The sequence below is a fragment of the Oncorhynchus kisutch genome, linkage group LG25, assembly GCF_002021735.2.
Source record: "Oncorhynchus kisutch isolate 150728-3 linkage group LG25, Okis_V2, whole genome shotgun sequence".
NCBI classification, from domain to species: Eukaryota; Metazoa; Chordata; class Actinopteri; order Salmoniformes; family Salmonidae; genus Oncorhynchus; species Oncorhynchus kisutch.
Genome location: NC_034198.2, coordinates 15549063 through 15693241, shown reverse-complemented (window position 1 = coordinate 15693241; position 144179 = coordinate 15549063). Strand labels below are relative to the sequence as shown.

Here is a 144179-nt window from a genome sequence, read left to right as displayed (position 1 = left end):
CACTCGCAATTCTGTTTTGTGAAAAGTAAACCATTAATATTGTCTGTGTCTGTCTGAAACCTAAACATGGCTGGCTAGGCCGCAGTGGGGGCACTGTGGAAAGGCTTAATCGACGTGATCTTAAATAGAATACAACACATTCCGAACAGGTTGAATAAAATGTTGCCGCTAACCTTCATTGTAGTGCAAGTAGTGAGGATTTTCTGACTCACCACTTTGCTCATTGCTTTTTCCTAACAGCAAGCTGATCCTAGAACGGTGCGTGGTGAGACAGGAGACATTTTCCTTCTTCTCCAGATCTCCTTCGGCGGGTTGCAAATCAGCTCTACATCTACTGCCGCTAAAGCGGCTTTATCCCTGCGCCTATTGGCCACATCACGCATCATTCAAGTATCTATGACACTTCTCATTGGATGTTGCTGAGTGTCAGTCCAATTGAAGGTGTGGGATTTCCGGTTGAAAGAGGGCTTGAACAATGGGATATTTTGTATCGGTTTAATCAGCATAATATTACCTCAGACTTCATTCTGATTTACTGTGAAAAGATAGTGGAGATGTAATGTTTTTGCACACACTTTGTTCTATGTTCTATGACAAACAACTCAGAAATGTGTTATATATATATATAATATACACAAAGTTCCAGAGTCATGGTTTCTCTGTCATTATGGCACATTGGAAAATAACAAGCCAGATACGTGACAAAATACCTTAAGGAAAACAAAGGGGATTGAATGGACAATTGTCAAAGTGAAACATTATACATCCTCCTGTCTTTTAAAGCAGCTACACTATGTAATTTCAGAACATTTACAAGAGAACAAGGCACAGGTATATCTGAGATAAAGCTATAAAAATTTAAAAAAAGAGTGAGGTGTCTGTAACCCAAAGTATTTCTCTTCAGGATCAGTGTAGGTGTCTCTGATTCTCCTGACACAACAGCTGGGCATGATGCCATCGCCACCGTCCAGGTTTCCGGACCTCCATGTGAGGTACTGCTAGTAGGCTTTATGGCAAAACAACCTGATGTTTTCATCTTCGTCATCCAGTGGGTAAGGCAGCTTTAGCAGCTCCCTCCTGTAATGAATCAATGGATTGGATTTATTACGGTTCTCCGGACAGTTAAAGCGCTCAAATGTCACCCACCAACAATGTGTAGCAGACCTGGGTTCAAATAGTATTTTTCCCTCTTTCAAATACTTGGTGTTGAATTAGCCTGTCGGACTCTGGAGTGACAGATGGTTGGTGTTTGCACTTTTGGGACTACTGTATTCTATTGGTTCCATTGTGCCAGACTTAAATCAAGCCCAGCGTAAGTATTTGAAAGGAAAATATAATTTAACCCAGGTGTGATGTGAAGTACCCACCTCATCAGTAGTCCATGTGTAGTACGGTCTTGTAGAGAACCAACCAATTTAAGTGAGTCATCTGGCTGACACATTGGTGTGGTTCCTGGCTGCAACATTTCCTCTCTGCATTGCTGGTGGTGGTCATCTCCCTGCAGTGTGAACACACACCAGTCCGGCACCCCAGGAGCAGCTGGTCGTGGCTGTGTGCTGCAAGGCTTTGCTCGTTGGAGGTCGAACATCAGTCCTGGACATCTTTTAACTAAACTCCACAAAAAAAGAAATGTCCTCTCACTGCCAACTGCATTTATTTTCAGCAAACTTAACATGTGTAAATATTTGTATGAACATTACAAGATTCAACAACTGAGACATAAACTGAACAAGTTCCACAGACATGTGACTAACAGAAATTGAATAATGGGTCAAAATCAAAAGCAACAGTCAGTATCTGGTGTGGCCACCAGCTGCATTAAGTACTGCAGAGCATCACCTCCTCATGGACTGCTCCAGATTTGCCAGTTCTTGCTGTGAGATGTTACCCCACTCTTCCATCAAGGCACCTGCAAGTTCCCGGACATTTCTGAGGGGAATGGCCCTAGCCCGCACCCTCCAATCCAACAGGTCCCAGACGTGCTCAATAGTATTGAGATCTGGGCTCTTCGCTGGCCATGGCCATTCCTGTCTTGCAGGAAATCACACTCAGAACAAGCAGCATGGCTGGTGGCATTGTCATGCTGGAGGGTCAGGTCAGGATGAGCCTGCAAGAAGGGTACCACATGAGTGAAGAGGATGTCTTCCCTGTAACGCACAGCGTTGAGATTGCCTGCAATGACAACAAGCTCAGTCCAATGATGCTGTGACACATCGACCCAGACCTTGACGGACCCTTCACCTCCAAATCGATCACGCTCCAGAGTACAGGCCTCGGTGTAACACTCATTCCTTCGACGATAAATGCAAATCTCACCATCACCCCTGGTGAGACAAAACCGCGACTCGTCAGTGAAGGGCACTTTTTGCCAGTCCTGTCTGGTCCAGCGACGGTGGGTTTGTGCCCATAGGCGATGTTGTTGCCGGTGATGTCTGTTGAGGACATACCTTACAACAGGCCTACAAGCCCTCAGTCCAGCCTCTCTCAGCCTATTGCGGACAGTCTGAGCGCTGATGGAGTGATTGTGCATTCCTGGTGTAACTCGGGCAGTTGTTGTTGCCATCCTATACCTGTCACGCAGGTGTGATATTCGGATGTACCGATCCTGTGCAGGTGTTGTTACATGTGGTCTGCCACTGCGAGGACAATCAGCTCTCTGTCCTGTCTCCCTGTAGCACTGTCTTAGGCGTCTCACAGTACGGACATTGCAATTTATTGCCCTGGCCACATCTGCAGTCCTCATGCCTCCTTGCAGCATGCCTAAGGCACTTTCATGCAGATGAGCAGGCAACACGGGCATCTTTCTTTTGGTGTTTTTCAGAGTCAGTAGAAAGGCCTCTTTAGTTTCCTAAGTTTTCATAACTGTGCCCTTAATTGCCCACCGTCTGTAAACTGTTAGTGTCTTAACGACCGTTCCACAGGTGCATGTTCATGAATTGTTTATGGTTCATTGAACAAGCATGGGAAACAGTGTTTAAACCCTTTACAATGAAGATCTATGAAGTTAATTATATTTTTACGAATTGTCTTTGAAAGACAGGGTCCTGAAAAAGGGACGTTTACATCCATCAACAGATCCTTTAACTCTTCCTCTGACATGGCCTGGATTTTGGCTTGGAGAGATAGAAAAGTAGGGAAATTATGGCAAATGAGTGTGGTGTGCACTTTTTGGACTATTCAATTGTGCCAGGCAAGCACAATCATGCCCAGCTTTACGTTTCTGTAAATACACACATCGACCTGTACTTTTTTCTCTTCAAATTCTCTCTCCTCTTCTTCTGTCCTCACTCTAGGTGGCACTATCGTCAAGAAAAAAAAAATGTAAACAGCAAATCGTACCAGTAACATGAGATAACTCCCTCTTTCATTGAAAAATGAGACTGAGGGCCAGTGAGAGAGTGACGCACTAAACCTGTACATAATGTTATTCAGCGTGGCTCTCGGATTACTCACGTTGTTTTGAGAGAGGATTATCTGTACAATGTGAGACACGCCATATTGAAGAGGAACACTGTCTGCCTCCATGACGCATCCTGTCCTGATCAGATGTTTCCAGATGGGGGAAAGGAACAGAAATTACCAGGAAACAAATGGAGTTATAAACACCTATTGTAGGCCTACCATTTGTAGGGATCCTAATATAAGATTGCCTCACCCACAGACCTTTTCCCCAAACTCCTCCATTGATGTCATTGTAAGATTTGCATGGAAACTTCTACATACCGATCTAAAATTAGGAGGATTAGATTTGGGCCTTTGGAAAAACTTCAGATACACCCCAGGGCCTGACATAAGACTTGCTCTAACCACGAACCATCATGGTCCCATGGATACTGCAGTACAACCTGGACATCAGTGACTTACACCTAAACAGGCCCCGGAGTTGAGGAGAGCCGCAGGCTGCACTAAAATAAAGGCCTGACAAACAAACATCCATCAAAATAATAATTATTGCGAGTTTAAGAATATGTCCCAAGAGAAAAGATCATTTTCCCTTATTAAACTCGACAGATCATTTTCCATCAATGGATGTCGATTTAACTTGTTTTGACTGCTATGATTAAGCAATAAGACCCAAGGAGGTGTGCTATATGGCCATTATACCACGGCTAAGGGCTGTTCTTAGGACACAACCCGTAGCCGTGGTATACGCTATTTGCTCTATACCACCACCAAAGGTATCTTATTGCAGCGAACATAAATTGGTTGCCAAAGTAATTACAACAGTAAAATGAAATATTTTGTCATACCCCTGGTACACTGCATTCAGCCAATCAGCATTTGATGATACATTTGCAATAGAGCTGTGACCATGATCACAATTGATAACTTACAATTTAATTAACTAAACATGGCCATTGCATAACACCACAAGGCCACAACAAACTGAAGCTATAGGCTATTTATTAAATCCATTTGCCAGCTCCTGTTAGGCTACAAAGTGGCACAAATTGATTCGCAATGACTCCAGTGATATCGTCATTTCAACACATTTATTGTATCAAATGGTAGGCTACAGTAGCTTACAATGGCATAGAAATTAAGTCTACTTGACGGCCAACAGATGCAAATGTATCATTCTCCGCTTCTGTCAGTAATGTCAGTTTCATTGTGGAGTTTTTCAGAACAGAAGCAAGCATGTGAGGGAGATCCATAAGTTCCATTTCAAATGTCCACTCGTGCAGCACTCAAGACCCATGATCTCAGCATGCTTCGCTTGATACGGTTTTCCATAACAAAAGTCGACATTAGAATGCAGTTTACTTTAAACCATCTCTGAGAGAATTTCTTTAAAGGCTCTAGTGCGCCTAAAGTCGTTTTCCAGGGCTTTGTCGCCTTTATGTTAGTTCTAGTGAGTTAGTATGTTTTATGAGAAAAGGGTTGGAAATGCACTACATGACCAAAAGTATGTGAACACCTGCTCGTCAAACATCTCATTCCAAAATCATGGGCATTAATATGGAGTTGGTCCCCCCTTTGCTGCTATAACTGCCTCCACCTTTCTTGGAAGGCTTTACACTAGATGTTGCTGTGAGGACTTGCTTCCATTCAGCCACAAGAGGATTAGTGAGGTCGGCGTTCGAATTCATCCCAAACGTGTTCGATGTGATTCTTCCACACCGATCTCGACAAACCAGGGGCATTGTCATGCTGACACAGGAAAGGGCCTTCCCCAAACTGTTGCCAGAAAGTTGGAAGCACAGAATCATCTAGAATGCCATTGTATGCTGTAGCGTTAAGATTTCCCTTCACTGGAACTAAGTGGCCAAGACCGAACCAGGAAAAACAGCCCCAGACCATTATTCCTCCTCCACCAAACTTTACAGTTGGCACAATGCATTCGGGCAGGTAGCGTTCTCCTGGCATCCGCCAAACCCAGATTCCTTCGTGGGACTGCCAGATGGTGAAGCTTGATTCACCATTCCAGATAATGCATTTCCACTGCTCCAGAGTCCAATGGCAGCGAGCTTTACACCACTCACGCTTGGCTTTGGCTTTGCACATGGTGAGCTTAGGCTTGTGTGCGGCTGCTCGGCCATTGAAACACATTTCATGAAGCTCCCGACAAACAGTTATTGTGCTGACGTTGCTTCCAGAGGCAGTTTGGAACTCTGTCGTGAGTGTTGCAACCGAGGACAGATAATTTACACGCTTTGCGCTTCAGCGGTCTCATTCCGTGAGCTTGTGTGGCCTACCACTCCACGGCTGAGCCGTTGTTGCTCCTAGACGTTTCCACTCCACAATAACAGCACTTCAGTTGACTGGGGCAGCTCTATCTGGGCTGACATTTTATGAACTGACTTGTTGGAAAGGTGGCATCCTATGACGGTGCCACATTGAAAGTCAGTGAGCTCTTCAGTAATGCCATTTTATTTTTTATTTTTTATTTCACCTTTATTTAACCAGGTAGGCTAGTTGAGAACAAGTTCTCATTTGCAACTGCGACCTGGCCAAGATAAAGCATAGCAGTGTGAGCAGACAACAAAGAGTTACACATGGAGTAAACAATTAACAAGTCAATAACACAGTAGAAAACATTGTCTATATACAATGTGTGCAAAAGGCATGAGGAGGTAGGCAAATAATTACAATTTTGCAGATTAACACTGGAGTGATGAATGATCAGATGGTCATGTACAGGTAGAGATATTGGTGTGCAAAAGAGCAGAAAAGTAAATAAATAAAAACAGTATGGGGATGAGGTAGGTGAAAAAGGGTGGGCTATTTACCAATAGACTATGTACAGCTGCAGCGATCGGTTAGCTGCTCAGATAGCTGATGTTTGAAGTTGGTGAGGGAGATAAAAGTCTCCAACTTCAGCGATTTTTGCAATTCGTTCCAGTCACAGGCAGCAGAGTACTGGAACGAAAGGCAGCCAAATGAGGTGTTGGCTTTAGGGATGATCAGTGAGATACACCTGCTGGAGCGCTTGCTACGGATGGGTGTTGCCATCGTGACCAGTGAGCTGAGATAGGGCGGAGCTTTACCTAGCATGGACTTGTAGATGACCTGGAGCCAGTGGGTCTGGCGACGAATATGTAGCGAGGGCCAGCCGACTAGAGCATACAAGTCGCAGTGGTGGGTGGTATAAGGTGCTTTAGTGACAAAACGGATGGCACTGTGATAGACTGCATCCAGTTTGCTGAGTAGAGTGTTGGAAGCCATTTTGTAGATGACATCGCCGAAGTCGAGGATCGGTAGGATAGTCAGTTTTACTAGGGTAAGCTTGGCGGCGTGAGTGAAGGAGGCTTTGTTGCGGAATAGAAAGCCGACTCTTGATTTGATTTTCGATTGGAGATGTTTGATATGAGTCTGGAAGGAGAGTTTGCAGTCTAGCCAGACACCTAGGTACTTATAGACGTCCACATATTCTATGGTCAATGTTTTCCTATGGAGATTGCATGGCTGTATGCCTGATTTTATACACCTGTCAGCAAAGGGTGTGGCTGAAATAGCCAAATCCACTCATTTTTAAGGGTGTCCACATACTTTTGTATATATAGTGTAGGGGTTTCCATAATCTAAATAGCCTACTGGTAAAAAGTAGTCACAACCTGCAGGCGTGCTGCTTTCTCTCCATGGCTCAGCTGCAGTCTCTTCCAACCAGTGCTCTCAACATATACACACCCCCTCCGGCCCTTCCCATCAATCACTTACTCACTAACAGCCTGCTCACTGCCTGATAGCAGCAGGTCACAGTGAAATATATATTTTTTGAGAGAAATGCCATTGTGGCCACAGTGCAATTTAGAAGTAGCCCCGATATCATTTTTCAAAGTAGCCCAAGTTGCAGAAAACCACGGGCATGGCAACCCTGAATGAAGCAGAGATATTAGTCATATTTCTTTGGGATTGTGTTGGCAAATTGCATTCAATTTAAAGTGCATACACCGCCACCTACTGTACTGGAGTGTGAGCCCAACCTTGCTATCTCAAGTGTTTCTCTGCCGCTGCCACCACAACCTCTGTTTTCTGGGAGTTTCCATCCATTTCTGCAGTACAATTGACAACCATAGCTATGAATGCCTAGAAACCCACCTTACTGAAAGCACATATTCTTCCCAACACACTTGATTAGTCTCTGCCTACTCACCGGAATCCTCTCAGGATCCCTCACCCTGTACGCATCTTCCTCTACCACTCTCTCAGAGGTGGAAAAAGTACCAAATTGTAATACTTGTGCAAAAGTAAAGATACCGCAATAGAAAATTACTCAAGTAAAAGTCACCCAGTGTCGTGACGTTGTATTGATCCATGTGACGACTGCCGTTCGAATGATTAACTGTTTATAATTACGTGATTCAAATAATTAGGCAATTATTAACTCAGTAACCTGGGGCACCATGGGAAAGTTTGGTTTTATTGAGTTTCTATTTCCCAAATTAACTCAAAGAATATCAGAATATCGATTTTACAACAGTCGCCAATTCATTAATTTCCTCTACAGTCTCATCCTGAACATCGCATAATCCGGGAATCTGCACAAACCCGAGTCCCACTAAATAAGTCCGTACCACACCAATTGAGTTGATTATTTATTTACTAACAAGCTAAAATCCTCATATAAAAGATACACATACACAAACACACATTCTAGGCTATTGATTAGAACTTAGTACAATGAAACAGGTCCCTAGTGGGCCAACACAATATGACACGTGTTACACAAAATGGGGATTTAAAAAGAGAGCAAGAGAGAGAGAGAGCGAGAGCGAGAGCGAGAGAGTGCACAAGAGAATAGCACACTTGGGCACATTTGTAAACTATGCTAAGTTTAACCCTAACCTTGCCCCAAACTGCCACTCTTATGGGTCAGAATATAATGATGTAATTACGTGTCGAAGGTCTCCGATGGGGTATCTCCTTGTGGACCGAGTTCCGACTTCTCCTCCGATGGCAATACTTCTGTTGTTACTGGGTGTAACTCTGATAGTCCACACAATGTCGGCATCCTTTCTCTTAGTGGTCTGTTTCCTCGCCCTTGTTCTGAAAGGGGTTCTTCTGAGTACGGTCAGCTGTATAGCTCAGGGCTCCAGTGTAGGAATGAAAGCAGTGGAGACACACGATTCCTTGGAGAGTGGTAACCGGGTGGTCCTGCTTGAATTCACCCTTTTAGACACAGCTACTCATTTGTAGCATAGATTAAGACATTCCTTTGTCTTCTTCAACCTCATGTTGCATTTTGGGGTTTACAACTAATCGGACGTTGACTGCAGCTGGTGGCCACCTAGTCTGATATGTTAATTCTTAACTCACGTGTTTTATACCCTCGGGTCAGAAATGGGCATTTCCGCCTTTAGGGCAAGTTCTCTGGGCATAACTAGTTACGAGGCTAGGTCTGGATTTACATATTGTGAAAACTCTTCAAGTTACAATGTTTTTGTTAAAACGTCATCATTTAACTTTTAATAACATAACAAAAACGGCATTCATTTTCATATTTCATCTATTGTCATTACTACCATTTTGGCTGATGAAACATATTGTCCCACAGTCCATTTATTGCATGTTACTGTTCTGAGGTAGATTCTCCATAGGCCCATCATACATTCCCTTCCTCCACAGTGAGAGGACAAAGGGATTTTGTCTGCTGCCTTAAGATTTACAATGGGTGTGAGGTGTCATTAAAAAAAAGCACCTCCATACCTCTGGATCTCTCCCCTTCTGGCAGGTATGAGAGATGTCTCTTGTAGGAATGTGGTCCACTGTAACCTGACCCGAACAGGCCAGTCATGACACCAGTAAAATACTACTTGAGTATAAGCCTAAAAGTATTTGGTTTTAAATATACTTAAGAGCCTGCTTGGTGATAACATCCACTTCCTCATTCCCCTCTACTCCCACATGAGCTGGTACGCAGAGGAACATCACAAATACCCTGTCTAGCCACACCTCCTCCACCCACTCTGCAGCCCAGAGTATGGCCATCAACTCCATTGTGCAAACAGATAAATTATCAGTTGCTCTTTTTGTCACTGCCACCTTCGACTCAGGAACACTAAAAGCTGCACCTGTCCTCCCTGTTTTACGGTCCTTAGATCCATCTTTCATGTTAACAATTTCTCCTGTAATAACTCCCTTCACCCATTGCCGTCCAGCTTGATCCGGCATGCTACTATCCACCACACGTTTACATACCTGCTTGAGTTTGAGCACCTTTAGCAGACACGACCACTCCTACAAAAACCCACCAAAACCCTAGTCAACGGGATCATACTCACAGCCATGACTCCACCCTCTTCCTTAAATTTCACCAACACCTTATACTCCACTTCTCTCAGTACAACACTGTGAATCTGAACCTCCCTCATCACTCCTCTCCTCCAACAAGACCTGCAAAGGCTCCTCAGGCTTCCTCCTCGTCTTAACTTTTACTCTCACTACTCTACATCCACCTTTTTCCACTCCACCACTACACTCCATGCCGTCCTCCTCAACTCCTAACCCCCCTACCTTTTCATCCATCTCTGCTCCAGTCACAGCCCAGTGTTGCTCAAGCACCTCCACTGGATTTCACGCTCCAAAACAAAAACCAGGCAGCCTTGTGCATGATTACTCTCATTCGTCTTGCCTGAGCAGTGGGTTCACCTGAACCAATTCATGATCAGCTCGCCCACCACACAATAACACTTAGGAGATAAATGCCGACAGGCAAACAGAATGAGAGACAGAAAACACATTAGCTAGCTGGCAAAAATTTTACATATATGCTTGGTTGTTGTTGTTGTTGTTCTTCTTCTTCTTCTTCTTCTTCTTCTTCTTCTTCTTGATTGGGTTGGTGGATCCCATCCAACTTAAAGGTGCATACACTGTCACCTACTGCACTAAAGTGTGAGGCCAGTCACAGCCTACCTACACAATATTGTCTTCATTATTCATGTTCCTAAAAGAAGAAAACATGTGCACCACCAACTAACCCTACGCCTATATACCACGATTTCATTATAATATAAATCACCACCCCATTAACTCTTCTGTCGTAAAATCTCATACACACAGGTACTTCTCTGCATTTACCACCTACAATCAATAAAAACCCACTACCCCATTCCACTACTTTGACCCAATCTGCTCCTGCCCATGCCACCAGCCAGGGAGGACGGGACACCACCCCTCAACACACCCTGTAACTCTTCTTAATAAGTAAAATCTAGTACACCCAAATACTTCTCTGCAGTTGCCACCACAACATCTATTTTCTGTGATTTACTTTCCATTCCTGCGGTTCAATTGATAACCATTGCTCTGAACACTAAGAAGCCAACCTTACTGTAGCATAACTCACTGTTACCCTATCCCTCTGTACTGGCACAAATCTGTTACTTTACTGGGATCCTCTCAACATAAGCACCCCAACAATTGACACACACAACTTTATCCACCAAAACTACACAATCATCTGTGCCATGCCCTCCTGCACACTTCCCACATCTGGGAATCTCCCTCTTACACACTGCTGCGTCATTAGCATAAACATTGTACCTGAAACACCGTAATGGGTTCGGGACAAAAGCTCTCAAGGTATAACTGACACATCCTAACTTGTCTTTATCTGGTAAAAACTCTGTATCAAAACTTAGCAGTACAGACTGTGTCTTCTCTGTTTTACCACACTCTCCACCGGGTCTGTGTGTGTGTCTGTGTCGGTTGTTAAAAATAAGAGATTTGGAGCTTTACTGATCAGTTACCATACCAACTGTCATAGCCTTGGTGATTGGCTCATTTCAATGGGACGGTTTGGGGATGGGGAGCGGGAGCGGGGAGGAGGTAATGGGTAGACCTGTGATACACACCCTAACCTCATAAAAACTTCAGATGTGTGTGTGTGTGTGTGTGTTAATGTGTTCTGTGCTCACTCAGCTTGTGTGTTAAGTGAAGATAATCTTCAAAGCTCTTCCTATTATTACCCAGTGACTATATCCATCAGAATATGACAGAAGCCGACTCGTGGCCTGATTCCACCCGCCTAACTCTAATTATTCAGTCTAATTCTAAATTATATTTCTAATGTATTCTACACATGTGATTAACCCTGGTCACATCCTTCCCTGTCTAACAGTATGAGTGTTATTGTTCTGTTGTAGTTCTCAAATCAATAATAGGAACTGGAGATAGCTCTCTCAACCAGTCAGATATGTTGTAAAGCCCTTGTGTTGCCATGACAACCGGGTGTTGGTAAAATCAGTACTGCACCATGTGGCTCTTGTAAAGCAGGCAAGATTGAATTACAAGACAGGTATGTAACAACAGGAACATAAAGACATGGACAGGTTCTCTCTCTCTCTGTGTGTGTGTGTAGGGTTGGGGAATAACGAATTAGCCTACATGTACAGTACCAGTCAAAAGTTTGGACACACCTACACATTCAAGGATTTTTCTTTATTTTTACTATTTTCTACACTGTAGAATAATAGTGAAGACATCAAAACTATTAAATAACACATATGGAATCATCCAGTAACAAAATAAGTTTTAAACAAATGAAAATATGTTTTATATTTGAGACTCTTCAAAGTAGCCACCCTAAACCTTGATGACAGCTTTGCACACTCTTAGCATTCTCTCAACCAGCTTCACCTGGAATGCTTTTCCAACTGTCTTGAAGGAGTTCCATATATGCAGAGCACTTGTTGGCTGTTTTTCCTTCGCTCTGCGGTCCAACTCCTCCCGAACCATCTCAATTGGGTTGAGGTCGGGTGATTGTGAAGGCCAGGTCATCTAATGCAGCACTCCATCACACTCTTTCTTGGTCAAATAGCCCTTACACAGCCTGTAGGTGTGTTTTGGGTCATTGTCCTGTTGAAAAACAAATGATAGTGCCACAATGCAAACCAGATGGCATGGCGTATCGCTGCAGAATGCTTTGGTAGCCATGCTGGTCAAGTGTTCCTTGAATTATAAATCAATCACAGACAGTGTCACCAGCAAAACACCCCCACACCACCTCCTCCATGCTTCATGGTGGGAACCACACATCCAGAGATCATCCGTTCACCTCCTCTGCATCTCACAAAGACACAAGGTTGGAACCAAAAATCAAATATTTGGACAGATTTCCACCAGCCTAATGTCCATTGCTTGTTTCTTCTTGGCCCAAGCAAGTCTCTTCTTCTTATTGGTGTCCTTTAGTAGTGGTTTCTTTGCAGCAATTCGACCATGAAGGCCTGATTCACACAGTCTCCTCTGAACAGTTGATGTTGAGATGTGTCTTTTACTTGAACTCTGTGAATCATTTATTTGCGCTGCAATCTGAGGTGCAGTTAACTCTAAGTAATATGTCCTCTGCAGGTAACTATGGGTCTTCCTTTCTTGTGGCGGTCTTCATGAGAGCCAGTTTCATCATAGCGCTTGATGGTTTTTGCAACTGCACTTAAAGAAACTTTCAAAGTTCTTGACATTTTCCGGATTGACTGAAACATTTCAGAACAAATACTAGTCTAATAAGACATGGGAGAGATGACGAATTTTGGCAAATAGATTTATTCATAGACTAATACACTTGAAACAAATAGCCAAACCCGAAAACTGCAGACATTACTAGGCTAAACTGACAACAGAGTGAAGAGCAGAAATCTCAACTAGTAAGCAAGTCGCAGCAATGGAGAATTGAGTGTGTCAAACCGCCATAAAAAATCAAATGAAACGCAGCCTGACGTGATCATTGACAGCTGCCTTGAAGGACACAAATAAAAAATGCTTTCTGCAACTTAGATCAGTGACATTTAGGCTAAACTGACAACAGAGTGAAGAGCAGAAATCTCAACGATTCTGGCAGGGGGTAGATTTTTGGCACAACCCCCGGAACAAAAAGTGAGAGCAAGAAGGGGTGACCTGCAGAGCTCTGAGGTACCATGGGAAAAAAAATCACTTTATAATGAAGCATTGCATATCATCGCATTTGCGTAGTGGAATAGAGCAGTAGCCTAGAGTAGAGGCACTTACAGACGTTGCACACATGGGGAACATTTTTAATAGCCTAGGGTCCCGGGAAAAAAATGTGTGCTTTTATCAAAGCAGCACAAATGAGTGACACTGACAAACACAATCTGAGCTCAATAAAAACGATCATCAATAGCCTAGGCCTAGGTGTGTAGAGACACCCATATTGTAGGCTACAATATGAGGAGGAAATTACAGTCCTAAAAATGCCTGCCAGTTTCACTGACCACCCAATGATGCACAGCTAACTCATGCATTTGCGCCAAAGGTCCATCTCTCTCATTTATCTTATTTTGGTAGCCTACAGCATAAGGATTAGTCTTCTATTTTCAGCAGGAGCCATTTGCTTTCCAACCTGTGTTTTCCCGTGATTGTAGGCTATTTGAAATATTGCAAATGGCCTTTTTTTGTCTGCATGCAGTTCACTGACCGATTTGTCACAAGTTTCCTCCTGTAGGCTATGTCTTGTTGTTGGGCTACAGTCAATCCACAACTAGGCACATTTTTTTAAAGAAGCTATTGATCCTTTGTGGCTAAATTATAGGCCTTCGTACGGTGTAGTAGGCTATTCTGAATTATTTAATTTCTTTCAGAAGAGACAGCAGTAATCTAGTTCTATAACTTTGGCAAATTTATCAGGGGTACTGCAGCTCCTCCAGAATACGTTGCCCGGCTATGATTCTATAGGCCTAAGAAAATAAATGATGAAGTTCAACACTGGAGAGATGAGAGTTGCAGGCTCATGTCTATCAGAGCAAAGAGAGGGGGAGCGATCATATAAGGTGAATCTCATTCTAGTTCTGCGAGAGATACAGTTGAACTTCTCACACAGCCACGACCACGTGTTGGTCTCAAACATAGGCTTTGTTGTGCAAACCATAAGACCAGGCACAAATTAAGAGAAGAATTAAAAAAGACTCAACTCAAATGAACTCTGATCGCTTTTATTCGTATTTTGACAATACAAAAAGTGAAAATTATTTTTCATGCATGAGAGGTACCGGATCCGGCCAATCAAGTTCCGGAAATAAAACAGTCATAAAAGGAGAGGGACAGGATCTGGCTCAAATTAAACACTGTTGATAGGGCCTATCTACATTGGTACGAATCCCACTGCTGCTCTCACATTTAGCTATTTGCACCTTAGGCATTGTGGTTGTTGTGGATGGCTGTTCACAAGTGTATAGCCTATTTGTATTTTAACACAATAATGGTTGAATTCAAGAAGTTTAAGCTGCCTATCAATCATTGTTTTGCGAACAGTGGACAGCCAGTGAAAAACAGCACAGTTACAAGTTCGAGGGAGTTCCTACCTTCTAAACTCCTCCGTGGTATTGTGCTCCATACTGTCAAAATCAAGTTTATTGCTCAATCTAATTCGCACTGGGGGAAAAAATCCTTAGGCCTAAAGGACTCGCACACTTTTGATAAACTGTAGTTGCTACATCCATTTTTGCACTGATAAATGAATGATATACCTGTATACCCATTGATTCTTGAAGAATGTATCTTATAAATGCCTCATGAGCTTAGTTCAACTGCTCAACTTTGTTCACCCCATGGTAACTGAACATTTAAGCTTGTTTTTCCTCCAATGTTTGTAAACATTGTAAATGTAAACAAATACTGTATAGCCTCAAAACATGGTTATTAAAACAATAATTTTGATATCATTTGATATCCTTGCATCCATGGCTCTGTCTATTATATCTGACAGTGGTTACATATCTCCAGGCCCGTGCCTGGAGGTGTCTTCTGTAGACAAAAACAACAAAACACATTTTGCTTCAAAATTCATGAGGAGTCCTATGCCCTGAAGTCTGTGGATGAAACAAAATCGGTAAAAAACACGAGAAGTTTTACTAATCTCTCTCTCTAAAAAAAAGTTTCCATACTTTAATTAAAGGGGAGATCAACCTGAACTGTTATAGGCCTATTTCTATTTTGCCCTGTTTATCAAAAGTGTTGGATCAACTGACTGGCTTTGTCACGGCCTGACCTTAGTTCCTTTTTTAAGTCTCTGTTTTAGTTTGGTCAGGGCGTGAGTTGGGGTGGGCATTCTATGTTTTGTAATCTAGGTTTTTCTATTTCTGTGTTTGGCCTGGTATGGTTCCCAATCAGAGGCAGCTGTCGATCGTTGTCTCTGATTGAGAATCATACTTAGGCAGCCTGTTTTTCCACTATTATTTGTGGGTAGTTGTTTTATTTATTTTTTATTATTTTTTCACCTTTATTTAACCAGGTAGGCTAGTTGAGAACAAGTTCTCATTTGCAACTGCGACCTGGCCAAGATAAAGCATAGCAGTGTGAGCAGACAACAAAGAGTTACACATGGAGTAAACAATTAACAAGTCAATAACACAGTAGAAACCAAAGGGGGAGTCTATATACAATGTGTGCAAAAGGCATGAGGAGGTAGGCAAATAATTACAATTTTGCAGATTAACACTGGAGTGATGAATGATCAGATGGTCATGTACCATGTACAGGTAGAGATATTGGTGTGCAAAAGAGCAGAAAAGTAAATAAATAAAAACAGTATGGGGATGAGGTAGGTGAGAAAGGGTGGGCTATTTACCAATAGACTATGTACAGCTGCAGCGATCGGTTAGCCGCTCAGATAGCTGATGTTTGAAGTTGGTGAGGGAGATAAAAGTCTCCAACTTCAGCGATTTTTGCAATTTGTTCCAGTCACAGGCAGCAGAGTACTGGAATGAAAGGCGGCCAAATGAGGTGTTGGCTTTAGGGATGATCAGTGAGATACACCTGCTGGAGCGCGTGCTACGGATGGGTGTTGCCATCGTGACCAGTGAGCTGAGATAAGGCGGAGCTTTACCTAGCATGGACTTGTAGATGACCTGGAGCCAGTGGGTCTGGCGACGAATATGTAGCGAGGGCCAGCCGACTAGAGCATACAAGTCGCAGTGGTGGGTGGTATAAGGTGCTTTAGTGACGAAACGGATGGCACTGTGATAGACTGCATCCAGTTTGCTGAGTAGAGTGTTGGAAGCCATTTTGTAGATGACATCGCCGAAGTCGAGGATCGGTAGGATAGTCAGTTTTACTAGGGTAAGCTTGGCGGCGTGAGTGAAGGAGGCTTTGTTGCGGAATAGAAAGCCGACTCTTGATTTGATTTTCGATTGGAGATGTTTGATATGAGTCTGGAAGGAGAGTTTGCAGTCTAGCCAGACACCTAGGTGCTTATAGACGTCCACATATTCTAGGTCGGAACCATCCAGGGTGGTGATGCTAGTCGGGCATGCGGGTGCAGGCAGCGACCGGTTGAAAAGCATGCATTTAGTTTTACTAGCGTTTAAGAGCAGTTGGAGGCCACGGAAGGAGTGTTGTATGGCATTGAAGCTTGTTTGGAGGTTAGATAGCACAGTGTCCAAAGACGGGCCGAAGGTATATAGAATGGTGTCGTCTGCGTAGAGGTGGATCAGGGAATCGCCCGCAGCAAGAGCAACATCATTGATATACACAGAGAAAAGAGTCGGCCCGAGAATTGAACCCTGTGGCACCCCCATAGAGACTGCCAGAGGACCAGACAGCATGCCCTCCGATTTGACGCACTGAACTCTGTCTGCAAAGTAATTGGTGAACCAGGCAAGGCAGTCATCCGAAAAACCGAGGCTCCTGAGTCTGCCGATAAGAATATGGTGATTGACAGAGTCGAAAGCCTTGGCAAGGTCGATGAAGACGGCTGCACAGTACTGTCTTTTATCGATGGCGGTTATGATATCGTTGAGTACCTTGAGTGTGGCTGAGGTGCACCCATGACCGGCTCGGAAACCAGATTGCACAGCGGAGAAGGTGCGGTGGGATTCGAGATGGTCAGTGACCTGTTTGTTGACTTGGCTTTCGAAGACCTTAGATAGGCAGGGCAGGATGGATATAGGTCTGTAACAGTTTGGGTCCAGGGTGTCTCCCCCTTTGAAGAGGGGGATGACTGCGGCAGCTTTCCAATCCTTGGGGATCTCAGACGATATGAAAGAGAGGTTGAACAGGCTGGTAATAGGGGTTGCGACAATGGTGGCAGATAGTTTCAGAAATAGAGGGTCCAGATTGTCAAGCCCAGCTGATTTGTACGGGTCCAGGTTTTCAGCTCTTTCAGAACATCTGCTATCTGGATTTGGTTATGTCTCTGTATCCTTACTAGACAGAACTGTTTCAGTCGTGGTCATTTGCTTTTGTTGTTTTCATCATCCAGTGCTCAGTTTCTTTATTAAATGTACCATGGACGCTTACCACGCTGCGTTTTGGTCCGATCTTTCATACGTCAGAAGAGGAGGAGAACCGTTACAGACTTTCTTCATGTCTATAGTATTCTCTCTGGTATGGAATCTGGTTTCCGCTCAGGTTATGGATGTGTCACGGCAACCTGAAAGGTCCTAAATGATGTCACCATTGCCCTTGATTTTAAGCAATGTTGTGCTGCTATTTTTATTGACTTGGCCAAAGCTTTTGATACGGTAAATCATTCCATTCTTGTGGGCCGGCTAAGGAGTATTGGTGTCTCTGAGGGGTCTTTGGCCTGGTTTTCTATCTACCTCTTTCAAAGAGTGCAGTGTATAAAGTCAGAAAATCTGTTGTCTGCCTGTCACCAAAGGAGTACCCCAAGGCTCAATCCTAGGCCAAACACTCTTCTCAATTTACATCAACAACATAGCTCAGGCAGTAGGAAGTTCTCTCATCCATTTATATGCAGATTATACAGTCTTGTACTTAGCTGGCCCCTCCCCAGATGTTTTGTTAAACGCTCTACAACAAAGCTTTCTTAGTGTCCAACAAGCGTTCTCTGCCCTCAACCTTGTTTTGAACACCCCAAAAACAAAGGTCATGTGGTTTGGTGAGAAGAATGCCCCTCTCCCCACCGGTGTGATTAATACCTCTGAGGGTTTAGAGCTTGAGGTAGTCACCTCATACAAGTACTTGGGAGTATGGCTAGATGGTACACTGTCCTTCTCTCAGCACATATCAAAGCTGCAGGCTAAAGTTAAATCTAGACTTGGTTTCACACCTCTTTCACCCCAGCTGCCAAACTAACCCTGATTCAGATGACCATCCAACCCATGCTAGATTACGGAGATATAATTTATAGATCAACAGGTAAGGGTGATCTCGAGTGGCTAGATGTTCTTTATCATTCGGCCATCAGATTTACCACCAATGCTCCTTATAGTACACATCACTGCACTCTGTACTCCTCTGTACACTGGTCATCTCTGTATACCTGTTGCAATACCCACTGGTTGATGCTTATTTATAAAACCCTCTTCGGCCTCACTATCTGAGATACCTACTGCAGACCTCATACTCCACATGGAATACTCATTCTGTCAGTCACATTCTGTTAAAGGTCCCCATAGCACACACTTCCCTGGGTCACTCGACTTTTCAGTTTGCTGCAGCTAGTGACTGGAACGAGTTGTTATGTTGTGTTGCTACTGTACCATGCTGTGTTGTCATGTGTTGCTGCCATGCTATGTTGTTGTCTTACGTCTCTCTTTATGTAGTGTTGGGGTATGTCTCTTGTCGTGATGTGTGCTTTGTCCTATATTTTTATTTTATTTTTAATCCCAGCCACCATCCCCGCAGGAGGCCTTTTGCATTTTGGTAGGCCGTCATTGTAACTAAGAATTTGTACTTAATTAACTGACTTGCCTAGTTAAATAAAGTTTCAATAAAATACAAATAAATAAATAAATAACCAAAACACAGGAGGTTGGTGGCACCTTAACTGGGGAGAACGGGCTCGTGGTAATGGCTGGAGCGGAATAGGTGGAATGTTATCAAAAACATCAAACAGATGGTTTCCATGTGTTTGATGCCATTCCATTCGCACCGTTCCAGTAATTATTATGAACCATTCTTTCCCTCAGCAGCCTCTACTGACAAAAAGGATTATATTGCTTGTTATCACTTGCTTCATGTGTGGAACCAATGATGTATATAAACCCTAGATGACTTTCAGGGGCGCTGTATTAAAGCCACCACGCAGCCATTTTGGTACTTCTACTCCATTGTAAAAATGCATTTATTAATGTCTACATTACTTTTTGGCAAGTACATTCTATTACAGATGCCTTATTAATGCATACTTTTAAATTATGTTTTGTGAACTAAATATATACACTACCGTTCAAAAGTTTGGAGTCACTTAGAAATGTCCTTGTTTTTTAAAGAAAAGCTAAATTTTTGTCCATTATAATAACATCAAATTGATCAGAAATATAGTGTAGACATTGGTAATGTTGTAAATTACTATTGTAGCTGGAAACGGCATATTTTTTCATGGAATATCTACATAGGCGTACAGAGGCCCATTATCAGTAACCATCACTCCTGTGTCCCAACAGCATGCTGTGTTAGCTAATCTAAGTTTATAATTTTAACCTCTAGTGACTCCCCATCCCGCATGAGGGAGCGTAATCATCGACTGACACTAATTAGCATAACGCAACGGACATAAATATTCCTAGAAAATATTCCTATTCATGAAAATCACAAGTGAAATATATTGAGACACAGCTTAGCCTTTTGTTAATCACCCTGTCATCTCAGATTTTGAAAATATGTTTTACAGCCAAAGCTAGACAAGAATTTGTGTAAGTTTATCGATAGCCTAGCATAGCATTTTGTCCAGCTAGCAGCAGGTAACTTGGTCATTGAAATCAGAAAAGCAATCAAATTAAATAGTTTACCTTTGATGAGCTTCGGATGTTTTCACTCACGAGACTCCCAGTTAGATAGCCAATGTTCCTTTTTTCCAAAAATATTATTTTTGTAGGCGAAATAGCTCCATTTGTTCTTCACGTTTGGCTGAGAAATCGCCCGGAAATTGCAGTCACGAAAACGCCTAAAAATATTCAAAATTGTCTCCATAATATCGACAAGAAACATGGCAAACGTTGTTTATAATCAATCCACAAGGTGTTTTTCAAATATCTATTCGATAATATATCCACCAGGACAATTAGGTTTTCAGTAGGACCGATTGGAATAATGGCTACCTCTGTATTTTACGCGAGAATCACTCTGGGAGCATCAGGTGACCACTTGCGCAATGTAGCCTCTTACGGGTATTCTTCAACATAAATGCGTAAAACTACGTCACAATGCTGTAGACACCTTGGGGAATACGGAGAAAAAGTAATCTAGTTGATAGCCCATTCACTGCTCAATAGGGACACATTGGAACGCAGCTCTTTCAGAACATGAGGCACTTCCGGATTGGATTTTTCTCAGGGTTTCGCCTGCAACATCAGTTCTGTTATACTCACAGACAATATTTTTTAGAGTGTTTTCTATCCTAAGCTGTCAATTATATGCATATTCTAGCATCTTGTCCTGACAAAATATCCCGTTTACTACGGGAATGTTATTTTTCCAAAAATGAAAATACTGCCCCCTAGTCACAAAAATTAAAAGGAAAGAAAACCCTTTTGCAATTATGTTAGCACAGCTGAAAACTGTTGTCCTGATTAAAAAAGAAGGGCCAGATGTATACAGAATGGTGTCGTCTGCGAAGAGGTGGATCAGAGAATCACCAGCAGCAAGAGCGACATCATTGATATATGCAGAGAAAAGAAACGGCCCAAGAATTGAACCCTGTGGCGGCGAGGCAAGACTATTGAGTCTGTCGTCCAAAAATGCGGTGATTGACAGAGTCAAAAGCCTTGGCCAGGTCATGAAGACAGCTGCACAGTACTGTCTTTTATCGATTGCGGTTATTATATCGTTTAGGACCTTGAGCGTGGCTGAGGTGCACACATGACCAGCTCGGAAACCAGACTGCATAGTGGAGACAATACAGTGGGATTCGAAATGGTCGGTGATCTGTTTGTTAACTATAATATTTGCTTTGTAGGTCTGTAATTTGTGTACTATTTTGATTTCAATAAAACATACCTTACATTAATTGATGAATATCTAAAAATATAAACATGAATATCGAAAATATACAATTTTTGATTTGGCTTATTTTTCCATATGTACACTGCATTTAGAAAATATTTAGACACTGACTTTTTCCATATTTTGTTAGGTTATAGCCTTATTCTATAGTGGATTTTTTTTAAATCCCCTCATCAATCTACACACAATACCCCATAATGACAAAGTGAAAACAGGTATTTAGAAATGTCTTCAAAAAACATAAATACCTTATTTACATCACTATTCAGACCCTTTGCTATGAGACTCGAAATTGAGCTCAGGTGCATCCTGTTTCCTTTGATCATCCTTGAGGAGTTTCTACAACTTGATTGGAGTCCACCTGCGGGTAAATTCAATTGATTGGACATGATTTGGAAAGGCACACACCTGTCTACAGTCGTGGCCAAAAGTTTTGAGAATGACACAAATATTAATTTTCACAAAGTCTGCTGCTTCAGTGTCTTTAGATATTTTTGTCAGATGTTACTATGGAAAACTGAAGTATAATTACAAGCATTTCATAAGTGTCAAAGGCTTTTATTGACAATTACATGAAGTTGATGCAGAGTCAATATTTGCAGGACTTCTGCAATCGGCCCTGACATGCTGTCAATTAACTTCTGGGCCACATCCTGACTGATAGTAGCCCATTCTTGCATAATCAATGCTTGGAGTTTGTCAGAATTTGTGGGTTTTTGTTTGTCCACCCGCCTCTTGAGGATTGACCACAAGTTCTCAATAGGATTAAGGTCTGGGGAGTTTCCTGGTCATGGACCCAAAATATCGACGTTTTGTTCCCCAAGCCACTTAGTTATCACTTTTGCCTTATGGTAAGGTGCTCCATCATGCTGGAAAAGGCATTGTTCGTCACCAAACTGTTCCTGGATGGTTGGGAGAAGTTGCTCTCAGAGGATGTGTTGGTACCATTCTTTATTCATGGCTGTGTTCTTAGGCAAACTTGTGAGTGAGCCCACTCCCTTGGCTGAGAAGCAACCCCACACATGAATGGTCTCAGGATGCTTTACTGTTGGCATGACACAGGACTGATGGTAGCACTCACCTTGTCTTCTCCGGACAAGCTTTTTTCCAGATGCCCCAAACAATCGGAAATGGGATTCATCAGAGAAAATGACTTTACCCCAGTCTTCAGCAGTCCAATCCCTGTACCTTTTGCAGAATATCAGTCTGTCCCTGATGTTTTCCCTGGAGAGAAGTGGCTTCTTTGTTGCCCTTCTTGACACCAGGCCATCCTCCAAAAGTCTTTGCCTCACTGTGCGTGCAGATGCACCACACCTGCCTGCTGCCATTCCTGAGGAAGCTCTGTACTGGTGGTGCCCCGATCCCACAGCTGAATTAACTTTAGGAGACGGTCCTGGCGCTAGCTGTACTTTCTTGGGCGCCCTGAAGTCTTCTTCACAACAATTGAACCGCTCTCCTTGAAGTTCTTGATGATCCGATAAATTGTTGATTTAGGTGCAATATCTTTGCCTGTGAAGCCCTTTTTGTGCAAAGCAATGATGACGGCATGTGTTTCCTTGCAGGTAACCATTGATGACAGAGGAAGAACAATGATTCCAAGCACCACCCTCCTTTTGAAGCTTCCAGTCTGTTATTCAAACTCAATCAGCATGACAGAGTGATCTCCAGCCTTGTCCTCGTCAACACTCACACCTGTGTTAATGAGAGAATCACTGACATGATGTCAGCTGGTCCTTTTGTGGCAGGGCTGAAATGCAGTGGAAATGTTTTGGGGGGATTCAGTTCATTTGCATGGCAAAGAAGGACTTTGCAATTCATCTGATCACTCTTCATAACATTCTGGAGTATATGCAAATTGCCATCATACAAACTGAGGCAGCAGACTTTGTGAAAATGTATATTTGTGTCATTCTCAAAACTTTTGGTCACGACTGTATATAAGGTCCCACAGTTGACAGTGTACGTCAGAGCAAAAATCAAGCCATGAGGTTGAAGGAATTGTCCATAGAGCGTTGAGACAGGATTGTGTTGAGGCAGAGATCTGGGGAAGGGTACCAAAACATTTCTACAGCATTGAAGGTCCCCAAGAACACAGTGGCTTCCATTATTCCTAAATGGAAGAAGTTTGGAATGGGCAGACCTGGCCGCCCGGCCAAACTGAGCAATCGGGGGAGTAGGACCTTAGTCAGGGAGGTGACCAAGAACCCGATGGTCACTCTGACAGAGCGCTAGAGTTCCTCTGTGGAGATGGGAGAAACTTCCAAAAGGACAACCATCTCTGAAGAACTCCACCAATCAGGCCTTTAAGGTAGAGTGGCCAGACAGAAGCCACTCCTCAGTACAAGGCACATGACAGAGTTTTCCAAAAGGCACCTAAAGACTCTCCGTCCATGAGAAACAAGATTCTCTGGTCTGATGAAGCCAAGATTGAACTCTTTGCCCTGAAGTGTCACATCTGGAGGAAACCTGGCACCATCCCTACAGTGAAGCATGGTGGTGGCAGTATCATGCTGTGGGGATGTCTTTCAACAGCAGAGACTGGCAGACTAGCCAGGATCAAGAGAAAGATCAATGGAACAAAGTACAGAGAGATCCTTGCTGAAAATCTGCACCAGAGTGCTCAGGACCTCAGATTGGGCTGAAGGTTCTCCTTCAAACAGGAAGGCGCAGCCAAGACAACGCAGAAGTGGCTTCGGGACAAGTCTCTGAATGTCCTTGAGTGGCCCAGCCAGAGCCCGGACTTGAACCCAATTGAAAATCTCTGGAGAGACCTGAAAATAGCTGTGCAGCGACGCTCCCCATCCAGCCTTATAGAGCTTGAGAGGATCTGCAGAAAATAATGGGAGAAGCTCCCTAAATACAGGTGTCCCAAGATTGTAGCATCATACCCAAGAAGACTCGAGGCTGTAATCGCTGCCAAAGGTGCTTCATTCAACAAAGTACTGAGTAAAAGTTCTGAATACTTATGTAAATGTGATTTTTCAGAATTTTCTTTTCAAAAACGTGTTTTTGCTTTGATGTTACGTGGTATTGTGTCTAGATTGATGAGGATTTTTTTAATCCATTTGAAAATTTGGCTGTAATGTAACAAAATGTGGAAGAAGTCAAGGGATCTGAATACTTTCAAATATACTCTATAGCCATATCAAAGTTCCAGAGTGGCATCTTTGTTAGTTTTAGAGTTCTGTCTGTGTCAGGAAAGTGGGGATATTATAGGATGGCAGGCAGCAGCCAGTAATGGGCTGTGTGTGCGTGCGTGCGTGCGTGCCAGTAATGGGTTGTTAAAAATAAGAGATTTGGAGCTTTACCGATCCGTTACCATACCAACTGCTTTATCCGTGGGGATTGTTTCATTTCGATGGTTTGGGGAAGGGGAGTGTGAGCAGAGGACGGAGGGAGGGGGGATTGGAGCCAGAGCCTCTGGGTAGAACTGTGACACACACCCTACAACAACACCATCAAACCTCATAAAAGCTTCAGATATGTGTGTGTGTGTGTGTGTGTGTGTGTGTGTGTGTGTGTGTGTGTGTGTGTGTGTGTGTGTGTGTGTGTGTGTGTGTGTGTGTGTGTGTGTGTGTGTGTGTGTGTGTGTGTGTGTGTGTGTGTGTGTGTGTGTGTGTGTGTGTGTGTGTGTGTTAAGTGAAGCTAATCTTCAAAGCTCTTCCTTTTATTACCCGGTAACTATATCCACCAGAATATGAAATAAGCCTACTCGTGACCTGATTTTACCCACCTAACTTTAATTCTACAGTCTAATTCTAAAATATAAATAAAATGACATATTCTACACAGGTGATTAACCCTGGTCACATCCTTCCCTGTCTAACACTATGAGTGTTATCGTTCGGTTTTATAATCTCAAATTAACAATAGGAACTGGCGATAGATCCGTCAACCACTCAGACGTGAAGTAAAGGATGTGTTGCCGTGACAACCGGGCATTTGTTAAATCAGCACTGCAACTTGTGGCTTTTGTGCAGCAGGTACAGTTGAAGTCGGAAGTTGACATGCACCCTAGCCAATTACATTTAAACTCCGTTTTTCACAATTCCTGACATTTAATCCAGAAAAGTAGTAGAGAGAATTATTTATTTCAGCTTGTATTTCTTCCATCACATTCCCAGAGGGTCAGAAGTTTATATACACTCAATTAGTATTTGGTAGCATTGTCTTTAAATTGTTTAACTTGGGTCAAACGTTTTGGGTAGCCTTTCACAAGCTTCCCACAATAAGTTGGTTGAATTGTGGCCCATTCCCCCTGACAGAGCTGGTGTAACTGAGTCAGGTTTGTAGGCCTCCTTGCTCGCACACGCTTTTTCAGTTCTGCCCACAAATCTTCTATAGGATTGAGGTCCATTTCTAAACGTAACCACGTACACACGTAATAGGAGCCACATGTAAAACGCCCCTTGTGGACATTAGGCAAATTGCAACATCACTTAGCCTGAATTTAAACAACTCTCCCCCTTCCCTCCCCCACCCCATACAATAGATTACAGTACCAGTAATTACAGTAATGGCATTGGTACCAGGAAACTCTTTTGTTTAAGGTAGCTTAGTGGCAGCCAATTACCTGTAAGTGAGTGTAAAACAATGGTAATCATGATAATATTTCCCAGCATTCACTACTTGAGGTTGATTTTTAATATCTGTTATTTTGCATGTACGTGGATTAATCTTAAGCTACACAAATGTAAATAGCATACATGTTTCAAAACTAATCAAAGCAGTTCGATTTTTTTGTTAGTGAAATGGTTGTTTCAGTTTAAATGGTTTAGTCACCTCACAATGTTTCCAACCCTGATAGTCATGTTGAGTGCAGGTCGCAGCTGAATAAAAACATCAAAATGTGGGATATCATAACTCTTTCTGGATTCCAATAGGAACCACACATCACTTTGCAAGCCAGCATAATGTGACTTTCAGGTAGGGTTGCAAAATTCTGGTAACTTGACCAAAATTCCAAAGTTTTTCCAGAAATCCTGGTTTGAAGTTTTATGGAAACAGAAGCAGGCTAAAAGGTCAGTTTTTGTTTTATTTTTATGTGTGAGTTTTGGGAAAGTCAACTGAATTTTGCAACCGTACTTGCAGGCCTGGGGCCTCGTTTATAACTGTTGAGTACATTTCACACTAAATATCTGCATGCGCCATTTCTGACAAGACAGTGCATGTTAAAAACTTGGCACAGGCCATACATACGCATGTTCCAGTTTTAAATCAGACCCATCTTGAAACTGTGCATGCATGAACGAGCAAAATAGCCTAGTTTAAATAATAGCCTAGCTATTAGGCCCAATTAAATGAGAGATCCGCATGGTAATTTGTTGTAGGCTAAAGTTTTTTTGGGAATATGAAACCATCATGGCCAGAAATATGATATATATATATAATATATTCAAATATGTATAAATATAACATTATGCCAGTGGTGTAAAGTGCTTAAATAAAAAAAATACTTGAAAGTACTACTTAAGCAGTTTTTTTGGGGGTATCTGTACCTTTACTTTACTATTTATATTTTTGACAACATTTATTACATTCCTAAAGAAAATTATGTACTTTTTACTCCATACATTTCCCTGACACCCAAAAGTGCTCGTCACAATTTTGAATGCTTAGCAGATGGAAGACAGGAAAACGGTCCAATTTACACATCAAGATAATATCCCTGGTCATCCCTACTGCCTCTGATCTGGCGGACTCACTAAACACAAATGCTTCGTTTGTTAATTAGGTTTGAGTGTTGGAGCGTGCCCCTGGCTATTCGTAAAAAAGGAATTAAAGTGAAAATGGTGCCGTCTGGTTTGCTTTATATAATGAATCTGAAAAGATTTATACTTTTACTTATCATACTTCAGTGCATTTTAGCAATTGCATTTACTTTTGATACTTAAGTATATTTAAAACCAAATACTTTTACTGAAGTAGTATTTTACTGTGTGACTTTCACTTGAGTCATTTTAAGATGTCTTTCTAAGGTATCTTTCTTTTTACCCAAGAATGACAACTGGGTACTTTTCCCACAACTGCATTATGCTGGCTTGCCAGGTGATGTGTGATTCCTATTAGAATCCAGCCAGTGTGGGGATGTCTAACTTTCTGATATTTTTATCACCTGTAACCTGTTTTCAAAATGTCAGGTTAGAAAGAATAAGTTAAACCATGTAAATTGGACCAACCCTTTCAGTAGTGGGTGCAAGAAGTCCAAATAATATACTGTCTTGTTATTTGTACTTGATTAGCATAAGATTAATGAATCAATCAATCAATCAATGTACATGCAAAAACATAGATGTTGAATCAAACTATTTAAAAAAAAAAATCAACCTACAATATAGCAAACTGGAAAATATGATAATGATGGGTGTGGTTTTGTTTCAAAGTGATGCCTGTGAGTTTCAGGCCCTATATTAGGGTCAAACTAGGCCTTGGAAATAAGGCCTTACATAAATATGTGTGGTATTGTGTTCAAATGTTTTTTGTAACATTCATTATCTCATGTGGCAAAGTCGACAAGACAAATATGGATGACTGCAACGATGACAAAACTAATAAATACAGTCATGGGTAGTAACTCTGCAATTTACTCTAAAGGCAAGGCACCCTGGGAAATATTTGAATAAGGCTTTACACTGAGCAGTGTGTTCATTTAACACTGATCCGGTGTATACAGTATATGAGTCCACAGACTCCACACTTTCACTTTCACACTTTTTGTTTTAAAACTCTCAGTGTTATATGTTTTTTTATTTAACACTGGACAATTAAAGTGGGCCTAATAGTCCAGAGGCCAAAAAGACTAGAAAATATGAATCCTCATACAACCACTCCGTAGAGTGGTAGCAGGACAACTGCGCAAGACAAAGAGACAATTACTTTTCCTTCAATTTATACTCATCTGAAGGTGTGACTTTTTCAAACCAAAACTGACCAATCAGACCATTCCCAGTTAGAGTAACATCAAACTAGCCCAATCGCCACACGGGTCACAGCATCCAAAGGTTTGTATGGGGGTTGAGACCAACGCAGATGAGGCAGAACTCCTATGGACAATAACACCTCTCGCATACGGTTGTTAGAGCTCACTTTGAACACATTCAAATGACCACAGAGATATATTAAACGTATAGATGGCATCAAAGTTATCTTCAGATAACAAGGTTCAGATAGATACCAAGCATGGATGCAAGAGTATTACTCTAACACACATTCCAGTAGTCAATTTCTGGATTAGTGGGAAATGACTAATCAGATGAGGGAGTGTGATGAGGCGTATGCCGACCGGTTTGCAGGGGCAGACGAGAGACCTGCAATTCTTTAATCTAGTAACCACATTAATGATGTGGTTATTTAGTAGTTATAATAAAACTAGGGCCGCTACAATAATTCATCGAGTTAATGGCATTAGTTAATCGTGATTTTAGAATTTGTTCAAATTTGCCATTTAAAAAGCAGTGCATTGAGATATAGGCATACTATGTTTTGATTGTAAGGGGGAAAAAGCCCTAAATAATCTGTATCAGAATGTTTTTAATGGCATTTTCATCGTAAACATCGTAAACAACACGCATGCGCGCACGCACACACACACACACACACACACACACACACACACACACACACACACACACACACACACACACACACACACACACACACACACGCACACACACACCAGTACGGTTAAAGCTTCAGGCATTCTAAATGAGTGTTCTCCCAGTTTCTGAAAAAAAAAGAGCTGTCTCTATGGATACAAAGAACAAAGAGATTTTAAACCTGTCCAACAATGTTATGAATTCCACAGACGTCAAAACAACAGATCAGCCAGGTTTGATTTCATGCAAAATGTATGACAGCAATTAGATCTAACCTACATTATGCTACTTATCCATGTTCTTCAACATGAACAAGCCGCTACTACTACAATTGGAATAATTTGCCTAAATCTTTTGACCTGAGAACTACAACAAAAACAGTAGCTAAATGCAATGGATGTCCTGTTCAGATTAAAATAATTGTGGGAAGTTGAATCATGGCATTGTAAACATTATTTTGGTTACTATGCAGTGCATTTTCTGTCCCCAGGAAATATCAGTTCTTATTTAGTGTAAAATTTGAATTCCAAAAGGATTTAAATATAAAAGGTCAGGTGTCCTTTACCTTAAAAACACCCAAAAATGGATCCTGAAATGGAATTTTATGCATTATAAACACTTTTTAAAACACACATACATTTCCACCCTGTGACATTAAATTATGAACAAATGAAATTAGAAAAAAAGTTATCAAATGTTAAATTGTGCTTAGAGAAGTTAAAATCGAGTTCAGGTGTTCACCATTGTGCTAGCTCAATCTTGCTCACTCACAGAGCTATGGCTAATTTAGGCTCAAAATGTCCACCTTGTTAGATTCTACCTTGTTAGGATTATGCACGTTACAAATTGGAAATGCGCCCAAAACATTTACCAATATGTTGGTTGAAAGAAGCTGGTTGAGAGAATGCCAAGAGTGTGCCAAGCTGTCATCAAGGCAAAGGGTGGCTACATTGAAGAATATAAAATATAAAATATATTTTGATTTGTTGAACACTTTTTAGGTCACTACCTGATTCCATGTGTGTTATTTCATAGTTTTGATGTCTTCACTATTATTATACAATGTAGAAAATATTACAAATAAAGAAAAACCCTTGAATGAGTAGGCGTGTCCAAACTTTTGAATGGTACTGTATATACTGTATATATACTTTTTTCCCCAAAAGTTTTGAGGTCCAAATGGTAGCTCACTAGTCCTAACTACACGCCAACTAGCTAGCGTTATGCAATACATATAGCTAGTTAGATACAAACAAGTGTTTGTGACTTACCAGGGATGAAGTGCTTTGAACACACAAAAATGTATCGCGTAACCAGAGCCTAAAGCATTCCATCATCATCGCAGCGTAATAGCCTGAAATTATGTTCGCTTAACCTGATCCTTGGGCAGTTGATAAAACTTCATTTGGTGGTCTTTTTTCCTACTATTATTTAAACAAAATGGTACTCAACAGCTTTTCAGCATCTTAAAAGCAGGGTAGGTTAGCTAGTTGAAGAAAGTCTATTGGAATCGGCTCTTGATGTACATTCCATAAGACAGTCTATCTGCTCATGCTAACATTTTTACGTGTTAAATGAAAGTGTTTTTAGGTATGATGTAGTTTGTTGATTAAGACGACATGGAAGTATGTTGTACTCGGTATAAACAGTCATACGAAAATGACTCACCTTTTAGCCAGGTAAATTTCTATGGCAAATAATCCATCAAAACTAACCTGCTCAGGGGCAGGCTAACTCCACTTACCCTGAATGTAATGGCTGAGCCACTAGTTGAGGACCAATGAAATCAGATTCCCTCCCTCTTGCAATGATTGAGTTATCATCCCCTTCATTTGAGGAGACGATTGATTAAATGTTTTATTAATCTAATGTTTTTTGCGTGTTCAAAAATAGTAATGTTAAAATATATCACATTACACATTTAGTAATGACAATGCATCTTAAACTTCACACACAGTAACACTTTTGGATGAGTTAATACAATGATTTAGTTGATGGGAGTGGGGGAAAAAGCACAGCAAAGTCAACATTAACCATTTGTATTTTTATTGTCTGAAGAAATTGCTGTTACAATATGTTCTTGTTGCCATCTGATGCACATTCAAATGGCATAAAAAATCAACACTGCAAAGCGCTCACTGTCCTCTGCCGTGCCCTGATTCTATTACTGCTGATGATACAGTATCTGGAAATGTGCATGTACAACCTGGCCCGTCTACTATTGCTATTCCCAATTCTGACTTGTGCTCTCGTAACAACCTGGGTTTTCTGCACATTAACACTAGAAGCTTATTACCTAAAATGTATCAATTGAAAGTGTGGGTTCACAGCTCCAATCCAGATGTGTTGGTCATTACTGAGACATGATTAAGAAAGAGTGTTCTGAACACTGATGTTAACCTTTCTGGTTATAACCTTTTTCGGCAAGACCGATCTTCCAAAGGTGGTGGAGTGGCACTCTTTACGAGGGAACTCCTTCAGTGCAGTTGTCTACACCAATTCTGTCCCCCAAAAATTTTATTAGCTGGTTTTAAGCATTAAGCTTTCAAATAGCTCTTTGTTGACAGATGCATCGTCCACCATCAGCACTGGCCTGTACCCTACCTGCCCTATGTTCTCTCCTGGCCCCTTACACTAAGTCTGAATTCTCCTGCTAGGTGACCTAAACTGGGACTCCCTAAATCTCTCTCAGATTTTTACCAATCGAAGGTATGACTCGAAATACCCAGAAAAGGCTACTCTCTTTGATGTTATCCTCACAAATAATCCTGACAGTCTGATGTTTTGTGCAATGACCTTAGTGATCACTGTTTTACGACCTGTGTTCGTAATGGCTGCTCAATTACACGACCTGTCCTAATTTGTCATAGACACTTGCAGAAAAACGAATGAGCAAGCCTTCCTTCATGACCTGGCCTCTGTAAATTGGTATAGACTCAGCTTGATCCCCTCTGTCGAAGACGCTTGGCTTTTAAAAATATTTTCAGTGGTATTGTTAATAAGCACTCCCCCATAAAGAAAATGACATTTAAAAACAGCCCTTGGTTCGACCGTGATTTGTCAGAGTTACTCCACCTCAAGAACTGACTCACCAATAGATTGATGTTTCAGAAGTGTCTCAATGAAGAGTTTGGCATTCGAATAGCCATGTGTGACATGCACACGTGGTTACAAGCCTGCTAGAGTTAGCGGCAGGCAGACGAGCAATATCCACAGTCGCAATACGGATTAAGCCTGAGCTGTAATGTGAAGCTAACTGAAGCTGTTTAGTTTATTAAAACCCTGAGGAGATATAGCTTGCTTCTTAGAATAACCCTCTGGTCAATGGCAACCTTTATCAAGCAAGACACATTTGGGATTTATCAAGTAAGACACACTTGACATCCTCGCACCGACATTGTGTGTTGTGCTTTGTTTTTTTTGCGGTTACAACCACTCTTACAAACAAACAAATCTAATTTGTACTGAAGTGATAACTGCAAGGATTGCCACAACAAGGATTACCACACTACACCAGATCATCACTGGCAAATTGTGAATTAATGTGTGTGTGATCACGACATAAGTGAAAGAACTTGAATTCCATTCCTAACCTCAATATGGCACCGCCTAGTACTCGTAGAAAAAAATCTTTCTGAGGAGAACTATGTTACTGCTGAAACCTTATGAGAGACCCTTGCCCGACAAAATACTATGAAGAAATGATAAACAGACAGGATGTAACGGTCATCGGTGGAAGAAGGTGAGGACCAAAGCGCAGCGTGGTACTTGTTCATGTTATTTAAACTGAACACTATCAAACAAAGAAACAGACAACGACAACCGAAACAACTCCGTCAGGTGCAAACCACACGAAACAGAAAAATAATCACCCACAACTCAAGGGTGAAAACAGGCAGCCTAAGTATGGTTCTCAATCAGGGACAACGATTGACAGCTGCCTCTGATTGAGAACCATACCAGGCCAAACACAGAAATAACAAATCATAGAAAAAAGAACATAGATTGCCCACCCAACTCACGCCCTGACCATACTAAAACAAAGACATCACAAAGGAACTAAGGTCAGAACGCGACACAGGAGGCCAACTTCCAATCTTTTATGCAGATTGTGTTAGATTCTGCAAACAACCAGATTGACGTGCTAGTCAGGGAAGTACAAGACCTTATTAAGACCCGTGTTTGCAAACTCCCAAAAAGCCATTAATGAGCAAAAATCAACGGGAAAAAAGCTCAATTACAATGAAACTCAAGTTCACAGTCTTGTCTCGACACCTAAAAGGTGTTCCCCGAAATGTCTGACTGCCTTGAGAGACGTTACATGGAGAATCAAAGCAGGCACGACAACCTTGTAATTGAGTGAATCGTGTCTGATCATGTGGCTGAAACACGAGCTGACACAGAGAGCAAAGTGCGGGGAGATGTTAACAAGCAATCTGAAGCTGGACTCAAAAAACATTGAAATTGAACATGCATAGAGGAATGGAAAATTCCGATGGAATGCTGAAAGACCACTCCTGGTGGTGGTCAAACTGCTGAGGTTCAAGGACAAGCAGCTAATCCTCTCCAAGGCCAGAACATTCCTGAAAAACACACCCGTATGCATCAACAAGGACTTCTCCGGCAGACTGCATAAGAAGAGAGTAGAGCTGCTCCCTGCTATGAGGGAGGCCAGCTGTCATCAGCGCGGATCCCTTTGTTGTTAGGCCCGGAATGATGAGGAATCGCAGAGAGTGGAGAGATCATGGATCCCCATCTCAACAGTGGTCATGAAAACATGACTCTGTATTCGGACTGTGTATCTCATTGTCAGTGATTATTATCAGTCACTTAATTTCATCGTAACTGATATCCACAATATTAACTCTTGATCGTGTCTGACAAATCGCTACTCATTGCTTCCCATTAATGATGTGATTTATAATTCATGTTTCTACAATCTATGTGTGTTGAACCATTTTCCATCTTCTCAATGAGGAAGAGTTTGGTATAGCAATGTCTGGAACATCTAGATGGAATATAAATTACACCAAATGCTACACATTCCATTGACCAATTTAAGAGAAAAGGACTCCCATAGCAATACTTTTTGATCTGGAAGTGATCCTGACATAAATTGTTTTTCTGGAATAAAGAGTCTTTTGTCTATCTGTAAGTATTATCTTGAGAAAGATTTAATTGCTGACAAATAAATGCCTCCATTTTTTAAATAATCTTATCCTTGAATTATCTAGTTTATCAGTCTGGAGTTACAGAGACATGGTTGGAAAAACAGCCCCAGACCATTATAACCTCCTCTACAAAATTTTACAGTTGACACTATGCATTGGGGCAAGTAGCATTCTCCTGGTATCCTCCAAACCCATATTTGTCCATTGAGCTGCCAGATGGTGAAGCTTGCTCCAGAGAACGTGTTTCCACTGCTCCAGAAACCAATGGCGGTGAGCACTACACCACTCCAGCCAACGACTTGGCATTGTGCATGGTGATCTTAGGCTTGTGTGCGGCTGCTTGGCCATGGAAACCCATTTCATGAAGCTCCTCATTCAAACGGTTCTTCTGCTGAAGTTGCTTCCAGAGGCAGTTTGGAACTCGGTAGTGAGTGTTGCAATTGAGGACAGACAATCTTTACGCGCTATGAGCTTCAGCACTCGCCGATCCCGTTCTTTGAGTTTATGTGGCCTACCACTTCACAGCTGAGCCGTTGTTGCTCCTAGATGTTTGCACTTCACAATAACAGCACTTGCAGTTTACCAGGGCAGCTCTAGCATGGCAGAAATTTGAACTGACTTGTTGAAAAGGTGGCATCCTATGACAGTGCCACGTTGAAAGTCACTGAGCTCTTCTACTGCCACTGCATGTCTATGGAGATTGCATGGCTGTGGGCTAGATTGTATACACTTGTCAACAACGGTTGTGGCTGAAAGCTGAATCCACTCATTTGAAGAGGTGTCCACATACTTTTGTATATATAGTGTAGATGTACGTGTTTGTTTCTGTTCAGTAGAAGAGATGTGTGTATTCTTCCATCACATCGAGAGCGATAGAGAGCGCGCGAGCGAGAGGGAGAGAGAGATAGAGAGCAAATGAGCCAGAGACAGAGCTCTCTTGGCATCCGCTGTCGAGTCCGTTCGCGGCAGAGAATAGCGGTCTTATGGGACAGAGATGGGAGAGGTGTGCCGTTTCTTTATCAGCCTATGACACTGACACAGCGGCCAGGATGGATCTAACCACCCGGAAAATGATGCTTCTGATCGGTCTCAGCTGCCTCTGGCTCCAAGTGCTTTCAGAGGTAAGCTACTATGATCACTTGCTGTATGTGTTTAATGGCTATAATTGCGTTCATTTTCAAGGTGCTCCCTATTTTCTCACCATTTCATGGCCAGCATGTAGCCTATGTTTACTCTTGCGGTTATCTTGGGCCGGGTCGAACTTACAAAACTGATTTAACCTAGATGAAATTAACCTGGAGAAATAGCTTACGTTAAATAAAACAACAATGCTCCTTTTTCTTTTCAAGGTGCGCCCCATTTTTTCTCCACCGAAATAACGGTCATTATAGGCTAGGTGCTACACACTAAAAACAAATGGTTCAATATAGGGCCAAGTAAAGGTCCTTTGCTTATAACCATAGCAATACCATTTTGGTTCTATATGGCACCTTTTTTGAAGGTTCTATAAAGCTCTGGAACAGCTGGGTGTCTAATTGAGAACTTCTGACTTAGTCAACCATTCTCAATCGGTCCAAAATGTTCTAATGAGTCACCACCCCCACCATCCCACATGTTAATTATCACTAAAAGGGTAAAGGACCCTTTTTGAACTGCAAATAACCATTGACGGGCTTAAAGGGTTGTTTGGGTCAGTATGGTTCCATATATAACCATCACCGTTCCCAAAGAACCCTTGAAGAATCCTCATTTTTCAGTGTGTAGCCTACATGTCATCATGGTTGGAATCACAGTATTATGGAACATCGTATACGTTCAGTTGCGTTTTTTTGTGATTTTCTATTTCAACAATAATTTATTTTAGCCTATAGGCTCGGCTACGTCAAGGGGTAGAGACTAATGTGCTGGACAAAGCAGTTTGAATGTAGGTACATTCATTCCTTATTGGCGAGCGCGCACACACACGCGCATACACACACACACACACACACACACACACACACACGGTTCCCTCATAATGGGCTATCACAGGAACTCGCCCCAGTGATGAACGGTAACACCACGCGCTATTGCCCTTTGTCGCAGCAATTCAATCAACCTCCCTCAGCCTTCCTTCAGCGCATCTACACCATTTGCATCTACAATATGTATGATGTTGGGTTGTGGCCTGTTTATATTATAATCATAAAGCCTTATTGAGACGCAATGTAGCCCTATTGCCTATAGGATATGCTTAACTGTTGGGCCATATTCGAGGTTCTCCTTTCATACAGATCATTCAGAGTGGGTATTATAATACTGTCGAATGAATCTCTCAACGTGCATCTTTTAGATAAGGAGATTGGATGGAAATGGGGTGAGTGATGTGAGGTGGATTGTTGTTAGAATGGACACTAAAAGGCTTATTTGGGAATGGTGGGTGATGGTTCTGACTATTTGAGCCCTTCAATGGTTCTTTGCCGTTAAAAAAAGTGTTCTTTGCTCTTTTAGCGATAATTAAAATGTATGGGGCGGTGGCTCATTAGAATATTTTGGGGCGTGGTTTGCTCGCAGCTCTTTTTGTGAGTGAGTGACATTACAGTTGATATCATGTGTTGAGTTACGGGAATTTACGTTGAAAAAGACTATGGTCAGTGACAGTTTCATGTATTGCCTTGTGTCAACTAAGAACAGTTGACTGATTCAGTGGTTCTCAAGTCTCTCCTCAGGGACCCAAAGCTGTTGTACAGTTAGCACGTAGTACTCAATTTGTTAATTTAAACAATAATAGGAATTTCAACAATATAATATGGCTAACCAGAATTAAAAGAAATGATGGTTCTTCAAAAGGATTGAAAAATGAATTTTGAGATGAGCAAAAATTCTTTAGAGAATAATTCTCCATAGAGATTATATAATGAACCATCAAAAAGGGTTCTCTTTATCCCCCAAAAGGGCTGTAACCCTAGCAAACCTTTTTTGGGGGTGCTATATATAACCTTTTATTCATGGTTATTTATAGAATCTTAGGAATGGGTTCTTTATAGCACCATAAATCCTATAGTCCATAGGCTGTCATTGTATACGAATTTGTTCTTAATTGACTTACCGGGACAAATATTCCATTTAAAACCTAAGGTTATACATAAAGCACCTGCTTAGCAAAGACTTTTAGCTAACCCTTTACCTTTATTTATCTGGGCAAGCCAGTTAGGAACACATTCTTATTTACAATGACGGCCTAGGAACAATGGGTTAACTGCCTTTGTTAACTGCAGAACAACAGATTTTTACCTTGTCAGCTCGGGGATTTGATCTAGCAACCTTTCGGTTCGCTAGGCTAACATGCTAACCACTAGGCTACCTGCCACCTCAGGTAGCCTAATTCTCCTAACCTGTGACGTTAATGCTGCTAACCTGCCACGAAAGGTCACTTTCGTCCGTAGCTGTGTACCATAGTCAAAACCTGTGTGGTGTGTATAGGCCATGGCTGGTTGTGAGAGGGTCAGGGTCATGGGTGAAGCCATGTTTCATCCAGACCAGGGACATTAGAAGTAGATCACCTCAGAGGCCAGATCAGCTGGGTAAACCATATGTTACAAGACACTGATTATTTGTCAATATTGTAGATTACAATTCTCTCTAATCATCAATGCTGAGGAATTATAAACCCCTTTGGTTCCTCAAACCCTATGAGGCATATATCAATTAAATGGTCCATCAATTAATCAGTGAATTCATCTATTTTAATGTTTTATTTTTTCTGAATAAATCAGAAGGTTTGTAATGTATTATTTATGAAACCATGTAGATACGTGAGTGTTGAGTGTGGTGTTAATGTAACAGAGCTGGTTTGATGAATCGTGACTCAAGTGAACACGTCCATGTGAAGAGAAACCTTGCCGTGAGACCTGAAGACTTGTCAATTCCCAGAGCTATTACTTGAGCTCCTTTGGCTTGGCTGACAGTCTTGTGGTGCATATCTCTGTGTGTGTCTGTACCGGTTCTGTGACCCCGTCTCTGTGTGGCTGTGCAGTCACCTGTGCCGTGCAGATTGAAGGCTACCAGTATGTTCCAATACCAACACAATTTTACCGTTCAGAATGCATGCTCGATATACTGATTAATTCAAATTGGTGTGCTAGTGTGGATATTGGAACAGATCGAGACTGTGGTGCGGTAACATCTGAATGCTTCTCTGTCAGTATGATAACCGTGACATTGATATGAGTGGAGATATCAGCATGTTAGATTTTCATCAGAAACTCCTGTTCACTGTATAGTATGATTAACCAGAGCAATGCCAAAGCACCCAGGACTGACTTTGGGGAAACTTTGCGAAATAACTAAATGCTCAATGTAAATCTGTGTGTGTCAGAGGCAAAGCAACGGAAGGGCCTTGCCCATAGGGTTGCCAACTGTCCCGTATTAGCCGGGATGTCCCTTATATTGGGCTAAATTGGTTTGTCCCATACCTGACCTCCCTTGTCCCGTATATTCATCCAATCACAGTATAGCGTAAACGTGCCAATTCCTGCAAAGTTATTTCTGATGTTGTTCGGTCGGTTTGGCATATCAAGGAAATATGGATAAACCGTCAAAAAACAAAAGACTGCAGCTACAACAAACAACGGGAAGCAAACAAGACGTGGGTTTAAGGCTGGCAGTGGTGACTTGGCGAAAGCTTTCTGTACTTTATGCCGTCAGGAATTCTCAATTGGCCATGGAGGGGAGAGTGACCAAACTCCGCATGCATCCACAGAAATGCACAAGAAGGCCACGCTAGCTAAAGGTGCTAGCAATATCGGGCGCATTCTTCGTGACGTCTACTGCGGAGAATCTTGTTTCTCATGATCTGTCAGGTTCCTTCAGGTTCCTTTTGGCAAACTCCAAGTAGTCTGTCATGTGCCTTTTACTGAGGAGTGGCTTACATAAAGGCCTGATTGGTGGAGTGCTGCGAAGATGGTTGTTCTTCTGGAAGGAACTCTGGAGCTGTATCAGAGTGAGCTTTGGGTTCTTGGTCACCTCCCTGACCAAGGTCCTTCTCCCACGATTGCTCAGTTTGCCCGGATGGCCAGCTCTAGGAAGAGTCTTGGTAGTTCCAAACTTCTTCCATTTAAGAATGATGGAGGCGAATGTGTTCTTGTGGACCTTCAAGGCTACAGACCTTTTTTGGTACCCTTCCCCAGATCTGTGCCTCGACACAATCATGTCTCAGAGCTCTACGGACAATTCCTTCAACCTCATGGCTTGGTTTTTGCTCTGAAATGCACTGTCAACTGTGGGAACCTATATAGACAGATGTGTGCCTTTCTAAATCATGTCCAATCAATTGAATTTACCACAGGTGGACTCCAATCAAGTTGTAGAAACAGCTCAAGGATTATCAATGAAAACAGGATGTACCAGAGCTCAATTTCAATTCTCATAGCAAAGTCGGAAGTTTACATACACTAAGGTTGGAGTCATTAAAACTCGCTTTTCAACCACTCCACAAATGTCTTGTTAACAAAATATAGTTTTGGCAAGTCGGTTAGGACATCTACTTTGTGCATGACACAAGTAATTTTTCCAACAATTGTTTACAGACAGATTATTTCATTTATAATTCACTGTATCACAATTCCAATGGGTCAGAAGTTTACATACACTAAGTTGACTGTGCCTTTAAACAGCTTGGAATATTCCAGAAAATTTTGTCATGGCGTTGGAAGCTTCTGATAGGCTAATTGACATAATTCGAGTCAATTGGAAATGTACCTGTGGATGTATTTCAAGGCCTATCTTCAAACTCAGTGCCTCTTTGCTTGACATCATCGGAAAATCAAAAGAAATCAGCCAAGAATTGTAGACCTCCACAAGTCTGGTTCATCCTTGAGAGCAATCCAAACACCTGAAGGTACCACATTCATATGTACAAACAATAGTACGCAAGAATAAACACCATGGGACCACGTAGCCATCATACCGCTCAGGAAGGAGACACGTTCTGTCTCCTACAGATGAATGTCATTGTTGTGAAAAGTGCAGTGAACAGCATAGAACCTTGTGAAGATGCTGGAGGAAACGGGTACAAAAGTATCTTTGTCCACAGTAAAACAAATCCTAAATAGACAAGTCACTGCTCCAAAACGGTTTGCAACTGCACGTACTTTTTGGAGAAATGTCCTTTGGTCTGATGAAACAAAAATATAATTGTTTGGCCATAATGACCGTCGTTATGTTTGGAGGAAAAAGGGGGAGGCTTGCAAGCCGAAGAACACCATCCCAACTGTGAAGCACGGGGGTGGCAGCATCATGTTGTGGGGGTGCTTTGCTGCAGGAGGGACTGGTGCACTTCACAAAATAGATGGCATCATGAGGTAGGAAAATTATGTGGATATATTGAAGCAACATCTCAAGAGGAATCTCAGTCAGGAAGTTAAAGCTTGGTCGCAAATGGGTCTTCCAAATGGAAAATGACCCCAAGCATACTTACAAAGTTGTGGCAAAAGGGCTTAAGGACAACAAAGTCAAGATATTGGAGAGGCCATCACAAAGCCCTGACTTCAATCCTATAGAAAATATGTGGGCTGAACTGAAAAAGCGTGTGCGAGCAGGGAGGCCTACAAACCTGACTCAGTTACTCCAGCTCTGTCAGGAGGAATTGGCCAAAATTAAACCAATTTATTGTGGGAAGCTTGTGGAAGGCTACCCAAAACGTTTGACCCAAGTTAAACAATTTAATGGCAATGCTACCAAATACTAATTGAGTGTATGTAAACTTCTGAACCACTGGGAATGTGATGAAAGAAAGAAATTCTGAAATAAATCATTCTCTCACTATTATTTAGACATTTCACATTCTTCAAATAAAGTGGTGATCCTAACTGACCTAAGACAGGGAATTTTTACTAGAATTAAATGTCAGGAATTGGGAAAAACTGAGTTTAAATGTATTTGGCTAAGGTGTATGTAAACTTCCAACTACAACTGTATATAAATAAGGTATTTCAGTGTTTTTTGGTTGTTGTTTTTCACCCCAAAATAATTACCTTGTCATTATGTGGTGTTGTGTGTATATTGATGAGGGGAAAAATAATTTAATCCATTTTAGAATAACAAAATGTTTTTAAAAAGTCAAGGAGTCTGAATTATTTCGGAATGCACTGTATATTTAGTTCATTTATCAGCTGCTCTCATCACACCGTAGTACCATTACACTTCTGATACCAATGCAAGGTGAAAAGGGGCCCCAAAATTGTGAACTGCTGTAAAAAAAAAAAAAAATGTATAGAATTAAAAAAAAACATTTTGACAATACATATTACAGTTCTCGAAAGTTTCTCATTACAAAACAATGTAGTTCATCCCAGCGTTATACAAATGACAAAATACTCAGAAGTAATTTAAATATACATTTAAAATGCATGTAACAAAAATGCTGCCCATATCTGGCAGCAGCGGCCTGTCTGCCAGGGTCTAGGACTTTTGCACTGAAATAATCACTTCAGGCCCCATGTGATCACTATCATAACTCTGTTATGGATGCTGAATTTACCTTGTTCATTCAGAAACTGCACCGAAAAGGAATTCCCATCCCTTATTGAGGTTTTGGACAGCTGCAGCCCTGACATTTTCCCTAACATCAATAGACTACTAAGGGCCATCATTGCCCTTCTTATGACTTCATGTAGTGTTGAGAGACTCTTCTAAACTACAAACCAGATCAAAACATCCATCAGATCTTGCATGCTGACTGCACATCTCAACAATCTAGCACTGTTGTACTTTGAAAGGGAACACAGTGACTCTTGTTGTTGACTGTCATGAAATAATCTCCATCTTTAACCAAGCCTACACACTACAACACGTGGGCTCCTCAAGGGAAGGGTGATGGTTCTATTTTATTTTTATTTTTTTATTATTTCACCTTTATTTAACCAGGTAGGCAAGTTGAGAACAAGTTCTCGTTTACAACTGCGACCTGGCCAAGATAAAGCCAAGCAGTTCAACACATATAACAACACAGAGTTACACATAGAGTAAAACAAACATTCAGTCAATACAATAATACAGTAGAAAAATAAGTCTATATACAATGTGAGCAAATGAGGTGAGATAAGGGAAGTAACGACAATAAATAGGCCATAGTGGCAAAGTAAATACAATATAGCAATTAAAACACTGGAATGGTAGATTTGACAGTAGATGAGTGTGCAAAGTAGAAATACTGGGGTGCAAAGGAGCAAAATAAATAAATACATACAGTAGAGGAAGAGGTAGTTGTTAGTGTTTCCAGTTTCAGAGATTTTTGTAGTTCGTTCCAGTCATTGGCAGCAGAGAACTGAAAGTAGGAATTGGCTTTGGGGGTGACAAGTGAGATAGAAATGCTGGAACGCGTGCTACTGGTGGGTGCAGCTATGGTGACCAGCGAGCAGAGATAAGGCGACTTTACCTAGCAGGGTCTTGTAGATGACCTGGAGCCAGTGGGTTTGGCGACGAGTATTAAGCGAGGGCCAGCCAACGAGAGCGTACAGGTCGCAGTGGTGGGTAGTATATGGGGCTTTGGTGACAAAACGGATGGCACCGTGATATACTGCATCCAATTTGTTGAGTAGGGTGTTGGAGGCTATTTTGTAAATGACATCGCCAAAGTCGAGGATCGGTAAGATGGTCAGTTTTACGAGGATATGTTTGGCAGCATGAGTGAAGGAGGCTTTGTTGCAAAATAGGAAGCCAATTCTAGATTTAACTTTGGATTGGAGATGTTTGACGTGAGTCTGGAAGGAGAGTTTACAGCCTAACCAGACACCTAGGTATTTGTAGATGTCAACATATTCTAAGTCAGAACCATCCAGAGTAGTGATGCTGGACGGGCGGGCAGGTGCAGGCAGTTATCGGTTGAAGAGCATGCATTTAGTTTATTTGTATTTAAGAGCAGTTGGAGGCCACGGAAGGAGAGTTGTATGGCATTGAAGCTCATCTGGAGGGTTGTTAACACAGTGTCCAAAGAAGGGCCAGATGTATACAGAATGGTGTCGTCTGTGTAGAGGTGGATCAGAGACTCACCAGCAGCAAGAGCGACATCATTGATATATACAGAGAAGCGAGTCTGCCCAAAAATTGAACCCTGTGGCACCCCCATAGAGACTGCCAGAGGCCCGGACAACAGTCACTCAGATTTGACACACTGAACTCTGTCAGATAAGTAGTTGGTGAACCAGGTGAGGCAATCATTTGAGAAACCAAGGCTATTTAGTCTGCCGATGAGGATGTGGTGATTGGCAGAGTCGAAAGCCTTGGCCATGTCAATGAATATGTCTGCACAGTATTGTTTCTTATCGATGGTGGTTAATATATCGTTTTGTACCTTGAGCGTGGCGGAGGTGCACCCATGATCAGCTCGGAAACCGGATTGCATAGCGGAGAAGGTACGGTGAGATTCGAAATGGTCGGTGATCTTTTTTTAAACTTGGCTTTCGAAGAACTTAGAAAGGCAGAGTAGGATAGATATAGGTCTGTAGCAGTTTGTGTCAAGAGTGTTCCCCCCCTTTAAAGAGGGGGATAACCGCAGCTGCTTTCCAATCTTTGGGAATCTCAGATCACACGAAAGAGAGGTTGAACAGGCTAGTAATAGGGGTGGAACCATACTGATCATAAGAACCCTTTGAGCCCTTCAATGGTTATTTGCTGTTCAAAAAAGGGTTCTTTCCTCTTATAATGATAGATAATTACACTGGACCTTCTACAAACTGGAAACAACATATCTTGAGGCCGCATTTATTTTAGCTGGGGACTTTAATAAAGCATTTTTGAGGAAAACGCTGCCAAAGTTCTATCAACACATTGCGCTTTAAAACTCTTGAACATTGTTACTCTCCCTTCCGTGATTGCTACAAGGCCCTCCCCCGCCCTCCCTTTGGCAAATCAGATCAGGACTCCATTCTGCTCCTCCCTTCCTATAGGCAGAAACTCAAACAGGAATTACCCGTGCTAAGGTCTATTTAACGCTGGACTGACCAATCGTAATCCATGCTTTTGTTTTGATTACACGGAATGGGATATGTTCCAGGTTGCCTCTGAGAATAACATTGATGTATACACTGACACAGTGACTGAGTTCATCAGGAAGTGTATAGGGGATGTTGTTCCCACTGTGACTATTAAAACCTACCCAAACCAAAAAACGTGGATAGATGACAGCATTCGCGCAAAACTGAAAGCGCAAACAACCACATTTAACCATGGCAAGGTGTCTGGGAATACGGTTGAATACAAACACTGCAGTTATGCCCTCCGTAAGGCAATCAAACAGGCTAAACGTCAGTACAGAGACAAAGTGGATTACAAAGGGAAAACTAGCTACGCCGCAACACCGCCGCCTTGCTTCCAAACAAGCTAAACACCTTCTTCGCCTGCTTTGAAAATAACACAGTGGCCCGCTCCCGAGGACTGTGGGCTCTCGTTCTCTGTGACCGATGTGAGTAAGACATTTAAGCTTGTTGATTAACCCTCGCAAGGATACCGACCCAGATGGCATCCCTAGCCGCGTCCTCAGAGCATACGCAGACCAGCTGGCTGGAGCGTTTACTGACATATTCAATCTCTCCCTATCCCAGTCTGCTGTCCCCACTTGCTTCACTATGTCCACCATTGTTCCTGTACCCTATGCCATCTGGACGAGAGGAATACAGTACCTACGTACGAATGCTGTTCATTGACTTCGTTCAGCCTTCAACACCGTAGTACCCTCCAATCTCATCATTAAGTTTGGGGCCCTGGGTCTGAACCCCGCACTGTGCAACTGGGTTCTGGACTTCCTGACGGGCCGCCCCAAGGTGCTGAAGGTAGGAAACAACACCTCTACTACGCTGATCCTCAACACAGGGGCCCCACAAAGGTGCGTGCTCAGACCCATCCTTTACTCCCTGTTCACCCATGACTGCATGGCCACGCACCTTTCCAACTCAATCATCAAGTTTGCAGACAACACAACAGTAGTAGGCCTGATTACCAACAATGATGAGACAGCCTACAGCGAGGAGGTGAGTTCCTTGGCAGAGTGGTGGCAGGAAAATAATGTCAACATCAGCAAAATGAAAGAGCTGATAGTGGACTTCAGGAGACAGCAGAGGGAGCACGCCCCCATCCACATCAACGGGACCACAGTGGAGAAGGTGAAAAGCTTAAAGTTCCTTGGCATACACATCACGGACAGTCTGAAATCGTCCACCCACACAGATAGTGTTGTAAAGAAGGCGCAAAAATGCCTCTTCAACCTCAGGAGGCTAAAGAAAATCGGCTTGGCCCCTAAGACCCTCACAAACTCTTACAGATGCACCATTGAGAGCATCCTGTTGGGCTGTATCAACGCCTGGTATGGCAACTGCACTGCCCGTAACCGCAGGGTTCTCCAGAGGGTGTTGCGGTCTGCCCAACACATCACCGGGGGCACACTGCCTGCCCTCCAGGACACCTACAGCACCCGTTGTCACAGGAATGCCAAAAAGATAAACAAGGGCATCAACCACCCGTGCCACGGCATGTTCCCCCTACTATCATCCACAAGGCAGGGTCAGGTGCATCAAGGTGCATCAAAGCTGGGGCCGAGAGACTGAAAAACAGCTTCTACAGTGCCTTGCGAAAGTATTCGGCCCCCTTGAACTTTGCGACCTTTTGCCACATTTCAGGCTTCAAACATAAAGATATAAAACTGTATTTTTTTGTGAAGAATCAACAACAAGTGGGACACAATCATGAAGTGGAACGACATTTATTGGATATTTCAAACTTTTTTAACAAATCAAACACTGAAAAATTGGGCATGCAAAATTATTCCGCCCCTTTACTTTCAGTGCAGCAAACTCTCGCAAAGTTCAAGGGGGCCGAATACTTTCGCAAGGCACTGTATCTCAAGGCCATCAGACTGTTAAATAGCAATCACTAGCCAGCCTCCACCCAGTACCCTGCCCTGAACTTAGTCACTGCCACTAGCCGGCTACCACCCGGTCACTCAACCCTGCACATTGCTCATCCTAATATTTATATATTTCTTAATTCCATTGTTTTACTTTTAGATTGTATGAATTGTTAGATACTACTGCACTGTTGGAGCTAGGAACACAAGCATTTAGCTACACCGGCAATAACATCTGCTAAGTAAGTGTATGCAACCAATAACATAGGGTTTGATTTGATTAAAATGTAGGGGCGGTGGCTAATTAGAATTTTGGGGGGGATGGTTTGTTGTCTTCTCTTTTTGTGCAACTGTGAGTGAGTACCATCCCAGTTGATCTAATCTGCTGTGTTATGATATTACATGTTATATATGACAAAGGCTGGTGATGGTGCCTTGTGACAGACTCATGTATGACCTCGTGACAATTGAGAACAGTTGATTAAGTCAGTAGTTCTTAGTTCTCTCCTTGGGGACCCTTAGTGATGGGGAAATTAAGCTTCCTGAAGCATTGAGGTTTTCCAGCCAATTGTGTCGAAAATAGGTTAATTACGCGAGGCTTTGAGCGACACAGTGTACACTAGTGGCACATGCTAGTGTTATAGATGATGTCCCACACCCCGTAGCGCACGTGCACAGCGTAGCCTTTTTGTCTTCTACCAAACCAATACCAAACCAATCAGGTGGTTGTTTGACAAAACAAAGCTTCGGACGTCATTGATCACGTGCTTCTGATAAAGTGATACAGGTATCGGCACACTGCTTTGAAGTACACTGCTTAGCAATTTCGACGCATACCTCGGAGCTCTGGCATCAAACATGACATCACTAGGGACCCCCAGCCATTCCAGAGCAACTTGTTAATAAACAAAATTATAAAACCTATGGAATTTTAACAATATAATATGGCTATTAAACCAGAACAACAAAACCAGTATGGTTTTACAAAGAAACAATCTTTCTCCATACAGGTTCTATTAAGAACCATAGAAAACGGTTCTATATTGCCCCAAAAAGGGTTGTAACCATAGCGGAACCCTTTTTTTGGTTCTATATAGAGCCTTTTTTTAATGGTTCTTTATCGAACCTTCAGGTTTCATTTAGAACCTTATGAGCATGGTTCTTTATAGAACCTTCAAAAAACGGTTCCATATACTGTAGCACCAAAAAGGGTTCTGCTATGGTTAGAAGCCAATTAACCCTTTTTGGAATAATTTGTTTTTAGTGTGTATGCGTCTATGCCTTGTGCTGTAAAACATGAAAAACACAAGAAAGATAAGCCCGTATACTGTTTATTTATGATTTAGCCTAGTGTTGTCATGCCAAACTTGGTAGTCCAGGCCTATATGTGTTTGATTCAAAGTGAGCTACAATGGAAATCAAGATGAAGAGGGTGAAACATTTATAGATGTTATCTGAGTCCTCTTTTATTCAGTATCAGCAGAAACAGGGGCCTCCCGAGCCTCGCAGCAGTCTAAGGCACTGCATCGCAGTGCTTGAGGTGTCACTACAGCCCCGGTTTCGATCGTGACCAGGTGTCCTATAGGGTGGTGTACAATTGGCCCAGCGTCGTCTGGTTTAGTGGAGGGTTTGGCCCGGGGGGGCTTTACTTGGCTCATCGCGCTCTAGCGACTTCTTGTGGCAGGCCGGGCGCATGCAGGCTGACTTCGGTCGTCAGTTGAACGGTGTTTCCTCCTACACGGTGCGGCTGGCTTCCGGGTTAAGCTGCAGGTGTTAAAAAAGCGTGGTTTGGCAGGTAATGTTTCGAAGGACGCATGACTCGACCTTCACTTCTCCAGAGCCCGTTGGGGAGCGATGAGACAAGATCGTAATTGGATTGCAATTGGATATCACAAAATTGGGGAGAAAAAGGGTGTAAAATACCATATATATATATAACCGAGTTTTAGACAGTTTCAGATGATATCTGACAGAATGCTGTGTAGTGCAGTCTCTCCATAAACCAGGTCAGAGTCAAGAGGAGAGAAGGAAATTGAGGAAATTCTCTGACTGTTTCTGATGATACTATATATCTTTATTTTATACTTTATTTAACTAGGCAAGTCAGTTAAGAGCAAATTCTTATTTTCAATGACGGCCTAGGAACAGTGGGTTAACTGCCAGGGGCAGAACAACAGTACAACGCTCTAACCACGAGGCTACCCTGCCGTATATAGTATCAGCAGAAACAGTCAGAGAATTTCCTCCATTTCCTTCTCTCCTCTCGACTCTGACCTGGTTTCTGTGACTCTTAAGAGACTGCACTACACAGCATTCTGTCAGATATCATCTGAAACTGTCTAAAACTCGGTTATTCAGTACCAGAGGCTGGTGGAAGGAAGGAGCTATAGGCGGATGGGCTCATTGTATCAGCTGGAATGGAATTAATGGAACGGTATAAAAAAACACATCAAACATATGGAACATGTGAACATATGGTTCCATTTATTCCATTACAGCAATTACAATACTCCTAAAGCTCCTCACACCAGCCTCCACTGTTCAGTACCCAGGTCTCTGTGTTCTGTATGCTTGTGTGTCTGTAATGTTTGTCTATGTGACTGGTAGGGATTTCACCTGCATCATCGGCACGCCACAAGACAAGCCCACTGAGCTAAAGCCTGTAACAGGCTTCGGTTCTTAGGCAAGGTCATGGGGGTCTATATATAATTGATTTGTTCTGTAACAGATATGATGTGAAACATTGACAGTAGGTTGTGTTATCTGAAACTATGTCTGATGTGTTCCTCTTCTCTCAGGTGGTAGCTGATGACAGTTATTTAAACGAGGTGCAAAACACAGGTAGGCTAACAGTCACCTCTCTCCTCTTTTTCCTGTTCCCTGATCTATTTTGTGTTCTATAAAATGTGCCATCCCTTCTTCCCCCACTCATATCCTCTCCATTCCTACTCTCACTCCTCATGTTCTTATAACCTATTTTCCCCTCCTCCTATATCCCCCATCTCTATTCTCTCTCTCTCTCTCTCTCTCTCTCTCTCTCCCTCTCTCTCTCTCTCTGTGTGGCTGGTGGTTGTGATCTGGGTGGGGTTCTCTCTCTCTCTCACTAGCAAAGACCAGCCAATTCATAATTTCTGGCCTCAATCCAAGTGCTCAAAATCTACAGAAGAACACACACACAAGCGCCCAAATCTCTACAGTGCTGCTGATTAATTGAGGCCTTTGAATGTTGTCACATCAAGGAAAAGAAACCCTGCCTCAACATCTGGCCAATCAGACAGCATGATAATCTGTAAGGCCCTCCTTGGCTTTGTTAGCGTACAGTACATCAGTGTGCTCTATTATTGTGTAGCTGATGTTGTAGGTATGAGTGTGTCTCGTGTTTGTATGCACTGCCGGCATGTGTGTGAGGACAGACACATACCCACCCCCATATGGCTCAGCTCTGCACGTGTGAACCGTGTCAAATACTCATTGTGGCGGGGGAATGGATTATGGGAGCTGAGAGAATGAGTGTTCCTGTGGTGATGGTTCCCATAGCGATGGAGGAGAGTCTGGTTGTCGTAGCAACACAGAGTGTTGGTTTCCCTAGCAATCAGTGTGTGACTAGGATGTTATGAGTTAATTTGGGTTTAGGTCAAATCTTTTGAGATCTGGCTGGGTCCATCAACTAAAAAACATGATTTCCTTCGAAACAGCACATATTTCCAAATCATACGCAAGATTATTCTAAAATGTATTTCACACATGGTCTCACCACACTTGATAGAAAAAAGGAAAAATGACCAAATAAAGAAAATGATCAGGTTAAAACACATCATAAACATCTGATGTAAAAGATAAGGTGAAAGTAAATTACAACTCTGTACTTTCAGTATGTTACAAACACATAGACACACCTCACGCCACTACAATTTAACACACCATTACATGCAACTACATCATATTATATCAAAGACATTACTCCCATCAACACATTTTACATTTCCATTAATGTATGTACGTTTTCTTTCAAGTGCCTAATTGAATAACACAGTCTGACAAATGACCAAATCATCATTAGGTTATACGGTCACATCTCTGACTGACAGCATTATGAATACATATAACACTATAAGCGCTGTGACCTTATTGGATCAATATTTATTCTGTGTGATTGACAGTAGAGATGACCAATGAGGCAGTGTTTTTACCACCAGCATTACCACCAGAGTTGAAGTATGTATAGAGCTTCTCTGTGAAGTTGCAGCTAGTGAAAGAGTGGATGTGAGATCTGGCCTTTACATCATAAAAGGAGACTAGACCCTCCTCATAATCCACAAACACCCCCACTTTTTGGGGTGTCGGTGGCTTGCCGGAGAAGAAGGGCAGGTAGAAGAGGTTATCGTACATGTTTGCACAATACCAATGCCGGTGGTACCCACTCTTCAGACCCAGAGTCCAGAATCCATTCTCAGGGGTCAGTGGAAGCCAGCCCTTCCTGTTGGTGGACTTTCTAGCCACCCCTAACCTCCACCAAGTCTTCCCCTCTACCTGCACCTCATAGTAGAATCTCCCAGAGGAGAATTCATTCTTTCCCAGGATAGAGGGATTATAATCAAACCTCTCAGTGTTGTTAGGAAGCTCCTTTAGTACGTCTCCCAGTGTCACTTGTTTTCCGTCCTCAGACACGTTGAGGTATGGAAATGCTGTATCAGGGTCCAGAGTCACATCCACTGCGTACTGCTGCATCCTCTTCAGCTTGATGTCAGGCAACTTCTCGATCTCATTATGAAGTGTCTCCTCTAGTTGAGACACAACTCTCCTCACATTCTTCACATGTAGGTAGTAGTGAACACTGATCTCAGACCAGTCCTTGGTGAATGTGGGGGTGCACAGGGATGGGGAACTCTGGAGGAGGTGGAGGTGGTCCTCGGTGTGTGAGAGCTGCTCCAGCTTGGTGCGTCTTCTCTTAAGCTCGGTAATTTCTTGCTCCAGCTCGTTAATCAGCCCTTTAGCCCGCCTGTCTTCGGCTTTCTGCTTCTCCTCAATCTCCACAATGAGCTCAGCCTGGCTTCTTTCAATGGAACGCACCAGAGCATTGAAGACCTTCACACTGTCTGCTTTCTCTCTCTCTGCAACTGTCTTGCTGAGCTCTACAGAGTCTTTGATCTCCCTAACCTTCTGCCAGCGGTCATGGATCATCTGCCGCATTTGTGCTATGGAGTTCCGCAGTTGAGCCTTCTTCTTTCCAAACTCTTCCTCTAGAGGCACGGTGTGGTGAGTCTTGTGGTCTGTCTCAGTGCAGAACTGACACACACACGTTTGGTCAGTCCTACAGAACAGCTCCAGGAGTCTGTCGTGCTTCTTACACAACCTGTCTTCCAGGTTCTCCACAGGGTCGATCAGCTTGTGTCTTTTCAGGCCTGTAACTCTCTGATGAGGCTGCAAGTGAATCTCACAGTAAGAGGTCAGACACTCCAGGCAGGACTTCAGGGCTTTAAGCTTTCCCCCAGTGCAGAGATCACAGGCCACTTCTCCGGGCTCGGCAGGGGACAAATCTCTGTCTCTGTCACTCATTCTTTTGAAATGATCTGCAACATCTCTGAGTGTCGTGTTGGTCTTTAGCTCTGGTCTTTTGTAGAAAGTATGCTTACACAGTGGACACTGGCTCCGGCTAGTGGTATCCCAGTATCCACTAATACAAGCCTTGCAGAAGTTGTGTCCACATGGAATGGAGACTGGCTCAGTGAACACATCCAGACAGATGGAGCACTGGAACTGATCTTCAGACAGGAAACTGCTAGAGGATGCCATTTCTGCAACACAAAGAGCAAGAGCAACCATATAAATATGTTCTGGAAGGAGTACAACCACAATTCAGTCTCCTTTTATCCAGACGAGGAAGAGTTTAAAAAGATGATGGATTCAGAAAGAATATACTTTACACTAACCAACAGTATATAATATAATACCGATAAATGAATCAGTCAGATTTACACATTTCCATCAGATATTCCCGGTTTAAAGAAGTGACCCAGTAGTGATTTATAAACTATATACTGTAGTGAATGTTTGTCAGAACTGTTCTGTTCGTTCTCCTGTTTGTAGACTGTGTTTTGTGGTTGTGAACGAAATAGTTGTCATACTCTGTTGCTGATCGATATGTAATGTTACTGTTGTGACTATCTGTTTTTGCGTGTCTTTCCCTGAGACATGTACAACAAAAGTGACTTCTGTGGTCAATGAAATGTAATTCCAGGAAAATGTAATAAACGGATACAATAAATCATCTTCATAAAATTCCTCTAATATTGTCGACAGAGATCATGGCTTTTAGCCAAGGGCGTAGCACGTGAATACAGCTGAGGAAAACAGGAAGCACAGCGATTCTGGTAGAAATAAGCCATACCTGTTCGGGTAAACCCTCCCTCCAACTCGATCAGTACTTACTTGAGTTTGCTTGTGCCTTCTATTTCTCTATGAAAGGTGGACTCTGTGCAGGCTGCAGCTGTGTTGCTATCTTCGCGAGCAGGAATGTGCTTGTTACCGTGTGCAGTTTCCTGCTCTCAGTTGAACTCTGACTTCAGCAAAGTGTCATCTAGTAACTCCTCCCTGCTCCTACTTCCCTATAGTAGGGAAGGTGTGTCATTAGCTTTAATCGTCCATAGTTATTTGCTTGAAAGTATACTGAAAAACCAAAAAAAGGTTCAGAAAATGCTCATTAACTCGTGGAGTACAATGGAACGGGGGATGAAGAGAAAGAAGGAGAGGGAAGTGTAATGAGATGAGCAGAAGGAAGAGACTGTGTGTACAGTAGGAGGAAGTGATATTCCCCAAAGATGATAGGTCAGTTTTATACAAGCCTCTACTATCGGCTGTGATATTCCCCAGAGATAATAGGTCAGTTTTATACAAGCCTCTACTATCGGCTGTGATATTCCCCAGAGATGATAGGTCAGTTTTATACAAGCCTCTACTATCGGCTGTGATATTCCCCAGAGATGATAGGTCAGTTTTATACAAGCCTCTACTATCGGCTGTGATATTCCCCAGAGATGATAGGTCCGTTTTATACAAGCCTCTACTATCGGCTGTGATATTCCCCAGAGATGATAGGTCAGTTTTATACAGGCCTCTACTATCGGCTGTGATATTCCCCAGAGATGATAGGTCAGTTTTATACAGGCCTCTACTATCGGCTGTGATATTCCCCAGAGATGATAGGTCAGTTTTGGCATTTAGTGGATTTATTGAGTCTTTTAAGGTTGTCTGGCAGTAAGCCAATACAAAAATACAAAAAACGATTCAGTACACCCAATATTCCAACACAGTACACCCCCATTATCTTACACAGCACATACATAACCAACACTATAATACATTATATTATTTACTCATCATTGCATGATAAAATTATATCAACAAACTAATTGCACATAAAATGTGCTAAATTACGACATTTTATTCAGTCTGTGTGATTGACAGGACAAATGACCAATGGGGCTGAGTTTGGACCCTCAGAATTATTACAAGGGTTGAAATATGGATAGAGTTTCTCAGTGAAGGTGTTGCCAGTGAAAGAGTAGATATGAGACCTGGCCTCCACATTGTAGAAGGAGATCTGACCCTCCTCATAATCCACAAACACCCCCACCTTCTGGAGCTTCTCTCTCAGGGAAATGGGGACACGAGTATAGTTGCAGGCCTGGTACTTATTTTTACCTCTCATATACACAGTCCACCGTCCACCCTCAGGGCTCTCAGTTGTAGGTTCTTTTCTCATGATGGACTCTTTGGCCACTCCAAAAATCCACTCAATCTTCCCCTTTACCTGCACCTCATAGTAGAATCCCCCTGAGGAGAAGCCCTCCTTTCCCAGGACAGAGAATAAATAATCAAACCTCTTTGGGTTGTCAGTGAGAAGCTGTGGTCCTTGTTCATATCTCACTTGTTTCCTGTCCTCGGACAGGATGAGAAAACGATGTGCTGTATCAGGGTCTAGAGTCACATCCACTGCACACCTCTGCATCCTCATCAGCTCGGCATCACACAACTTCTCCATCTCTTTGATAACTGTCTCCTCCAGCTGAGACAAAGTTATCCTCATGATCCCTGCACACAGTGCACTGTGAACACTGATCTCAGACCAGTCCTTGGTGTTGGTGGGGGGGCTCAGGGATAGGGAGCTTTGGAGGAGGTGGAGGTGATCCTCAGTGTGTGAGAGCTGCTTCAGCTCAGTGCTTCTCCTCAGTAGCTCATTAATTTCCTGCTCCAGCTCTTTAATGAACCCTTCATCCCGCATCTCTGCTACTTTCTGCTTCTCCTCAACCACCTCAATGAGCTCAGCCTGGCTTCTCTCAATGGAGCGCACCAGATTAGAGAAGATCTGCACGCTGTCTGCTATCTCTCTCTCTGTGTCTCTCTTCCTAAACTGTACTAAGTGTTTGATCTTCTGAACCTTCTGCAGTCGCTCCTGGATCATCTGCTGCACTTGTGCCTCCGTCTTCCCAAGCTGAGCCTTCCTCTCGCCACACTCTTCCTCTAGAGGGACAATGTGGTGAGTCTTGTGGTCTGTCTCAGTACAGAACTGACACACGCATGTCTGGTCAGTCCTACAGAACAGCTCCAGGAGTCTGCCGTGCTTCTTACACAACCTGTCTTCCAGGTTCTCCACAGGGTCGATCAGCTTGTGTCTCTTCATGCCTGTAACTCTCTGATGAGGCTGCAGGTGAATTTCACAGAAAGAGGTCAGACACTCCAGGCAGGACTTCAGGGCCTTGAGCTTCGTCCCAGTGCAGACATCACAGGCCACTTCTCCAGACTCTGTAAGACTTTGGTTTGGGCTGCTGGGAGCTTCCACTTGAACTGACCTCCTGAACTGAGCAGCCATCTCAGAAATGAAGGTATTGACTAGTAGCTCAGGTCTCGTGAAGAACTTATACTTACACATTGGACACTGGCACAGGTCAGTGGTATCCCAGTATCTGCTGATACAGACCTTGCAGAAGTTGTGTCCACATGGAGTGGAAACGGGCTCAGTGAACATATCCAGACAAATAGAGCACTGGAACTGATCTTCAGACAGGAAACATCTAGGGGACGCCATTTCTGGAACACAATAGAACAAACACATCAAAAGACGTGCTAGAATGTGTCAGCATTTAGCACTTTTTCTCACTCTCATAGTGACCTTGGTGTCTTCAGTTCAGTTCCCACTCTCACTCACAAGGTTTTGCTATCTCCCTTTTAAGCATCTTCACCATCTCATCTCGCTACTCACCCGAGTGTTTGTTATTCCCTTTTATTTCTCTATGAAAGGTAGACTATCAGCTGCAGTGTTCTTTTTGGGAGTTGCTGGAGAAAGTTTGTTTCTGTGTGCAGATGCCAGCTCTATATTTAAGTTTCACTTCAGCAAAGTGACATCATTTAACTCCACCCTGCTCTGCTCTTTGCAAATATTTGCCCTTAAAGGGACAGAGTTGATATTTTACCAGCCTGTCTAAAGTCTCTTCTGATGTTTTTCCTCACATCATTTTGTATTGCAATTTGTTGATTATTCTAGGGCAAAAACCAAAAAAAAAACAAATGTGCTCCCCTTGTGGTCCCGGGGACCGTGTTTGGGAAACCATGCTCTATCGTGTGTGGGACGTCATCTAATATAGTCATTTAGCTGCTATAAATTCTTGATTGAAGCCTTGGGTAATGAACCTGTTTATGACACAATTGTCTGGAAAGCCTCAATGCTTCAGGAAGCTTAATTTCCCCATCACTATTTCATACCAGAACGCAGAGGAATGTGTCAAAATTGCAAAGTAGTTTACTTCAAAGCAGTGTGTCGATGCTTGTATCTGTCAGAGTCGTGTGTATAGGTGGCAGGGAAGTCAGGAGCAGGAGAATCAAACTTAGTGGAATGGAGTTGTTTAATGACTTTAAACAAAACATAACTCCAAAACTATGAATAATATAAAACAAAGTGGGTACGAGGACCCGCCGCGCACCAATACAAACACGAAATCTGAACAACAAAGAATCTCCGACAAAGACATGAGGGGAAACAGAGGGTTAAATACATAACAGGTAATGAATGGGATTGAAACCAGGTGTGTAGGAAGACAAGACAAAACCAATGGAAAATGAAAAATGGATCAATGATGGCTAGAGAACCGGTGACGTCGACTGCCGAGCACCGCCCGAACAGGGAGAGGCATCGACTTCGGCAGAAGTCGTGACAGTATCACTTTATCAGAACCATGTGATCAATAACATCCAAAGCTTATTTTTGTCAAACAACTACCTGATTGGTTTGGTAGAAGACAAAAAGGCTACCCTGCGCAGGCGCTACAGTGTGTGGGACGTCATCTATAATAATTTGGCTGAATTCTAAATTCTTTTGACAAGCAGGTGCCGCTAGTGTACACTGTGTTGCTCAAAGCCTCAAGCAATGAAAAGTTTCAAACCCAATTGGCTGGGCCTTAATGCTTCAAGAAGCTTTGTTTCCCCATCACTAGTAAATACTACATCACTTAATTTGCATATACCCTGCCCATTCCCCTCCCCAATAATCCCAATTTATGCCACCCATAAGTGAAAGACCTACATAACCATAAGGTTATAGAAAAGAACAGAAGTGTGAAGTTAGTTCTACCTTCAGGTCATGGAAAATGTGCTCTTATAGTTTTTCTTCAGTAGGTGTTTTCAAGGAGAAAGCCCCAAACTTCCATGTCAAATATAATAAATCACTTTAGTAATTACTACAGTAATGTCCCCAAAAACACTATAGTAATTATTACAGTAAACCAAAACACTACAGTAAATATTACGGTATACTACAGTTTGCAAAAACACTACAGTAAATACTATAGTATATATTTCTGTTTTTTACTACAGTATTTATGCTATAGTAAACTAGAGAAAACACTACAGTGAATACTATAGTATTCCGACCGTAGTATACAATACAATATTTTTTCATGTGGGTCCCTCTCCTTTTTTCTCTCTTCCTCTTCCAGATTGGGATGAGGTATGATGGGTAAGGGCTACAGCCTCTGGAAAGAAAGAGAGAGAGAGAGAGAGAGAGAGAGAGTGTGTGTGTGTGTGTGTGTGTGTGCGTGTGCGCGTGTGTGCGCGTGCATGGCATGATTAGATGATGTTCAAGGACAGCCAAGCTGTGTGTGAGAGATAACACTGGTCCTGGCTATTGCAGCTCCTCTCTCTGTCCTAGCTATTAATCACAGGGTGTGTGTGTGTGTGTGTGTGTGTGTGTGTGTGTATGTGTGTGTGTGTGTGTGTGTGTGTGTGTGTGTGTGTGTGTGTGTGTGTGTGTGTGTGTGTGTGTGTGTGTGTGTGTGTGTGTGTGTGTGTGTGTGTGTGCGTGTGTGCATGTATGTTTGGGTCTGGCAGAGTGTGAGTTGCTTAGTTACTATGGAGTCTGATCCTGCTACTCAATGGAATGTCTAATACATCTCTCTCTCTCTCTCTCTCTCTCTCTCTCTCTCTCTCTCTCTCTCTCTCTCTCTCTCTCTCTCTCTCTCTATCTCTCTCTCTACTAATACTGCTCTAATTACTGCCTGGGAGATTATTGTTGTTGTGTGTGTGTGGGTGGGGGGGTTGGGGTAGCATAATTTTCGTGTCAGCAGCAGTTTTATTTAGCCTTTGTTGTTTATGCCTCTTCCACTAATTCCCCCTCTACAGTACAGAGTGTACACTCCTTAGGGACCCTCAGACTACAGACTGTACCCTCCTTAAGGACCCTCTGCTGTGTGTCCTCCTTCATTTTGAGTAAGAATGGGAGTGGGAGGTGAAGGGATTTTAACATGGATCAGTTGAGTAACTGTATTACAGAGGTCCCCTGCTGTGTCATCGGAAAGTGGATATTAATACGTCTTGTAACTGTCTGTACATGAATATAGGAGAAGCAAGGCAATTTTCCATTTTGAATCAGGACTTTCCATCTCCCTCTCTCTCTTCAGCTCCTCTTCTCTCCCTCTCTCTCCAGGTCCACTGCCCTGCTATGAAGGGTTTACAGCTCTACTGTAACATTGTCCCTTTTCTCCTCACCTTCCACAACTGTCTTTCTCTATCTCTCCTCCAAGCTCCTTGCTCCTGTTCCAAGGTTTTTTCAAAGCTGGGTTACTAACATTATCCTCTCTCTCTCTCTTCCATTCTCTCTCTCTCTCTCTTTCTCACTCTCTCTCTCTCTCTCTCTCTCTCTCTCTCTCTCTCTCTCTCTCTCTCTCTCTCTCTCTCTCTCTCTCACTCTCACTCTCTCTCTCTATTCAGCCCCTCTCTCCTGTTCGGAGGGTTTTACAGAGCTGGGTTACTATAACGGCTCTGTGTCTCAGACGGACTCTGGCGCTCTCTGCCTGCGGTGGACAGAGTTTCCAGACTACGTGCTGCAGTACCCTGGCCGAGGCCTTGGGGAGCACAGCTACTGCCGTAACCCTGACAGAGAGTCCAACCCCTGGTGCTTCTTCAGACAGACCTCTGGGGCCATCGGCTGGTCTTACTGCGACTGCCACCAGGGTAGGTCGACAGCACATATGTGAAATAGGCACATTAAATAAATGAAGTAGTTTGTGTGTATATACAGTACCAGTCAAAAGTTTGGACACACCTACTCATTCCAGGGTTTTTCTTTATTTTTACTATTTTACTATTGTCTACATTGTCAAAACTATGAAATTACACATATGGAATCATGTAACCAAAAAAGTGTTAAACAAATCCAAATATATTTTATATTTGAGATTCTTCAAAGTATCCACCCTTGGCCTTGATGACAGCTTTGCATAGTTTTGATGTCTTCATTATTGTTCGTCAATGTAGAAAATAATAAGAATAAAGAAAAATCCTGGAATGAGTAGGTGTGTCCAAACGTATGTCTGGTACTGTGTATATATATATATACAAAACATTAAGAACACCTTCCTAATATTGAGGCACCCCCCCCCCCCCTTTTGCCCTCTGAACAGTCTCAATTCATCAGGGCATGGACTCTACAAGGTGTCAAAAGCGTTCCACAGGGATGCTGGCCCATATTGACTCCAATGCTTCCCACACTTGGCTGGGTGTCCTTTGGGTGGTGGACCATTCTTAATACACACGGGAAACTGTTGAGCATGAAAAACTCAGCAGTGTTGCAGTTCTTGACACACTCAAACCAGTGTGCCTGGCACCTACTACGATACCCTGTTCAAAGGGATTTAAACCTTTTGTCTTGCCCATTCACCCTCTGAATGGCACACATCCACAATCCATGTCTCAATTGTCTAACCTAAATTGTTTAACCTGTCTCCTCCCCTTCATCTACATGGATGGAAGTGGATTTAATGTGACATCAATAAGGGATGATAGCTTTCACCTGGATTCACCTGTGCAGTCTATGTCATGGAAAGAACAGGTGTTTTTGATGTTTTGTACACTCAGTGTATATATATATATATATATATATATATATATATATATATGTATATATATATTGTGCATTCAGAAAGTATTCAGACCCCTTCACTTGTTCCATGTTTTGTTACATTAGAGCCTTATTCTAAAAGGAAATAAAATACATTTTTCCTCATCATTTTACACACAATACCACATAATGACAAAACAAAAACAGGATTATGTCAAGGCATGGATCTGGGGTAGGGTACCAAAACATTTCTGCAGCAATGAAGGTCCCCAAGAACACAGTGGCCTCCACCATTCTTAAATGGAAGAAGTTTGGAACCACCAAGACTCTTCTTAGAGAAACTGAGCAACCGGGGGAGAAGGTCTTGGTCAGGGAGATGTTTATATATCTGGCATTACTCATCTCAAATGTAGACACTGTATTCTATACTATTCTACGGTATCTTAGTCACTTAATGTTTACATATCTTGCATTACTCATCTCATATGTATATACTGTATTCTATACTATTCTATGTATCAAATCAAATTTTATTTGTCACATACACATGGTTAGCAGGTGTTAATGCCAGTGTAGCGAAATGCTTGTGCTTCTACTTCCGACAGTGCAGTAATAACCAACGAGTAATCTAACCTAACAATTTCACAACAACTACCTTATACACACAAGTGTAAAGGAATGAAGAATATGTACATAAAGATATATGAATGAGTGATGGTACAGAACGGCATAGGCAAGATGCAGTAGATGGTATCGAGTACAGTATATACATATGAGATGAGTAATGTAGGGTATGTAAACATTAAATGAAGTGGCATTGTTTAAAGTGGTTAGTGAATCATTTGATTGATTTTTCATCCATTTTTACATTGTTAATGTGGCTGGAGTCAGTATGTTGGCAGCAGCCACTCAATGTTAGTGGTGGCTGTTTAACAGTCTGATGGCCTTGAGATAGAAGCTGTTTTTCAGTCTCTCGGTCCCTGCTTTGATGCACCTGTACTGACCTCGCTTTCTGGATGATAGCGGGGTGAACAGGCAGTGGCTCGGGTGGTTGTTGTCCTTGATGATCTTTATGGCCTTCCTGTGACATCGGGTGGTGTAGGTATCTTAGTCCACTCTGAGATCGATCATCCATAAGTATATAGTCTTAATTCATTTCAACTTAGATTTGTGTGTATTGGGTATATGTTGTGTAATTTGTTAGATATTACTGCACTGTCGGAGCTAGAAGCACAAGCATTTCGCTACACCCGCAATAACATCTGCTAGTCGTGTGTATGTGACCAATAAAATGTGATTTGATTTGAACCTGATGGTCACTCTGACAGAGCTCCAGAGTTCCTCTGTGGAGATGGGAGAACCATCCAGAAGGACAACCATCTCTGCAGCACGCCACCAATCAGGCCTTTATGGTAGAGTGGCCAGATCGAAGCCACTCCTCAGTAAAAGGCACATGACAACCCGCTTGGAGTTTGCCAAAAGTCACCGAAAGAACTCACACACCATGAGAAACAAGATTCTCTGGTCTGGTGAAACCAAGATTGAACTCTTTGGCCTGAATGCCAAGCGTCATGTCTGGAGGAAACCAGGCACCGCTCATCACCTGGCCTATACCATCCCTACGGTGAAGCATGGTGGTGGCAGCATCATGTTGTCAGCGGCAGGGACTGGGAGACTATTCAGGTTTGAGGGAAAGATGAATGGAGCAAAGTGTAGAGAGATCCTAAATTAAATTCTGCTCCAGAAGGCTCAGGACCTCAGACTGGGGCGAAGGTTCACCTTCCAACAGGACAACGACCCTAAGCACACAGTCAAGACAACGCTGGAGTGGCTTCGGGACAAGTGTCTGAATGTCCTTTAGTGGCCCAGCCTGAGTTCAAACCCGATCTCTGGAGAGACCTGAAAATAGTTGTGCAGCGACGCTCCCCATCCAACCTGACAGAACTTGAGAGGATCTGCAGAGAAGAATGGGAGAAACTCCCTCAAGAAGACTCACGGCTGTAATCGCTGCCAACGGTGCTTCAACAAAGTACTGAGTAAAGGGTCTGAATTATGTACATGTGATATTTCAGTTTTTTATTTTTAATAAATTAGTAAATGTTTATAAAAACATATTTTTGCTTTGCCATTATGGGGTATTGTGTATAAATTGATGAGTGAAAAAACGATTTAATCAAATTTAGAATAAGGCTGTAATGTAACAAAATGTGAAAAAGGTGAAAGGGTTTTGAAACTTTCCGAATGCACTATATATGACAAATAGCAAATCATTTGGACATAATATTTGGATTTGATGAGATTCCTGTCATGTGTCTTTCTTCCAGATTGTTGATTGGCTGATGTACCTGTCCATCTCTCCCTCTCCTAGGTGCAGCTCGGCTGGTGGGCGGGACATCGTCAGGAAGTGGACGTGTGGAGGTGTACCTGAATGGCCAGTGGGGGGCAGTGTGTGACTCTCATTGGACAGACAGAGATGCCAGTGTGATCTGCAGACAGCTGGGACTGGGGTAAGAGGGATGTGTGTGGTAGGAGTGTGTATGTTTGAGCTCCTCCTCCTCATCAAATCAAATCAAATCAAATGTTATTTGTCACATACACATGGTTAGCAGATGTTAATGCGAGTGTAGCGAAATGCTTGTGCTTCTAGTTCCGACAATGCAGTAATAATCCAACAAGTAATCTAACTAACAATTCCAAAAAAAACTACTGTTTTATACACAGTGTAAAGGGATAAAGAATATGTACATAAAGATATATGAATAAGTGATGGTACAGAGCAGCTTAGGCAAGATACAGTAGATGGTATCGAGTACAGTATATACATATGAGATGAGTATGTAAACAAAGTGGCATAGTTAAAGTGGCTAGTGATACATGTATTACATAAGGATGCAGTAGATGATATAGAGTACAGTATATACGTATACATATGAGATGAATAATGTAGGGTATGTAAACATTATATTAGGTAGCATTGTTTAAAGTGGCTAGTGATATATTTTACATCATTTCCCATCAATTCCCATTATTAAAGTGGCTGGAGTTGAGTCAGTGTGTTGGCAGCAGCCACTCAATGTTAGTGGTGGCTGTTTAACAGTCTGATGGCCTTGAGATAGAAGCTGTTTTTCAGTCTCTCGGTCCCAGCTTTGATGCACCTGTACTGACCTCGCCTTCTGGATGATAGCGGGGTGAACAGGCAGTGGCTCGGGTGGTTGTTGTCCTTGATGATCTTTATGGCCTTCCTGTAACATCGGGTGGTGTAGGTGTCCTGGAGGGCAGGTAGTTTGCCCCCAGTGATGCGTTGTGCAGACCTCACTACCCTCTGGAGAGCCTTACGGTTGTGGGCGGAGCAGTTGCCGTACCAGGCGGTGATACAGCCCGCCAGGATGCTCTCGATTGTGCATCTGTAGAAGTTTGTGAGTGCTTTTGGTGACAATCCGAATTTCTTCAGCCTCCTGAGGTTGAAGAGGCGCTGCTGCGCCTTCTTCACGATGCTGTCTGTGTGGGTGGACCAATTCAGTTTGTCTGTGATGTGTATGCCGAGGAACTTAAAACTTACTACCCTCTCCACTACTGTTCCATCGATGTGGATAGGGGGGTGTTCAAGATTGGCATTGAAGTATCGCAGCATTTCCATTTCATCTGTAAGATGAAGATCTGTAAGATTGTGTGTGTGTCCTCAGTGAGATCGGCACAGCGTTGCAGCACTCCCGGTTTGGCTCGGGCTCCGGTCTCTTCCACTATGAGCGGCTGGGTTGCCGTGGTGATGAGAGCTCCATCAGCCAATGCCGGAGCAGGACATTTGTTACCGGGGATTGTAGCCATGGAAACGAGGCAGGAGTGGTGTGTGCTCCACCAGAAGGTCAGTAGAAAGCATCGGGAGCTAGAGAGAAGGAAAGAAAGTGCATATTGTTACGTCTTGACTCTACTTAGCATCCATATTGGGTCATTGTTTCCTCCCCTAGGCAGTGGTCCTCCACTACGATTGGTCGGAGGAGAGGAAGACTTTGAGGGGCGTGTTGAGGTGTTCCATGGCGGTAGGTGGGGCTCTGTCTGCGATGACCAATGGGACGACAGAGATGCAGAGGTGGTCTGTCGACAGCTGGGCTTCGGGTGAGTGTGTGTGTGTGTGTTTACGCGCGCACAAGAGAGAGAGAGGAGACAGAAGGAATCTGTAATAGCATTTATACTCAGCTAGAGGGAGAGTCATTATTGTGGTTTTGACACATTGATGTACACATGTGTTTAGGGGTGTGGCGAAGGCCTGGTCATGGGCCCACTTCGGACAGGGCTCAGGTCCCATTCAATTGGACGCCGTAAGGTGTACAGGAAATGAACTCTTCTTGGACCAGTGTCTTCATGGAGACTGGGAACAACACAACTGTGACCATATGGAAGATGCTGGGGTGTCCTGCAGCCCCTACACAGGTACACACACACACACACACACACACACACACACACACACACACACACACACACACACACACACACACACACACACACACACACACACACACACACACACACACACACACACACACACACACACACACACACACACACACACACATCCTGAAAACAGATATAACATGCACACAAATGACTGTGTGTGTGTGTTCCAGACGGTGTGGTCCGGTTGGTAGGAGGAGACAGTCCATGGGAGGGTCGTGTGGAGGTGTTCCACTCTGGTGACTGGGGTACGGTGTGCGACGACCACTGGACTCAACAACACGCACAGGTGGTCTGTCGACAGCTCGGATACAGGTGTGTGGGTGTGTACTTTCCTTTGCAGACATGGCCACACTTGGAAGAGACAATAGTGCCCGTGTTGAATTTCATTGTTGTTGATTCCTGTAACTAGGGAGTCTCCACTCTGTTCATGTTTTAAAGGTAGACTCAGTGATATGACAACATCATAAATGTCGGAGCTTTATGGTAATCAAACTACCAAGTTGTACCTTTAAGTTGAAGTAATTTCGTGGTCCACCACTAGGGGCCATGCTGACGTCATGGCTGACAGAACGTTTGGCGAGGGTTACGGGCTCATCCTATTGGACGACGTTCGTTGTGAGGGGACGGAGTCATCCCTGCTGGACTGTCACCATGGCATATGGGGCCGTAGCGACTGTTCCCATGGAGAGGACGTGGGCGTCCGTTGCAGAGCAGGAGCTAAAGAAGAAGAGACCAATGAGGTCCCGGCTGTTGCACCTGCCACAGGTGAGCCTGACAATATGGCCAAACTTCCATCCAGACCTTTTTTTCTGGGGCCCAGTGACTACAAAGAAATATGTGATTTGTATCATGTCTGTGTGTTGCAGGTCCCCTGGTGCGTCTGGTAGGGGGTGGTAGCCATAAGGAAGGTCGTGTGGAGGTGTATCTCCATGGAGACTGGGGAAGTATCTGCGACTCAGGCTGGAGCAACCTGAACGCCGCCGTGGTCTGTAGACAGCTGGGCCACAGGTGAGTGTGTGTGTCTGTGTGCTTTACTGTGCACAGACCTACAGTTGAAGTCGAAAGTTTACATACACCTTAGTGAAATACATTTCAACTCAGTTTTTCACTATTCCTGACATTTAATTATAGTAAAAATTCCCTGTATTAGGTCAGTTAGGATCACCACTTTATTTTAAGAATGTGAAATGTCAGAATAATAGTAGAGAGAGTGATTTATTTCAGTTTTTATTTATTTCATCACATTCCCAGTGGGTCAGAAGTTTACATACTGTACACTCAATTAGCATTTGGTATTATTGCCTTTAAATGGTTTAACTTCCACAAGCTTCCCACAATAAGTTGGATGAATTCTGGCCCATTCCTCCTGACAGAGCTGGTGTAACTGAGTCAGGTTTGTAGGCCTCCTAGCTCGCACACGCTTTTTCAGTTCTGCCCACAGATTTTCTATAGGATTGAGGTCAGGGCTTTGTGATGGCCACTCCAATACCTTGACTTTGTTGTCCTTAAGCCCTTTTGCCACAACTTTGGAAGTATGCATGGGGTCGTTGTCCATTTCGTAGACCCATTTGCGACCAAGCTTTAACTTCCTGACTGATGTCTTGAGATGTTGCTTCGATATATCAACATAATTTTCCTGCCTCATGATGCCATCTATTTTGTGAGTGCACCAATCCCTCCTGCAGCAAAGCACCCCCACAACATGATGCTGCCACCTCTGTGCTTCACGTTTGGGATGCACACCTCTTTTTCCTACAAACATAACAATGGTCATTATGGCCAAACAGTTCTATTTTCGTTTCATCAGACCAGAGGATATTTCTCCAAAAAGTACAATTTTTGTCCCCATGTACAGTTGCAAACCGTAGTTTGGCTTTTTTAATGGCGGTTTTGGAGCAGTGGCTTCTTCCTTGCTGAGCGGCCTTTCAGGTTATGTCGATATAGGACTCGTTTTACTATGGATATAGATACTTTTGTACCTGTTTCCTCCAGCATCTTCACAAGGTCCTTTGCTGTTATTTTGGGATTGATTTGCACTTTTTGCACCAAAGTACGTTCATCTCTAGGAGACAGAATGTGTCTCCTTCCTGAGCGGTATGATGGCTGCGTGGTCCCATGGTGTTTACACTTGTGTACTATTGTTTGTACAGATGAAAGTGGTACCTTCAGGCGTTTGGAAATTGCTCCCAAGGATGAGCCAGACTTGTGGAGGTCTACAAAAATTTGGCTGATTTCTTTTGATTTTCCATTGATGTCAAGCAAAGAGGCCCTGAGTTTGAAGGTAGGCCTTGAAATACATCCACAGGTACACCTCCAATTGACTCAAATGATGTCAATTAGCCTAACAGAAGCTTCTAAAGCCATAATTATCTAGAATTTTCCAAGCTGTTTAAAGGCACAGTCAACTTAGTGTATGTAAACTTCTGACCCACTGGAATTGTGATACAGTGAATTATAAGTGAAATAATCTGTCTGTAAAGAATTGTTGGAAAAATTACTTGTGTCATGCACAAAGTAGATGTCCTAACCTACTTGTCAAAACTATAGTTTGTTAACAAGTAATTTGTGGAGTGGTTGAAAAACAAGTTTTAATGACTCCAACATAAGTGTATGTAAACTTCTGACTTCAACTGTATGTGTGTTGAAGTAATTGTGTATTCAGTCTATCCAGCATTTTCAATGCTTCTTATCAATTATCTCAGTCTATCATCCTCCCACTCCCACTCTTTCTCGTCCCCCTCTCCCTCAGTGGTCATGCGGTAGTGGTGGGTGGTTTCGGTCGGGGAAAGGGTCCCGTCCACCTGGACCAGGTGAGGTGTAGGGGGAAGGAGGACTTCCTGGGGGAGTGTCCATCTCTGGGCCGGAGCCCTGAGGGCTGCAGACAGAGAGAGGATGCAGCGGTGAGCTGTGACCCCGCCCCCCAGGCAACAGAGGGCCAAGTCAGGCCAAGTGAGCGCACCTGTGGAGTGAGGAAGGTTGTGGAGGAAGGGAATGAGAGGAAGAGTGGAGTGGGAGGAGGAGGAGAGAATATACTCGGGTAAGAGAAGCTTTACCTACTGTTCAGATGTGCAGTACAGTATATCATACATGAGAACACATATACACATCTCCCCCTCTCCTCTAGCACGTCGTGGCCGTGGCAGGTGTCAGTGTGGTTGGGTTCTGAGGGGAAAGATGGCCATCCTATTTGCAGCGGAACTCTGATCACTCCCTGCTGGGCCCTCGCCTCCGCTCACTGCTTCACCAGGTGAGAGCACTTCTCCTTGGTCTTTTCTCGGCTCTTTTTTTTGTTTTTTTGTTTGCTCACTAGTTTTTGTTGCTCACGTCTTCTTTCTCTGCCTATATTTCTCCCCATCCAATTATCTGTCCCCCTTTTCAAATCCCTTACTCCCCCTATCTCTCCTTTGTCTCTCGCTCTCTCTCCCTCTCACTCCATCCTCTAGGTTTGGTATTGACCCGTCCCACTACGTTGTGCGCGTGGGGGGTTCTGACCGAACTCTGACCCTGGAGAAAGTGGTGGTCCACAGGAAGTTCAGGTCAGATCAGGGCCCTGGGGGTCATGACCTGGCCCTGCTGAGGGTGCCCAGCCCCAAGGGTCACTGTTTGACTTTTGACCCCCACACCAATGCTGCCTGCCTCCCCACCCCGGAAACTGCGGGTGGCAAGACCCCCTCCTCCTGCATCGCTGCGGTTACCGCAGGCTGGGACGGCCCAGGTACGCCTCCACTTCCACTCCCTCAACTCTGATCTCTCAACTACAACCTCGGAGGACATTGATTTGTGGTTTAGCATTGCCAACTTTTTTCTCTCTCTCTCCTTCCTCTCCTTCCTGTACATCCAGTCTCCCCATTCACTCACAATCTCTTACTCTTCCTCTAACCACGTCCCCTTGTCCCTTCACAGATGCTGTGCTACAGTCCTGGGTACCCCTCCTGTCGTCATGGCAGTGTAAGAAGCGTTATGGGGATGGTTACTCTTCCCACGGCACGCTATGTGCCGGCAGCCCCCCTGACACACGCCGTCTCCACAAGAACAACGGTTGCCAAGGCAACTGGGGTGGCGGGCTGGTGTGCCAGGGAAATGAAGGGCGGTGGGTGTTGACCGGGATTGTCTCCGGGGGTTACGGTTGCAGCGACCCCTCAACCCCGGCACTCTACACACGGGTCGGCCGGTTCCGGCGCTGGATCGAGGAGGTCACACAGCGGGAGCAGAACACACACAGCCAGGAGCACGAGGAGCTCACACACACGGAGGAGCGGAGCATACTCGCATACGTTTATGACGAGCTGCAACACACACACTCCCAAGAGCAGAGCACACACACTGATGATCAATTCATACACTCACAGCACAACAATATCCATACACACGATCACAATGAGCATAAACACACTCACACTCACAATCTGCAAAGCAACACTCACAATGAGCTCAAACACACACACAATCAGCATGCACATACACACACTCACGATAAACACTCCCAGACCCGCGAAGCTGTCACTCACACACACGCCCTGGTCTGATCGATGACACGCCATTGGCTCACCGGCCGTGCCATGTGACTTTCCGAGGAAGAGAAGGAAGAATGGATGATAAAGGAGGAAGAGGACATGTTGGAAAAGAAGGAGGGGGAGAAAGAGGAAAAGACATCAGAGATCAGAGATCCTCCTCTCCCTCTGCCTCCTGACCCAGACGATGTAAACCTCTAATATTCATGTCAACTCTGTCTGATTATTATCATAACTTAGCTGTGGTGTGTGTTACGCTAGCTGTGGGTTGTGTATGTTATGCTAGCTGTGGGTTGTGTATGTTACGCTATCTCTGGTGTGTGTATGTTACACTAGCTGTGGGGTGTGTGTGTGTTACGCTAGCTGTTTGGTGTGTGTGTTACGCTAGCTGTGGGGTGTGTGTGTAGCGCTAGCTGTGAGTTGTGTGTGTAACGCTAGCTGTGGTGTGTGTGTGTTACTCTAGCTGTGGGGTGTGTGTTACGCTAGCTGTGGGGTCTGTGTGTTACGCTAGCTATGGGTTGTGTGTGTGTTACGCTAGCTGTGTGTTGTGTGTGTGTGTTACGCTAGCTGTGTGTTGTGTGTGTGTTAAGCTAGCTGTGGGTTGTGTGTGTGTTACGCTAGCTGTGGGGTGCGTGTGTTACGCTAGCTGTGGGGTGCGTGTGTTACGCTAGCTGTGGGTTGTGTGTGTTACGCTAGCTGTGGGGTGCGTGTGTTACGCTAGCTGTGGGTTGTGTGTGTGTTACGCTAGCTGTGGGGTGCGTGTGTTACGCTAGCTGTGGGGTGCGTGTGTTACGCTAGCTGTGGGTTGTGTGTGTTACGCTAGCTGTGTGGTGTTTGTGTGTTATGCTAGCTGTGGTGTGTGTGTTACGCTAGCTGTGTGTTGTGTGTGTGTTACGCTAGCTGTGGGTTGTGTGTGTGTTACGCTAGCTGTGGGGTGCGTGTGTTACGCTAGCTGTGGGGTGCGTGTGTTACGCTAGCTGTGGGTTGTGTGTGTGTGTGTTACGCTAGCTGCGGGGTGTGTTACGCTAGCTGTGGGGTGTATGTTACACTAGCTGTGGTGTGTGTGTGTTATGCTAGCTGTGGGGTGTTTGTGTTACGCTAGCTGTTTGGTGTGTGTGTGTGTTACGCTAGCTGTGGGGTGTGTGTGTAACGCTAGCTGTGGGGTGTGTGTGTTACGCTAGCTGTGGGTTGTGTGTGTAACGCTAGCTGTGGGGTGTGTGTGTGTAACGCTAGCTGTGGGGTGTGTGTGTTACGCTAGCTGTGGGATGTGTGTGTAGTGCTAGCTGTGGGGTGTGTGTGTGTGTTACGCTAGCTGTGGGGTGTGTGTGTGTTACGCTAGCTGTGGGGTGTGTGTGTGTTACACTAGCTGTGTGTGTGTTATGCTAGCTGTGGTTTGTGTGTGTTACGCTAGCTGTGGGGTGTGTGTGTGTTTGTGTGAGTGTTACGATAGCTGTGGGGTGTGTGTGTTACTCTAGCTGTGGTGTGTGTGTGTTATGCTAGCTGTGGTGTGTGTGTATGTTAAGCTGGCTATGTGGTGTGTGTTACGCTAGCTCTGGGTTTTGTGTGTGTTACGTTAGCTGTGGGGTGTGTGTGTTATGCTAGCTATGGGTTGTGTGTGATTTACCCTAGCTGTGGGTTGTGTGTGTGTTACGCTAGCTGTGGGGTGTGTGTGTGTGTGTTACGCAAGCTGTGGAGTGTGTGTTACGCTAGCTGTGGGGTGTGTGTATGTTAAGCTAGCTGTTGGGTGTGTGTGTTACGCTAGCTGTGTGGTGTTTGTGTTATGCTAGCTGTGGGGTGTGTGTGTTACATTAGCTGTGTGGTGTGTGTGTTACGCTAGCTGTGGTGTGCGTGTGTTACGCTAGCTGTGGGTTGTGTGTGTGTTACGCTAGCTGTGGGGTGCGTGTGTTACGCTAGCTGTGGGGTGCGTGTGTTACGCTAGCTGTGGGTTGTGTGTGTTACGCTAGCTGTGTGGTGTTTGTGTGTTATGCTAGCTGTGGTGTGTGTGTTACGCTAGCTGTGTGTTGTGTGTGTTACGCTAGCTGTGTGTTGTGTGTGTGTTACGCTAGCTGTGGGTTGTGTGTGTGTTACGCTAGCTGTGGGGTGCGTGTGTTACGCTAGCTGTGGGGTGCGTGTGTTACGCTAGCTGTGGGTTGTGTGTGTGTGTGTTACGCTAGCTGCGGGGTGTGTTACGCTAGCTGTGGGGTGTATGTTACACTAGCTGTGGTGTGTGTGTGTTATGCTAGCTGTGGGGTGTTTGTGTTACGCTAGCTGTTTGGTGTGTGTGTGTGTTACGCTAGCTGTGGGGTGTGTGTGTAACGCTAGCTGTGGGGTGTGTGTGTTACGCTAGCTGTGGGTTGTGTGTGTAACGCTAGCTGTGGGGTGTGTGTGTGTAACGCTAGCTGTGGGGTGTGTGTGTAACGCTAGCTGTGGGGTGTGTGTGTGTAACGCTAGCTGTGGGGTGTGTGTGTTACGCTAGCTGTGGGATGTGTGTGTAGCGCTAGCTGTGGGGTGTGTGTGTGTGTTACGCTAGCTGTGGGGTGTGTGTGTGTTACGCTAGCTGTGGGGTGTGTGTGTGTTACACTAGCTGTGTGTGTGTTATGCTAGCTGTGGTTTGTGTGTGTTACGCTAGCTGTGGGGTGTGTGTGTGTTTGTGTGAGTGTTACGATAGCTGTGGGGTGTGTGTGTTACTCTAGCTGTGGTGTGTGTGTGTTATGCTAGCTGTGGTGTGTGTGTATGTTAAGCTGGCTATGTGGTGTGTGTTACGCTAGCTCTGGGTTTTGTGTGTGTTACGTTAGCTGTGGGGTGTGTGTGTTATGCTAGCTATGGGTTGTGTGTGATTTACCCTAGCTGTGGGTTGTGTGTGTGTTACGCTAGCTGTGGGGTGTGTGTGTGTGTGTTACGCAAGCTGTGGAGTGTGTGTTACGCTAGCTGTGGGGTGTGTGTATGTTAAGCTAGCTGTTGGGTGTGTGTGTTACGCTAGCTGTGTGGTGTTTGTGTTATGCTAGCTGTGGGGTGTGTGTGTTACACTAGCTGTGTGGTGTGTGTGTTACGCTAGCTGTGGTGTGTGTTACGCTAGCTGTGTGGTGTGTGTGTGTTACACTAGCTGTGGTGTGTGTGTGTGTTACGCTAGCTGTGGGTTGTGTGTTTAACGCTAGCTGTGTTGTGTGTGTGTGTGTTATGCTAGCTGTGGTTTGTGTGTGTTACGCTTGCTTTCGGGGGGTGTGTTTAACGCTACCTGTGGTGTGTGTGTGTGTGTGTTATGCTAGCTGTGGGGTGTGTGTTTGTGTGTCTGTGTTAAGCTAGGTGGGGGTGTGTATGTGATATGCTAGCTGTGGGGTGTGTGTGTTTATGTGAGTGTTACGCTAGCTGTGGGGTGTGTGTGTTACTCTAGCTGTGGTGTGTGTGTTATGCTAGCTGTGGTGTGTGTGTGTGTTTTGCTAGCTGTTTGGTGTGTGTATGTTAAGCTGACTGTGGGGTGTGTATGTTACGCTAGCTCTGGGTTGTGTGTGTGTTACGCTAGCTGTGGGGTGTGTGTGTGTTACGCTAGCTGTGGGGTGTGTGTGTTATGCTAGCTGTGGGTTGTGTGTGTGTTACCCTAGCTGTGGGTTGTGTGTGTGTTACGCTAGCTGTGGTGTGTGTGTGTGTGTGTGTTATGTTAGCTGTGGGGTGTGTGTGTGATATGCTAGCTGTGTGTGTGTGTGTGTGTGTGTGTGTGTGTGTGTGTGTGTTACACTAGCTGTGGGGTGTGTGTGTTACACTAGCTGTGGTGTGTGTGTGTTACACGAGCTGTGGTATGTGTGTGTGTAGCTAGCTGTGGGGTGTGTTTGTTACTCTAACTGTGATGTGGGTGTGTTACGTTAGCTGTGGGGTGTGTGTGTTACGCTAGCTGTGGTGTGTGTGTGTTACGCTAGCTGTGGTGTGTGCTTGTGTGTTATGTTAACTGTAGGGTGTGTTACGCTAGCTGTGAGGTTTGTGTGTGTTATGTTAGCTGTGGGGTGTGTGATATGCTAGCTGTGGGGTGTGTGTGTGTTACACTAGCTGTGGGGGTGTGTGTGTTACACTAGCTGTGGGGGGGGGGGGGTGTTACACTAGCTGTGGGGTGTGTGTGTTACGCTAGCTGTGGGGTGTGTGTGTGTGTGTTACACTAGCTGTGGGGTGTGTGTGTTACGCTAGCTGTGGGGGTGTGTGTGTTACACTAGCTGTGGGGGGGGGGGGGGGGGGGGGGGTGTTACACTAGCTGTGGGGTGTGTGTGTTACACTAGCTGTGGGGTGTGTGTGTGTTACACTAGCTGTGGGGTGTGTGTGTGTTACACTAGCTGTGGGGTGTGTGTGTTACGCTAGCTGTGGGGTGTGTGTGTGTTACACTAGCTGTGGGGTGTGTGTGTTACACTAGCTGTGGGGTGTGTGTGTTACACTAGCTGTGGGGTGTGTGTGTTACGCTAGCTGTGGAGTGTGTGTGTTACACTAGCTGTGGGGTGTGCGCGCGTATGGGTGCCATATGAGTGTGTGTGGAGGGGAGGTGGGATCCTATATTGATCATGTTTAGCTAGACAACATGTCTTTTCTCTGACAGTGGGGTTGGCTTTTTTATGATTGGTCTTATGATGCCCTATTTAAAGTCCATCCAGACTGATTGGTTATTCCTTAACCAGTGGTAAAAAAAATGCTGTTCTTCAAAAGCTGTTCTGGACCATCTAATACCACGGTTGTATTTCTGAAGATATTTAATTTAATTTACCTATTTCTGAAGATATTTAATTTACCTGGGAAATGGACTGGACTTTCTCTTCTTTCGAATGTGAACTGGACAACTCTTCTTCTCTCCTTTCAAATAAACTGGACATTCTTGGGGGCTTAAAGCCGGACTCTTTGGGGGACAGCAGTTAAGCCTTGAAGTGTGGGCCAGTAACCTGAGCTTAATGGTTCCAGTTCCCAGATTGCATCTGCCGCTGTGCCCTTGAGCAAGACACTTTACTGTTAGATCAAATTGCTCCAGGGATCCTGCACTGTGGCATACCCTGTGCCTCTCAACCGCACTGCAACATCACAAAAAAAGGACAGTACAATTGTATGCTACTGTACTCTACTCTGTTCTATTCCCAATGTACTATGCTCTTCTCTCTCCTGTCAAAGCCATAGAGCCAAGGGATAGATGGATCATATTCATTATTTTCTACTGATCTCCCTGAACTGTTCTAGTTGTTAACATTGTCTGTAAATAGTTCTGATTGTTTGTGTGTTGCATTAATTATTGTCTTATTCCGATGGCCAAACAGTTAGACTTCCTGTAGTTGAATGTTCCCGTCTCTGTTCTCTGAGCGAATGTGTGTGATCTAACCAGTAGACGGCTATGTTGTCGTATATTCAGAGCCATGATTTATCGTACGCTTGAGGGAGAAGTTGTCCCTAACCACCGATCTAGGATCAGATTAGCCAACTCCAAAGCTTAGCCATTGGGGAGGATACAAAAATATATGACCCAGGAGCAGTGGTTAGGGACAATGGCTCCCAACCCCAGACAGTATATGACCATGATTGTTTTCTGTTCTTGTTTTTTACTGGATGGACTTCCTCATTCGTGTGCTGTGACCTGGTGTTGTGTAGCATATTGTATTCTATAACTAATTGTTTCTCTCAAACAGGAAATGCTCCAATGCCTCTTTTTTGAATCCTCTACAGACGCCTACCTATCCAGTAACAACATGATGTGGTATATACTATATAATCGTTTCATGAGACTCCTCCCTGATGCTTGAATAAAACACTGTCCAGAGAATCATATTAAGTCAATGTAAATACAGTATTTCCATAGCTGGACATATTCCACCAAACCCGCATTGCATACTGTACACAGTGTCTGTGCGCATATAGGCAGCAGTAGTTTGTAAACGCAGGCACTGTGTAAACAATGCTTTTGCGGGTTTGATTGAATCCCGGCCAGAGGATTCATGTCTCTGTTTAACGCTGTGAAGAGTCTGACTCAGTAGAAATGTTAAAACGGTCTTACCATTTGTGTGTTCCTCTGACGAGTCTGTCTCTGTACTGAAACATGGTGGACTATTAAAAGAGAGCAGGTCATGTGTTGGTCCCGATGTGAATAAAACAGCTGCTTGATGGGTAGGTCCTGTGGTGAGCTGTATGTGGCTGTACTGGTCCTTACCTCATAATAACACCTGGGGGGGGGGGGGGGGGACTGTCCCTTTAAGAGCAGGAGTTGAGGGACACCGATTAGCTAAAAGTGTGAATGAGTGGGTTACGGGGGCGAAAAAGAAAGGAAACGAGGAGTAAAGTTGTGGTGGAAAACAGGAAACCTCTAGACTCGTTTTTAGTCGGAGTGATAGTTTTGGACCAATGTAACCTGGGAGATCCTTTTGAAGTCTAGTTAAATGTCATTGATGCGTTGGGTGACGTGGCATCAGTGAGGGTCACAAGAAGTGGGCTCATTTGGATTTCATGTGTGTCTGCGGAGCAGAAGAATCATACATTGGGCCTAAAGAAGATATATGAGTGGAATGTTTTGTGTATGGCTCTTCAAAGCAGAGCGCCTATAAAGGCGGTTCTCTCTGGGCCTATAAAGGCGGTTCTCTCTGGGCCTATAAAGGCGGTTCTCTCTGGGCCTATAAAGGCGGTTCTCTGGGCCTATAAAGGCGGTTCTCTCTGGGCCTATAAAGGCGGTTCTCTCTGGGCCAGCCTATAAAGGCGGTTCTCTCTGGGCCTATAAAGGCGGTTCTCTCTGGGCCTATAAAGGCGGTTCTCTCTGGGCCTATAAAGGCGGTTCTCTCTGGGCCAGCCTATAAAGGCGGTTCTCTCTGGGCCTATAAAGGCGGTTCTCTCTGGGCCAGCCTATAAAGGCGGTTCTCTCTGGGCCAGCCTATAAAGGCGGTTCTCTCTGGGCCTATAAAGGCGGTTCTCTCTGGGCCTATAAAGGCGGTTCTCTCTGGGCCTATAAAGGCGGTTCTCTCTGGGCCTATAAAGGCGGTTCTCTCTGGGCCAGCCTATAAAGGCGGTTCTCTCTGGGCCAGCCTATAAAGGCAGTTCTCTCTGGGCCTATAAAGGCGGTTCTCTCTGGGCCTATAAAGGCGGTTCTCTCTGGGCCTATAAAGGCGGTTCTCTCTGGGCCTATAAAGGCAGTTCTCTCTGGGCCTATAAAGGCGGTTCTCTCTGGGCCTATAAAGGCGGTTCTCTCTGGGCCTATAAAGGCGGTTCTCTCTGAGCCTATAAAGGCGGTTCTCTCTGGGCCTATAAAGGCGGTTCTCTCTGGGCCTATAAAGGCGGTTCTCTCTGGGCCTATAAAGGCGGTTCTCTCTGGGCCTATAAAGGCGGTTCTCTCTGGGCCAGCCTATAAAGTGTGAAGATGTAGCACCTAAGGAAGTAGGTGGAGTAGTTGGCGCATGCTGACTGACCCGTATGATAGATAAAATTAATTTATTCACTCTATCCATGTACAGATGAAGTCGGAAGTTTACATACACCGTCGCCAAATACATTTAAACTCGGTTTTTCACAATTCCTGACATTAAATCCTAGTAAGAATTCCCTGTTTTAGGTCAGTTAGGATCACCACTTCATTTTAAGAATGTGAAATGTCAGAATAATAGTAGAGAGAGTGATTTATTTCAGTATTTATTTGATCACATTCCCAGTGGATCAGAAGTTTAATTACACTCAATTAGTATTTGGTAGCATTGCCATTAAATTGTTTAACTTGGGTCAAACGTTTTGGGTAGCGTTCCACAAGCTTCCCACAATAAGTTGAGTGAATTTTGGCCCATTATTCCTGACAGAGCTGGTGTAACTGAGTCAGGTTTGTAGGTCTCATTGCTCGCACACGCTTTTTCAGTTCTGCCCACAAAATGTCTATATGATTGAGGTCAGGGCTTTGTGATGGCCACTCCAATACCTTTTGTTGTCTTAAGCCATTTTGCCACAACTTTGGAAGTATACTTTGGGTCGTTGTCCATTTGGAAGACCCATTTGCAACCAAGCTTTAACTTCCTGACTGATGACTTGAGATGTTGCTTCAATATATCCACATAATTTTCCTACCTCATGATGCTATCTATTTTGTGAAGTGCACCAGTCCCTCCTGCAGCAAAGCACCCCCACAGCATGATGTTTGGGATGGTGTTCTTCAGCTTGCAAGCCTCCCCCTTTTTCCTCCAAACATAACAATGGTCATTATGGCCAAACAGTTCTATTTTCGTTTCATCAGACCAGAGGACATTTCTCCAAAAAGTACAATCTGTGTCCCCATGTGCAGTTACAAATCTTAGTCTGTCTTTTTTTATGGCGGATTTGGAGCAGTGGCTTCTTCCTTGTCGATATAGGACTCGTTTTACTGTGGATATAGATACTTTTGTACCTGTTTCCTCCAGCATCTTCACAGGGTCCTTTGCTGTTGTTCTGGGATTGATTGCACTTTTCACACCAAAGTACGTTCATCTCTAGGAGACAGAATGTGTCTCCTTCCTGAGCGGTATGATGGCTGCGTGGTCCCATGGTATTTATACTTGCATACTATTGTTTGTACAGATGAACGTGGTACCTTCAGGCGTTTGGAAATTGCTCCCAAGGATGAACCAGACTTGTGGAGGTCTACAACTTTTTTTCTGAGGTCTTGTCTGATTTCTTTTGATTTCCCCATTTACCCACTGAGTTTGAAGGAAGGCCTTGAAATAGATCCAGAAGTACAATTGACTCAAATTATGTCAATTAGCCTATCAGAAGCTTCTAAAGCCATGACATCATTTTCTGGAATTTTCCAAGCTGTTTTAAGGCAAAGTCAACTTAGTGTATGTAAACTTCTGACCCACTGGAATTGTGATACAGTGAATTATAAGTGAAATAATCTGTAAAGAATTGTTGGAAAAATGACTTGTGTCTTGCACAAAGTAGATGTCCTAACCGACTTGCCAAAACTATAGTTTGTTAATAAGAAATTTGTGGAGTGGTTGAAAAACGAGTTTTAATGACTCCAACCTGTGTACAGTGCCTTGCGAAAGTATTCGGCCCCCTTGAACTTTGCGACCTTTTGCCACATTTCAGGCTTCAAACATAAAGATATAAAACTGTATTTTTTTGTGAAGAATCAACAACAAGTGGGACACAATCATGAAGTGGAACGACATTTATTGGATATTTCAAACTTTTTTAACAAATCAAAAACTGAAAAATTGGGCGTGCAAAATTATTCAGCCCCTTTACTTTCAGTGCAGCAAACTCTCTCCAGAAGTTCAGTGAGGATCTCTGAATGATCCAATGTTGACCTAAATGACTAATGATGATAAATACAATCCACCTGTGTGTAATCAAGTCTCCGTATAAATGCACCTGCACTGTGATAGTCTCAGAGGTCCGTTAAAAGCGCAGAGAGCATCATGAAGAACAAGGAACACACCAGGCAGGTCCAAGATACTGTTGTGAAGAAGTTTAAAGCCGGATTTGGATACAAAAAGATTTCCCAAGCTTTAAACATCCCAAGGAGCACTGTGCAAGCGATAATATTGAAATGGAAGGAGTATCAGACCACTGCAAATCTACCAAGACCTGGCCGTCCCTCTAAACTTTCAGCTCATACAAGGAGAAGACTGATCAGAGATGCAGCCAAGAGGCCCATGATCACTCTGGATGAACTGCAGAGATCTACAGCTGAGGTGGGAGACTCTGTCCATAGGACAACAATCAGTCGTATATTGCACAAATCTGGCCTTTATGGAAGAGTGGCAAGAAGAAAGCCATTTCTTAAAGATATCCATAAAAAGTGTCGTTTAAAGTTTGCCACAAGCCACCTGGGAGACACACCAAACATGTGGAAGAAGGTTCTCTGGTCAGATGAAACCAAAATTGAACTTTTTGGCAACAATGCAAAACGTTATGTTTGGCGTAAAAGCAACACAGCTCATCACCCTGAACACACCATCCCCACTGTCAAACATGGTGGTGGCAGCATCATGGTTTGGGCCTGCTTTTCTTCAGCAGGGACAGGGAAGATGGTTAAAATTGATGGGAAGATGGATGGAGCCAAATACAGGACCATTCTGGAAGAAAACCTGATGGAGTCTGCAAAAGACCTGAGACTGGGACGGAGATTTGTCTTCCAACAAGACAATGATACAAAACATAAAGCAAAATCTACAATGGAATGGTTCAAAAATAAACATATCCAGGTGTTAGAATGGCCAAGTCAAAGTCCAGACCTGAATCCAATTGAGAATCTGTGGAAAGAACTGAAAACTGCTGTTCACAAATGCTCTCCATCCAACCTCACTGAGCTCGAGCTGTTTTGCAAGGAGGAATGGGAAAACATTTCAGTCTCTCGATGTGCAATACTGATAGAGACATACCCCAAGCGACTTACAGCTGTAATCGGGGGGCTGAATAATTTTGCACACCCAATTTTTCAGTTTTTGATTTGTTAAAAAAGTTTGAAATATCCAATAAATGTCGTTCCACTTCATGATTGTGTCCCACTTGTTGTTGATTCTTCACAAAAAAATACAGTTTTATATCTTTATGTTTGAAGCCTGAAATGTGGCAAAAGGTCGCAAAGTTCAAGGGGGCCAAATACTTTCGCAAGGCACTGTATGTAAACTTCCGACTTCAACTGTGTGAAGAGTCTCTCCCTTCTCATGTTGGGCTATACTGTGTGAGTTGGGCTATATGAGATAGCCTGTAAGAGTCTCTGTGCACAAACCCCTTCAGTGCCATATATGCAAAAGATTTGGACACGTGTCAAGTGTATGCAGACAGGAAGAGAATCCAGTGGAGGAGGTGAAAAGAGTGGAAGGAGCGAGTAGAGCTGAAGACGCAATGGTAGGAGAGCCTACACCAGTGACTGTTTCTCAGCAACCGAGGGATCCTGATATATTGCATGTTAAAAAGGTGGACTACGTATTGCAATGGTCTTAACCTGCACAGCAGAAATGGCGTCCTCCAGCAGTTTCCTGTCTGAAGATCAGTTCCAGTGCTCCAACTGTTTGGATGTGTTCACTGAGCCAGTCACCACATGTGGACACAACTTCTGCAAGGCCCGTTTTAGTGGATACTGACTTGTGCCAGTCACCACTGTGTAAGTGGCCTTCAAACAAGAGACCATGGGCCCTGTTTCCCAAAAGCATCTTAAAACTAAGTGTGTCGTTAAAACCATCCTTTGGTTCGAAGACGAACATAGACTTAAGATGATTTTGGGAAACCGGGCCCTGGTCTCAGTGTACATACTTGCTTTGCTGAGATTTCTGATCAGTTCAGGAAGTCCGTTTAAGTGTAATTGAAAGCTCCCAGTAGCACGGACCAAAGCCTTGCCAAGCCTGGAGAAGTGTCCTGTGACATCTGCACTGGAACAAGGTGCAAGGCCCTGAAGTCCTACCTGGAGTGTCTGATCTCTTTCTGTGAAATGCACCTGCAGCCTCATAAGAGAGTCGCAAGCATGAAGAGACACAAGGTAATTGACCTTGTGGAGAACCTGGAAGACAGGATGTGTAAGAAGCATGACAGACTTCCGGAGCTGTTCTGCAGGACCGACTAGACGTGTGTGTTTCAGTTCTGTACTGAGACAGACCACAAGACTCACCACACTGTCCTTCTAGAGGAGGTTTGGCGAGAGGAAAGCTGAACTGGGGAAGACAGAGGCACAAGTACAGCAGATGATCCAGGAGTGAATCCAGATGATTCAGGAGCGTCTCCAGATGAATCAGGACATTCAATAGTGCTCAGTGCTCAGCAAGAGAGATGCAGAGAGAGAGAGAGAGGACAGATAGCATGCAGGTCTTCACCGATCGGATGCACTCTATTGAGAAATGCCAGGCTAGATTCACTGAAGAGAAGCAGCTCTCACACACTAAGGACCACCTTCACCAAAGTTCCCCATCCCAGTGTACCCTTCCAAACACCAAGGACTGGTCTGAGATCAGTAATCATTGTGAGCTGTGTGTGGTGAATGTGAGGAGAGTTTTGAGGAGCTCTGTGTCTCAGCTGGAGGAGAAGGCGAGGAGAGCATTTCTTGCGCTTGGGGAGACTCTGGACCCTGATACAGCAAATACCTGGCTCATCCCATCTAAGGACAAGAAACAAGTGAGAACTGGAGCAGAATAAATAATCTCCCTGACAACCCAGAGAGGTTTGTTTGGAATCGCTCTGCCCTGGGAAAGGAGGGCTTCTCGGGGAGATGCTACTATGAGGTGCAGGTGGAGGGGGATACTTGGTGGAGGTTAGGGGTGGCCAGAGAGTCCATTGACAGGAAGATGTATACACAGAGCACTAAGAATGGATACTGGAATGTGGGACTGAGGGATGAGGCCTTCAGCTCTTCCCGTGTCACTTTCTTCTTGGCGAAGCCCCAGAAGGTGGGGCTGTTTGTGGATTATGAGGAGGGTCAGATCTCCTTCTATAATGTGGAGGCCAGGTCTCATATCTACTCTTTCATTGGCTACACCTTCACTGAGAAACTCTATCCATTATTTGAAATTGGGTTAACTGATGATGAAAACTCATTGGTCATCTCCCCCGTCAGTCACATGGCCTAGTAAACTTGTTGAGAGGAGAACTGAAAATGTTCATCCTACATCATGTTCTGTTTGCCTAGCTATGTACACTGAGAGTACAAAACATTAGGGACATGACATAGACTGACCTGGTGAATTTTTTATTTAACACGTTCTCATTAGCAGCAATGACCTGGGGAATAGTTACAGGGGAGAGGAGGGGGATGAATGAGCCAATTGTTAACTGGGGATTATTAGGTGACCGTGATGGTTTGAGGGCCAGATTGGGAATTTAGCCAGGACACCGGAGTTAACACCCCTACTCTTACGATAAGTGCCATGGGATCTTTAATGACCTCAGAGAGTCAGGACACCCGTTTAACGTCCCATCTGAAAGACGGCACCCTACACAGGGCAGTGTCCCCAATCACTACCCTGGAGCATTGGGATATATATATTTTAGACCAGAGGAAAGAGTGCCCCCTACTGGCCCTCCAATACCACTTCCAGCAGCATCTGGTCTCCCATCCAGGGACTGACCAGAACCAACCCTGCTTAGCTTCAGAAGCAAGCCAGCAGTGGTATGCAGGTGAAAGATATGATCCCTTATTGATATCACTTGTTAAATCCACTTTAAAACAGAGTAGATGGAGAGGACAGGTTAAAGAATCATTTTTAAGCCTTGAGACAATTGGCCATACAAAATATTGAAATGCCTTTGAACCGGGTATGGTTGTAGGTGCCAGGCACACCAGTTTGAGTGTCCAGAACTGCAACGCTGCTGGGTTTTTCACACTCAACAGTTTCCCATGTGCATCAAGAATGGTCCACCACCCAAAGGACATCCAGCCAACTTGACACAGCTGTGGGAAGCATTGGATTTAACATGGGCCAGCATCCCTGTGGACTGCCTTCAACACCTTGTAGAGTCCATGCCCGGCAAATTGAGGCTGCTCTGAGGGCAAAGGGGAGCGCAACAAAGGGGAGCGCAACTCAATATTAGGAAGGTGTTCCTAATGTTTTGTATTCTCAATGTATATCAAGATGTCGAACGTTCATGGTATACAGTTTAATCTAATGTGAAGGTTAAACAGAATACATACTTGACTAAGCGCTAAGAAGGAATGAGTGACTGGTATCGAGTTCTCTCTCGAAATATGCTATCTAATTCCACAGAATCATGCACCATTCATCTGACAGAAAGGGCAGGTTTTCTGCATTTATTGACACTAATTTGTTCCCTGTTCTTCTAAGTATATGAAGCGCTAACGCCCCCTTTTGGCCTCAGATAGTACTGTTCTTCAGTGGCTGACCTTGAGAGCTGCATCTTAGCCCAGGGCACCAGGTCAGATTGAACAATGACAATATGACTAAAGTTCCCTGTGGAGACCAGGGGTAATTCTCAATAGTCTTTCCTCTTCTGCTTGGACATTCAAGTGCTACTTGGACATTCATCCTTTATGTATTGTCAGTTTTCATAGAGACGGTGTGTTTCTGCACTGTGATGGAGTATAATAGAGTAAAGTAGAGCAGGGAGTGGAATGAAGGGACATGCACTTTAATATCACGATCTAGTCAGTGAACAAGGAGAGTAATTCAAGCTAAGTGTCAAGACTGGTGGAGGAGGACCCTCGGACCTTCTCTTTTCCCTCTGACATTTGGAGGAGGCGGGAAGACGACGAGATGAGAGACACGAGGAAAGACTGGAGAATGAGCGCCGGCTTTCTATTCCCAGCTCATCTCTACATGTCTGTGACCTTTGAGAAGACAGAAAAGGTATAGAACAAGAGCGATAGAGGCAGATGGCCAGAGAGATAAATAGCATGCTGGAAAGGTGGTGGTAGGTTGGTTGGTAAAACCTGTGTGTCAGTACTAGTATACGCGTGTGTGTTCATGAACGTGTGTATTTGATGGTGGTGGTGTGTGTGTGTGTGTGTTGGAAGCTGACCTGCAGCAGTGTCCTCATTTAATCACAGAGAAAGACAGGGGCCAAGAGACTTGTCCTACATCTCAAGACACACACAGGAATACACAGTCCGCCTTAAATAAGGTTCCAATACTGCCCTAAATAGGCATAGGCTAGAGTCACCTCCATGAGAACAGGACAGGAAAGCTTTAAATTATACTTAAAAGGCCAGACAGACACACTATCAATAGCTTTAGGGCACATGTCAAACTCATTCCACAGAAGGCCGAGTGTCTGCTGGGTTTCGCTCTTCCCTTGTACTTGATTGATGAATGAGGTCACTAATTATTGTCTCGGTCATAATTGAAAGGAAAAACCAGCAGACACTACGCCCTCCCTAGCACACCACTTTGAGGCAATCTACTGGGCATGCATTCTTAGGGTTCGCAGGACATTGGAACACCTAGGCCTCGATTTAATCGGATCAAGCCTTAAAAATCGTTAGCAGACATCCACATATTGGATATTTTGGAAGTGTAACTGCGGTATGAGTTGACAAATAGGCGAGTGGCTGCTCACGCCACAAACCACTCCCTTATTATCCCTACAGTTACAACTTCAAAACAGAGATAGAAATGGGAGACTTATGCATGCTATCATGTACATTTGGATGTGGATGTATAGCCTATCAGTCTAATCGAGGTGTAGACAACAGAACATCATACAATTCCGTTTTTGAACTTGCAATGCAGCTGCACAAATTAAGCCCACTGCATAGGATTTTGTCAGATTATAAAATTGGGTGGTTTCGTAGAATCCAATGGCAGTTTCCGCGAAAAGCCAATGCTAGGAGCCGCTTGTGGATGTTACAGCTCTAACGCAGTTCCACCTCCAAAATATCCGCTGTGTGGGTGGCGGCTAGCGCAGGCCTGATATCATCTAGCCCCTAGTTTTACGTTAAAAGAGACACGGAGACAAAACTGTGCTGAAATAGTATTTTTATTAAATACTTTCAAGATCCAAGTTTTGAAGAATAACAAAGCTATGATAAAGGACCTACTAACAATTAGACAAACATTTGATCGTCCTCAATTCATGATTTTAATTTACCGTACATCATGATCATGCAAAAAAACTCCAGCATCCAACGACTGCTGGGGAAAGAAAGCGCAGCCCGACAGGTTAACATCACAACGCAGGGAGAGTACTGACAATGAGCTTCATAACAAGCCAAGGCTCCTCAATCCTTTTTGTAATTAAATAGTATTTTTTTGGTTTATTTTATTATCTGTCACCTATTTAATATGCTGGACGGAGGCAGAGTTTTTCATTTTTCTTCATTTCAAAATATGCAAATATGATAGTTAATATATACCCTTATCCTCCGTCCTAGTTCAGGTAGGTGCACGGTGGAGATGCTTAAACTGAAACATGCATACATTGCTCTCTGGTTTTACTCCATAAATACCTCTCTGATCTCTGAACACTTCTCTCCACCTGAATGGGCAATATAAGGATTAAAATCCCACTGTCTGGGAGAAATACAATTAATTTACTGGTAATCAATAAAAATTCAGTTGTCTCCTCGTTTACCCTCCATTTCCTCCTGTGTGTGTGTGTAACAGATTTATATTCTCAACAACTGATCTGAATTCAGTCCCTTCCATCCCTGTTATATTCGAACCAGCTAGTCTGATCAGTTTAATAGTTGGCCTAACTTTAGTGTGTGCGCGTGTATAGAATGCAGAACTTTCCAAAAAGCAGAGTAACATATTTTTTTTACTGTCAAGAAAACCCAAACCAACAAACAGAGATGCACACATATATATATATAAACACACACACACACACACACATTCACACAGATAAACAGACTGCTCAAACAGAGGGAGAGACAGTTACTAATGATGGGACGAAAACACGAACAACAGTGCCAGGGTTTCACCGTGGGCACTGCAGTGGTGAAGATTGGCGTCAGGTTTTGTAACCTCAGTGTGTATTTACACAGGATATTATGAGACTGACAGCTCAGGACATCAGGTTGAAATAAGAATTTGGGAGGTGTATGTGTTGGTATCCATGTGTGTGGAGGTCAGAGGTTGTCAAAATGGTGTCAGTAACATGGACATGGGACTAGAGCCGGTTAGTGTGTGTTAGACAAGTTTCCACCCCTTTGTCATGCACTCTGAGTGACTCCTAGACACACGTACATGCTATGTACAATTACACACACACACACACACACACACACACACAGCCAGGGGGTGGGAGTGAGAAACAGAATGGAGGGACAAAAAAAAAAGGAGGACAAGAAAAGGGGAGAGGAAGAAGGAAAACATTTAAAATGCAGATGCCTTTCCCCCAAATTTGCCATCTCCCACTGCAGAACGATAAAACAGACAGCAGGTACATACTGCAAGTTCACTTTCACAAAACTTTTTTTTTTTTTACTCAGTCGCTTAAAATTGACTACATCAGACTCAGTCCACAGAAACGCAACATAAACACAAGGCTAAAAACACAACAGAAACAGTGCTCTCGAATGCACCACTACCTTCTCTTAAAAAAAAACACAAAAAAAACAAACTCGTACAAAGCCTAAAGTTCTACACTTTGGTGCTTCACCTTTTGATATCAAGTTTCTCGCATCAGGTTCCTACATATTTCTGATTGAAACTGTCCTTCCATATAGCATTCTGCTTGGGATTTCTCCATTTACATTCTCTGGGAAAGAGAGCAACTCCTGCTCCGGAGATAATTTTTTTCCAACATGTCATCTACTACCATCACACACTCTCCTCTCATCGTATATATAAATGCTTGTTAGGGTTGGGTGTTCTTGTACTAGTCATATATTACACTGTATACTCATTCTCATAACTGTCATCACAAGTTCATGAACCCGTTCCTCCCCGCTCCTCTCATCTCAAAATGGCGGCCATGGACGGGAGACAAAATGGCTGCCGGGTGGGAGGGGTCAGAGGTCAAAGGACGAGCCCTCCTATTGGCCGTCAGATGCATGCATCATCCCACAGGGGCGGAATCCACACTTGGCCGGCCCCCAGCGGATCAAAGGAGAGACTGGATTGGTTGGTGTTGTGGAGAGGGTGCAGTCTTGCCCGGCCGGGCTCCTGGCATTGGTCAACCCACAAAGAGGACACGCCCCCAAAACACACGCCGAAAACACGCCCCAAAACTCACACTCCAATAGCCTGGAGCATTTGGACACCTGAGAGAAAGCGAGAGAGCCAGAACTTTTAACCCTTTGAATGTTCTAAAGTAAGTGTAAGTGTAAGTGTAAGTAAGTGTGTGTACCAGTTCACTGCAGCGGTGCGGCCGGAGCCCCAGAGCAGTGGAAGTGGACATTGAGCCACTTGCTGTCACGGCGATGCCACACCCTGGTCTCCTCCGATTGGCTGGAGCGGGGGCGTCCCTGACCGTCGACGAATTGCGTGAGGCGGATGTAGGCGATGCAGGCAGCCTCCTCTCCAATCAGGTGAACGTGGGGGTTCAGCAGGGTGGTGTGGACCGGCTTACTGTTCTTACTCAGCACTGTAGGAACACAAAGATAAAACATGTTTGGATCTTTCTGCTGAACTCATTCGTTGTATGGAAGTGCGTTTGCATGTACAGTGCATTCGGAAATTATTCAGACCCCTTGACTTTCACATTTTGTCAGGTTACAGCCTTATTCTAAAATTGATTAAATCATTTCTTACCCCTCAATCCACACACAATACCCCATAACGACAAAGCAAAACAAGGTGTGTACATTTTTTGCAAATGTATTAAAAATACAAGACTGAAATATCATATTTACATAAGTACTTTGAAGCACATTTGGCAGTGATTACAACCTAGATTCTTCTTGGGTATGATGCTACAAGTTTGGGACACCTGTATTTGGGAAGTTTCTGACATTCTTCTCTGCAGATCCTCTCAAGCTGTCAGGTTGGATGAGGCGTCGCTATACAGCTATTTTCTGGTCTCTCCGGAGATGTATGATGGGGTTTAAATCCGGGCTTTGGCTGGGCCACTCAAGGAAATTCAGAGACTTGTCCCGAAGCCACTCCAGCGTCGTCTTGGCTGTGTGCTTAGGGTCGTTGTCCTGTTTGAAGGTGAACCTACACCCCAGTCAGGTCCTGAGCGCTCTGGAGCAGGTTTTCATCAAGGATCTCTGTACTTTGTGCCGTTCATCTTTCCCTCGATCCTGACTCGTCTCCCAGTCCCTGCCGCTGAAAAACATACCCACAGCATGATGCTGCCACCACACTTCACTGTAGATGGTGCCAGGTTTCCTCCAGACAAGCTTAGCATTCAGGCCAAATAGTTCAATGTTGGTTTCATCAGACCAGAGAATCTTGTTTCTCATGGTCAGAGTCCTTTGCCTTTGGGCATCTCCAAGAAGGCTATCATGTGCATTTTACTGAGGAGTGCTGTAGAGATGGTTGTCCTTCTGGAAGGTTCTCCTATCTCCACACAGGAATTCTCAATCTCTGTCAGAGTGACCATCGGGTTCTTGGTCAGCTCCCTGACCAAGGTCATACTCCCCAGATTGCTCAGTTTGGCTGGGTAGCCAGCTCTAGGAAGAGTCTTGGTGGTTCCAAACTTCTTCCTTTTAAGAATGGAGGCCACTGTGTTCTTGGGGACCTTTAATACTGCAGAAATAGTTTACCCTTCCCTAGATCTGTACCCCGACCCAATTCTGTCTCAGAGCTCTACTGACAATTATTTCGACCTCATGGCTTGGTTTTTGCTCTGACATGCACTGTCAAACTGTGGGACCTTATAGAGACAGGTGTGTGCCTTTCCAAATCATGTGAAATTAATTGAATTGAACACAGGTGGACCCCAATCAAGTTGTAGAAACATACCAGGATGATCAATGAAAACAGGATGCACCTGAGCACAATTTCGAGTCTAATAGCAAAGGGTCTGAATACTCATGTAAATAAGGCATCCGTTTAATAAAAAATTCTATACATTTGCAAACATTTCTAAAAACCTGTTTTCAACTTTTTCATTATGAGGTATTGTGCGTAGATTGATGAGGGGAAAAAATGATTTAATACGTCTTAGAATAAGGCTGTAACGTAATGAGGAAGAAGTCAAAGGGTCTGAAAACTTTCCCAATGCACTGTGTGTGACAGAACAAAAGAGAGAGAGAGAGACTCACGGTTTTCAAAGTAGAACTTGTGGAAGTCCATGCCCTCCACCAGGTTCCCCAGAGCTTCAGGCTCAAAGGAGGTCAGACCTGGATCACAGATCCTCCTGATGGGGGAGGAGAAGAGCGAGCGAGAGAGAAAGAGACTAACGCTAGTAATTCAGTAGTCAGACATGTGAAACAACGTAGCTGTACTCACGTGTAGGCCTCAAAGTCTCCATTGTTCACAGCTTCAATCAGCTGTTCAGTTATCTTGATGATCTCCTGCTTACGAGCTAGAGGGAGAGAGAGAGAAAGGGGGGGGGGGGGGGGGGGGGAGAACAAAAATGGGAGAAGAGAGATGGAAGTTCAGCGATTTAGCTAAATAGGAGCAACTTCACTACTCACCCTCCACTATAGCTGTACGGTCTTCCCTCACTCTTTCTATGTATTCCACTCTCTCCCTTTTCTCTCTCTGACAGCTAACAATGGACAACTCCATACTAGTGGGTGCTCTAACTCTGTCATGGGTTTGTGTGTCTGTCCTATGTGGTGTGCATACAGTACCTTCCTTGTATAAGCGCATGTAACTGTGTCTCTCCCTTGGTGTGTATTCTTACTGTGCTGTGTGGTGGTATTGACTGTGACAGGGACAGTGTTGCTCCCTAGCAGAGCAGCAGGGGAAGCAGATTGAGCGTGCCCCGACTCGGGGTTGGAGCCTTGATCGGAGCTGTTCCACGCCATGCGCTTTACATCATGCAGAGGAACAGCTGGAACACACAACGCACGGTCAACACACACACGTACGCAGTCAGACGCGTGCACACATGAACAGTAATGAATGATGTTAGTTCGCTAAGACATTGAAACAGACAGACTGTTAGGGGGGGTGGCTCTGAGAAGCTCAGCTGATTAAGAAATTTACTGACTAGATCGTGATATTAAACAACATGTCCCTTCATTCTACTCCACTCTATTATATTCTATCACAGTGCAGAAACACACTTCTTTATGACAATACACAAAGGACGAATGTCCAAGCAGCACTTTGAGAAGCAGAACCGATGCCTGCCATTGGTTCAGCGCTCACACGAGCACTGGCCAATAGGAGAGCAGCGTTGTGAGGGGGGGGGGGGAGAAAAGAGCAACAATGTGGGAGGAAGATGAAAAGAGAGAAGGATAACACTAGAACACCGGAGGATGACGAGAGAGGAGAAGATGAGAGAAATAAGAGTAGGAGACTCCTCTCCTTCACCATCCCCTGACAGAGACACACAAACACAACTGTAGAAGGAGTGTGGGGGGGGGGTCATCCCGAGAGACTGAATATCAAACCAGTCCCTCGCCCCAACCAACTCGCTCAGAGGGCCATTTGTTAACACGCGAGGGTGACTTTCAGAGTGGTGAGAAATCCAATAAACCCCTCAACTTCCAGACACACTCATGACTTAAATGATGCAATTCATGTTTTACATTTAAATAATAATCACGCATTAATAAATATATATAAATTCCCCTTGTCGTTTTACAAGATATAAACTTCAGTAACAGTGAAATACTTAATTTGGGAGGTATTACATTTTGTCACGTGCCAAGCCTTGAAATGGGACGCAAACAAATGCAAGTGACAAAGTGACAAAAAAAAGGAAAATCTACTCCAAAATGCATAAATGTAATTGTTATTTTCATTTGAATCTGTTCATTTCAATGATATCAGCCAATTCCATCTTAACCCCAAACATTTTTATGCTAACGTTACAGTTTCTTAGCTGACAACCAGGGCTGGGAATTGCCAGGGACCTCACGATACAATATTATCAAGTGACTTCGGTGCCAATATGACATGTATTACGATTCGATACTGCGATTTCATTTTAGCGATTTGAAGTTCTAAATATAATGCTCACTAATATGGCTGCTGCAGAGAGACAAGAGAGCCATGAGAAAACCAGTTATGATCAGTCAGAGAAATAAGTGCTGAAAACATGTTGGCCCACTATTAAAAAAGATTTTTAAAAGAAAACAAGCTGTAGGATGAAAAACACCGAAGTCAAACATCGATATATCATGCAAAAATAATATTGCGATATGTAACTGTACTGATTCTCCCCATCACTCCTAACAATTATTATCATAGGGCTGGCTACACTTCCAGGATTACAAGCTAGCTAGGTAGTTACCAATGGAGTTCTCTCTGACAATCTGGTGAAAATCTACATCACTTGTTGTAACTTGTCACGCTTTTAAAGATAAGAGTGACTCGGCAGGTTTTTATTTTCTAAAATGACTATAGTGGAAAAACTACTCAGCTTTGGAGCACTTGTGCATGTGGTGTAGGCAAGTGTGAATGTGCAAATGGAAGGCAGAGGGGTGAGAGGAAGGGGAAGGGAATGGTTTGGGATTCAGCAAAAGAAAATAAGAAAAAAAGGGGGGTACAGGAGAGATTCCCAATGTTGAAGGCTCAGAAAAAAAAAGAGGGACACACGCAGGTCAGAAGACGCACAGGGGAAAAGAGGCACAAAAGGTCAGGAAGAGTGGGGTCTTTGCCAGGGACATTCCCGAAAAGTTTTGGTTGCCGTGAAAAACACTTACTGGCAGGCGAGTTGTCAGACGAGGTCAGAAGGGAGGGCATCTCCTCTGTAGCACTGCCCTGACTCATCATCACAACGCTGTCCCCTAGATTAGAACCCACACACGCAAATAATGCACACACACACACACACACACGTAGGCACACATATACACGGGTGAGTCACACACACACACACTGCTAGCTATAGAGCAGAGGAAGATCTATCAGAAACTATGGTTAGATCACAGAGAGAGAACAAAGCAAAAGGAGAGAGAAGAGCAAACAAGCGGAGAAGATAGATAAGTGTAATTTCCCTACCTTTCATATCCTCATCCTCATTTGTGTTGCAACTCTCTGTAGAACCCTAGAGAGAGAGAAGGGGGGGGGGGTTAATAACACATAGTGAGCCTTATTCATATGTTGTTAACCTAACTCTGCACAAACACCCTCACCTTGATCCCATCAGTAGCAACCACTGTATTTTGAGATTCCTGGTAGAAGAGGAGCATAGAGTTACAAGTCTGGTTACACACCAAGGTCTGAACAAGTGCCTGGGGGTTAGGGTTCGAGTTGATATTAAGATGTAGGCCGGTGTGGGAAGGGGTTAGAGGTTTGTGAAGGGTCAAACATGAAACAATCTTAGACTCCAGCCAACAGAGACAAAAGACCACTGGGAAGAGAATGGAGGTTAGGGGGCTAGGAAAAGGGATACAATGAGGGTAATGGAGGGAGGAGAGCAGGCTAGGGTGCTAGAAGGTTAGGGAACTAGGAGGGGAACATGGGATGAGAGGTGGTTAAGGTTCTGTACCATCTGTGAGGCAGCCATGCTGTTGTCCTTCATGGCATTTATAGCGCTCACGATGCTGTTCTTACTGTTGTTGTTGGTCGTGGGCTGAGACACACAAAATTAACAAACTGAAGAGAGTAATCTTTCTTCATTTCCCTCTATGAATACAACAGCCTTTAATTGTCCACTAAATCAAGTAATCAAACAATCTCTTCACTAGCCCTGTCAGCCAAAGAGAGAGAGAGAGGAAGAGGGAGTGTGTGTGACAGCTACATGACATCAGATTTCACCCATTACCTTAGCAGCGTCCGCCTTCTTGTTCAGTAAACTTTTGCATGCTGTAAAGAGGGGAATACAGCATAAGAGAGTTGCACTGGACTTCAAACATCTCTCCTATTCCCATCCAACCTGGTCCAAGTCAAGCATCAACCACTCCTAGACCGCAGTATGATTCTCTACGCCTTCTGCCGGCAGTGTGCACTTAACTACCCTTTCAGGGACTTGGATTGGTGTGAACATGGACTAAAGGGAGCATCCCCACCATATTCCAGACACCAGAGGCTTTCTATTCCACGAAGGGGAGGGAACAAGCGCACACTTCAGGGAGAATGAGCGTGCTATAGAAGAGGCGGATGTTTATTCACGTTACTGTAAACTATTGATTTCCTTTAAGAGGCTCCAGTCAGTCATCTCACTCCGGTCTCATCTAAAGCATTTCACTTTGCTGCTGTCCCAACTGCTTTTTAAGTGTTACTGACACACACACACACGCAATTCTGGGATGCATGCAATCTCTTGGGGTTCCTTACCTTCCGTTAACAAGTGGGAGAGAGGGCGAAGAAAAGAGATGGAAAGAGAAGTCTCAGTGGTGCATTATCAGAGTGAGAGAAACAAGGAGAGGGAGGGAGGGTGGGAGACATGTTTTAGGCAGCAGGCATCAGTTGTCGGTGGTGGTTCGTGCACTGCTGGTGTGTGTGTTCTTACTGTGTGGCAGTATCGACAGGGAACAGTCTTGCGCCCTATCGGAGCGGCGGGCGGAGCAGACAGCTGCTCCGACTTGGGGTTGCAGCCTTGATCAGAGCTGTTCCATGCCATGCACTTTATATATCACACAGCGGAACGGCTGGAACACGCAGTGGACCAGCCATGCAGCATCCACATCAACAACAGTTCCAAAAGGTGCATAGCTTCCATTCAGCAAACAGCAGATCAGAGCTGGGCCTTGATTGGTTAACCTTTGACACCTGCCACGTCTTCTACCCAGCTACCCACAGGGCGGGCAAGCATGGTCCCCGTTCCAACATATCGGTCACGTCACAGGCCAACTACATTGCAATGGTGCATTGCATCAACCAATGGCTGCATGCCAAATCCTCAGTCGGGCATCAGATTAGCTGACATGTTAAAAACCTGAGATCTGGCAGACAGCCATTTGCAATGCAATTAACTAGAACATGGCCATTGTCTAACATCTTCCCTTTCCTCTGTCCAGTCACCTCAGATCAGTGGCTATTTCAAGGAAGACAGGAAGTAACTTGTAAGTGTCCAAGTGTGCACTCATACCAATCCTTTTACCTCTGGGAGGGAAAGTAAACGAGTGCACACTTCAGGGAGTAGAGAATGGAAGGGAAACGGATTGTATAGGGAATACAAGTCCACATGCAGCAAGGCAACATTGTTCACACTGTAATTCATCTGGGCTACAGTGTGACGATGTGACTGGTTAAGACGGAGGGTCATAAGCAGAGAGCAAAGTCTGCCTCAGCCAAACACAGTGGAGGGGAAAGCAGTGAAATCGCAGGGAGGCTAAGCTGCAGATGCCTTTCATAGGGCGATGATGTCATCCGTCTTCAGGACTTACTGGCAGGCGATTGGTCCACTCTCAGAGGAGAGGCCTGTGATTGGAGGGTTCTAGCGTATAGCTCTGTCAACCATCCTCATGCAGAACCAGAGCATCAATCGCACGCTCAGGGGAGACTAACTCCCCCACCGTTGTTATTGGGTCAATACAACTATTACCCTACTTCCTAGAGACAGTTGTGTAGATCTGAAAGGATCTGATAGGTGTAAATAATATGGTAGTAGCTCCAATTTGCCCTATGATCGGCTGGGTGGAATTTGCTATGTTGCTTGCACCTATCCAACCCTTCCAGAAACATTATACCATTTCCTAGTCCGCATGGGATCGCTGACCTTAGTCCACCCACTCTCCCCCCTCTTTACCCAGGTCAGACGATGGCAGCATGCCTCCCCTGCTCCTGTCCATCCCCCAGTCAGTCGCCACAGATACACGCCCCCCCCCCCCCCAATCCCGCCTCCCTCAACCCCCTCATGGCCGTAACCAAAGGAGGAGGGTGGGGAGGGGGGTTGATGTGGTAAGGCTAATGAATTTGATGATTTCTGATGTTGACATGAGGCTAAGTGGTATTGTTGACAGAATGTGTAGAGTTAGATGTGTTTAGCCTGTGTGTCCATGGTATTAGCGCCATCCTTAAAAACATCCATATGGTCTCACATGAGTGTGTATGTGTTTCAGGCTAACGTGAGCTGCATTCAGGAAAGAAAGGGGCCAGAACCTGGTGCTGCTCTTTAAAAGTAAAAAAGCACATGGTGCTCCCTTATAGAATGAAGTGGGAGGGACTTAGACAGGAAGCGTGTGTAGAGGAAGTAAGAGGGCGTGTCTCTGTGACGTACCTTCCTGGGCCAGCGAGGCGGTGGAGGACACAGCAGCAGGGTTGGCATGCTGCCGGCCCACTATTGGACAGAAATACTCAGGTTGGGAGGAGCTATTCAAATCTGGGCTGGCCTAACCCAATACAGTGACCAATCTCAAATGACACCCTATTGTCCATATAGTAGCCAAAAGTAGTGCACTATATGAGGAGTAGGATGCCATTTAGGACGCAAAACTCCTATTCCCTTAAGGCCAGGTATTCATCCTAGGGATGAGCATCTTTCCATTTCAAGACAATTCGATAAGCATCTAGATACAAGGGCACCGATATGTTTTAGTTTGAAACGATCTGATTAGTGAACAAATCGATGCAGTAACATTTGTTGCATAAACAGGTTCATTTTCCATTCTAAATTAAAATCTGATGCGGATGGAGCTCCTCAGCTGGGCCTCTCTGACCTGGATCTGTCTGTATGCGTGTGTAGATTCTGTATGTCTCTGGTGTATGTATATGTAGGCGCCTGAGATGAGCCATAAGGGAGACTAGGCATCTAGAACCCCACCCATCAGATTAAGGGGGGCAACATAGCCTACATTTTGTGCCCCCCCCCTCCCTCTTTGGTTCTGAAATAACCATCACCCTCTAATTAAACTTGTCATTTTGGCAGATTAAGTGTTTGAGCTAGTAATGCATCAACATTAGTTTACGAATGAGCTATCACTATATAGTCATCTTTGGATTCCACCCTCATTTCAAAATCAAATGCTTTTGACCATTTGAAGTCTAGTGAGCTGCTTTTCGCCTCCCGCTTTTGCCGTGCAGCGCCTCGAAGTGATTCCGGACTTCTTATCGAAATCGTCACCTTCACCTTGTATATCTAAAAACGACCAGAAAAACTGATTGTTTAAACCAAACTACCAAAACTATTGCTGATGATGAACCTGAACAATCAAAATAAAATCTATTGTAAGCCCCGTTCAGCAGGTAGCCTATAGCTTACTTTTAACAGCGCACAGAAATTACAAAAGGTTGTCACATAACTAATAAAGCCTAATATCAGGCAAGCCATTTCAGCATTTGAATGCTGAAGGTGCCGCGTAGATGTGCAAGATCAGGAACAGGCCGCCTACCGTGCGAAGCTGGGCACAGTTTGACTAGGTCACTGATATTGCCTGGGCTTGTTTGGCACGCAAAATGACTTGTAAAATCAATGACTGTCAATGCAGTTACATGATTAGTTCCATAGAAGGAGAGGACACATCAGTTGTCATAAAATAGGAGGTATTTTCAGAAGGCAGAAAGAAACTAATATGAGAAAGAAATGCGTAACACTTGAATCGTTTTTTTCTGACCGATGCATCGGTTTGGAGTCCGCGGAACGATGCAGTCTAATCTTAAACGTTTGAATCGGGGACCGATGGCCTATATTCCTAATCATTTTAAGTAGCAGAAGAGTGAAAGTAGAGCCTTTAAAATAGTGCCCTTTGTGACACCACACAGACATCCACCACTCCTGAGTAAACCGCACACACTCCAGAGCCGACAAGGGGAGAGAGAGAGTTGCGTTAGAGACAGATACAGAACACACAGAATCTAAAACTCAGTACTGCTGGAATTCTAGAATCTAGAAAACAGTCTGCAATTCTAGAATCAATGACCTCCTTCTAGCACCTCTGTGCACTGACACCTTATGACATCCTGCTCAGAACTTGCAGAGGAGCTCCTTTCATCTCCTCCTCTCCTTCATGTGTCCTGAACACACACTTCTTTGAGTACTCACTCACACACACACATACTCGGCCTAAAAACCTACATTAGGTGGACTCCACCGAGGAGGAGAGGGAAGGAGGGAGTAGAGCTCCATCTGTCCTCCCCCCTCACTCTAACTGGAGCGAGGGAGGAGACACACCCACCTGAGAAGGTTCTGGACACCAGCATGGTGGTGAGGATCGCTCCCTAGGAGAGAAAGACAGAGAGATGAGTATTAAAGACAGATGATATGTAAAGGGATGTGGTCTAGGGGGGGTAATGAGGAGAAAGGAGGATGTGGTCTAGGGGGGGTAATGAGGAGAAAGGAGGATGTGGTCTAGGGGGGGTAATGAGGGGAGAGGAGGGTGTGGTCTAGGGGGGGTAATGAGGAGAAAGGAGGGTGTGGTCTAGGGGGGGTATGAGGAGAAAGGAGGGTGTGGTCTACGGGGGGGTGTTGAGGGGAAAGGAGGATGTGGTCTAGGGGGGTAATGAGGAGAAAAGGGATGTGGTCTAGGGGGGGTAATGAGGAGAGAGGAGGGTGTGGTCTAGGGGGGGTAATGAGGAGAAAGGAGGGTGTGGTCTAGGGGGGGTAATGAGGAGAAAAGAGGGTGTGGTCTAGGGGGGTATTGAGGAGAAAGGAGGGTGTGGTCTAGGAGGGGTGATGAGGAGAAAGGAGGGTGTGGTCTAGGGGGGTAATGAGGAGAAAGGAGGATGTGGTCTAGGGGGGGTAATGAGGAGAGAGGAGGGTGTGGTCTAGGGGGGGTAATGAGGAGAAAGGAGGATGTGGTCTAGGGGGGGTAATGAGAAGAGAGGAGGGTGTGGTCTAGGGGGGGTAATGAGGAGAAAGGAGGGTGTGGTCTAGGGGGGGTAATGAGGAGAAAGGAGGGTGTGGTCTAGGGGGGGTAATGAGGAGAAAGGAGGGTGTGTTCTAGGGGGGGTAATGAGGAGAAAAGGGATGTGTTCTAGGGGGGTAATGAGGAGAAAAGAGGATGTGGTCTAGGGGGGGTAATGAGGAGAAAGGAGGATGTGGTCTAGGGGGGGGGTAATGAGGCGAAAGGAGGATGTGGTCTGGGGGGGTAATGAGGAGAGAGGAGGGTGTGGTCTAGGGGGGGTGTTGAGGGGAAAGGAGGATGTGGTCTAGGGGGGGGTAATGAGGAGAAAAGGGATGTGGTCTAGGGGGGGTAATGAGGAGAGAGGAGGGTGTGGTCTAGGGGGGGTAATGAGGAGAAAGGAGGGTGTGGTCTAGGGGGGGTAATGAGGAGAAAAGAGGGTGTGGTCTAGGGGGGTATTGAGGAGAAAGGAGGGTGTGGTCTAGGAGGGGTGATGAGGAGAAAGGAGGGTGTGGTCTAGGGGGGTAATGAGGCGAAAGGAGGATGTGGTCTAGGGGGGGTAATGAGGAGAGAGGAGGGTGTGGTCTAGGGGGGGTAATGAGGAGAAAAGAGGGTGTGGTCTAGGGGGGTATTGAGGAGAAAGGAGGGTGTGTTCTAGGGGGGGTAATGAGGAGAAAAGGGATGTGTTTCTAGGGGGGTAATGAGGAGAAAAGAGGATGTGGTCTAGGGGGGGGTAATGAGGAGAAAGGAGGATGTGGTCTAGGGGGGGGTAATGAGGCGAAGGAGGATGTGGTCTGGGGGGGGTAATGAGGAGAGAGGAGGGTGTGGTCTAGGGGGGTTATGAGGAGAAAGGAGGGTGTGGTCTAGGGGGTGGTAATGAGGAGAAAAGGGATGTGGTCTAGGGGGGGTAATGAGGAGAAAGGAGGTTGTGGTCTAGGGGGGGTAATGAGGAGAAAGGAGGGTGTGGTCAGGGGGGGGGTAATGAGGAGAAAAGGGATGTGGTCTAGGGGGGTAATGAGGAGAAAGGAGGGGTGTGGTCCTAGGGGGGTATGAGGAGAAAGGAGGATGTGGTCTAGGGGGGGTAATGAGGAGAAAGGAGGATGTGGTCTAGGGGGGGGTAATGAGGAGAAAGGAGGGTGTGTTCTAGGGGGGGTAATGAGGAGAAAAGGGGATGTGTTCTAGGGGGGTAATGAGGAGAAAAGAGGATGTGGTCTAGGGGGGTAATGAGGAGAAAGGAGGATGTGGTCTAGGGGGGGTAATGAGGCGAAAGGAGGATGTGGTCTGGGGGGGGGTAATGAGGAGAGAGGAGGGTGTGGTCTAGGGGGGGTTATGAGGAGAAAGGAGGGTGTGGTCTAGGGGGTGGTAATGAGGAGAAAAGGGATGTGGTCTAGGGGGGGTATGAGGAGAAAGGAGGGTGTGGTCTAGGGGGGGTAATGAGGAGAAAGGAGGGTGTGGTCAGGGGGGGGGTAATGAGGAGAAAGGGATGTGGTCTAGGGGGGGTAATGAGGAGAAGGAGGGTGTGGTCTAGGGGGGTAATGAGGAGAAAGGAGGGTGTGGTCTAGGGGGGTAATGAGGAGAAAGGAGGATGTGGTCTAGGGGGGGTATGAAGGAGAAAGGAGGATGTGGTCTAGGGGGGGTAATGAGGAGAAAGGAGGATGTGGTCCTAGGGGGGTAATGAGGAGAAAGGAGGGTGTGGTCTAGGGGGGTAATGAGGAGAAAGGAGGGTGTGGTCTAGGGGGGGGTAATGAGGAGAAAGGAGGGATGTGGTCTAGGGGGGTAATGAGGAGAAAGGGGATGTGGTCTAGGGGGGGTAATGAGGGGAGAGGGTGTGGTCTAGGGGGGGTAATGAGGAGAAAGGAGGGTGTGGTCTAGGGGGGGTATGAGGAGAAAGGAGGGTGTGGTCTACGGGGGGGTGTTGAGGGGAAAGGAGGATGTTGGTCTAGGGGGGGTAATGAGGAGAAAAGGGATGTGTTCTAGGGGGTAATGAGGAGAAAAGAGGATGTGGTCTAGGGGGGGTAATGAGGAGAAAGGAGGATGTGGTCTAGGGGGGGGTAATGAGGCGAAAGGAGGATGTGCTCTGGGGGGGTAATGAGGAGAGAGGAGGGTGTGGTCTGGGGGGGGTTATGAGGAGAAAGGAGGGTGTGGTCTAGGGGGTGGTTAATGAGGAGAAAAGGGATGTGGTCCTAAGGGGGGGTAATGAGGAGAAAAGGAGGTGTGGTCTATGGGGGGTAATGAGGAGAAAGGAGGGTGTGGTCAGGGGGGGTAATGAGGAGAAAAGGGATGTGGTCTAGGGGGGTAATGAGGAGAAAGGAGGGTGTGGTCTAGGGGGGTAATGAGGAGAAAGGAGGGTGTGGTCTAGGGGGGTAATGAGGAGAAAGGGGGTGTGGTCTAGGGGGGTAATGAGGAGAAAGGAGGGTGTGGTCTAGGGGGGGTAATGAGGAGAAAGGAGGGTGTGGTCTAGGGGGGTAAGAGGAAAAGAAAAGAAGGATGTGGTCTAGGGGGGGTAATGAGGAGAAGGAGGGTGTGGTCTAGGGGGGGTAATGAGGAGAAAGGGATGTGGTCTAGGGGGGGTAATGAGGAGAAAGGAGTGTGGTCTAGGGGGGTAATGAGGAGAAAGGAGGTTGGTCTAGGGGGGTAATGAGAGAAAGGAGGGTGTGGTCTAGGGGGGGTAATGAGGAGCCAAGGAGGGTGTGGTCTAGGGGGGGTAATGAGGAGAAGGAGGGGTGTGGTCTAGGGGGGGTAATGAGGTGAAAAGGGTGTGGTCTAGGGGGGGTAATGAGGAGAAATGGATGTGGTCTAAGGGGGGGTAATGAGGAGAAAGGAGGGTGTGGTCCTAGGGGGGGGTATGAGGAGAAAGGAGGGTGTGGTCTAGGGGGGGTAATGAGGAGAAAGGAGGGTGGTGGCCGAGGGGGGTAATGAGGAGAAAGGAGGGTGTGGTCCAGGGGGGGGTAATGAGGAGAAAGGAGGATGTGTTCCCAGGGGGGGGTATGAGGAGAAAGGAGGAATGTGGTCTAGGGGGGTAATGCAGGAGAAAGGGGATGTGGTCTATTAGGGGGGGTAATGAGGAGAAAGGAGGATGTGGTCCTAGGGGGGGAATGAGGAGAAAGGGGATGTGGTCTAGGGGGGGTAATGAGGAGAAAGGGAGGATGTGGTCTAGGGGGTAATGAGGAGAAAGGAGGGTGTGGTAATGAGGAGAAAGGAGGGTGTGGTCTAGGGGGGGTAATGAGGAGAGAGGAGGGTGTGGTCTAGGGGGGGTAATGAGGAGAAAGGAGGGTGGTGGTCTAGGGGGGGTAATGAGGAGAAAGGAGGGTGTGGTCTAGGGGGGGTATTGAGGAGAAAGGAGGGTGTGTCTAGGGGGGGTAATGAGGAGAAAGGAGGGTGTGTGGTCTAGGGGGGTAATGAGGAGAAAGGAGGGTGTGGTCTAGGGGGGGTATTGAGGAGAAAGGAGGGTGTGGTCTAGGGGGTGTAATGAGGAGAAAGGAGGGTGTGTTCTAGGGGGGGTAATGAGGAGAAAAGGGATGTGTTCTAGGGGGGTAATGAGGAGAAAAGAGGATGTGGTCTAGGGGGGGTAATGAGGAGAAAGGAGGATGTGGTCTACGGGGGGGGTAAATGAGGCGAAAGGAGGATGTGGTCTGGGGGGGGTATGAGGAGAGAGGAGGTGTGGTCTAAGGGGGGGTTATGAGGAGAAAGGAGGGTGTGGTCTAGGGGGTGGTAATGAGGAGAAAAGGGATGTGGTCTAGGGGGGGTAATGAGGAGAAAGGAGGGTGTGGTCTAGGGGGGGTAATGAGGAGAAAGGAGGGTGTGGTCAGGGGGGGTAATGAGGAGAAAAGGGATGTGGTCTAGGGGGGTAATGAGGAGAAGGAGGGTGTGGTCTAGGGGGGTAATGAGGAGAAAGGGGGTGTGGTCTAGGGGGGTAATGAGGAGAAAGGAGGGTGTGGTCTAGGGGGGTTAATGAGGAGAAAAGGGGATGTGTTCTAGGGGGGTAATGAGGAGAAAGGAGGATGTGGTCTAGGGGGGGTAATGAGGAGAAAGGAGGATGTGGTCTAGGGGGGGTAATGAGCGAAAGGAGGATGTGGTCTAGGGGGTAATGAGGAGAAAGGAGGGTGTGGTCTAGGGGGGTAATGAGGAGAAAAGGATGTGGTCTAGGGGGGGTAATGAGGAGAAAGGAGGGTGTGGTCTAGGGGGGTAATGAGGAGAAAGGAGGGTGTGGTCAGGGGGGGGTAATGAGGAAAGGGAATGTGGGTCTCGGGGGTAATGAGGAGAAAGGAGGTGTGGTCTAGGGGGGTAATGAGGAGAAAGGAGGATGTGGTCTAGGGGGGGTAATGAGGAGAAAGGAGGATGTGGTCTAGGGGGGGTAATGAGGAGAAAGGAGGGTGTGGTCTAGGGGGGTAATGAGGAGAAAGGAGGGTGTGGTCTAGGGGGGTATGAGGAAAAGGAGGGTGTGGTCTAGGGGGGTAATGAGGAGAAAGGAGGGTGTGGTCTAGGGGGGGTAATGAGGAGAAAGGAGGGTGTGGTCTAGGGGGGGGTAATGAGGAGAAAGGAGGGTGTGTTCTAGGGGGGGTAATGAGGAGAAAAGGGATGTGGTTCTAGGGGGGTAATGAGGAAAGAGGATGTGGTCTAGGGGGGGTAATGAGGAGAAAGGAGGATGTGGTCTAGGGGGGGGTAATGAGGCGAAAGGAGGATGTGGTCTGGGGGGGTAATGAGGAGAGAGGAGGGTGTGGTCTAGGGGGGTAATGAGGAGAAAGGAGGGTGTGGTCTAGGGGGTGGTAATGAGGAGAAAAGGGATGTGGTCTAGGGGGGGTAATGAGGAGAAAGGAGGGTGTGGTCTAGGGGGTAATGAGGAGAAAGGAGGGTGTGGTCAGGGGGGGGGTAATGAGGAGAAAAGGGATGTGGTCTAGGGGGTAATGAGGAGAAAGGAGGGTGTGGTCTAGGGGGGGTAATGAGGAGAAAGGAGGATGTGGTCTAGGGGGGGTAATGAGGAGAAAGGAGGATGTGGTCTAGGGGGGGTAATGAGGAGAAAGAGGGGTGTTCTAGGGGGGTTAATGAGGAGAAAAGGGATGTGTTCTAGGGGGGTAATGAGGAGAAAAGAGGATGTGGTCTAGGGGGGGTAATGAGGAGAAAGGAGGATGTGGTCTAGGGGGGGTAATGAGGCGAAAGAGAGATGTGGTCTAGGGGGGTAATGAGGAGAGAGGATGTGGTCTAGGGGGGGTTATGAGGAGAAAGGAGGGTGTGGTCTAGGGGGTGGGTAATGAGGAGAAAAGGGATGTGGTCTAGGGGGGGTAATGAGGAGAAGGAGGGTGTGGTCTAGGGGGGGGTAATGAGGAGAAAGGAGGGTGTGGTCAGGGGGGTAATGAGGAGAAAAGGGATGTGGTCTAGGGGGGTAATGAGGAGAAAGGAGGGTGTGGTCAAGGGGGGGNTATGAGGAGAAAGGAGGGTGTGGTCTAGGGGTGGTAATGAGGAGAAAAGGGATGTGGTCTAGGGGGGTAATGAGGAGAAAGGAGGGTGTGGTCTAGGGGGGTAATGAGGAGAGAAAGGAGGGTGTGGTCTAGGGGGGGTAATGAGGAGAAAAGGGGATGTGGTCTAGGGGGGGGTAATGAGGAGAAAGGAGGGGTGTGGTATAGGGGGGGTGGTAAGGTAATGAGGAGAAAGGAGGGTGTGGTCTAGGGGGGGTAATGAGGAGAAAGGAGGGTGTGTTTCTAGGGGGGTTAATGAGGAGAGAAAGGGATGTTCTAGGGGGGTAATGAGGAGAAAAGAGGATGTGGTCTAGGGGGGTAATGAGGAGAAAGGAGGATGTGGTCTAGGGGGGGTAATGAGGCGAAAGGAGGATGTGGTCTGGGGGGGGTAATGAGGAGAAAGGAGGATGTGGTCTGGGGGGTAATGAGGAGAAAGGAGGGTGTGGTCTAGGGGGTGGTAATGAGGAGAAAGGATGTGGTCTAGGGGGGGTAATGAGGAGAAAGGAGGTGTTGTCTAGGGGGGGTAATGAGGAGAAAGGAGGGTGTGGTCAGGGGGGGGGTAATGAGGAGAAAAGGGATGTGGTCTAGGGGGGGGTAATGAGGAGAAAGGAGGGTGTGGTCTAGGGGGGGTAATGAGGAGAAAGGAGGATGTGGTCTAGGGGGGTAATGAGGAGAAAGGAGGATGTGGTCTAGGGGGTAATGAGGAGAAAGGAGGATGTGGTCTAGGGGGGTAATGAGGAGAAAGGAGGATGTGGTCTAGGGGGGGGTAATGAGGAGAAAGGAGGGTGTGGTCTAGGGGGGTAATGAGGAGAAAGGAGGGTGTGGTCTAGGGGGGGGTAATGAGGAGAAAGGAGGGTGTGGTCTAGGGGGGGTAATGAGGAGAAAGGAGGGTGTGGTCTAGGGGGGTATTGAGGAGAAAGGAGGGTGTGGTCTAGGGGGGGGTAATGGAGGAGAAAGGAGGGTGTGTTCTAGGGGGGGTAATGAGGCGAAAGGGATGTGTTCTAGGGGGGTAATGAGGAGAAAGAGGATTGTGGTCTAGGGGGGGTAATGAGGAGAAAGGAGGATGTGGTCTAGGGGGGGGTAATGAGGCGAAAGGAGGATGTGGTCTGGGGGGGGTAATGAGGAGAGAGGAGGGTGTGGTCTAAGGGGGGTTATGAGGAGAAAGGAGGGATTGTGGTCTAGGGGGTGGTAATGAGGAGAAAAGGGATGCTGGTCTAGGGGGGGTAATGAGGAGAAAGGAGGGTGTGGTCTAGGGGGGGGTACATGAGGAGAAAGGAGGGTTGGTCAGGGGGGGGTAATGAGGAGGAAAAGGGATGTGGTCTAGGGGGGGTAATGAGGAGAAAGGAGGGTGTGGTCTAGGGGGGGTAATGAGGAGAAAGGAGGATGTGGTCTAGGGGGGGTAATGAGGAGAAAGGAGGATGTGGTCTAGGGGGGGTAATGAGGAGAAAGGAGGGTGTGTTCTAGGGGGTTAATGAGGAGAAAGGGATGTGTTCTAGGGGGGTAATGAGGAGAAAAGAGGATGTGGTCTAGGGGGGGTAATGAGGAGAAAGGAGGATGTGGTCTAGGGGGGGTGTAATGAGGCGAAAGGAGGATGTGGTCTGGGGGGGTAATGAGGAGAGAGGATGGTGTGGTCTAGGGGGGGTTATGAGGAGAAAGGAGGGTGTGGTCTAGGGGGTGGTAATGAGGAGAAAAGGGATGTGGTCTAGGGGGGGTAATGAGGAGAAGGAGGGTGTGGTCTAGGGGGGGTAATGAGGAGAAAGGAGGGTGTGGTCAGGGGGGGTAATGAGGAGAAAAGGGATGTGGTCTAGGGGGGGTAATGAGGAGAAAGGAGGGTGTGGTCAAGGGGGGGTAATGAGGAGAAAGGAGGATGTGGTCTAGGGGGGGTAATGAGGAGAAAGGAGGATGTGGTCTAGGGGGGGTAATGAGGAGAAAGGAGGGTGTGTCTAGGGTGGGGTTAATGAGGAGAAAGGGAGTGTTCTAGGGGGGTAATGAGGAGAAAAGAGGATGTGGTCTAGGGGGGGTAAATGAGGAGAAGGAGGATGTGGTCTACGGGGGGGGTAATGACGGCGAAAGGAGGATGTGGTCTGGGGGGGGTAATGAGGAGAGAGGAGGGTGTGGTTAGGGGGGGTTATGAGGAGAAAGGAGGGTGTGGTCTAGGGAGGTGGTAATGAGGAGGAAAAGGGATGTGGTCTAGGGGGGGTAATGAGGAGAAAGGAGGGTGGTCTAGGGGGGGTAATTGAGGAGAAAGGAGGGTTGGTCAGGGGGGGGGTAATGAGGAGACAAAGGGATGTGGTCTAGGGGGGTAATGAGGAGAAAGGCGGGTTGTGGTCTAGGGGGGGTAATGAGGAGAAAGGAGGATGTGGTCTAGGGGGGGGTAATGAGGAGAAAGAGGAGGATGTGGTCTAGGGGGGTAATGAGGAGAAAGGAGGATTGTGGTCATAGGGGGGGGTAATGAGGAGAAAGGAGGTGTGGTCTAGGGGGGTAATGAGGAGAAAGGAGGGATGTGGTCTAGGGGGGTAATGAGGAGAAAGAGGATGTGGTCTAGGGGGTAATGAGGAGAAAGGATGTGGTCTAGGGGGGTAATGAGGAGGGGGGTGTGGTCTAGGGGGGTAATGAGGAGAAAGGAGGGTGTGGTCTAGGGGGGGTAATGAGGAGAAAGAGGGTGTGGTCTAGGGGGGTATTGAGGAGAAAGGAGGGTGTGGTCTAGGGGGGGTGATGAGGAGAAAGGAGGGTGTGGTCTAGGGGGGTAATGAGGCGGAAAGGAGGATGTGTCTAGGGGGGGTTAATGAGGAGAGAGGAGGGTGTGGTCTAGGGGGGGGTAATGAGGAAGAAAGGAGGAGGTGTGGTCTAGGGGGGGTATGAGGAGAGAGGAGGGGTGTGGTCTAGGGGGGGTAATGAGGAGAAAGGAGGGTGTGGTCTAGGGGGGGTAATGAGGAGAAAGGAGGGTGTGGTCAGGGGGTGGTAATGAGGAGAAAAGGATGTGGTCTAGGGGGGTAATGAGGAGAAAGGAGGGTGTGGTCTAGGGGGGGTAATGAGGAGAAAGGAGGGTGTGGTCAGGGGGGTAATGAGGAGAAAAGGGATGTGGTCTAGGGGGTAATGAGGAGAAAGGAGGATGTGGTCTAGGGGGGTAATGAGGAGAAAGGAGGGTGTGGTAATGAGAGAAGGGGGTGTGGTCTAGGGGGGTAATGAGGAGAGAGAGAGGGTGTGGTCTAGGGGGGTAATGAGGAGAAAGGAGGGGTGTGTCTAGGGGAGGTAATGAGGAGAAGGAGGGTGTGGTCTAGGGGGGGTATTGAGGAGAAAGGAGGTGTGGTCTGGGGGGTAATGAGGAGAAAGGAGGGTGTGGTCTAGGGGGGTAATGAGGAGAAAGGAGGGTGTGGTCAGGGGGTGGTAATGAGGAGAAAAGGGATGTGGTCTAGGGGGGGTAATGGGAGAAAGGAGGGTGTGGTCTAGGGGGGGTATGAGGAGAAAGGAGGGTGTGGTCAGGGGGGTAATGAGGAGAAAGGAGGGTGTGGTCTAGGGGGGGTAATGAGGAGAAAGGAGGGTGTGGTCTAGGGGGGTAATGAGGAGAAAGGAGGGGTGTGGTCTAGGGGGGGTAATGAGGAGAAGGAGGGTGTGCGTCTAGGGGGGTAATGAGGAGAAAGGAGGGTGTGGTCTAGGGGGGTAATGAGGAGAAGGAGGGTGTGGTCTAGGAGGGTAATGAGGAGAAAGGAGGGTGTTGGGTCTAGGGGGGGTAATGAGGAGAAAGGAGGATGTGGTCCAGGGGGGGGTAATGAGGAGAAGGAGGATGTGGTCTAGGGGGTAATGAGGAGAAAGGGGATGTGGTCTAGGGGGGGTAATGAGGAGAAAATTATGTGTCTAGGGGGGGTAATGAGGAGAAAGGGGATGTGGTCTAGGGGGGGTAATGAGGAGAAAATTATGTGGTCTAGGGGGGGTAATGAGGAGAAAGGAGGATGTGGTCTAGGGGGGGTAATGAGGAGAAAGGAGGATGTGGTCTAGGGGGGGTAATGAGGAGAAAGGAGGGTGTGGTCTAGGGGGGGGTAATGAGGAGAAAGGAGGGTGTGGTCTAGGGGGGTAATGAGGATAAAGGAGGGTGTGGTCTAGGGGGGGTAATGAGGAGAAAGGAGGGTGTGGTCTAGGGGGGGTATTGAGGAGAAAGGAGGGTGTGGTCTACGGGGGTAATGAGGAGAAAGGAGGATGTGGTCTAGGGGGGGTAATGAGGAGAGAGGAGGGTGTGGTCTAGGGGGGGTAATGAGGAGAAAGGAGGGTGTGGTCTAGGGGGGTAATGAGGAGAAAGGAGGGTGTGGTCTAGGGGGGTAATGAGGAGAAAGGAGGGTTGGTCTAGGGGGGGTAAGAGGAGAGAGGCGGGTGTGGTCTAGGGGGGGTAATGAGGAGAAAGGAGGGTGTGGTCTAGGGGGGGTAATGAAGGAGAAAGGAGGGTGGTGGTCTAGGGGGGTATTGAGGAGAAAGGAGGGTGTGGTATACGGGGGGTACTTGAGGAAGAAAGGAGGGATGTGGTCTAGGGTGGCGTAATGAGGAGAGAGGAGGGTGTGGTCTAGGGGGGGTAAATGCGGAGAAAGGAGCGGGTGTGGTCTAGGGGGGGTATGAGGAAGAAGGAGGGTGTGGTCTAGGGGGGGGTATTGAGGAGAAAGGAGGGTGTGGGTCTACGGGGGGTAATGAGGAGAAAGGAGGATGTGGTCTGGGGGGGTAATGAGGAGAAAGGAGGATGTGGTCTCGGGGGGGGTATGAGGAGAACAGGAGGGATGTGGTGGGGGGGGTAATGAGGAGAAGGGGCTGTGGTCTAGGGGGTAGGTAATTGAGGAGAAAGGAGGATGTGGTCTAGGGGGGGTAATGAGGAGAAAGGAGGATGTGGTCTAGGGGGGTAATGAGGAGAAAGGAGGATGTGGTCTAGGGGGGGTAATGAGGAGAAAGGAGGATGTGGTCTAGGGGGGGTAATGAGGAGAAAGGAGGATGTGGTCTAGGGGGGGTAATGAGGAGAAAGGAGGATGTGGTCTAGGGGGGGTAATGAGGAGAAAGGAGGATGTGGTCTAGGGGGGGTAATGAGGAGAAAGGGGATGTAGTCTAGGGGGGTAATGAGGAGAAAGGAGGGTGTGGTCTAGGGGGGGGTAATGAGGAGAAAGGGGGATGTGGTCTGGGGGGGTAATGAGGAGAAAGGGGATGTAGTCTAGGGGGGGTAATGAGGAGAAAGGAGGGTGTGGTCTAGGGGGGATAATGAGGAGAAAGGAGGATGTGATCTAGGGGGGGTTATGAGGAGAAAGGAAGATGTGGTCTGGGGGGGTAATGAGGAGAAAGGAAGATGTGGTCTAGGGGGGTAATGAGGAGAAAGGGGATGTGGTCTAGGGGGGGTAATGAGGAGAAAATTATGTGGTCTAGGGGGGGTAATGAGGAGAAAGGGGATGTGGTCTAGGGGGGTAATGAGGAGAAAATTATGTGGTCTAGGGGGGGTAATGAGGAGAAAGGGGATGTGGTCTAGGGGGGGTAATGAGGAGAAAATTATGTGGTCTAGGGGGGGTAATGAGGAGAAAGGGGATGTGGTCTAGGGGGGGTAATAAGGAGAAAGGGGATGTGGTCTAGGGGGGTAATGAGGAGAAAGGGGATGTGGTCTAGGGGGGGTAATGAGGAGAAAGCGGATGTGGTCTAGGGGGGTAATGAGGAGAAAATTATGTGGTCTAGGGGGAGAGGTGTATAGGGGATCAGGAGGATGAGTGTGAATAAAGAAGCAATAGAGATGAGAAAAGGAGGTGGAGAGGTATAGTGAGCCAGAGGAGAAGGAGAGGTATAGGGAAGAAGAGGAGGAACAGTATAAGGGGTGGAGGTAGCGAAGGAAAGCAGGAAGAAGAGACGTGTAGGGGTCAGTAGCAGTAGTGTACCTTGAGCTTCCTCCGAGCGTTGAACTTGCGCAGACATTCCACTGTCTCCTGTCTGTGGATCATAGACGCCACGGTGGAACGTTGCTATAGGAGGTGAGAGAGAAGTATTACACAATTAGGGTTGCAAAACTACCGGTAATTTACCAAAGTTAGCGGAATTTATAATAGTCTATGACAATTTTGGAACTGTATTGCTGAATATTTATGAAAAATGTATTAACATATAGTATTAGGTTTTTATATCTGTGCCCATATTTTCCATGGTTTTCTAATAGGCCATATGGTAATAACCTAATTACTGAAGAAAAAAAAGCATCTAATCAACAATGACATTATTTTCAATTAACTCTGCAGCTACTGACTTTGACAACTGCCACCAGTTTGAAGCTAAATCATTTACAAAAGACAGACATGGTACAATAAAGGACATTTCATACCGACACATTTACATCTTTATCATTCCGTTTAATTTCTAAAAGCATCTTATTTGATTATTTTAAATGTGATGAGGCCACAGAGTGCCAGACATAATTACAGACACCTGTGATAATCTGAAGTACCCAAAAAAGGGCACTAGACGTCATGTGATAAAACTCCATAAAAGTTTAAACAATATTGGTAGTACAGGTGAACTTTGAAAGTTAACTACAATAAAACCGTCCCATTGCAACCCTATACACAATACACAAAGCAGAATGTGAGGCGAATGTGATTTTGTGTTGCCATATACAGGTTTGTGTGTGTACTTACGCAGATCCATGGGTGTTTGAGAGCCTGATCAGCAGTGATCCTCTTGGAAGGGTTAATAGTTAACATCTGGTTAATCAGGTTCTTAGCCTCTGGCGTAACAGTGTCCCATTCGGGAGAGGGAAACTAGAGATGAGGCAGGAAAATGAACAGAAATACAGAGACCAGCATTTGCATTATGTACGCAACACAAATGTACTTCTTCATGTTTCATATCATGTAAACAATGTCTTCCTATAATCCAGAATGCTAAGATGCATGAAATGTGTGTGTATATGAATGTCTGCCATGTTAAATCTCAGTACCAGTCTTCATTAACAGTGTAACCGGAATACTAGAGACAAGGAGAGGATAACCCCTTGCACGCACGCACGCACACACACACACACACACACACACACACACCCCTCTGCAATGCGTCAGGAGGCTGACGGGATCAATAGCTGAGGTGCAGCTCTCAATCGGACACTATTAAAAATTCACCAGCTGTGCAGCCAACCTCCACACTGTACCCTACACAAACCGACTCACATCATAGGCCCCAGCCTTGATCTGCTGGTAGAGTTTGTGTTGGTCTTCATCCCAGAATGGAGGATAGCCAACCAACAAGATATACAGAATAACACCTGGAGAGGTTGAGAGAGACCGAGAGAAAGAGAGCGGTTAGATTGTCTGTAAAAACTGGTGTAAGATCTATGATCTCTGCACCATAGCCCAGCTTTAGATGCGTGCGTAACTATGGGTCAAAACAGACAGGGATGGCTTAGACTGTTGACATGCAACTTCTATTTTGTCTCCAAATGTTTATTGAAAGCATAGTTGCACAACGAGCACTTGTCGCAAATACACCATTACAGTTGTTGGATAGCTAGCGATTTTTTTTGTTCCCACATTAGTATTGACATGAAAATCAGTCAAAAACACCTAAAAACAAGACATTGTATCAATAACATGATAAAGCTAGCTTAAACGAGCCACCTACGATTCCCCCCATGGCAGATTGTCATTGTTGCTAGCTAAAGTATCTGACTGTTCAGAATCAAAAAGCAGGCTTCAGGCCCCATCGATGTGCGCGCATCATTTGTGTGATGTTGTCAGCCAACACGTCTATTTGTTCTTCACCTACAGTTAGAGGTTAAAGGCTCACCACAGGCCCATATGTCCACAGGCTTGCCATAGGGGTCCTTCCTCAGGACCTCAGGGGACAGGTAGCCAGGGGTACCCGCAAAACCTGCCAGGCAGAAGAAAAAATAAGATTTAGGTCTGATGAAGGTTACTCAAAATGTACCCACCCCTCCCTTTGCCTTCTGAACAGCCTCAATTCGTCAGGGCATGGACTCTATAAAGGTGTTGAAAGTGTTCCACAGGGATGCTTGCACATATTGACTCCAATGCTTCCCACAGTTGTGTCAAGTTGGCTGGATGTCCTTTGGGTGGTGGACCATTCTTGATGCACACGGGGAAACTGTTGAGCATGAAAAAAACAACACAGCAGCAGTTCTTGACACAAACCGGTGGACCTGGCACCTACTACCATACCCCGTTCAAAGGCACTTCAATCTTTTGTCTTGCCCATTCACCCTCTGAATGGCACACATACACAATCCAGGTCTCAATCGTCTCAAGGCTTAAAAATCCTTCTTTAACCCGTCTCCTCCCCTACATTTATTGAAGTAGATTTAAAAAGTGAAATCAATAAGGGATCATAGCTTTCACCTGGTCAGTCTGTCGTGGAGAGAGTTCATAACGTTTGGTACACTCAGTGTGTGTTTCTTATGACAAAACACTGTCCATAAAGGAGTGTGTGTGCGCGGTCTTACCGAACCATGCCTGTTGGTCTCCCTGCACCTCGATGGCCAGGCCAAAGTCTGCCAACTTCACCGCTGCGCCCTTCATCTTACTGGCCAGGAGCAGGTTCTCAGGCTGAAGGGGTGGAGAGCGAGAACGTGTGTTTGTTTGTGTGTAAAGGGGGGGGGGATATGGAGAGGGACAGAGATGCATTGGTCTATATGTAAACCCTAAATGTGCTTCGAACTCTTTGGCTTTGCCAACATTTATACATCCATATCCTGTCAATAAAGATGATTCAATTCAGTTGGGAGAGAAAAAAACAAAAAAGAGAGAAATGGAGGGAGAGGAGTATTAAGTTTTTGATTCTCTTATGTAGCTACCTAAACAATGCCTTACATTGTACTAGGTCAGGGGTCAAACTTTAATGACTGGAAGCGACAAGTGTTGAGGTTGCCGCACAATACATTTTTGTCCTTTGCACGTGAGAGAGTCAGTGACCAGGTCCCCCACTAGTTCTGTGGCCTGTGAGTTAGATGGGGAGACTGTGCGTTTGCATGAGTCATTAAACATTGTATTTATGATATTCAGCACCACGGATATCGGTCGGATCACATTACCACGAAATCTAGCTTTCAGGGTCACAGAGCAGTTGTAGCATCTGACTGGTGAAGTTGCAGTGAGAATTGAATCTTGTGAACATACATCGATTTAAAAAAAATAATAATTTAAAACCTACCAACAAAGGAAATATTGTTCTGCAGTGATTAATTGAAATTCACATAACGCTCTGCAAGAAATTGAATAACGACACACATACACAAGTATTATAATGGAAACAGAAGGTTTGATTGTCCTCAATATTTATTATACTGCTTTAACTACACTGAACAAAAATAAAATGCAACTTGTCCCATGTTTCACATGCTGAAATAAAAGATATAAAAAACATTCCATATGAACTAAGCGCTTCACAAATTTTGTGCACAAATTTGTTTACATCTTCTTTAGTGAGCATTTATCCTTTGCCAAGAATCTGGCTGTCTTTGGCTGGCATGGTTACGTGTGGTCTGCGGTTGAGGCCGGTAGAGCGTACGGCCAAATTCTCTATGGTAGAGCTTATGGTAGAGAAATGAACATTCAATTCTCTGGCAACAGCACACTCCCCAAAAACTTGAGACATCTGTGGCATTGTGTTGTGTGACAAAACTGCTCATTTCAGAGTGGCCTTTTATTGTCCTCAGCACAAGGTGCATCTGTATAATGATCATGCTGTTTAATCAAATTATTGATATGCCACACCTATCAAGTGGATCGATTATCTTGGCAAATGAGAAAAGTTCACTAACAGGGATGTAAACAAATTTGCATACAAACTTGAGAGAAATTACGCTTGTGTTCGTATTGTACCTTTTGGGGATATTGGGACCAACACTTTACATGTTGCGTTTATATTTTATGTTCAGTAAATAAATAGCCAGGGAGTCGCAAGGGGGATGTTGAAGAGCCGCGGCTTGCTGACCCCTGTATTTTACATCATGAGGCCGGTGACACTTTGCTTCTTGAAAGTCCAATATTTTTGAAAACTTCCCTGCCGACATGCAAAACATTTTTTGGACTAATGAACAAAATACCAAGATAAGTTTGTTAAATAGAGCCCCAAAACAAACGCAATGGTAATTCTAAGCACAGGCGGTAGCACTGTAGGTTCAGGGGTGTGTAAGAAATATGTGCCATTTTTACTACCACAATTAAAATCGGCACACTTGCCAGTGGTGTAAAGTACTTAAGTAGTACTTTAAGGTATTTTTACTGAAGGTGGGTTTTTGACAAATTTTACTTCACTACATTCCTAAAGAAAATAAAGTACTTTTTACTCCATACATTTTCCTTGACAACCAAAAGTACTTGTTACATTCTGAATGCATAGCAGGACAGAAAAATGGTCCAATTCACACTTACCAAGAGAACATCCCCTTTCATCACTACTGCATCTGATCTGGCAGACTCAATAAACACAAATGCATTTGTAAATGATGTCAGTGTTGGAGTGCCCCTGCCTATCCGGAAATGTTTTAAACAATAACATGGTACGGTCTGCTTTGCTTGATAAAAGGAATTTGAAGTGATTTATACTTTTGAGATATATATATATATATATATATATATATATATATATATGAGAGATTTTTTTTAAATTTGTTACATTTATTTCACCTTTATTTAACCAGGTAAGCTAGTTGAGAACCATCATTTACAACTGCGACCTGGCCAAGATAAAGCAAAGCAGTGCGACACAAACACAGTTACATGGAATAAAACAAGCGTGGTCAATTACACAATAGAACAATAAGTCTATATACAGTGGCATGAGATTCTCTCCCTCCAAATACTTTTACTCAAGTAGTATTTTACTGGGTGACTTTCTATTATGGGATCTATACTTTTACTCAAGTATCACAATTGGGTACTTTTTCCACCACTGGCACTTGCTAGCATTAGCGTGAAAGGGCTGGGTTTTTATGAACAAACAAGTCGAGGCTTAGCCCTCACTTGCCAATCAGAACGTGCTTCACGGCGAAATATCGGTTTGCTTCAAATTGTATATTTACGGTATGCATTTTATGCATTGCCTTAGAATCAACTCCAATGTTAGTCTAAGTTTGTGAAATGGCTTACAGAAACAAAATAAAATGTAGACCTATCTTTGCTAAATACGTTAACTTGAACATTTGTACTCCACATAACCACATCTGCCGCCCCATGTTTCAAATTATTTGTTCAGCCATGATGCAATTTACAGTAGGCCCCTATATCAGTGTGAATGCAATTGAAGCCATGCAATTACTTAGAACCTAGGGCCAGTAACCGAAATGTTGCTGGATCAAATCCCCGAGCTGACAGGGTAAAAATCTGTCATTCTGCCCCTGAACAAGGCAGTAAAACCATCTGTTGCCCTGTAGTCCATCATTGTAAATAAGAATTTGTTCTTAACTGACTTGCCTAGTTAAATAAAAGGTTCAATGTAAAAAACAACTTGTTTAAAAAAAGCCTGTGTCACACTTACAGGCACCATCATTTCTCCCCGTGGGCATATAATATTAAAACCGACTATGAAGGGTTTTACGCACATCCACACTTTTCACAGGAGCTGGACAAAGATCCAATATGAAGAGAAAGGGAGAATGTCCACTCACCTTTACATTTCCCAAATAGGCCTATGTTTTATGAACATAAATCAGAACCATTTCACAGATCAGATCACATTCACACAATCTCCAGCAGTGGCATTCCAAGCGTGCCACGGACATTGTCGCCATGAAGGTGAATCATTGGATTTTAATACAAAATGTAATGAAAAACAAGCAATACATTTTTTTTTTAACAAACAAACAATGTTAAAAGACACATTGCTGTTGAACCAGCCTTTGCCATAGCAGGCCTAGGGCAGGTCTTGGGTCTTTAACATATGAAAACAAGCCATTTTCTTTTTTCTCTCTTTTTCTTTTTTTTATTTTTTTTAATTTTTTTACAGGTAACTTCTAAATACGGGGTTCACCGGTATTCAGGTTCTCATCTCTCGTTTCACAGTGCATGGACACGTAGTCTACATCATGGAGAGGGTGTAATGCACGTCCAAAATTATAGGATGAATGCCTAAAATAAATGTGGGCCTGCCTACAATACATAGATAAAAATAAAATAAAAAAAGGGAATGTCAGCTCACCGTTGTACTCCTCTCAAACTTGATATTTTAATAAAGCTTTGGTGATGATCTATTTCCAAGCGGTCTCAGGAGTCAAACTGTTTATCGACAGTCTTGACTACTTGGCATTCGGCAGACAAATAAAAGAAGCCTTCATTGAGAGGGGAGGCCATGCTTGGTTTTAGAATTAAATAAAAACAGTGGGAAAACATTTGTTTTTATGTTTCTAAATACGAAGTATACATGCACCAAAAGCACTTTAGGCTACTCGTTTCATGCACATATGGGCAGTGTGTGTCACGGCTGGATAGGCTGCTTTTCCGTTGTCAAAATCCATGCCATAACCAGCTGAGTTATCACAACAACAAAAAAAATCTTAAATATTGCTATCAGTGCTGCCTGAAATTATCACTTGAGATCATGTTGTTTTTCCAGCTGAGCTGAAGCGGGCTGATGTAAAATTGCCAAACCTGGCGTTAGGGCTGGAAAACGCCTGATTTTACATGATGAAATTGTAAAATAAGGTGCGTTTTGACACCAGCGCCCCTTTAACGCCAACCAAATATAGAGCCCTTTGAGTGGATTTTTCCTTTAAGCCGTTTTGGAATTGTCCACATTTTGACAGTGTGTGGGTCTCCATCTCTCCTACAATTATCTCTGCAGCCATATATTGACATATGGTGGTAGCCATGGAAACCACTTGAGAGTCATTTAGACAGCACTGCAGACTGCATGCGCATGTGTGTGTGTGTGTGTGTGTGTGTGTGTGTGTGTGTGTGTGGTGTGTGTGTGTGTAAAGGACTGCAGTAAAAGCCCACTCAGGAAAAAAGGCCAACGAAGCAGACAGCACACAATAGGTAATACAGCTAACCTCAGTAGAGCGATTCAAGCAATGTCATATATATACACACACACAAATACACACTGAACAAAAATATAAAGGCAACATGCAACAATTTAATTGATTTTACTGAGTTAAAGTTCAGAGGAGGAAATCAATCAAGTGAAATAAATTAATTAGGCCCATATCTTTGGATATCACAACTGGGAATACAGATACCTGTGCTTCACAATATGCCTCAGAATCTCATGGTATTTCTGTGCATTGTGTTGGTTGTCCATAGCTTATGCCTGCCCATACCCCCACCATGGGGCACTCTGATCACAACTCTGACATTGGCAAACTGCTCGCCTACATGTGGTCTGCGGTTGTGAGGCCGGTTGTTTACATCTTTGTTAGTGAGCATTTATCCTTTTGCCAAGAAGCTGATTAACCAGATGTGGAAGTCTTGGGCTGGCGTGGTTACGTGTGGTCTGCAGTTGAACGTACTGCCAAATGGCAGAAAGGGGGGAGGGGGAGGATTTAAATGTTTTTTTTAACTCAAAATTGGAGAGAGTACACCACAAGGTTGCACTCCCTCTCCCAGCACAGTGAATTCACAATGCAGATGGTTTCTATCACCCTTCACGCAGAGAGAGAACATTGTAATTTATGCTGCTGCGCTTGCTTTTCACAAGTGCCGCTTTCTATCATCCAATCACAAGTCATTAACCCAGCACTAGGCTACAGTCAGAGCTAGTGCCTCGGTGTGGCAAGTTATTAGGCGATATCTAGGCTAATAAATGGAAGATGGAATTGTAATGACAGAACTAAAAAAGTTAACTAAAAGAGAAGGACAAGCTACAACACCAAGAGCAAACAGGTAGGCTGCTACTTAATAATCTGAATGGAGTGGTTGATATTAACAGTAGGTCGGATGCTAACGTTAGCTAGCTTCTCTCAGTTTAATGTAGTCAAGACGGGCACTATGTAACAAGATGAGATAAATAACTAGCAATAAGTTAGTCTACCGGTGCGAGTGGACTTGGTTGCCATCTCCCTGCTCCCCTTGTCCTTCAGATACACACTGCCCCCTACCCCGCTCCCTGTATGAGTTGCTTCTCTCCCTGCAGTAGAGCTCCAGTTAACAAAGTAGCAAAGAAATACAAATAACATTACAGCATTGTTGCATTACGTATTTGTTACATTCTTATTTTCCCTTTATGATGATGGGGACCTGTTAGTGGGAGTTTTGTGATAACAAAATGACATTCACAGTGCAGTTAAGGATTTCTTCTTAACGTTAACCCAATCTCATTTTAAACGTTCATACCCCCTAGTGCAGAAGAGAGAGTGAAAAAAGACGAGGGCTAAAGGAGGTCAACAGAGAGAGAGCGGGCCTTTGTGAAAGGAAGGGGAGCGAGTGGAGAGAGAGAGGGGGATAAAGAGGGAGATGAGAGCAGTGCGTTGCCATGGCCACAAACAGAGGTGTGTATGTGTGGTAGTTAAAGCAACACACACGCACACCACAGAAACACACACACACCTTGAGGTCCCTGTGGACGATGTCATGCTGGTGGATATGTTGGACACTCTCCAAGATCTGGTTGATACACTGACTGGAGAGGAAAGGGAGAGAAGGGGGTTTAGCGTGAGAAAAGGAGAAAACAAATCAGTCATCTTTTCATCACTAAACACATGCCTGGTTTGTACAGAAAGCTCAACAGGTCTGACAAAGAAAGAGACAAAGTAGTGAGACAGATTTATTACAATAGTTGCTTTAAACTTTTCATTACTGTACCCATATCACATTTTGCTATGCCTGGAGTACCCCCTCATAAGCATTTGACCAACTTGGCCTATGTTCTTTTGAGACTTCCCAAGTACCCCAAATGGATAAGCCAGCTAGCAAAAATACTGTCAAGACGGTCTGCTGGTTGTGAGGCTCAGAGGTGAAAGGTCAAATCAGTCTTGGGAAGGGCGTGTTGCTGACATGTGGCTTGTAGAGTGCGTGCGTGTGCGTGTGCGTGTGTGTCTAAAGCCCTGGTCAGCACAAGTCAAATTATTTCATGGACACTTCCCTTAATGCAACAAAGAGCATCACCTAACAGCAAGATTGAGGAGAAGAGAGTGAGGGAAGAGAAAGGGAGTAGAGATAGGAAGGAAACAAAAGGGAAAGATGAGTGGGGAAGAGAATGGGTTATAGGATATATAGGAAGAGGGAGGAGAGAGGGATAACAAGACATGACAATGCAGCAGACATGAATAAAAGGAAACCCATAGTCAGCCTGTGTGTGTGCGCGCGCCACGTGAAATCACGCCACTCTCCCACGGTTTTGACCCGCGCTGTGCGGCACAGTAACCATGGTAACAGTAAATAGGGATTGCCCACCTGGCATCAGCCTCGCTGTAGTACTCCCTAGCAACGATGTCCTCAAACAACTCTCCTCCCGTCACCCTGAGAGAGAGAGAGAGAGAGAGAGAGAGAGAGAGAGAGAGAGAGAGAGAGAGAGAACATGACTTATCATACATAATAAAGCTCATTCACAAACCTGAAATGTGCACGTGTGTTATACTTACAGATCAAAGACAAGGTAGTGAAAGCCTTCCTCTGAGATACTGTCATGTAGCCTCACTAGAGAAAAGAAAGGGAGAGAGGGTGGAGAAGAGGGACAGAGAGAATTGAGAGATTTTAAAAAGTGGAATATTACAGGCTAGTGGCTAGGGCTCAGTTTTGTGATTCTAAAATCTGACCTACTGTAGGGTTTGTTTAAGGGTTCAGGTTTCAAGGTTAAAGGTGATGTAAAAAGGTACATTTTGCTGTGCAATAAGCAGCAGGTCGGCCCTGCAGCAAGTACAGTACATGTGCTCATATCACTATCCCCTCCGTCTCTCCCCTCTATCTGTCCCACTCTCTTTATCCAAAGTTTATAGGCCAAATGAGAGAAGGGGGTGAGAGAGGGAGTAGTAAAAAAAAAAAGGGAGAGTGTGAGAAAAGGAAGGAGACCATGCCTGAGGGGCAGAGCAATCTGGGACACTGGAGAAAAAAAATATTATAATAATAAATAAGGAGGCAGAATGAAGTTAGAGGGAGACATGATAGAGGGATACATATGAAGGACAGCACAAAATTGTCATTGACTCATTGGTATGGCCTCATCCCCCTCTCATATTTTCTCTTCCTCTACCTCATTGGTTCTCTCCTCCTGGTCATCTTTTTTTTTAACCCCGAACTGATTTTAACAATAATTATTGTCCTCAAATCGATTACGTTTTCTAATCCTCAATTTGAAAACAAAACCAGTAGACAAACAAATAGAGGCTGACATCCAGACAGAGAGATATACACTCAGACATACAGATTGACAGAAACACTTAGGAAAAAAGGGTTCCAAAGGGTTCTTTGCAGAGGGATCAGGTTCTGCAGTGTATGTAATAGCATAACAGATTAGTTCAACTGGAATGACTCAACTCACGGTTGCCCAAAAAGAGTTGTGCACAAAGCACGGCCCAAAATATTCTGAGTCACCGCCTCTACATTTTAATTACCACTAAAAGAAGAGAACCCTTTTTTCAACTGCAAAGAAGTAAAATAGTGTAATTTGCTCAGCAGGCTGATTAACTTGTGTTTGTACTCTCAATTTCTAAACCGTATAATCAAAAACGAAGTCTCCATCCTCGCAAAAGGAAACTCACGCATGTGAAAATGGCGGCTGTCAGTCGCCCACTGGCGGGTGGTCCCTAAAACACAGTGTGTCGTCAGCAAGCGAATGAACGTCAGACTGTCAAATCGCTGCGATGTGTTTTCTACATAACGAAAAGCCCTTCAACGGTTCTTCGCAGTTAGAATTTTTATTTTATTTTAGTGATAATTCAAATGTAGGGGCGCTGACTCAGAATATATTGGCCCGTGGTTAGTGTACAGCTTTTTATGTGCAACAGTGAGAGAGAGTCATTCCAGTATAACTAATCTGTTACGCTATTACATACAGTGCTTTCGAAAATACCTTTACTATTTCCATATTTTTTTTACGTTACAGCCTTTTCTATGACATTTACATAAGTATTCAGACACTTTACTCAGTACTTTGTTGAAGCCTCTTTGGCAGCAATTACAGCCTCAAGGCTTCTTGGGTATGATGCTACATGCTTGGCAGAACAGTATTTGTAGAGTTTCTCCCATTCTTCTCTGCAGATCCTCTCAAGCTCTATCAGGTTGGATGGGGAGTGTCACTGCACAGCTATTTTCAGGTTCGATGGGGTTCAAGTCCGGGCTCTGGCTGGGCCACTCAGGACAATTAGAGACTTGTCCCAAAGCCACTCATGTATTGTCTTGGCTGTGTGCTTAGGGTCGTTGTCCTCTTAGGAGGTGAACCTTCGCCCAGTCTGAGGTCCTGAGCAGGTTTTCATCAAGGATCTCTGTAATTTGCTCCGTTCATCTTTCACTCGATCCTGACTAGTCCCCCAATCCCTGCCGCTGAAAAACATCCCCACAGCATGATTCTTCACCATGCTTCATCGTAGGGATGGTATTGGCCAGCTCCCTGACCAAGGCCCTTCTACCCCAGATTGTTCAGTTTGGCCAGACAGCCAGCTCTAGGCAGAGTCTTGGTGGTTACAAACTTCTTCCATTTAAGAATGTTGGAGGCCACGGTGTTCAACCTGCAGAATTTATTTTGGTACCCTTCCCCAGATCTATGCAGACAGAATCCTGTCTCGGAGCTCTACGGACAATTCCTTCGGCCTCATGGCTTGATTTTTACTTTGTCATGCACTGTCAACTAGAGGTCAACCGATTAATTGGTTCATAAAATAACAATCGGAAATCTGTATTTTTGGGCGCCGATTTGTATTTTTTTTATACCTTTATTTAACTAGGCAAGTCAGTTAAGAACACATTCTTATTTTCAATGACGGCCTAGGAACGGTGGGTTAACTGCCTTGTTCAGGGGCAGAACTACAGATTTTCACCTTGTCAATCTTGCAACCTTACAGTTAACTAGTCCAACGCAATAACGACCTGCCTCTCTGTACACTTCAATGTTATGACATAACATTGAAGGTTGTGCAATGTAACAAGAATATTTAGACTTAGGGATGCCACCCGTTAGATAAAATACCGAACGGTTCCGTATTTCACTGAAATAAACGTTTTGTTTTCGAAATGATAGTTTCCGGATTTGACCATATTAATGACCAAAGGCTCGTATTTCTGTGTGTTATTATGTTATAATTAAGTCTGATTTGATAGAGCAGTCTGACTGAGCAGTAGCAGGCTCGTAATCATTCATTCAAACAGCACTTTCATGCGTTTTGCCAGCAGCTCTTCGCAAGCACAGCACTGTTTATGACTTCAAGTTTATCAGCCTAATGGCTGGTGTAACCGATGTGAAATGGCTAGCTAGTTAGCTGGGTGTGCGCTAATAGCATTTCAAACGTAACTCGATCTGAGACTTGGAAAGTTATTCCCCTTGCTCTGCAAGGGCCGCGGCTTTTGTGGGGCGATGGGTAACAATGCTTCGAGAGTGGCTGTTGTCGATGTGTTCCTGGTTAGAGGCAAGGTAGGGGCGAGGAGAGGGACGGAAGCTATACTGTTACACTGGCAATACCATAGTGCCTATAAGTACATCCAATAGTCAAAGGTATATGAAATACAAATGGTAGAGGGAAATAGTCCTATAAATACTATATTAACTACAACCTAAAACCTCTTACCTTGGAATATTGAAGGCTCATGTTAAAAGGAACCACCAACTTTCATATGTTCTCATGTTCTGAGCAAGGAACTTAAACATTACCTTTCTTACATGGCACATATTGCACTTTTACTTTCTTCTCCAACACTTTGTTTTTGCATTATCTAAACCAAATTGAACATGTTTCATTATTTATTTGAGGCTACATTTATTTTATTGATATATTATATTAAGTTAAAAATAAGTGTTTATTCTGTATTGTTGTAATTGTCATTATTACCACAAAAAAAAAGGCCAATTAATCGGTATCGGCTTTTTTGGTCCTCCAACAAATCGGTAACGGTGTTGGAAAAAAAATCGGTCGACCTCTACTGTCAACAGTGGCCTACTGACAAATGTGTGCCTTTCCAAATCATGTCCAATCAATTGAATTTACCACAGGTGGACTTCAATCAAGTTGTAGAATCAAGAATGATCAATGGAAACAGGATACACCTGAGCTCAATTTCGAGTCTCCGAGCAAAGGGTCTGAATACTTATGTAAATAAGGTATTTCTGTTTAATACACTTGCAAATATTTCTAAAAACCTGGTTTTCGCTTTGTCATTATGGGTTGTGTATATAAAAATAAAATTTAAATACATTTTAGAATAAGGCTGTAACGTAACAAAATGTGGAAAAGGGGAAGGGGTCTGAATACTTTACGAATGCATTGTATAGGACTATGTGATGGTGTCTTGTGAAAGACTCACGTATGGCCTTGGGTCAATTGAGGTCGTTTGACTAAGTATGGGTTGTAACTATAGCGGAACCCTTTTTTGGTGCCATATAGAACCTTTTTTTTTTAATGGTTCTTTATAGCACCATACAGGTTCCATTTAGAACTTTATGAGCATGGTTGTTTATAGAACCTTTAAAAGAAAATCCATATAGCATCAAAAAGGGTTCTGCTATGGTCACAAGCCAAGAACCCTTATTTGGCACTATATAGAACCATTTGTTTTTAGTTTGTACAAAGACCCTTTTTCATCCTAAGAACAGTTTTTGGAAGAAAGGGTTATTTGAGGATTCTTTCAAAGGCAAGAAAGAGTTCTACATAAAAACCTTTGGAATCAGTTTTTTTAAATTGTAGAATTGTTATTTATTTATAGTGCTTAAGCATTAGTGTTAAACTCCTGATATTAAAGTTTAAACATTGAGGCAAAGTATTCTGATAAGTTTAAAAATGATAGGTAGTTTAAAAACATTCACACATCTATGTTATGGGTATATATCTGGTATTCTGTTAATAATGTTACAGTACTGGCATAGTTGATATCTTTGTCATGATGTCTGTCTTTAAATATTAACTGTAATTCTATTGAGCAGAGAGTAGGAGAATAGAAGGGAGTCAGTGACCCAGCAGTGTAATAATTTAGCCCAAACAACTACCTCTCCCCCTACTGTATTTATTTAGCTCCTTTGCAAGAAATTATTTCTCTACTTTGCACATTCTTCCACTGCAAATCTACCATTCCAGTGTTTTACTTGCTATATTGTATTTACTTCGCCACCATGGCCTTTTTTTGCCTTTACCTCCCTTATCTCACCTCACTTGCTCACATTGTATATAGACTTATTTTTCTACTGTATTATTGACTGTATGTTTGTTTTACTCCATGTGTAACTGTGTTGTGTCGAACTGCTTTGCTTTATTCTTGGCCAGGTCGCAATTGTAAATGAGAACTTGTTCTCAACTTGCCTACCTGGTTAAATAAAGGTGAAATAAATGTATTTTTTGGTAGACAACAAATTGGCCAGTGTTACCAACATTTTATCAGTGTAACATGTCTAGTGTTGTTTCAGGAGTTAATTTAACACTCAGGTGACTGCGTGGTGTTAGAGAACCCCAGTGTTGGTGTAAATAACCAGCGTTGAGTGTAACACATTTTTACTCTGAATTAGGGATGCAAATTCTGGTACATTCTGCTGCAGTCTAACTGACACTTATTAACCGGTCAACAAGCAAAGTTTTCCAAACAGTAAAATGACGTGATCAACAGAGATCTGTATATGATGACGAGATGCTAATGTTTCCGCACTAACAATGGGAGTCGTCACAAGGCGAAAGCAGGCGACAAGTTTAGGCCCAAAATAGGCCCATAGAAACGCATTGGTCTTATTTTGGCGGGAATGAAACCTCTTGCTTTGCCTCTTCCTCTCTGATACTATGCATGCATACAAGGACCAGACATTTTTCATTAAGAGCTTATTGGAAACATGCAACAATCTTACTCAAAAGGCTATAGACTATTATTGAACATGCAACTCCTGTAATGAAGCAGCAAATTAAAACGCAATTTAACCATTTGCGAAAATGCAAATCGAGTTATACACCGTTCTAAAACAGCACACCTAATGCGAGCAGTTGTGAAAGATAAATCTCGGTTAGAAACTTCTAAAGACGGGGAATCGAAGAGCAGCAACTATGATGTGTTGCTGATATGACAAGGATTGTGCTTTTGGCTTCTGAACAACGAAAGAAAGTTGATATGAAAACCAATAGAAAAGGAGAGAAACGCTGGTTAATGGCTGGAGGAAGTCTTGATAAAATAATTGCCTCCACATTTCTATGGTTGGATTTTGGCAAGGCTACTCTGAAGCAAAGACAAGACATGCCCCATTATTTGAAGTAAAGTCAACTGTTGACGTTTCAAACAATTATACTGCCTCTAGCTCACATTGTAAAGTGGTGGTTGACACGCTGATAGTAAACAGTAGAAAGACTATAGCCTACACACCCATATGGCGAATGGGAGGCGCGCCTTAATTACGAGCGGAGATTGAGAAATAAAAATAACTCCTTTTAAAAATGGTGGCCACCAACGTTAACACACGATTGCATTTAGAATTGTTACTGGTTGGGCAATGACTAGGCTTATAAAAGCCGGTTTCAAAAATACACAAGCAGCAATTTTATTCCACAAAATTATGCAAATGAACCTATAGACTGATAAGCATGGCAGGTCAAATGTGTTTTAAGCGACTAATGGATTATCGGGTAACATCCATACTCTGAATTGAGTAATACACTCAAAACTACATGCATTATCATATTACCCAGCATGCTCTATTGCAGGTTGATTTTCAGAATTGTTTCTATCAATCTCTTTTTTTTTGCATGTACATTGATTGGTTGAGTCATCTTATGAAACACAAAGATCAATAACAGATTTTTTTGAATCCAATCTTTTAGCAGTTTTATTTATTAAACCCGTTACTGAGACAGTTGTTCCACTTTAGATGATTTAGGTAGTCTCAGTAATCAATCTGCCCTCTCTGGCAGTCATTCTGAATGCAGGTTGCGGGTGATTAAAGGTAGTCAGCAAAACATTATTGCGATGCGCAAGATGCAAGACTTCGCTCTCACAGTCAACACAGTATCTGAGCAAGTGGAGAAGATTAGCATCGCGCTCCAACGCTTTCAGTCGTTGCAGAAATTGGCCCACAATGTTGGCTTACTTTGTGCATCTACATCATATCGCTGACTCTACATTTAAAAAGTTCCACTTGTTGGATATCCTTACTTTGGCTGGATTCCAATTTGGAATTACACATCACTTTGCAAGCCAGCATGATGTGACTTGCAGGCCTGATGTGGCCTATAAACCAGGAGCTTCAGACCACTGTGTTAGGGTATAACTATGACTTCAAAGAACAGCCTTATATTATATGTAATGTCATAAAGACTTTACCAAGTACCAAAAATATGTTATCTTATGAGGAAGTCAAAGAACCCTATACGGTTCTACTTTTAGCACCTTTAAGAGTGTAGAGAGGGGCCTCCCGGGTGGCACAGTGGTTGTGCCACCAGAGACTCTGGGTTCGCGCCCAGGCTCTGTCGTAACCGGCCTCGACCGGGAGGTCCGTGGGGCGACGCACAATTGGCCTAGCGTCGTCCGGGTTAGGGAGGGTTTGGCCGGCAGGGATATCCTTGTCTCATCGCGCACCAGCGACTCCTGTGGCGGGCCGGGCGCAGTGCGCGCCAACCAAGGTTGCCAGGTGCACAGTGTTTCTTCCGACACATTGGTGCGGCTGGCTTCCGGGTTGGATGCACGCTGTGTTAAGAAGCAGTGTGGCTTGGTTGACTTTAAACCTTCGTCTCTCCCGAGCCCGTACGGGAGTTGTAGCGATGAGACAAAACAATTGGATACCACGAAATTGGGGAGAAAAAGGGGTAAAATTCAAAAATAAAATAAAAAGAGTGTAGAGAGATAGAGACGACAAACCTATGTTGGAGTGTTTGAGAAGACGGCAGATGCGAGCCTCTCGATCCAGCTTCTGGTGATCTGAGGAGAAGACCAAAAAATGTCAAGTTAGGGAATCTTATTTCACGTAAAAGAAAGATTCTCTAATATATACACATACATACATACATACATACATACATACCACACACACACACGACTGTATAAGGTGTGAATGTTTGTGGAGGTGACTCGCAGCTCCAGCTGTGGAACATTGCTATGCCAGCACTTTGTCTAGCAGGGGACACATGATGAAATTGGAACACACACACACTCCCGCCCCTCGTCGTCACTGTTAGCAAGGCGGTTGCGAGAGGTTAGAGGTAATCTGGGGTAAACCTAGCAACGGCATAGAGAGTGAGTCAGAAGTGTGACTGCTACAGGGCTCCAAAACAGAGGGAGAGCATGCACACAGACAGCACTTATTTGCATTAATTAAATCTGAGTATTTAATACTGCAACACTGAATATCTTAAACTCAAGAACTGGCAATTTCATCTGAAACCCTGTCTAACAAACAAAACACACATTAGACCCACGCACAGACACTGCAATGCACACCCATCCTTCTTTCTCTTCACATTATACATTTCAGCCAAACAAATGCGGCACTCCTATACTGCTGCTAACCAGCCTTACAGCCGAACACACAGTTCCCCCACCCCCCCCCATGCCTCCCTCTACTATTCCTTAAGCCTTCCACCTCCCCCATCACTGCTCTGCCTTCTTCCATTCCTGATTGCCTCTCTCCCCTTCCATCTTTCCCACTACCCCTCTCCTTTTTCTCCTCCCCATGTAGGCTATAGATTCTCTCTCCCCCTTCTGCAAAGGGAAAAAGTACAGAAACGTGTCTCAATTCACTACTGGCACATAGAGAGCAAGAATTAATTATATGAACTTTCCATTTGTGAAAAGAGGTAGGGCTGGGCGTAATTGCCAAAATATCATCACTGTGTTTTTCATTTTTGACGGTATTTGGTGTTTCTGAATAATAACAGTTAAAATATGCTTTATGGGTAGTGCATGGTAACAAATTCATTCTAAGTGGTTAATGGGCTTTCTCCATTCTGACTGCATTATACTGTTCAACCAAAAACAAATAGGACAAAACTGACAGTGAAGTACTCCTATTTGTAGAACATTGCATAGGAATCAAAATCCTCTATTGTAGACAACTCAAACTCTGGTACAAACTCCGGTACGACTCAAACTCTGGTACTGAACCAATGTTTTTTTAATTTGTTCAATTCCAGCATTCACTTCAAGCATTTCAATAAATGTCTTAATTTGCTGCACTAATTTGTTAACATTTACACACCGTCAGGTTCTTCTTTTGTCTTTGTATGCCTCTATTTGACAGAATAATTATTCTCCTCAGAAGGCATTTTTGCTTCAACTTCACTTCTTACTTCCGCCACTAGGGGTAGTCAGACGATTTTCTGGGATCCATTTGGCAAGCTTGCCCTCCAGAAGTTGTTAACTTGTGTTAGCTAGCAGCCCTCAGTTGTAAGCAGTTTACCACCCAGCCCTAGAAAAAAAGGATCACAACTTCCCATTGCATGTGTGGTGCGTGTTCAGCACGTCATACTACAGCTTTTGCTGATTCCTTCGATTATTTCTTGATGTGTTCATGTCTGTGTATGGGCGTGCACAATGCATGTGTGCATGGTGGTAGTAGATGGGACAGAGAGTGCTGCAGGGTTAACTCATTACTGGCACTTCCTGCTGTTCTCTAATTGGCCATCTGCTCCACCGGGAGGCGGGCCTATAGCCATGTTACATCAGGGAGAGAATGAGAAGCAAAACACACACACACACACACACACCACTAGCCCGCCTCAGATTATGACGGTGTTTAGCGGAGCTTTAAGAGACTTATTACCCATGGGGCAGTGCGCTAGGTCAAACAGGCCCAATGGTGCTAAAAACGACACTTAAATCCTTAAATCCTACCAGGCACACTGCCACCGGTGTACACACACTACATATAGACGGGTTGCCTGACGTCGTCACAAAAACGATGGCCGCGCAACGCACAGGCACTAGGCTGTGTGTTATGTTTCTGGACGGTCAAATAGCTAACAACGATGGCAAGAAGCTGACGTTGTGAATCTTGGGTAGCTCGTCGTATCTTGTTATTGATTACATGTCTTGACTCATGTCACGTCTACGCTAATATGGCTCAAATTCACTAGCTAGCTAACCAAGAACTGTAATGATGTATTTGAGAGACAAGGGCTCATTGTGAAAGCGTATTCACGTTTCCAATATTCATTGAGAGGAAATAGTTGACATGTTGTCAACAATCCTTTGATTCTAAGCCTACCCCATCTGTTTTCCCTCAAGGGTTGCTCACGCATTGTTTTGTTGCTAAACAACCCACCCATCTATGGCTATTCCTCTAATCTCTAAAATTTTCCCCTTCTCACTATTCCTCCTCCTCCCTACACTCTCTGTCTGCATCTCCCTCCACCTTTCCTCTCTAGACACAGATCACTGCAAGACCGTCTGAGTCCCTCCCATCCTGACACACACACACACACATTTAAATTCTGTACAAAGCTTATCATTTGACTGCTACCATGACAAGATTGTTTCAGAATACCAAATACCTTCCCTAATGTGACACTATTAACACACACGCAGGCACAGAGAACGAAGGGGCTAACAGCGAGGTGTGTATGATCCGTGGGTTCTTAGACTAAATATATATCTCATCAGGGGCTAACTGGATTAGCCTCGATACTGACCAATCCGCTAGCTACTGACGGGTGGGAGGAAGTGAGAGAGAGCAGGAGGGGTATCGAGCAAAAAGCCAGGACTGCTCAAACTGAACAGAAAAAAAAAAAGAACGGGCGAGCGAGAATGCGTGCTGACTGCAGAGGAGGGCAGCTCTGAGCTGAGGCAGCACACAGTCCCCAGACACACTGTCTATGTGTGTGTGTGAGAGAGAGAGAGAGGTCTGTATGCTTAGAAAAGTCGTGACCCCGTATGCCTACAGCCCACAGTGGAGCTCGGCCTCCTTGGTAAACATAGTTCCCACATAACCTACCACCCCCTCCCTCCCCCCACACAATCTCAGAAGCAAAATCTTGAGTATGCAGAATATTTGATCAAAGTTAGAATGTATGATAACATTTGTCACAAGAGATTACACAAACATGACACATTAGCTACTCATGGTCAACTGAAGACATCTGACAGTCACCAATTTGTACAGCAGATCACTGACAGCTCACAGGGATGAACATCGCACCCCTCCCCACAAATCTACCACTGACCGCTGTTTGTGTGTGTGTGTGTGTTGTGTGTTACCTCTGGCTGAGAGTTTCTTGGTGTTGATAATTTTGGCAGCAAACTCCTGACCTGATGACTTCTTCACACATCTGCGGACCACTGAAAACGCTCCCCTGAAAGGCAAGCAATGATCAGTTCTGGGTTGGGGGGGGGGTTTGACATTTAGTATACTAACGCCCAGGTAAACACACAAATACCCACAGAGGGGTTGGCCATCAATACTGATACACAGCATGGAGCCATAAAAATGAAATTGACAGTGTACTGCAGGGCTCTCCAACCATGTTCCTGGAGAGCTACCTTTCTGTATTTTCACGCCAACCCTAATCTAGCGCAACAGATTCTAATAATTAGCTAGTTCATAAGCTGAACCAGGTTAGTTACAACTGGGTTTGGGACGAAAACATACAGGAAGGTAGCTCTCCAGGAACAGGTTTGGACACAGATTGCAGAGCGCTCTCTCAAATACAGGTCTACAACACTGCTGGTTGTTCCTTCCCCTCTAATCGGGTACTGATCCAGATCTACGACACCGAGGTCATGTTCAGTCGGCACAAGAACATTTTCCAAAAATAGATTGAACCGAAAAGGTAGGCTACGATCGGATCTACTCCAATAAGAAAATACATGTTTCCCATTGCAAAAAGTTTTATACTTTGTTCCCTAATGAACACTCGTGAGCAAGAGGACTTTGTTTAATTAATGGAATTAGATTAGTCAATTAATCAACTAACTACTAGGTAGGCCTAGTAGAGAAAACTAGTAGTAGTGCAGACCAGGATGAGATTGGCTGTAGTGTACACTAAAGTCTAGACACCAGTACTAGCGTATGTACAGTACCAGTCAAAGGTTTGGACACCTACTCATTCAAGTTTTTTTTTTTTTAAACGTACAATTTTCTACATTGTAGAATAATAGAAGCCATCAACTATGAAATAGCACATTAGGAATCATGTAGTAACCAAAAATAAAGTGTTAAATCCAATCATATTTTATAATGGAAATTCATCAAAAGTAGCCACCCTTTGCACACTCTTGGCATTCTCTCAACCAGCTTTTAATTGTTTTTATTTCACCTTTATTTAACCAGGTAGGCCAGTTGAGAACAACTGCGAACTGGCCAAGATAAAGCAAAGCAGTGCGACATAAACAACAGTTACACATGGAATAAACAAATGTACAGTCAATAACTCAATAGAAAGGTCTATATACAGTGTGTGCAAATGAAGTAAGATTAGGGCGGTAAGGCAATAGGCCGAAGTGGCGAAATAATTACAATTTAGCAATTAAAACACTGGAGTGATAGATGTGCAGAAGATGAATGTGCACGAGGTAGTCACCTGGAATGCATTTCAATTAACAGGTGTACCTTGTTAAGCCCATATTATGGCAAGAACAGCTCAAATAAGCAAAGAGAAATGAACAGTCCATCATTACTTTAAGATATGAAGTTCAATCAAGACGGAAAATTAAAAACTTTTAAAGTTTCTTCAAGTGCAGTCGCAAAAACCATCAAGCGCTATGATGAAACTGGCTCTCATGAGGACCACCACAGGAAAGGGAGAACCCGAGGTACCTCTGCTGCAGAGGATAAGTTCATTAGTTAACCGTACCTCAGAAATTTCAGCCCAAATAAATGCTTCAGAGTTCAAGTAACAGACATCTCAATATCAACTGTTCAGAGGAGACTGCGTGAATCAGGTCTTCATGGTCGAATTGCTACAAAGAAACCACTACTAAAGGACATCAATAAGAAGAAGAGACTTGCTTGGGTCAAGGCCAAGAAACATGAGCAATGAACATTACACCGGTGGAAATCTGTCTTCAGATTTTTGGTTCCAACCACAATGTCTGTGTGACGCAGAGTCGGTGAACGGATGATCCGTGCATGCGTGGTTCCCACCGTGAAGCATATGATGGTGTGGGGGTGCTTTGCTGGTGACACTGTCAGTGATTTTTTTTTTGTTATTCAAGGCACACTTAACCAGCATGTCTACAGCAATACGCCAACCCATCTGGTTTGCACTTAGTGTGACCATCACTTGTTTTTCAACAGGATAATGACACCTCCAGGCTATGTAAGGGATATATAGCCAAGAAAGAGTGAAGATGATGTTTCAGATGACCTGTCCTCCACAATGACCTGACCTCAACCCAATTGAGATGGTTTGGGATGAGTTGGACCACAGAGGGAAGGAGAAGCATTTGTGGGAACACCTTCAAGACGGTTGGAAAAGCATTCCTCATTAAGCTGTTTGAGAGAATGCCAAGAGCGTGCAAAGCTGTTATCGAAGGGTACTTTGAAGAATCTCAAATATAAAATATTTTGATTTGTTTAACACTTTTGGTTACCACATGAGTCCATGTGTTATTTCATAGTTGACATCTTTACTATTACTCTACAATGTAGAAAATCGTTTAAAAAAATAATTTAAAAACCTTGAAAGAGTAGGTGTCTCCTAACTTGACTGGTACTTGGCCAACTCTCTCCTGGAGTGCTACTGGGTGAGAATGCTTTTGCTCCAACCCTGCTCTATCACACAGCAGCTCAGTCTTGATTAGGATACAAGCTAGTTAAAAATGTAGCAGGTGTCTTAGAGCAGAGCTGGAACCAGGTTAAACCCTGCAGACCCAAGCCAGTAGCCCTCCAGGAGGGTTGGCCACACCTAAATTAGAGGACAAACAGAAGCAGGTTTAACTACTCTCCCAGCTCTCACTGGAAACAGCCACTCTGTAGCCCAACATCTACCTGTGTTAGTGCTACAGTATATGGGTAGCTCAGTTATGTTCATCATGCTGTACTAACACCAGATGTGGGTTTGATTCCCACTAGGGACACCGATAAGAAATGTGCGCAGTACCTGTAGATCAAATCTATTAAGCGGCATATATTTATAGCTATATTATAATAGTATGTACCAAGAGGTCTGGGGCTTTATGGCAGTGTGGCCAACTCTGGTTGTTCTTCCTAGTTGACTAGACTGTTTATGTTGATCATGATCAGAGTAGCATACGTGTCAGAGAAGCAACTGTTCTACATACACTGCTATCTGAACGTTCCACAACGTTGAATTACTCAACGCGGCCCAGGTGTGTGAACTGATAAACCAATCATGGATCAATAGAATGCCAGAGAGAGACGCCCAGACACTGCGACTACAGCCAGGGTCTGGGGCTAAAGAGATAGGAATACAAAACAACCTTCATCAGAGTCGAGAGGATCGAGCCACCGACAAATGCCCATAATAATAATAATAATAATAATAATAATAATAATAATAAAACGTCCCGGTTCTCTCAGAAAAAAAAAAGCCATCGAGATTCTGAGAAACCGCATCACGCTCACCCTTGCACTTTTAAGCCACAGCGACAGAGTGTGTTAGGAGGCTTATAATGCTACTTATGGCATTTATATTTACGGCTGCTGTATGAAGGGGTGCAGGGTTTTACATAATGTGCCAACAATATCGCTTTCGGAGGAGTCCGTGTGGGCTATAACTATAGATCTATGTTCGACACATCAGCTGCAGACTTATACACAGCTAGCTAAAACCGCAGTTTAGACAAATTACCTAATATTGTACAGCCACAGACAGCTAGTAATCATACATGTTAACATTCAGCACAGTCAAACAGGCTGCTAACGCAACGTGCAGTGCCAGCAAATGTAAGTGTTTTCGCTCAAACGCTTCCTGCCTGGCAATTTTCAGCAGACCAAAAGACAAGGCGTTGACACACCAACGTTACATTGTTAGCTAGCTGTGCTATCGCATATACACACAAAGTGCATTAAATACATACATTGTAAACTCTGTCCCTAACCTACGACACGCAAGCTAGCTGCCTTCTGTCAACAACCAGCAAAACACAATAGGGTCAAGCTATCGCAGCTAGCTAGCTGGCTAAAGAAGGAGAAAGTTAGCATACGGAGGTGGGGAGAAGGAAAGCCAGAGAGCAAGGCACTGTGCATTAGCAAGCTAACGTTAGCAAACGGCGACAGTCGCTTACTTCCCAAGCTCCTCGTAGAGTTGGTATTCATCTGTAAAGCGTGTGGATGTAACGATAGTAGTAGCCATGGCTGAGCGGGGGGGGAAGGGTCTCCAAGCCTCGGTCAGGGTACGGCAGGCTGGGTCTAGGGGAGGACTGTCACCCTCCTGTACTAGCTACGGCACTGACAGGCTGGAAGAGAGAGAGCGAGAAGGGAGGGGTTGCCAGAGACAGAACCACGCGAGATGTGAGCAGGGTTTTTGAGCGGAGTCATGTAAATCAGAGTGGGGCAGTATTCGGTGATTCAGCGGTTCGCGAGCTCTAACAAAACGTTTGAAGACTTAACAACCCCTCCCCTCCCGCCTTGATTTGGGTGCAACCCAATATGAGGAAGGTGTTCTTAATATTTCGTACACTCAGTACAACATTTGAAGGATTCAAATGTTTAAAAAATCTATACATCCTTAAAAATGAACACAAAACATCACAAACCGACAAACACAAAAACACAGTTTTATATTCAAAGAACCAACATTTGAAAAGCTTAAGAGTATCAACAACATTATTTTTCTTACTGACCTTATTATTCAATGTGGCAAAGTAATTTAATTCAAACCTTTAAAAATATTGACTGATAGTGTTCTTAATTTCATTTTATAGATGTAATATTTAGCAAGAATTCAACAAATGAATTACATGCTGTTCCTTGGTGAAGAATCTTGGATTATCAAACATAAAAAGAACATCATAAACTTGCAGATGGATGTCTTTACCAAATATTTTTCCCAAGTCCAGGTGAATGTCTACCCATAAAATAATTACATGCACTGTAAATCCTTTCCTGTTCTTGTTACAGTAACTTATAGTCAGCCAGTTGCCTGTAAATTACTGTGAAATAGGTACAGTATGTTACGTACTGTATTTTATGGTGTCCAATACTCACAAATATTTTTTATTGTTGTTTTTACAGTAACTTACAGGCAGGCAACTGGCTGCCTGCAAGTTACCGTAAAACAGTACAGTGCATTATGTAACATTTTTACAGTAATTGTAACAAATTAATGAATGGATGGATTAATGAAATTCATTGAGGGGGATGGGGTTTGTATTTTACAATATTTTACCATAACTGCATGGAATTGGTGCAAGCAGGTTGGCTGCTAGGTAATGTGTTCGCACATTACAGCATGAAGGCCAGTTTGGAAGCCTTTGTTAAGGCTTTTACAAGTGGAAGTGATATAAATAAAATACAACATGTTGGTATTTTATATCACATGCACTTCTAGTGGCAACCCATCATTTGTATTTAATTTTTCCCTGTTTTGCATGTTATTTTGTCATTAATACATGTCACATATCAGTTTGCAAACAATATAAGTAAATATTAAAACATTTAGTTAATAAAGCCGCATACAAACATGATCTTTTTTGCTTTCTTGATTAAGGCAGCTCCAAAATGTAGGTGTTTCAGCCTAGCTCAGTGCTTTCTGTGGTGGTAGGGCAGCCAGCAGAAAATACAGAGTGTAGGGGTTGGTAATATTTTCTAGTTGTCTCAGTGTTCTGGCTCAGTGTTCTGTCACTCAAGGGTAAACTACATCACCGCAAAATCAATGGGAATTGAAAATTGAAAATTCAAGCCCCTTGGGTGCTGCCATAGAGTTACATTAGAAGTGGCCATCCAAGAAGGCTCAAGGTCATTGGCCACAGATAAAATGATGTCAAATCAAATTATATATACCATAGCTTTGATTGGACCGATCATAGGTGAGACCAAAAATGTCTTGTATGCTGCTGCATAAATGATGTAATATGCCAGGGAGATATGTATACTGTAGCTAAGAAAGTAATACTAAGTGTGTGTTGGGCTAGTAACAGCTTACTACACATGTGCCTCACCCTTATCATTTGGTCCCTTTCCCCTCATAACTTAGCCTACTGTTCTGACTTGGTGGTGCACACGTTTTAGAGAAATGTCTTAATCAAAATTATGGATAGCCCCTTATCCGCTCGGAGTCCCCTTATGCCATAGTTTGTACATCTCAATTGTCAGTAGAAAGCACATTTGTTCAAGCAAGTCAGGCATATCAGCTATGTTTTTTTCAAAGGCAGTAAATGTGGCTGAATGAACTGTTTCCCTGCCAGACAAGGCTCCGCTGGTAGCCAGATGTACTAATGGTAAGGTGGTGGGACTGCTGTTGGGACTCTGCTGTTGGGACAGCTTTATCACCGTTGTAGTGCAATTACTATATTGTTTATCCTAGCCACCGTGCTTCTACACCTGCATTGCATGCTGTTTGCGGTTTTAGGCTGGGTTACTGTACAGCACTTTGATATATCAGCTGATGTACGAAGGGCTGTATAAATACATTTGATTTGATTTAATGTTGTGTTGTGGCTTTGTTGGCATGCATCTAAACATTCGTTTTTTTCGTTTGCCCCACCAATATTTACGTGCTACTGCCCCTATACACATTTAATTGTTGGGGAACTACTACCACATACCAGTGAAATTGGTACAGCACTCTCACTAACAGGTTGCACAAATTAAGCCTCAAAATATGTTAATAAGCCTGTAATGTTGTCTGATTCACAGCAATAAAAAGCTAGATAAAACAGGTTCAAACTATTAAAAACTGAAAATAACTAGAGAAACTGAAGCCTTTATTTCTTTGTACACCTTAAGAAATTCAAACAGTATAGAGCAAAAATCAAAATTATATTGTAACAACGTTCAGGCAAAGACAACAAAAAAACACTATTTTCACAATGACCCAAACCTGTGAGTCCATAACTAAGGTTGTGTCCGTAAATTCAATCTGGAGTGCCAGAGTGCGTGTTAAGAGTGCGCTCAGGGCGTTTGTAAATTCAAAGCATTGTTAATATTGTTTGTAAATTCAGAGAGTTTCGCTCTCGGAGAGTTCATAGCGCACCCTGGAAGCTCTGGCGGAGGAGTGGGGCTGATCTGAGCGTTCTGACCTCACGTCAGTCAAGCACCCAAGAAAACTGGCTTTCGTTGGCTTACTTCCAGAAACAAATGAGAGAACACTCTGACCAGTTTACGCGCCCTAGCAGAGCTATTTAGACTGCTTTCATGTTATCCAGTGCATTGGTGACTAACTGTGCTGCTGGCAAGAATTTAATTACGCTTTCTTGCCGACGTTTACTGACACCGGCCATATCCACCGGTTTTGAGCGTTCGTAAATGCATCAGTTATTCTGCGCTCTGCCACACTCAGATCGATTGCTCTGAATTCGGAGTAGATTGCCAGTCTGAATTTACGAGCGCACCCTAAACACCCAATAATTGTCCTTTTATAATCCCAAATCCCGCCCTGTACACAACTCAGTCCAATAGAAACCCGATCCGCCCCGTGACACGGTTGCAAGAGCGCGAACTCAGTCGTTATAATCTAACACAAAGGAAAACGCCACCAGCCTTAAAAAGTAAAGAATATCAGTGTGGCAATAAAATCAACAAGGAAAAAAATATTGATCTCACCATGAGATAAGAAAGGGAAAGGGGGGTACCTAGTCTTGACACCATAATTTCCTCCTTCAGCATCTTGGTGATGTGGTGTGTTTTGCTGTCTCTCAGAGGGAACATCTCGATCCACTTGGTGTAATAACCAACTATGACCAGCAGGCATATATTTCTGTTCCTCTTACTGGTTAGAATCAGATCAACCAAGAGTGTTTCCTGGTTCGTTGACCTCAGTGGTCTGAAGATGTTGTTGTATGCTTTGCACTGTCAGCAGGTGTTGCAGCACTTTATGTGCTCCCATACAACTTTACCCACACTGGGCCGCCAGGCAACTTCCAGAACAAGTATTAAGGTCTTCAGTTGATGATGACCCCTAGAAGGTTCTAGAAGGTTCTCGTGGAAGTAGTGTAGAGAACTGGAGATCAGTGCTTGGGGAACAACCAACTGTTACTTTGCCCCATCATCCTTCAAAGGAACTCTACGATAGAAGATGCCTTGGTGGTATTCAAACCCAATGCATTCTGGTCTGCTGTCCATCTTGGTGTTTTTTGACATATGTCACACACTTCTGGGTTGTTGTTTTGATTTCAATTAGTGTGTTGGGCAGATCACAGAGAAAGTTGTTGGAGACGACAGCCAGACATGGAAAGACAGCCCCAGTTGCGGGTTCAAAGGCTCTGGACAGAGCATCTGGGCCCAGGTTAAGGCAACCTTTCCAGTAGTGGAACTTGAAGTGGAACTGCTGAAGCCTTAGGATCCATCGAGTCAAGCAAGATGTGGTTTTGGGGCAGTTGAACACCCAGGAGAGGGCAGCATACACATCAACTCTACTCCTTCAAGGTAGTCCCTCCATTTCTCTACATCACAGACAACATCAAAACAGTCCTTTTCAGAGGTAAAATAGTTACATTCCGCTCCACGGATATCTCTGGAGGCGTAGGCGATCACCTTCTCTCCTTTTAGTGTGGTCTGGGTTAAGATGGCCCCCAGCCCCACTTCACTTGCGTCAGTATGTACTTGAGGTTCAACTGAGTCAACACAGTTGGGTCTTGTGTAACAGTATAGCTTCCGTCCCTCTCCTCGCCCCTACCTGGGCTCAAACCGGGGACCCTCGGCACACATCAACAGCTGACACCCACGAAGCATCGTGGGTGAACAACTACTTCAAGGCCTCAGAGCTAGTGACGTCACGAATTGAAACTCATCTCTGTATAAGAAACCATTTACTACATCATTGATAAGATAATTGAGGACACCCATCCTATGGTTTTCAAGAGATATCGCCTTTTGATCTACATAGTCCCTGTAGCTCTCTTCTCTGTTAATGTTACTGTCTAGTGAATCTTTGTAATCATTCTTCAGAGAAGCCACTGGCAGTAAGAGAAGCTACCTGTGCTTGTAACAAAACCAGATCCGCTGCAGCAGCTGCTTTGACCTGTTTAACATTTTCATCATCATCCTCTTCATTTTTATCATCATCAGATGTGTTAAAGGTAATAAGAAAGGAAGTGATTTCCCCTGGGGGATCTCTCCTAGTGACATATGGCCCAGCAGTAAAGTTTGGATAATCATGGATAGCCACTGACTCTGGCCCTTGCTTTGTATAAATCCCATGATTAGCATGTTCCAATATGACACACAAAAGGAAAAAGACAAAAAGATGACTAGATTAGGATTTTTAAACCTTGTTTTGAGACATGGATTGATGTGCTTTAGAATGGGGTATGGTAATAGGTGCCAGGTGCACCGGTTTGTGTCAAGATCTGCAATGCTGCTGGATTTTTCACGCTCAACAGTTTCCTGTGTTTATCAAGAATGGTCCACTACCCAAAGGATAACTCGACATTCTTAATGTTTTGTACACTCAGTGTATAGGCTGCATGTGTTGGCGCACATTCATTTCAAGAACCCTCCCCCACATGCCTGTAGAAGGGTTGCTGTGTGTTATGGGAGTCACTGTTGTCGTGTCTGGACTATTAGGTGAAGACTTATTTATTTTATCAAATCAATTCTCTAGGTTTAATTATTACGTGATTGAACTAATCATGTAAACATTAATTAACTAGGAAGTCAGGGCACCACGGGAAAATGTTTAGCGTTAGAGTTATAATTTCCCGAATATAACTCTTCAGATATTTTAATATCTTATCAATTAGTCTTCCATTAATGATTTTTAATTGCCTCATCAGTTATCATTACTAACGTCATAAAATTCTTGGTTATCTGCACGAACCCTAGTTTCCATAATGAATCCGCAATATACAAATTGGCTTAATTATTTATTTACTAACTAACTAATCACAGAAATACATAACAAACAAACAGTAGATATTGGTTACTAACAATGATAGAAAAGTTCCTAAGCCGATATGATGGCTTGGTAGACAAATGAAAAGGGGTGGGGACTGAGAAAGAGCGGGAAAGACTAAATGGATTCACTACACACAGTGGATAATTGCACTCATGTTAATACTTTGCACATGAACCGCCTCCCATTCTGAAAGAAATTGCAATGTACATATTTATGTATGTCGTTGTTGTCTCTCCATGTTGGAATCCTCGATTGTCCTGTGTTCATCAGAGTCTCTGGTTAACTTTCCCAGGAGTCACAATGTATTTTGTGGTTGTAGGTGGTTAGATAGATACTTCAGAGTACCATTCGGAAATGTTCTGATAGAATAGGTGCTTCGGCGGTTGTCGGTATTCTCGTTCTAGACTGACATAATTTCTAGCTGCAGACTAGTAATTATACATCTAATGAAACACACTCAACATGACTGTCCACGGACCATAAGTGTCCACGGACCATTCCCACATTCTCAAAAGTAGAAATATTGTTTAGTTCTCCCATTTTGGGGATTAGGAGTTTTGAACTAAGAGAAGCTCTTTATTCTGGTAGAATCTCTCTCTCAATACTGCATGGCAGTTTCTACCAGGTATTCATGACCTGTCTTGACACAGGGCATGTCATGACACTGTTTTCGGTCTGGGTAGTTTTCGCCCATAGTTTCAAGTGCTAGTTATCAAGTGTTGCCGACAGTCTTCTATTTATATTTATTTAACTTGAAAGTGGATACACTGGTAAAGTCAAAAGTCACGACACATTCTAAACTGCTCTGGTGACGAACACTTTTTTCCTTTTCTCCATTTGTCCACATGGCTGCTGGCTGCACTTTGCAACCACTGAAAATATTTTGAAGATTGCCCATTATTTAGTTTTTGTAAGGACCCCAAAAAACGGAGGCAGTGGGATAACCTATTCAAGTAAGTAAATACCTTTTAAAAATGTTAAACATTTTATTATTAGCTAGCTGGCTACAGTTGGTCACTTTGTAGGCTAACTCAACTGAGCTGCTAGCTAGCTAGCTAGGTTTCTAACTTCATACACTGTTTACTTAAATTAATTAAATGTCATCAGCTAGCTAACTTCCTATTATCATGATTTAAAACAGTTTCCAAATGCATTTGTACATAACAGTGAAATTGCAGCTCCAGCTGTCAGTGAAGGCTACTGGATAGGGCAGGTAATTTTGTGGGAGGACATTCTGAAAATATTCTGAAGTTCCAGTCCCTAGAGCAGGGATCTCCAACCATGTTCCTGGAGAGCTACCGTCCTGTAGGTTTTAGCTCCAACCCTAATCTAGCTCACCTGATTCTAATAATTAGCTGACTGAAGCTGAATCAGGTTAGTTACAACTGGGGTTGGAGTGAAAACTTACAGAAAGGTAGCTCTCCAGAAACAGGGTTGAAGAGACCTGCCCTAAAAGGGTTAAACCTTGAGGACAGAGATATATGGTATTGAAGGCTAAGCTCATTACAAAGCTCACAGCCCTGGGTCTGAACTCCTCCCTATACAACTGGGACCTGGACTTTCTGACAGGCCACCCCCAGGTGGTGAAGGTAGGCAACATTACCACCTCAACACTGATTCTCAACACGGGGGCCCCACAAGGGTGTGTCCTCAGGCCCTCCTGTATTCCCTGTATACACATGACTGTGTGGCCTCACACAGTTCCAACTCCATAATCAATTTTGCTGATGACACAACAGTAGTAGGCCTGATTACCAACAATGACGAGACAGCCTACAGGGAGGAGGTAGGCACTCTGACAGGGTGGTGCCAGGTAAACAACCTCTCCCTCAATGTTAGCAAACCAAATGAGCTGATTATGGACTTCAGGAGGAACCAGGTTGGATACGCCCCCATTCTCATCAACGCGCTACTGTGGAGACGGTCATTAACTTCAAATTCCTCTGTGTCCACATCTCAGAGAAGCTGAAATGGTCTAACCACATGGACACCATGGTGAGAAAGGCATGACAGCGACTCTTCAACCTCAGGATGCTGAAGAAATTGGGCTTGTCCCCAAGGGCCCTCACGGTGTTCTATTTTATTCAACTTAGGCTCCGAGCTCCAACATGCAGGACTAAGATGTTCACTGTACCCTGCAATCACACCTGCAACCATGTACACGTGACTATTAAATATGAAACATTCTGAATCTGAAACATAATATTCAGTGCTGTCTAATTTGAATATAATGAAGCCTGTGTCTTTGATGTTTTCTGTCCTCATATATGGAAAGCTGTGAAAGCCTGTTTGCAGATGAAGAGAGAGGTCCCAATGAATGCCCCAAGAAACTTAGGGTATATTCTATATGCCAGGGGTGTTCAACTCTTATCCGATGAGGTCCTCCTGGTTTTTTGTTCTACCGGATAATTAATTGCACACACCTAGTGTCCCAGGTCTAAATCAGTCCCTGAATAGAGGAAGACAATGAAAAAATGCAATGGCACTGGCTTTGAGGTTCAGAGTTGAGTTTTAAAGGCTATATGCCATGGCCTACCTATGTTAGCAAATGTTGTATACAATACAGTTAAACATCCCAAACAATGTATAAACGTATTACAATTGTCACACCCTGATCTGTTTCACCTGTCTTTGTGATTGTCTGCACCCCCCTCCAGGTGTCGCCTATCTTCCCAATTATCCCCTGTGTATTTCTACCTGTGTTCTCTGTTTGTCGGTTGCCAGTTCGTCTTGTGTGTCAAGTCAACCAGCTTTCCCCCCCCCTCAGCTCCTGCTTTTCCCAGTCTTTCTTTTTCTTGCCCTCCTGGTTTTGACCCTTGCCCGTCCTGACTCTGAGCCCGCCTGCCTGACCACTCTGCCTGAGCCTGCCTGCCTACCTGTACCGTTGCCCCACCTCTGGATTATTGACCTCTGCCTACCCTGACCCTGAGCCTGCCTGTTGTCCGGTACCATTGCCCCACCTCTGGTCTACTGACCCCTGCCTGCCTTGACCGGTCTATTGCCTGCCCCTGTTGGATTATTAAACCATTGTTAGTTTGATATTGTCTGCATCTGGGTCTTACCTTCATACCTGATAACAATTGGAGCAGGCCAACCCTGCTGGACGTCTGCTGAGTGTGTAGGTTCTGTTTCAGCCCGGCAATAACCCACCTGATTCACCTGGCCACCGGCAGTATGGAATTTTTTTGTTCACCTAAAATTACGCTTTAGTAATAATAGCCTACTTTTTCACTACTCGATTATCTATTGTTGTTTAGACTAAGATGTCTAATCTTTACATACGAGTGTGCTTATTTGTACATTTTGAAGTGTTAATTGTTAGATGTGAATTGTTTAAAAGAGGGGAAGGGGCTCTGTGTCTGTGTTTCTGTGTTGTGTTCTCAAATGAACGTTTCATTTTTGTCTAACTGTAAAATCTCCAATCTGTTTTATTTGATTGTCACTCTCTCTCAGTATATCAGCTATGTGAATCCATTTAGCAAATTATCATATGACATGCATCGCCAAAGCAGCCTTCGCCCTACAGTATGATGGCCTTATGGGCAGCTGTCATCTGAAGCAGATAATAACTAAACTCACACATTGTTTATATATTGAGCTATACAGTATGTTCTCAGTTTAAAATGATACCAGTAGACAATGAATGAGGCAAACCATATACCAGATTTTGTACATGCCTTTTAAGTGCGGACATAACATTGTTTAGCGCAAATCTAACCCTTGTAATTTAGGTACAGTATGAAAATAAGGAGATAACAATTAGGCTACAGGAGATGAGCATTACAGGTAACACTTTTTGAGGTTTGATTTTATTTAATTCACTTTAGCAATGTTTGCAGTTGTTCCTGGATAGACAGCACAGCAAACATTTTAGGTCAATAATATGCTGGTTTTATAAATGCTTTATAATCGTGAGAGAAATATAACTAGCTAGTAGCTAGTTAGTTAGCTATACCTTGGTAGCTTAAAAGGTTTTTTTTACTCATTGTGGCTAGCTACTTGTCCCTCATGCTAGCTTTAACGGACAAATATCACTTCAGAAACATTAAACAATTTATATGGCCAGCATTGTAGACCGTTTCTCCCCTCTTGCTGCTTTAGCTCTTCTCGAAATAACCGAGAAAGGCTCTTATAAAAAAGAAAATGTCACTAGTGCTTGTATTGTTGGCCATTTTTGTCCTCACACACTGTTGGTCCTACGGCACAAATCTGGGGAGTACATATGGAGCTCCACCGAAGCAAGGCATTTGATTGGTTTGACGTGTTGCGAGGCATCACTGATTTGCACCAGTTCCGACCCCTCTTTAGCTGATTTCTGCCATGGAACTGTTCGCGACGAGGCTAGGAACAATATGTAAAGCCATTTGGAAGTTCTAATAATTCTTTACAAATATTTCTATTTTAAATCTGAATTTGAAAAAGTGTTGAATTTTTTAATTGAAAGGTACTGATATCGCTGAAGTTTGCAATATTCCAGTCAAAGACACTAACTTATTTAGGGGTAAAAATTACAAATTAAAAGGAGAGAATGAAGGACCTTAATCTCTCCACAGTTATCTCAGATATCAAAACTGAGTTGAACTCATGGTTAGGCAGAGATTTGTTCACTTAGACTGAAGGTTTGTCTCGGGCATCTTATTTGTTCTCTTGTCGAGACAGTTCCAAGTATATTTGTTCCCAATTAGATAAAACACTAACTTTATATAGAAAAACAAACCTCAGAAAGTAAAACAATATGTTCTTACTAACATAGTGTGTGAGGGCGGTCTTAATGGTTTGGACTTGGGTAAAGCGTTACTTTAAGCTATTCACTTTCTGTACCACAGGAAATGTTTTAGGGAAACACTCTTGTTAGGTTAAACCACAGAAGAAGAGTAGCCAGCACTTCACTAGGCCTACTCTGTCTGGGGTGGAAAGCTATATCTAACGTTTGAAAGTACCATGATCAGATTCCTAATGACGTTTCAAATTTGTATTATTTTCAAACATTCTTAGCCTGTAATTTTGATAGTTTGTGTGGTCTTAAAAACAGATTCCGCTAATACTGTATGCAAAATTACGTAGAATTGCATGACATTTTTATAAAAAAAATTAAAAAATCTCTGACTTGCAAGTATGATGATTCATGCAATGCTTTTACTATAAAGGAGATCTCTACCCTTGTCCACAGGGGTCTGCGAACCCACAACCTTCTGGTCCGCCGCCCTGTGAGCTAGCAAAATTCCTGCTTTGCCATGTAATGCAAATAATTGTTTCTAAAATTACATATTTAATGCTCTGCTCTGTGCAAGAAGTGAGGGTAAACAATAGACATGTTCTTTGCTATCCACATTGTTTTTATTATTATTTTGGTTATAGGGGTGGGTCACTTGTATTTTGTTTAAGCATTCAGGGAGGGTTTAGGTCAAATATATTTTGCTGCAGGGATGGCCATCCATTTTCATTTCAGAGAGGTCCGATTTTCTCCATGTAACCCGTATTATAAACAACTCCCTTATTGGGTCCTCTTGGGTCTTCTGTTGAGAGGCCTAAATATTTATTCTAACGGCCCTTGTGACTCCAATCTCCATCCATTTTGATTACTTGAGGTGATCTGGTTTGAAATGCTCTAGAATCTAGAATCTAGAAACAATTGATCCTTGATTGGGATACAGCTGTGGAAACCTTGAACACCCAACTTAATTAGTTTATTATCCTAAAATAACTTTACAAATACAAAAGATACACTTACTGTTAGGTGTTTTACCACATTGTTTTGTAGTGTAACAGCTTCAAGCCAATGTTTTTTGTGTTCCCTCCCAAGTTTCCATTAGTTCAGGAAGTGTCGTAGTTCAGGTAAATGTGCGCAAAACACCTCCATGGTAATCTGTGTTAAAACATTGCACAGGAAGAAAATTATTTTGGGGTGATATGAAAGTAGTTTCTGAGGTTTCCAAAACTGTATTTCACGCAATGATTATTAGTCTTAACAGTTAGGCGGAGCACTGTTGTACTCATTGGCCTTGCGGTGGTCAATGGATCGAATGAGAACCCAATGGCTGTGTCCTCTCCTCATTCACATAAACACATGCGTGCGTGCACACACACACGCACACACACGCGCTCACACACATTAACCAGCGATCAATATAGATCAATGGGTCTGCTCTCAGACAGGAGACCCTTCTGGCCCAGCGAATCAGAAAGAGATAGAGAGAGAGAGAGAAAGGTACATTATTAGGTTT

At 44.2% G+C, this 144179-nt stretch overlaps 5 protein-coding genes across 17 annotated transcripts in view; 1 reads left to right on the top strand and 4 right to left on the bottom strand.

Annotated features, from left to right (window-relative positions):
• LOC109870533 (uncharacterized) overlaps window positions 1-344 on the bottom strand; it is a 5406-nt gene extending 5062 nt beyond the window's left edge. Inside the window, exon 1 of one of the 2 annotated variants that reach the window (XM_020461075.2) lies at window positions 213-344. The gene's annotated coding sequence lies outside the window, so the exon portion shown is untranslated. Of the gene's footprint in view, window positions 1-173 lie in introns of both variants that reach the window. The other variant, XM_020461076.2, reaches the window with a different exon arrangement.
• A 34629-nt stretch (window positions 345-34973) lies between these two features.
• On the top strand, window positions 34974-68846 carry LOC109869990 (neurotrypsin-like). The gene is made up of 14 exons (XM_031804831.1): window positions 34974-35244; window positions 48800-48842; window positions 58260-58502; window positions 61757-61895; window positions 63072-63250; window positions 63354-63501; window positions 63638-63816; window positions 64014-64155; window positions 64385-64608; window positions 64710-64851; window positions 66593-66880; window positions 66968-67090; window positions 67287-67558; window positions 67747-68846. The coding sequence occupies exons 1-14, from the start codon at window positions 35107-35109 to the stop codon at window positions 68367-68369; spliced, it is 2883 nt and encodes a 960-aa protein (XP_031660691.1). The 5' UTR covers window positions 34974-35106; the 3' UTR covers window positions 68370-68846.
• LOC109870244 (E3 ubiquitin-protein ligase TRIM21-like) lies at window positions 49718-52756 on the bottom strand. Its single transcript, XM_020460659.2, has 2 exons — window positions 52431-52756; window positions 49718-51796 (listed from the first exon to the last, which is right to left on the bottom strand). Exon 2 carries the CDS (start codon window positions 51792-51794, stop codon window positions 50142-50144), a length of 1653 nt encoding a protein of 550 aa, XP_020316248.1. The 5' UTR covers window positions 51795-51796; window positions 52431-52756; the 3' UTR covers window positions 49718-50141.
• Window positions 53210-55401, bottom strand: LOC109870246 (E3 ubiquitin-protein ligase TRIM39-like). The gene is made up of 2 exons (XM_020460660.2): window positions 55261-55401; window positions 53210-55088 (listed from the first exon to the last, which is right to left on the bottom strand). Exon 2 carries the CDS (start codon window positions 55084-55086, stop codon window positions 53446-53448), a length of 1641 nt encoding a protein of 546 aa, XP_020316249.1. The 5' UTR covers window positions 55087-55088; window positions 55261-55401; the 3' UTR covers window positions 53210-53445.
• A 14874-nt stretch (window positions 68847-83720) lies between the features above and the next one.
• Window positions 83721-132476, bottom strand: LOC109870156 (calcium/calmodulin-dependent protein kinase type II subunit gamma). 12 transcript variants are annotated; one of them, XM_020460522.2, is made up of 23 exons: window positions 132185-132409; window positions 128195-128289; window positions 124862-124921; window positions 117478-117532; window positions 117290-117355; window positions 116444-116516; window positions 110404-110506; window positions 109731-109814; window positions 109115-109209; window positions 108587-108709; window positions 107837-107920; window positions 95830-95872; window positions 93936-93995; window positions 91539-91579; window positions 91263-91346; window positions 90907-90945; window positions 90773-90818; window positions 90475-90558; window positions 88503-88652; window positions 88103-88178; window positions 87916-88010; window positions 86055-86291; window positions 83721-85968 (listed from the first exon to the last, which is right to left on the bottom strand). In XM_020460522.2, exons 1-22 carry the CDS (start codon window positions 132250-132252, stop codon window positions 86059-86061), a joined length of 1857 nt encoding a protein of 618 aa, XP_020316111.1. In that variant the 5' UTR covers window positions 132253-132409; the 3' UTR covers window positions 83721-85968; window positions 86055-86058. The 12 variants fall into 12 exon arrangements, with proteins under 12 accessions (XP_020316111.1, XP_020316112.1, XP_020316115.1 ...); XM_020460523.2 differs by lacking the exon at window positions 93936-93995 and having other exon boundaries at window positions 132185-132476; XM_020460526.2 differs by lacking the exon at window positions 88503-88652.
• Between the last annotated feature and the right edge of the window lie 11703 nt (window positions 132477-144179).

Coding starts and splice junctions, on each gene's coding strand:
- LOC109870244 (XM_020460659.2), bottom strand. CDS start 51,794: ATGGCATCCTCTAGCAGTTTCCTGTCTGAAGATCAGTTCCAGTGCTCC.
- LOC109869990 (XM_031804831.1), top strand. CDS start 35,107: ATGGGACAGAGATGGGAGAGGTGTGCCGTTTCTTTATCAGCCTATGAC. Junction 63,817..64,013: donor GTCCTGCAGCCCCTACACAG/GTACACACACAC, acceptor TGTGTGTTCCAG/ACGGTGTGGTCCGGTTGGTA. Junction 67,559..67,746: donor CGCAGGCTGGGACGGCCCAG/GTACGCCTCCAC, acceptor GTCCCTTCACAG/ATGCTGTGCTACAGTCCTGG.
- LOC109870156 (XM_020460522.2), bottom strand. CDS start 132,252: ATGGCTACTACTATCGTTACATCCACACGCTTTACAGATGAATACCAA. Junction 116,517..117,289: donor TACAGCGAGGCTGATGCCAG/GTGGGCAATCCC, acceptor TTTCCTCTCCAG/TCAGTGTATCAACCAGATCT. Junction 88,179..88,502: donor CAATACCACCACACAGCACA/GTAAGAATACAC, acceptor CTCTCCCTCTAG/CTCGTAAGCAGGAGATCATC.
- LOC109870246 (XM_020460660.2), bottom strand. CDS start 55,086: ATGGCGTCCCCTAGATGTTTCCTGTCTGAAGATCAGTTCCAGTGCTCT.